This window comes from Neophocaena asiaeorientalis, unplaced genomic scaffold (assembly GCF_003031525.2).
Source record: "Neophocaena asiaeorientalis asiaeorientalis breed wild unplaced genomic scaffold, Neophocaena_asiaeorientalis_V1.1 scaffold365, whole genome shotgun sequence".
In the NCBI taxonomy this organism is placed as follows: Eukaryota; Metazoa; Chordata; class Mammalia; order Artiodactyla; family Phocoenidae; genus Neophocaena; species Neophocaena asiaeorientalis.
The window spans coordinates 166,350-310,528 of NW_020172773.1; the positions used below are offsets into that span (position 1 = coordinate 166,350).

Here is a 144,179-nt window from a genome sequence, read left to right on the forward strand (position 1 = left end):
AGAAATGCCAAATCACTAATCATGTTTTTTTACTTTTTTCCTCAACTGCCAGGGGAATCAGCCAAACCAGAAGTTAACCACAACTGATTTTTCTATTTGGCATATTTTTGTTCTTTTCCTTGGCTATAAGCTCCTATTTCTATATCTCTATTTCATTGTATTTTTACATTATAAGCTGCTTCAAGTATTTTCATGGAGTAAGAGAATTTAGATACCAAATGTAAAATAGATAGCTAGTGGGAAGCAGCTGCATCGCACAGGGAGATCAGCTCGGTGCTGTGTGACCACCTAGTGGGGTGGGATAGGGAGGGTGGGAGGAAGATGCAAGAGGGAGGGGATATGGGATATATGTATACGTATAGCTGATTCACTTTGTTATACAGCAGAAACTAACACAACATTGTAAAGCAATTATACTCCAATAAAGAGGTTAAAAAAAAAAGTTTAGATAAATTTAAAATGGGGAAACCAAGGTACCAATAAAGACTTACCTAAATTCACTGAGAAATTTCTGGCAGAGCTGGAACTGGAATTGTGGTTTCCTAAATTCTAGTTCATTCCATTTCCTCTGTTCCACGTGAGCTGAGTGGCAAGGTTTTTTCCCTTAACCATGGAACATATTATATCTGTTTTTAAAAGTATGGCAATACTAATACGTATAAAATGGATAACTAATAAGAACCTGCTGTATAAAGAAATAAATAAAATTTAAATATTAAAAAAAAAAGTATGGCAATACTGAAAATGTCACAGCTGAATGTTGTTTGAATTGAAAATGTGCTTTAGCTTTTGAAGGCCATCTAGCTCTACCTTACTTATTGTTTTCAAAGGTAGTTTCTTCCCAACTAAGGATTCATCTGGTGCTGAGTGCGGGGTTTGGCCAGTGCGCACAACAAAAGATGAAGGTCCTATATTTCCCACTGTACTAAATGGTCCTTCAAAAATGTAGAACACCATTTTTCTGTAGAACAGCCTTTTTCCAAATGGATGGCAAATACCTACCTTGAATAAAAACATGTAAAAAAAAAAAGACAAAGCACTTTGGTGGGCAGAGAGGTGAGTCATGCTTTAACAAAGAATCAATGTGAGTGCTTTTTAGTTTTGTTTTTCTTTGTTTTGAAAATGCAGTCTTTTTTTCTCTAGGTACTTATGAGGATTTTAAAGTCTATTTTTAAAAAAATACTCAGTTTAATTTATTCTGTGATTAAATATAGCATGTCTTTTTATTTACCTTTTATAAGCTGTTGGGAAATCTTTTAAATTCCAGGTGAAATATAAGCAGCAGCGTGGAGGATGTCTAACGCCATCTACTTTCAAGAGTGCCCTCTGCTGGCAGTTGCCTTGAATTTTAAAAATACTCTGTGGGCTCCGGGATTTCATTTGTTGACCAAATAAGTCTTTAATGCATGAGTAGAAAGAAAACATCTGCTGGGGGAAAACAATCAAAACAAACAGAGATTTGTGTCTTAAGAATATAAATAAGCAAATATATACAATAGCACCAGGCACAGTTTTACATGCCATTGAAAAGGACACTATGCTTTAATTGCAACAACATAAGAACATTTGTTCAGCAAAGACTTATTGAGCGATTATTCTGTGAGAGGCACTGTGTCAGGCACTGGGGTCACAAAAGTGATGCTGACATGACCCCACATCAAGGATCCCACCGTCTTGTGAGGGAGTCAGACCCACTAATAGCCAATTACGTGCCATGTGTTGAGTGCAATGTGGGACCAGAGGAGGGACACCTAAATATCCTGAGGAGGGAGGAGTTAGGAAGGGCTTCCTGGAGCAGGCTGGCAAAGGAAGACAAGGAAGGGCAAAGAAAGGCCATCGGGGTGGAGGGAAGAGTATTAGGTAAGAGAAATATGGCATGTGTCTCCCATGATGATAAGGTCAGCGTTGGCTGGCTATATAGCCTAGCACAGAATACAGGGCTTGCCATAGATGATGTACAACAGCACTTCTTGACTGTTTTGGTCTCAGGACCTTACATTCTGAAAAATTATTGAGGACCCCAAATAGCTTCTGTTCATATGAACTTTATTGATGTTTACTGTATTAGGAATTAAAACTGAGAAATTGTAAACATAGTTATTCATGTACTTAATTACATGTTACCTTAAGCTATATTCTATGGTGGAAAAAAATCACTAAATTTTCCAGACACAAACGAGTGAGAAGTGTGGCATTGTTTTACGTGTTTGCAACTCTTTAATGTCTGGCTTAACAGGAGCCATCTGGATTCTCATATCTGCCTCTACAGCCCACCTACTACAACACCACATGTCAAGTAGCAGCTGGAAAACTCCACTCTACACTTATGACAGAAAAACAGTAACAAATAGCTAGTCTGGGTAGGCAGCCTATGTGAGAAGATGGAGCTCTCAATCTGAAATACCAGTGGTGAGAAAATCTGGTAGGGACATTTCTAACAAGACACAAAATGTCACCAGCCTCTCTCTCTAATGACACAAAATGCTGAGTGACAGGGCTGAACAATACATGTATGCCTACTGGAAATCATATTTACATTTTCAATCTCAAATTTGGTGAATATGATGCTAATATCAGTATCTTCTAGATGTTTAAATAGGGGATCCACTGGAAAATATGAGATGTTAGTTTTTTTAAAAAAAATGGGGGATTAAAAAAGAATGAAAATCACAAGAAAAAACAATATTAAAACACATAGAGTACATTTTAAATGCCCTAAAGGAGAACTGTTGGAACCATTAGTGGATCCCTTCAGCAAAATATAGCCACGCACCAGAGGTTTTGCTGGAGAAGATGAAAATAACTCTAACTGAACAGGAAAATCTAATTTATCCACACATATGTGACCATTTAGAACCAACACAAACAATTTACTTTGAAAAAAAAAGTTTTACAAAGTCCTATGATATTGAAGTGAACTAAGTATAATGAACTCGAGCGTGAAATTATTAGCTTTGATTGTAATGACAGAGTCAATGTGAAAACTTGCCTTCAGTGGTATCAGTACTTCTTTGCCTGAACTAGTTCAAATCCAGATTCATTTGCACTGTGATCAACCCTTCCTAATATGTGTATGGAAAGTCCCCAAATTGTCTCATGGCCTGCCTAACTGCCTAACTTTTATGAATATTCTAGCCAGTCCAAGGCAGGTTTCCAGTACGAGCAGCACATACTGTATCCAGACATGAAACGGATGTCATCAGAGAGGCCACTGAGTCACCTCTCAGTAATTGAAAGGCAGCTGGAGGACTCCAGGGGGCAGAAGATTTGGGCTGAATTGTGGCTAGGGATCTAGGATACCAAGAGAAAGAGAGGGGGGAACCAGAAAATGAGATGAGGGGAAGTGAAAGAGGCACATTTCCAGATGGAGACATTTTATTTACAAACATGAATCAAAACAGATTTATACTTTCCTACCTCCACAGTGGATTTTCATCTTACAAAATAGACTGGCTACCAAAATCCTTCATAAAATCTGCCTTGCCCTTTGCAGTGAGAAATAAGCAAAAAGTCAAAGGTTAAAAGGTCATGCATAAATATTATATCCACCAAGATATGCAACAGTCTTAACTTCCTCACAAATCAATGATAAAACAGTAACTAATTTACACTTCACTATATTTTGTAGCACTTCAAGATTTTTTCTTCATATATTTATGGTCACATTTCACAAACAACGATATTATAAAAAGACTATCCATTTTTTCTTAAAATAGGAAAACAAAACAAAGCCATAACACTTAAAAAAATCAATCTGCAGAGCATAAACATTTTTTATAAGAACAAAAATTAAAACAAAATAAACTGATTCCAAGCCAAAATATCTTCAATATAAACTCTGTATGCTTCCCAAAGGAATTCTTAGCACTCAGATTTTTGGTTGGTTTAGCCTCTCTTGTATCTAGTGGTTTTTGTGTATCATGATTCCCAATTATTATACCAAGGAAAATTTCAAGGAAGACCTTCAAGAAAGGTCTGAGGTGGGATATAGTGCAAGTCACTTTCACATATATATTCATTTGTTATTTCATCCTCATAAGTAGGAAATACCCATCTTTCAAATGAGTGAAAAGGCTCTACTTTTTTTCCACTGATAAATTTATTGTATCATGACTTGGCTGTGTAGCTGCTCTCTGCAGTCCCTGAAAGTAGCACAGATTGCAGCAGTACGAAGAGTGGCAGGAAGGAGGGCGAAGGTACACAAGTCAAATCAGAATTGGAGTTTCCTTCTATGCCAAAGATGTCCCACAGGCAGTGAAGGCTTCACATGAAATTAAGCCTGGTCTATTGTAACTTTAGACCTACTTGGAAGGCGATAATGAAGGGTGTCACCCAGAAGAGTATGAAGTAGTTCCTCCGACCACAGAGAGCAGAAATGACCAATGTGTGTCTGGTCTAAGCTGTTGAACTATAAACTTAGATGACTTTACTAGGTGTAGTCATAGTTTCTAATTATTGTGATTTGTATATGCATATAAACATCAAAATATTTAGGCCTTATATATAGTAATATTAATAGGTATTTTACCTCTTTCCATAAAATTACATGTGGATATAATTCTAAAGTTGTTTTTTTTAAACCCTAAGGTAGTTTTTTAAAAAATCATTATTTTTAATATTCATTACTGACTTTATTCTGAAAAATCTTTTCTAGCTATATATATTAACATTAAATAACTTTAAAAAATAAATAATACAGTACATTATATATACCAAAATAGCCCCATTTTAAAGCCATGTAAGTGAAAAAGTTGAGTTTTCAGGAATAAACTAGACCCTCTAAAGGTATTTTTCATAATTTTAATATTAAATGTATCTTCTTTTCTGACTATGCCAAATATATACACACTACTCTTGATAATTTATGTGAGAAGTATTCATTATGAAAACAATAGGTTGGTTCATTTGTCTGTTTTTACTTGTTCTGTAACGGAAAATTTATTCTAAATCTAAATTAATCTGCTCCCAAAAGATCTCCACCAGGGAGACAGCATAACCAAAAAACTTAATGATGTACAGGTATCCAGTGCATGCAACCTCATATTTTCTAATAATAGTGGTAGAAAGTAACTTTCAAGTATTATCATAATCCAACTGGACTTAGAGACAGCTATCACATAAAATTAACGCTCTAAAGGAGGAAAGTCATTTGAGAAACTTGTCCTTGCTAGAACAGCTCTGCCAAAATTCCCACAGGAAACAAAGCCATCCATCCATAAAGAACAGAGGGCACTTGGTAGCCAGCACTGACCTTGAAGTGAACACATTTAACACTGTTCTTAATTCAAAGTAAACTCTAGCAAGTTGAAGAGCCCACATTTTCTTTTTACTCATTAAAGGTCATCCGCAGCTGGTAGAATTTCTTCACAAAGAACTTCTTGACGGAGGCAAGACCCAAAGCTATTTCCAGCTCCTAGCCCTGCTTTCTGCAGCTGTGGGTGTTAGTAGAAATTTGGTTAAAACAAGAACAGAGACTGGCTCACTTAGAGAACCAGGTTCAGATGTTTTTGCACTTATGTTACTCAAAAGCATTTTTTAAAATTAAATTAACAGAAAGTCTGCAGGGAATAGAGATTCCATAACTCAAGTAACAAGGGGAAATTAGTCACCTAAAGAGTGAATGTCTTTCCAGAGCAGGTGCAGGAGATCAAGAGGGGCTCAAGCCTCTTAGAAATTTCACTCCTTTACAGGTTTTGATCCAGCCACTTGATGTAACTATTCCTAGTCCGAATTCCCACTGAGAAGTTGGTAGGCCAGCTGGTGAAAATCATGCATCCGTGGAAGCCATCCTCAAAGTGATCAAGGGTCACCTCCACACCTGCACTCTCCAAACGCTTTGCATACATGATTCCATCGTCTCTTAGGACATCGTGCTCACAGGTTAGAATATAGGTCTTTGGGAGGTGCCGCAGGACTTTCTGGTCTGCGATGAGTGGGGCTGAGCGGGCATCCAGCAGCTGAGGGATCTCCTGGACGATCCTGGTGTTGCCGGTGGTCTGCATGACAGGCTTGTAGTTCTTTGTGATGGATGCGGGCAAGAGGGATGTCCAGTTTAGATGGGCCCTGAGGGCAGCAGCCTCTTCCACATCAAGTGAAGTGTGATTGTTAACTACCATTGCCTGGACAAAGTCATAGTTGCCGTGGAAGTAGTCCACCCAGTACTTCACCATGACATAACGGGGCAGGATGGGGGTGTTCACATTTTGCTGATAAGAGGGTGTGTTAAAATCTAAAGCTTGAAGAACTGGATAAATTAAAGCTTGCACTTTGAGCTTGTTTTTTAGGTTGGCATCTTGATTAAACTGGAGAAGAAAAAGCGAACACATTATTTCATTTTGAATGGCTTCTTTTACAGAAACCATACCTTTTAAAGTAGCCCAGTGCTTTACCTTGACTCAATCAAAGGGGTATAAGTGTTACATTTCTACCAGGCATGGTATTAAGGAATGTAGTTTTAAAAATAAATACTTCCCCATCGCCACCACTACCAGCACCCTTCAAGCTGCTGGATATTTACTGAGAAAGGTGTGATGTTTGCAACTCATAGTTCTGAGTGAACACTTCAAAGGTACATGATCTCTTAGGTCCTTAAACCCCCATCTAAAAGGCAGCTAACTAGGTCACTGTGTTTCACAAGCAGCTAAACAATCTTCAAGGTAACGTTAGCCATACAATTTTGTTTCACACCGCACTTTAGAACCCATCCCGAGGGAAGATGCAACTGCTCTGTAAAAGCAGGAGGAAATGATCAGTTAATAGTATTATTAATGTGTGCCAAGAACTGTATATACCTCATATCACTAAATCCTGGCAACAGCCCTGCAACCAAATGGCATGAGCCTCATTTTCCTGAGGCTCAGAGAGGTGAGAGGACTTGCCAAAGCCCCACAGCTCTCACAGTGGGGCCTGGATTCCATCCTGATTGTGGCCAGTTTTAAAGCCCATGAGGCTCTCCCCACTGTACCAGGACTTTCTTCTTACTGCTTTGGACGTGTGGATAGCAAACCCACCAATGCCAAGCGGAGGACAAAGTTCTTTATTTATAGCAAAAGAGAAGAAATCAGGACATGACACAAATGAAAAGGCAGATGCTATCTGAGAATGCCAAAAGAAATTTGGAGGTAAGAAGACAGAGATGCTATTCTTAAATTATTTAACCCAGAAAAGGAAGAAAATGTACTTATCTTTGAGTCTACACAGCTGCCCAAAATTGGAGATGTTACTAGAGCTAGACAGTTTTCAAAGAATTTAACCAGCTAAAGCTCAGACTAACTTGTATTGTAACATTTAAAGTGGATGTAGGGAGGGTGGGAGGGAGGGAGACGCAAGAGGGAATACATATGGGAACATATGTATATGTATAACTGATTCACTTTGTTATAAAGCAGAAACTAACACACCATTGTAAAGCAATTATACCCCAATAAAGATGTTAAAAAAATAAAAATAAAGTGGATGAACCATTTAACTCTTCCTTTTATAGTAAAAGAAAACCTTTGGGAAACACTTTTAAATTTTTTAATTTGGCTCAAAGTTTAAGGAAACAACCTTAGCAATTGGAATTTAAGCAAAATTATCTTGTTTTGTAAGTCCAACATGGAAAAGGAGCAGAAGATACTTAATTTCCATGCATAGCCCTGAGGAGTAAGGGAGCCCTCTAAAATGTTAGCCCTCCTCTCACATTACTCACCTTAATTGTAATCAGGGCCCTTCCAAGGACTCAGAGATTACAATTCTTTCAATGACCCCTCTTCCTACTTCAAAAGATCTCTGAGAGCTTGCCAAGTGCAGTCATCTGAATTACTTGGCCCCCAAGTGACCAGCCCACCCAGCTAGGCCTTTGCCATGCCTAGTGGACGATCTGTTGAACATTATCACATGCTCTCCTTCCACCAGCACCTCAGGGCTCTCTGTTACCTGTTGGCCCAGGGCAGCCGCCAAATTCCCACCAGCACTGTCACCAGAAACTCCGATTCTGCCTGGGTCAACTGAATACTTGTGTAAGACTTCTGGCTGCAGGAAGTACTTTGTGGCACGTATAACATCATGAATTTGCTCAGGAAAATAAACCTTTGGAACTAGCCTGTATCTGTGAAGACAAAAGTTGTATTCATTTAAGGACTTCACCAAGTCTTTAGAGGCCATTTAAAGTTTAAGGGGAAACTGGTTCTTTTGAAGCCAGAAACAAACAGGTAAGGAATTATAATAAATATAAAAATAAACCATTTTCTTGCAATTCAAATACTTTTAAAAAGTCATGATTTTGTCATAGTAATTTTTACTGTGGGCCACCAAACAAAACAAACAAAAACAAAAACCTACAACCACCACCAAGGCAAAAAGAAAACTTTGAAGTAAAAGGCAGATGTTGATTATTAAAATATAGACAGACCCACAAAAGGTTCTGGAATTTTATTTCTGGAAGTCAGTGTTCCGTTCACAACACCTCTGGGTTAGAAGGTGACTCGGCAGCACTAACCACTTCATTGGTCTCAAGTTTAATGAGTGCATATGGTATTCTTCATGATTTACTTGATAAATATAGTAAAACTGTACTCCATTGAAGAGGTCATGCCAGCCCGACATTAAACCCAAGCAATGTATCTGCTCCCTGGAAGGCTGGAACTAAAACGTCAGCTGTCAACCAGCAAAAGGGAAACCAAGTTTCCAGATGGCCCATGGCAGGCCTGCTGGGACACTTCTGGGGCTTCTCCTACTGCCCCACTTTGCAAGATTAGAGTCCCTCTGGGATCCTGCTCTGTACACTTAGTAGGATTCAGATTCCCTTAAGAGCCCCAAGAGCCCTGGTTTTGTCAAATGCCCCACCTATATATAATATCACCTTACAAATCCATTGGTAGTCTCGGCTTGAGGTGCCCTCTCATCCTCCACACTCCTTACTTCTCACTCATCCTTTAAGCTTTACTTGAGGGTTTGCCTTCTCCAGGAAGCTCTCCTTGACTACAACTCCACTTGCTTCTGGGGCTCAGCTGGCTACCATTCCTTGATACTTCTATGTGCTGGGGTATATTGTTCATATTGCCTCATAGTAACATGATTTCTTTCCGTATTTCCTCTTAAGAGTGTGTTCTCCGATATCAGGGACTATGTGTTTCCAGTGTATATCTATCAATGTGCTGAGCACATAATCATGCATCTAGTAAAACTTTTCTGAGTATTAACATACCTTCATTTTGCAAGTGAAGAAACTGAGGCATAGAAAAACTACGTGATTTGTAAAATAAGCCAAACACAAATCAAAACAAGGTAGGATAGGAACTAATTAATTAAAACCTAATAATAGTCAGCTTATACTCAAGTCTTTTGATTTCCAATTTGTAATGAGCATATTTATTCTCAGAAACTAGTTTTCTCTATACTACTCTATATAAGGTCATTCATTTCCCCCATCTAAATTCCAGATAGTTAATTAAATATCTTCACATTCTGGGAATTCCCTGGCGGTCCGGTGGTTAGGACGCCGTGCTTCCACTGCAGGCGGCACGGGTTTGATCTCTGGTTAGGGAACTAAGATCCCAAAAGCTGCACAGCGCAGCCAAAAAAAAAATCTTGACATTCTGTGTCGATACAATCAAATACTTTGATAAGTAGTGAATGTAGATCTGCTCTTTCAGGAATGACTACATTTTTAAAACACAAAATGCAATAAGAAATTCCCTTAGTGGTTGCCCTATAACAGATAAAATAAGTTTTCTAATTTCTTTTTTTTCCATCTGTGATGATCAAGTAATCATCTGAAATATTTTTTCTCCAGCTGACTTTCACAATGTCTTAGTGAAGCTGCTGCTACTTTATTTCATTCATTAATAATGGGTAAAAGGAGTAGGAGTACACCCTTTTGTCCAATAGGTGGAGTCATCTCATATGATTCTATTTACCCTCAGTTCCGGGATGAGGTCTCAATTTGTTACTTTCAATATTACCAAGCTGAATTCTTAATTCTTTCAATGAAATAAGAACAAATGCACTTCATGACTCAAGGTGTGAAAATAAAGGCTATTTTGTCTCAGGAAGATTCCAGATAGCATGATAGACTATCTTGCTAGTGGCCCAAGAGGTCAGAACATATTTTGCTAGAACACATACGTGAATCAAATTTTCAGATGTTGTTTCACAAAAGGTCTTAATGACTTTGAATCAAGAGGAACTCCGCAACGGGAGAGGCCACAACAGTGAGAGGCCCGTGTACTGCACAAAAAAGAGGAACTGGTAATCTAAAATATATGCTACTACTTCAAATCTTATGAGTTGATTAATAACTGGCTCAGATAACAGAGTAAACATCCTAGTCCTTCTGGTGCCCTTGAAGATCTATCTCCTAAGCCCTCCTCCCCTTATCTTTGTTCATTCTGGAAACATTCTCTAGTTTTATACATTAAGAAGGGATACTATTTTCATGGACTGAAGGATGTAGTGAAACTAGATTTTTTTTTTTTTTTTTTTTTTTAAGGTACGTGGGCCTCTCACTGTTGTGGCTTCTCCCGTTGCGGAGCACAGGCTCCGGACGCGCAGGCTCAGCGGCCATGGCTTACGGGCCCAGCCCCTCCACGGCATGTGGGATCTTCCCAGACCTGGGCACGAACCCGTGTCCCCTGCATCGGCAGGCGGACTCTCAACCACTGCGCCACCAGGGAAGCCCTAGATATTTTTAAGATGAGCCTTCAAAGTAGCTTGAAATTGACCTGAGAAGTATCACGAAAGTTCTGTAATATCATTATAGACACAGAATACTGAGAGTCAGGAGGTGATTTATGAGTGGTGTAGTCAAAGAAAGCATGCATAAATACATTTATCTGATGCTTTTGTTCAAGGCTGTGTCCCTGCGAAGTACTGAAAGAGGATTCTGCCTTTTTTTTTTTAATTGTAGATCTTGAGTGAAAGCACCTGATGAATTTGTGGCACATACAGTCTCAATTTGCCCAGCTCAGTGCAGGATACATGACTCTGCAGTGTCAGCTTCTACCTACCTATTACTGCAGGTGCCTCCCACTAGAAGAACAAAATGTGGTGTAAAGTCAGGAATGAGGTTTACTCAATTTAATAAATATGTACACTCTATAAAAATTATCTTTTTCCTGCTAGGTGAGGTACCTCACCAGGTACTCACCAGGTACTCAAACCTCAGAGCAAACCTGTGGGTTTAAGGATGAAAACATGAGGCTCAAGGGGGATGCATAACTAGTCTACAACAGCTAGTAAGTGGCAAAGCTGTGATCTGAATTCACAACTGACTTCAAAATCCACATGCCGCCCCCTTTTAAAATATTCTCATTCTTCCAAACCCACAGCCTTTAAATGTATGTGTGTGTGTTTTCACTACCTCACCAAAGCAGTAAGTTCTCAAAACTGTAGATTTCTGACATCCCATAACTTCTCTCATGATTTCAATGTTTTTGCAATATTCTTAAAACAAACCACCTGGCAGAGTACCTGGCACATGGTACATCTTTAATAAGATATTTTTATTTGTCCCAAACAAAATTTTAGAGATTTATTTTATACTTTTTACATATAAAATATGTCATATTTTATTACATACTCTTATGGTGGGAAAAGTAATAAGCTATGTGCCTTTAAAAAACATTTAAAAAAAGAAATTGTTCCTAACCCACCTACTCTTCGGGCACATCTCCAAGGACTGCCTGCCTGTATGCTCTGCATAGCTGAGAGTTTCTCAACTCTATATGCACCTTAGGATAATCTTGGGAACTTTATGAAAAAAACACTGAGGTTTGAGCTCCTCTACAAAACATTCCAATTTATTTGATCTGAGGTGGGGCCCAGCATAACTATATTTGAAGAAAAATTCCCCCAAGTAATTCTAATGTGCAGCCAGGGTTTAGAAATATTACTGAATCCAACCATACTGTCACTCTCCTCTGAACACAACTCCCTGTTCCTGTTCCCAATGCATTGGTCCTTCTCTCCATCCCCTGTGCCCTTCCCCCAGCAATTTCTCATCAAATGTTGCCATTCTTTAAGTCTCATCTCAAATGCCACTTCCTCCATGAAATCTTCTAAGAGCCCAGCCAAAAGTAACTCTCCTTTCTTTAAGCCCTCAAAGTCTCTCTTACAATAGGTCATAACAGACATGTCAACTTCCTCTAGGAGTAGACGGAAAGTCACACAGCTATGTACTAGATTTCGATGTATACCCACCTGGAATAAGCAGCACCATTTCTACAACCTATTACTTTATTATCTACTTTGTTAGTGACCAGGGAGATGGAGCAATGCTCAGAAAGACTGACAAATTCTTCCTTAAGTCAAAGGCAGATACACAAGCCCAGAGTTGAAGGAAAATGTGAGTTGCTTCCAAGACTATGGATGTGGAAGCCCTGAATAATACTAGTGTTCTAAGAGTGCTGTAAAGTGCATTCTCCCTCAAAATAACCTAGCCTGGAAACACTGAGACAGTCTTCTGCAGCGGGCAAGGACACTGAGTTCTCTTCACGTAGTGCCAGTTAGGTGAAAGGTACATGTGATATTCCGGAATGAAATTATACTCCTATTTGATTCAGGAGTGAGATAAAATCACATTCCATTTTGGCCTTCTTTTGTTTTTCTTTTCCTTTTTCACTGTCTCCCAAGAAGAGCTCAGTAGATTCATCTTGAGAACATAAAAAGGTTAACATTCTCCTCAGTCTTAAAGAACCCATATCAGTAGGGGTTATCTGAAACAAATCAACAGTTACAGTCATATTGTGTTATTTGAGAGGGACAACTCCAGGGGAAGAATCTATTTATTCCTCTAATAGGTAGAAGCTTCCTTTCCATTAAAAGAATATATAATAAAATTACATAAAAGTGGAAAGACTGTGAATGGATAATTGTTTCTCTTTCCATTTGTGCAATGAGGTTTGTGCATAAAGATTGAGGAAGGGTCTTCCTTTCTGTTTCTACTCTCAAAATTGGCTCTCGAAATAGCTTTGACTACCAGTCATTCAGCAAGGCAGAGCCCAGCTTACCAAAGGCTTGGCTGAATGGATAATAAGTACATTCAAAAGAACTGACAGATGTCAGGATGTGTCACCAAAATCCTAGGACTGATTGAACCTAGAATTGTGATCCGTGTAAATGATATGATGCTCTGACGCTGTTTACGAGTTAAGACTTCCTGAGACGTCTCTATGGACACGGCAGGGAGCTCCCCAGGCCTCCCCTCCCCAATTCAGATATAAACCTCGCCTTTAACCTCATGGGGGAAGAGAGAGCCAAACATTCCCTCAGGTGGCTACAGAATCCCAAGCAGGCTTGGGTCCATGTCCGTCGGACCTCCTTTCTCTGTGTGATTTCAGAAGCTAAACAGAGCTCTGGGCTCAGGTGTGGGTGGAACTAGGCTTCCCAACCTCGCTGCAGAGTGCAGCACAGGCTTTCTGTACAGCTCCAAGCCCCCTCCCCCTGCCCAAATTCTAAAAGACCTAAACCACAGGAGAGAAACCAGTAGATTTTTTTTTTTAATGTTAGTAGAAAACAGAGCCAAGAAGACATTAGCTTAATATGTCTAAAAAGGAGATTCATTAGTTAACGATAGTGAAGGAACTAAAACAACCTACTTCTTAAAAGAAGCCTCAATATTATCTTTCTGTAGCATTAATAAATTATTTGTAACACTGGCCTTTGGGTTTGCTAATAAGGTAGCCTGGACTGAGTAAAAGGAAAGTTTAGGACAAATTTTCCCTTTCTTGGAGGGGAACCCTGAGGAATTCAGTCTGCCCATCTCCCAGGGCTGCCCAGGTTGGGGTGAGGCATGAGGATTTCTGTGTGCTGGTCTGGGAAGAAGAGAAGGAAAAGGAGCAGAGGGAGAGTCACAGCTAGGTCACCGTGGCTCGTGTCTTCCAGAGTATCTTGTTTGAACAACTATTTATCGAGATGTGCGTTGTATTGTGCCTCTAGAAGCTCTGTGATTTTGTCAGCTTGTACTCCTCTAATTTTATGGATGAGCAGGACAGAGTCATAAAAGTCCCATTGCTTATAACTCTGTTAGCAGCAGACTAAGATACGTGGTCCAGCTTCTATTCTATCTATGTGAGCAACGTTCTTCTTTACAGCTCTGTCAAGTTTTAAGTTCTCTGTGCATAGTGCCACCTGATATTTGGTGGATGGGAATAGGTCTCCACTGACACAAAATAGAGAGTTTTAGTGTCATACAGACTTAGTTAAAAGCAAAACACAACTTGAAACCGTTTTTGACAGCCAAAAAAAGCAAAGTAAATGCCTTGTAGAATTTAATAATATCTGACATGCCTACTTTGTTATTATCTCACATTTTATCTTTTTGTAATTGAAGTATAATTGCCATACAATATTATATTAGTTTCAGGGACACAACATAGTGCCATGATCTATGGCACTATGTTACATTATGACATGATTGCCACAATAAGTCGTTACCATTTGTCACCATACATAGTTAATACAATATTACTGACTATACTCCCCACGCTGTACATTAGCATTTTATCTTTAAAAAAAAAAGAAATTAGGGGGCTTCCCTGCTGGCGCAGTGGTTAAGAATTCGCCTGCCAATGCAGGGGACATGGGTTCAAGCCCTGCTTCAGGAAGATCTCACATGCCGTGGAGCAACTAAGCCTGTGCGCCAGAGCTACTGAGCCTGTGCTCTACAGCCAGCGAGCCACAACTACTGAGCCCATGTGACACAACTACTGAAGCCTGCGCACCTAGAGCCTGTGCTCCAAAACAAGAGAAGCCACCGCAATAAGAAGCCCGAGCACCGCAACGAAGAACAGCCCCCGCTCACCTCAACTAGAGAAAGCCCACGCGCAGCAACGAAGACCCAACACAGCCAAAATTAAATAAATAAAATAAATAAATTTTAAAAAAAAGAAATTAGGGACTTCCCTGGTGGTCCAGTGGTAAAGAATCAGCCTTCCAATGCAGGGGACATGGGTTCGATCCCTGGTCGGGGAACTAAGATCCCACATGCTGCGGGGCAACTAAGCCTGCACGCCGCAACTACTTTGCCCACACGCCTCAACTAGAGAGGCCACAGGCAGCAAACTACAGAGCCCACACGTTCTGGAGCCCACATGCCACAACTAGAGAAGAGAAAACCTGCGCGCCACAACGAAGAGCCCTCACGCCGCAACAAAAGATCCTGCATGCCTCAACGAAGACCTGGCATGCTGCAACTAAGACCCGGCACAGCCAAAAAAATAAAAATTAATTAATTAATTTTAAAAAAAAGAAGAAAGAAATTAAATCTTCCTTTTTCCTGATGTCTTATGGTTCTAGTATTGTGTTTTATTATATAAACTACAGGTAAAAAGGTACCATATTATAAACTGCAATGAAGTTTATGAAAATAAACATGAATATAAACTTCCTTCCCAGATTATGTAAATGAGGATACATCCATGTATCTTGGGTATGATAAGATGAACTCTTCCATTTATTTCATAAATACTTACTGTGCAATTATGTGTAAAAATAGCATAGTGTTGTAGAAGCTACTAAATAGAAGTCATGGCCTATTTTTATACCTTGAGATCTTTGTCTACCTCAGTTGTTGGATCTGTTCCCAGAATCTTGAGCCAATAGCAGTGATGTAAACTCAGAAATTCCAGCTCCTGGTGTTGCTTCATGTGAAGTGATTCCATCACCAGGGCTGCCCCCCAACCCTTGCCTACCAGCTTCCTCAGATTATATCTAACCTTCCACAAGGCCACTCCCTACATGAAGTAAAGCCATGACACCACTACCCACTCCTGTTGGCCTCAAGGATAAGGAGAAGCTGTCTGCAGACAACCTCCCTGCTAGGAGAAGGAATTCCAAGAGAACCAAGAGTCCACCATCCTTGTGAAGGCTCTCAGGATTATCCACCCTTATTTCTTATTTTCCTTAGTCATTGCCAGAAGCATAGGTCCCCTCATCTGTCTTCTCTCATATTTCATTCCCTTAATGCTCTCTGCCTCCTCCCATCCTCCCAAGCCCTCTCATTACACCACTTTGGACTTCCATGACCAATTCATTCTGTCTAACTAGGTTCTGCTCATCCCTAGGAGCTCGATTCAAACCCTTCAAACTAGGTAAGATCTTACCTACTCGATGCCTCCATTACTACTTCACATCACTTATCACATTTAATATTACTTGTTCAAGGTTTGATTTCTCATCTAGATTGTAAACTCCACGAGGACAGAAATTATGCCTCTCTTACTCACACTGTTATGCCACCAGAATTTAACACAGTAGCTGGCACATAACAGGAATTCAATAGGCGTTTATGGAATAAAAGAAAGAGGTGAGCAGTGAGAAGAGGTCCCAAGTTAGACCTCTGAACATACTTTCCAAGAGAAACATCACGGTCATATGATGTTGGCTATACCTCAACTAGAGCATAGGTTATGTGGCTCTTTGTGGGCTGGCTCACCTGGATGGATCCTAATCACCTTAGCTCATTATTTCTGCAAAGAAAAATACTGTGAGTTCCAAACACGTTGATAAATAAATTAGTTAAGTTGGACCTTTCTGTCCTATGACCTTTCTGTCCTATGGGCTAGAGCAATAACCCTTCAGTCTTGTCTAGTGATTTAGAATATCAGAAGCCCTTTTATCTCAAATGTCCAAACTGATTCTCATAACAACTCTCTGAAATCATTAACCTAACTCAAAGTGTATCTACTTATTAGCATACATGTTTAAGCCATATACTGGGTGCGGTGGGCCCAAAGAAAAGAGGACATGATTCTTGTTCCCAGTAGCTCACGTTGACATACACAGGAAAGATTCCTAACCCCATTTTGCACGTGAGGTTAAGTGACTTGCCTGAGATTACACAGCCTTGAGTAATAGTAATTGCCCACTGCTGTGATGCTTATCTGCTGATAAACCGGATGCTACATTGAACAGATTTGGCGCAGTGGAAAGTGAAGATGAAAGCACAGCCCCTCTATATTTTAGTTCTTTTTAAAAAAAAAAATCTCCTTAAAAACACCCTATCCAGTGGAGCAGTGGTTAAGAATCTGCCTGCCAATGCAGGGGACACAGGTTCAAGCCCTGGTCCGGGAAGATCCCACATGCTGCAGAGCAACTAAGCCCATGCACCACAACTACTGAGCCTATGCTCTAGAGACCATGAGCCACAACTACTGAAGCCCGTGCGCCTAGAGCCCATGCTCTGCAACAAGAGAAGCCACCACAATGAAAAGCCCGCGTGCCACAACGAAGACCTAATGCAGCCAAAAATAAATAAATAGAATAAATTTATTAAAAAAAACCACCCTATCCATCCTTCTTTGTTTTATGATAAGCACAGACTTCAAAGAACACCTGTTTCACTGGAGACAGATGCTAACAGGTGGAGAAGGGCATGTAGGAAGAGCTTAGGCATATTGCCAGTTGCTTACATTAGCCCTGGAGGATAAGGCTTGTGTGGAGAATCCTTATGGTACCAAGTAAAACAAGTCCACCTTCTCTCCTTTCCTCAGGCCTTTGAGGAGCTGCAGCTACTCAGGAAACCACTGAAGAGGCCCTGAGACCAGCTCACCAGCACCAAGCTGCAGGGCCTTGCTCCATAATGGAGTTCAGCTGCTTAAACAGCCCTGCCTTCCTCTGGCCAGCTACCCAGGCCAGATGATACAATCGTTTACTTGAAGGTTCCTGCATTATAAAACTGCATCAAGGGCCCTTGAGTGATCTGGGAGGCCCAGCTGAGGATCCAGGGAGGCCGGGGAGCTGTCCAGAGTTGTCCAGTGCCACATTTGCAGAGGAGGAAGCCACAGCATCACTCTGATTCTAAGGCTCCCATTCACAGGGTCAGAGCTGCCTAAATGACTTAGGAGACCAACCCTTCCAAGGAACTGGAGAAGCAAGGATTCTCTTAGGTCTGCGATCTGGAGTAGGGGCAAGAAGGAGATGAGTTATGAATGGGAGTGCAGCTGGCAGAGAGAGGCAGAGGGAAGGGGAGAGCTACATAAGCTCAGGGCATGGAAAGTGGCTGATGTTGCCATAACCCTGTCACTCAGCATCATCAGCTTCCTTCAATATTAGTTTGAGGGCTTCCCTGGTGGCGCAGTGGTTGAGAGTCCGCCTGCCGATGCAAGATTCCACCTGGCTCAATTCCCCACTCCACATATGTGACTAAGTAGCTATGTGACCTCTTGTAGGTTACTTAACTTTTTGGACCTCAATTTCCTCATCTATGAGGAAAACATCAAAACACTTACTTTGGATGACTTATACGAAAGTTAAGCAAGACTCTTTATTCATTCATTCCATAAATACATATTAAATGCTCTTTTGGTGTTCTGTGACTAATTTTCAACGTGTGTGTGATGGGGTAGGTGCCCCACACCTTCAACAAGCAATGCTCTGGACACCAGCTGGGTGTCCTACAGTTCAACTCAATTCTGACAATATCTACCTGGAGATAGCAGCAGATTCCACAGATTAAGGGTTCAGTCCTGCAAAACTGTAAGATCACCCCCAACCTCAGACACCAGACGCAAACCCAGGTTGTCACCTATGCTTTTCCCCAAGCTATAGATTAGCGGTTCCAACGATCCCTTCCAACTCAGGATGCCAATGGTCATTACTGTACTTCTGACCACCTGGTTATAAATCAGAGGTTCCCAAAACCTCCTCCTCTGGTTCAATTAATTTGCTAGAGTGGCTCAAGGAACTCAGAGAAATATTTTACTTACTAGATTACTGATTTATTATAAAAAGAATACAACTCAGGAACAGCCAGATGGAAGAGATACGAAAGTCAGGGTAGGTGGGAAGGGGTGCAGAGCTTCCATGCCTTCTGGAGGCGCACTATTCTCCCCAAATCTGCATGTGTTCACCAACTGGAAGCTTTCTGAACTCTGTCCTTCGGGTTTTTATGGCGGCTTCATTACCTAGTTATGATTGATTTAATCATTGGCCAATGGTGATTGATAAAATCTCCAGCCCATCTCTCCTCCCCAGAGGCCAGCAGGGTGGGAAAGTCCCAACCCTCTAATCACATGGTTGGTTCTCCTGGCAACCAGCCCCCATCCTTAGGTGCTTCCAAAAGTCACCTCATTCACATAACAAGAAACACCATTTTTTTTTGGCCATGCAAGGGGGGCAGGGGCGGGATAGTTCCCTGACCAGGGATTGAACCCTTGCCCCCTGCAGTGGAAGGGTGAAGTCTTAACCACTGGACTACCAGGGAAGTCCCACAAAAGACTCCTTTAACTCTCTGAACACTTAGGAAATTTGAAGGATTTGGGGAGCTGTGAGCCAGGAACTTTGGACGAAGACCAAGTACATGTGAAAAATACACTTTGGTCATCTGAATGACCAAATATATATTTCTTACAAATCACAATATCATAAATTTCCACTATCTGCCAGGGACGTTTCCAGACACTAATGATCAGCAATGAACAAAACAGACAAAAATCCCTAAAATCTCTGCCTTCATAAAACTTACATTGTCTATTTATATTCAATACAATAAATACATAAGAAGTTATATATATGGTCTGTCAGATGTTGATGATAATTTTGGAGAAAAATAAAGCAGAAGAAAAGTGGACTGCAATTTTAGGGGTTTCAAGGAAGGCCTTGCTGAAAGGATGATACTTGAACAAAGATCTGAAGGAGGAGAAACAATATATACATAGCACCTGCACAATGCCTGCCATGGAATAGGTGCCATGATTTTTGTATTACCATCACCGCAATCATTATAATTATTATTCACTTTCTTCTTAGTGTCCCAGAAAAATAGCTAATATAGAACTGGTAGAAACAACTCAAAACACTGATATTAATATTAATACTAATAGTGATAATAATAGCTACATTAACTAAGATTGGTTGAACATGCTATTATTTACAAGGTCTGAATTACAGAAACTAACTCCAGGAGGATAACTTCTCCAACTCTTGGTGTAGGAGAGATTCTCTTAAAATGCTGATTGGTTTTTAGATTTAAAAAGGCAATAATCATGTATAGTACTGTCTGGAGTACAGTAGTACAGTATCTTTATTTCAAGCCCAGGGTGTCCGGAAGCAAGTGTAAAAGCAGCGGTGAAGTAGCTGGTACACTGCTAAGAAGCACCAAGTGATAATGATTGTCTTTGTTGGACTTACGAACAAATTGGACTTAGGAATGCACTCTCGGAACAGAACTTGTTCGTTCTGAGACTTGCTGTAGGGGACTTAACCGTATTTCCACTTAATTTTAAATGAGTGGATCTGATGGAATAGTAGGAATTATCTGGTATGTCCAAACTTCCTTTGCTTTCTCAGCACTTGTGAAGGTAAAGTGAGAGAATTAACACAGAAAACAGTCACACTATACAGGAATTTTTTTAACTTCAACATTAGTTGAAATTTATAGTGGTAATTTTTAGAATATGCTTTTACTTGGCTAAGAAAAAACCTGATGGAAAAAAATCCCTTCTCTTTTATGCTTTTATCATAGTTTGTTTCCACATAACAGCATAACAAAATAATCTTTCCCTTTAGGGTTTTTCTCCTGAAATTCTATGAGCACTGTCTGACCTTGCAGTTCACAAGGTTAATGATTCAACTATAACTTATTAAAGTTAGTTAGCTATGCTTTAATTCCTCTTGAAAGGCATTGCATGGCTTTCTTACACTTCAATAGTCTAATAATACAGAGCTATACTAAAGTAAAAAAAAAAGGCAGTAATCAAACTATATACTATAAATAACTGATTATATATTTCTCTCAATTTCAGCTAATTCCGTTTCCAGAAGATTCCAAAACTAAAATAAGAAGATAGTTTGAGGCATTATAAAGCTAGTTCAAGAAATTCTAAGTTACATCAGAAATCATTTTCTGTGACTTTGGGAAAATCACTTCACCTCTCTGGACTTTCATTTTACACTCTAGCATTTGTAAAATAAAATAACTAGATGGTTATCTAGGATTCCTTCTTAAATGTTTTTCTACGACTATTATTAATTACTTACTCAATGGAGACAATGACAGCATTCAATTCCTCAGCCATTGCTTTACACAGTTCATCGTAATACCTGATTTCTGAAAGAGACAAAGGAGCAAACACTCACTATAAAGCAGTTTATTTAATACTGTCCGTTCTTAAATTCTGCCAACTATGGATTGTTTTTAGACTTGGACTTAAGTTATTAACAATAAAAACAATAAAAAGTAAATATGAACATATACCTCATTAACAGAGCTACATGTACAAATGTAAAAAATTAATCTGGTTTCCCATAAAATACAATTACTATAAAATAACAGGAAATCCATATTAGATTACCTTTGAATGTGTTTTTAACTGGCTAAAAATTTCTTTCATGATGGACGATATGAAGTGCATCAGGATTCATTCTGATTTTGTAGTTCTTCAAATGGATGCCTTTCCAGAATCACAGAAAATAAGCAGTTTCCTCCTTACAACCAAAAAATTTTTCTCTTTTAACACCATCATTTGCTGTGATTCAGAAAAGTCACCAATCTGAAGAATATGGTATTCTGTTTAAACCAACACAGAACAAATAGAATTTTAGGAAGTCTTAGCATTTCTTAGAAAGAGAATCCACAGGTTTGCAGTGACAGAAGCAATTTTAATATGTAAAAATTTAATCCCTTAGGCTGTTCTCTTAATACATTAATGTTTTTATAATATATTAAGAGCTGGATTGCGTCAACAGAAAGCCAAATACTACCTTATTTATAGGTTTTCCAAGGCAGTCTAAGAACCAGAAGTTCAATAACTACATAAACACCTGCACACCTACCTCCAGCTCTTCCTCTGGCAGAAGTGATCAGCCAAAGTTATGTGGAAAAGGCCAGGCTGACTCATAATCCATACCATTCCTGGCACTTATACTTCCCGGCCTCTGATGTATTGATACTGTCTCACCTGGCAAGTGTCCAGTGCTACAGATGCAACCTTTTCTAGGGCAGAGACTCTGTCTTACTCAGTTTTGTATCCCCATCACCAAGCACACATTAGGGTGACCAGAGGTCCAGGTTTGCATACAACTCTTTGAGTTTTTGTACTGAAAGTCCTGCACCCTGGGAAACTACTCAGTCCTGGGCAAACCTACATATTCAGTAATCATCTTATGGAAATGTGAACAAATCAATGAATAAAAGAATAAATGATGAATATGGAGTTAAATGAAATGAGATTACTAGAAAAAGTTATACTTTTTGGCCTTTGCTGCATTAAAAAAAAAAAAAAGACAAACTAGAACAAGTTGCCATCGCCTTTAAACTTTGGGGATGCCAAAAGCTCTGGGCTGAAGACGAGAAAGTAGCGCCATAATAATTACAAGCAGAGATAAGGCCCTTATTTCCTCCTTAGTATGCTTTTCACTAGGCTGCTCCCCTTGGCTGCCTGACTTTTTTTTTTTTTGCCTGACATTTTTAATGTGTGATCTGTTCATGAAAGTTTTCCAATACCAAAGAGAATGTTCTTGAATTTTGCAAGGTCGTTTCCTTTTAACTGTGGCATATGTTTTATATTTTCATCTTTGTTTTCACAAGCAGATGAAATGTTGATGAGTTAACGTGCATTCAGAAATACTTGTTCTATTTCATAGAAAGGTGTCTTCAAAACACAAGTTGGCATAGAGCTACAGATAATTGCCTCATATTCTGGCCCAGGGAAACTTTACCTTGTTTTGGTGCAGAAAGCAACTTCAGTACTTCACAATAAGTTAGTCTAGGATTTAGGTTACAGGAAATATTTTCAAAACAGTCTGCCTGAATCAACAAACAAACAGGCAGAACCCTTGATGTAGGGTAGCTATATAATCATATAGGGTAGCTATATAATCAATCATCCAAACCAGGACCCTTTCAAGAATGGAAAGGGGGGGCACTATGAATAATTTTGCTGAGACGATAGGGATAACTGGGACTGCCAGGGGAACCAAGTCCAATGGCTCCCTTCTCCTTACCCAGTAAGAAAGTCATTTCAATCACACATCTCTGTGGGCCAGCTACGACCCCAAACAACCTGAACGTGACCAGGACATACTTGCACTTGCCAAGGCCCAGCCTCCTCCGTGAATGTAAACAACGCTGCGTTTCAGCGGCTCTTCTGGCTTTGCAGAGCCTTCAAACACTCTGACTTCCACACCGTCAAAGTCAGTGTCTGTTACTTTCACCTGAGCAGATGACCATGCGCTTTTCTTGCCAAAAGAAATGATGATGAAGTTCAGCACGAGCAGATGATGGCTGAGGCCCAAGTAGTGTATCAGGTTACTCTGCAGGATGAGGGGGGAATGAGGGAGAGTGTGTGTCAGCTAAGTTATCACCTGAGCCACACTCACCAACCTTTCAGTATTCGAATTCTTACAAGCAATTGCCGCTGCCCTTGAGGACTCACTGGCTACTTTTAATACAATAACAAATCATATTTACCTTTCGTTTTCAGAACTTCGAGAGTATTTTCATCTGAAAATATCAGAGTAAATCTCCTTTGATCTTCAGATAGTCTCTGAGAGGGAAATGTGTCATCAGTCTCATTTTACCAAGAAGGTTTAGAAATTAGCTGAACTTGCCCATTTCGCTGGATAAATGGCAGTTCTGCGACTCAAACCTAGGAACTGTGAATTCCAGGATTCAGTCCATTCACCCGACCCCTGCCCACCCTAAATCAGCACATCACAGTTCCAATAACATACTAGGAATGGAGGAAGAATACTTTATTTGAATACAAATAGAAGAGAAGAGAGTTTTATATTTACTATAAGTATTTTTAAAGTGTTTTTAAGCTTATATATTGAAGTGTGTCTGGTTGTTTTGAGAGTAAGAGAAAGGAATGAGTGTGTGAGAGGGAAGGAGCAGAGTCAACTGCAGTCCTGGCAGAACAGCTCAGACACAACCAGGAGCTTTGCAGAAATGTACAAAGAACATGCGGCCTGTTGTCTCTTCCCTTCTGAGCCCTGAGGGCATTGAGCTCTGCATTAAGTGTTCACAGGAAGTTATCTGGTTGGAGAGGAGACCCAGGCCGTCCACCAAGCAAAGACCCTGTGGAGTGCATTCCCTCTTTCTGCTTCTTATACAAGCTCTTCCTATTGAGTACGCTCATAAAACTGACCTCCCTGCAAGACCTACTGGCCATGTTTCAAAGTCAGAAAATTAGAAGCCACCTGGAAGCCGGTGACTAGTTAAGGTAGAGAGGCCCAGAAGTGTCACAGAGCGATTAGAAACCTTCCCGGTACAGGTGCGTGAACTCAGATACTTGTATCGCCTAGTGGCTCTCAAACCTTGAAGGGGAGCAGCTGGAGAGTAACAGTGCCCTTCTGTAGAATATGAAACAGAACGCCGATGATTAGTGAAATATTTAATGCCTTCATAAGATCAAGAAAACAATGTTCCTGTATGCAGTCTGCAATACACCATAATACAGCTTCCCAGCATGTACATGGGGCACACTGGTATGCCCTGGAGAGGATACAGATGTGCTGTGACACTGATCCCCTCAGCCCCTGGATAGCCAAGTTCCTGAGCTGTTTACCCCAGTGTCCCATATAAAATTGTATACATATGCCCTGCTGTGAAGAGTTGGAAAGACCGCATTATAAAACCATTAGCGAGTGTTCATGAAAAACAAGAACAAGAGGCAATTTATATAACCATGAACAGCTTTTCCAATAATTCTATTAATATTCATTTGCTGGAAATATAAGCAACAGGAAAGCAAATGAATATTAAGAAAATAATTCAATTTCTATATGTACAATTGACCAATTTATTGAAAAAGTTAAAACAACTGTTAACGTTCTCGATATGAAACAAACAAATGTGAGTGTGTGCGCACACCCTAACCACAAGTTTAAGGGTTTAAGGTCTTTGGCAAATTGGGAAAAAGCAATCATCACTTAAGTTTTGTGGTAACACGTCAGTCTAACTTGGGGAATATGGAGATCTGCCAGGGCATGGCCGAGAATGTATTCACTAAGATTTCTAGAGTTCACACAATAAACCCTTGTCAATTAACAGAGAACATGCAAGATCCATTCCATTTCTCACAGGCCAAGTAGCTTGACAGGCATCAAACAATAAACTATGAACAAAGACATGGCAGGCTTGGCTCTGTTACTTTTTGAACTACATTTCTTGTTTTTAGTTAAATGAAGACTTCATTGAATATATAAGACAAATCATATGAGTTTCTTCAACTAAAGGAAAGCTGTAAAACAAGTGAGTTGTCTTTACAAGGCAGATTAGAGAAGAGTATTCATTTTCATAGAATCCACCCCGGGTTTCCTTTATGTGTACTGCATGCCCTGAGTGCATGCAGACTTGCCCCGATCTGCCCATACCTTTCCAGAAGCACCTCTGCTGTATTAGCTTACGAGCACTTGCATTAATAGAATTTCTGAACAACTGTCTGCATTGTTCACAACACTGACAGGGTGGTGTGGGAGCAGAAGTGCTGATTGGAGAAGGGACAGTTTGTTTATGAAGGAGAAAAAGATAAGCAGATGGGTGTAAGAAAGGTTGGATGGGTGGGAAAAGAAGAATCCAGAAAGGTGTTAAAATAAAATTGTGCTAATGTTTGGAATTGTATTGATAAGTTAGAGAATGAAAAATCATTATCCTACAGACAATACTGACTTTGTTTCAAAATTTGAAAATGAAGAGAATCAAGCAGTAATCTGTCATTAGCCAATTTCTCGTTACTATTATTAATAATAATAGCACTGTCTGAGTGCCTACAGTATGAGGAGAGGTTGTTGAATTCTGGCTACAATTCTGTTATTTTCCTCCTTCTGAAGAAGAGAGAAGAGAAGTTGAGAGACTAAGTAACCAGTATAGAAGCTGGATTCCTGGAACTATGAGAGGGCTGCAGGACATACAGAATTACCCTAGAGATGCTGGTTGAGAACAGTGTGGGCCCAGGAAGCTGCTCTGAGTCCTATCCAGGATAGGATGACATTCATATGTGTATGTGCTGTCATGTGGCATGATAAAACTGTGAATGGTATCTAACTTTTTTCCCTAATATCTGTTTCCCTTAGCTCCTCTCACTACTCCCCTCCCATCCCTACTGTCCAACAGGTAAAATCAGTAGCCAAGACTTTATGTAGTTATTACTTCAGGGAAGGGATATGAGAACAAATAGCAAAGAAACAGAAATGTCTTCCTGCTTTTGATTTTCAAAAGCCTATATCCTTTGGAGAATTAAAAAAGACATTGATTTAGGAGATTACATGATGAGTAAGAAGTCTCCTAGAATAGGAAGTGATTCTCCAAGCTAGGTGGTGGAAGAGGGGAGGAGAAATTATTAGAGATGAAATGAGGAATGAACGGATTGATATCTGAGATCCAATGAAAAAAGAACCTTGGGACACAGCAACCCTCAGATATGTCTATGGAATCTGAGAGCAACAGACACATACCCCATGCCCAGATAGAACCGTGGAAAAAGGCAAGACTCTAGGGAAGAGTGACCGCAAGGTATGTTTAGAAAGGTGGTGCCTCAGAAGGCCTCAGAGAGCCCCCCTCAGGCTCCAGCTTGTGCAGGAGCAGCAGAATGACTCCATGTGTCCAAAAAGGCATAAAAACAGGAAGGCTGCATGAGTGTCTTGCAGATGGGTCTGAGACAACTTCTCCATTATCCGTGGCCCACTACATGTTCTCAAGGGTCTAACAGGAATAGAAGAGAGCACTAATGGACCTGAAGGCCTCTTATTTATAAGAACAAAGGATATCCCAGGGCAACTTGTAGGAACCAAACACCATGGACCAGGTGGAACATGAATGTGGGCTAAGGATGAGTACCCAGATGGCTCCCCCCATGCACTATGCATCAACATCACATGAGACACTTCAAAACCTAAAAGAAAACAGTGATGGGGGAATACCTAAATTCACTGGAATTAAGTTCTACCTAAAGAATGAAGGCTCAAAATATAGATCAAGTTATATTTCTTGCATCCTTGAGTTTGTGAAATGAGATTCAGATCCACCCAAGAAACATTCTCTAGTTAACAAAGTTTCCTGAAACCTATTTAGAAGTAGCTGGAAAACTCCAGTAGCACAAAGAAGCAAGCCAAGTGTTAAGAATTTCACAGGTTGTGAACTGACCCAGTCTTGGCTAGATGAAGTACTCCAGGGCAGTACTAGAGGTCTTAAAACTTGCCCCACAACCATTTCAGGCTCTAGAAGGGAATTCTGCCTGAGGAGGTGGAAGGGATGAAGAATACTCATTACACCTCAGTAGAACCAGATACAGCAAAATAGGTGGCTCCCTACCCAGGTCTGATGACCAAAGGTCAGAGGACAAGCAAAAATCAAAGGCAGCCAAGCAGAATCTATACCCTGCTTATTAAAATATGTTCATGGTTAGTTTATGAATGGGGTTGTTCTCTGCTAATTCATTCACCATACAAATTAGAAAATCTATTCAACGGGCAGGGAAACTTAAGGGGGAGAAAAAGACCATCTTCTGGAGCTCAGGGAAACAGAGGAGAGCCAAGACTTGTAAATGAATAGCTGATGTTAGTTAAGCAATACAAGCTTGGTAAGAGAAGCCTAGATAAAGGGTTGCACAAGCCCAGAGAAGGAAGGAATTACTTGTGTCTGTTCGTTCTGGGATGAAATCCGATACGGCATCTATTCTGAATTGTGCCTTAATAGAAGACGAAGTGCGAATAGCAAGGAAAAGGATAGGAATCCAAGATGCCAAAGTGTTGGGCAAGTGTTATAATTCAAATGCCTATGGGAAGAAAAGCTAAGTAAGGCAAGTGTAGGCAGGGGAAGCCGGCACTAAAAGGCTCAGTCTAGGAGGCAGGTAGGAAGCCAAAGTCAGTAGCACAGACTGCAGACTGAATACCTGGTTAAAAGCCCAGCCCCCCCGCTTTCCAGCAGTGGGGTCTTGGGCACGTTCCTCACCTTCTCTGTGCCTCAATTTCTCATCTGTAAAACAGAAATGACATACTAACTGGTTCAAAATACTGTTGTGAAGCTTAAAAAAGTAAAAACCCCTAGAACAGTGCCTGGCACATACCAAGCCTTCTATGAGTTGGTTATCGTTACTGTCACACCTCTGATCTGGAAGATCACTGCATGAAGAAATGTGAGCCCAGGGACAGATAGCTCAATGTTTCCAGGGAAGCTGAGACTATCATTTTCTCCCATTGTGTACATTTGTTACTAGGACCCCAATGATCACCAAGTTCTGAAATTACTACAGGTGAAAAAGATGTCAAATAGTTATTTCTAAAAAGTTCATCTGTGTGCTCATGTCAAAGTGGGAGGGAGAGGTGGGGAAAAGCCATAGTACTCTGATATTCCATACACATCAATAACTTAGCATGTGATCAAATTTCAACATGAACCAACCACATTAAATAATTAGAGCATCTATTATAACTCACCACCTGCTTCGTTTCTCACATTCAAAGTTTTGTATTCCCTGCCAGTGGTTTCCCAACTTTTCCAGTGATGGCCATTTCATTCTGTCAAGCAGCTTTTAAATTCTCCCCTCCAGACTCTGCTCTATTCCTGCCTATTACAGGAAAACAATTTCATAGAACACTTACCTGTATGAAAATTTATGGTCACATTTTTTAAACATTGTAAAGTTTGAGTATACTTTAAAATGCAGATTTAGCTTTTTTCTCTTGGTGCACAAATTATATGACCTTCACTTAAGACCACTGTACAGATCACCTGTGATTCACTAATGCAGCACTTTTGTTCTACAGCAATGTTTGCGCCAAGGAACTATCAAAAGTCAAGTAACTATAATTCAACAAGTGTTAATTAGGCACCTACTGTATGTAAAGATTCTGCTACATGTTACAAGGATACAAAGATGGGTGAAAGATGGACTGAGAACTTAAGTAGCTAAGAATTTAAATCTTGCCTGACTCCCGCAAATTTCCACCTGTCCTTAAGTTTTCACAGTTCTCTGAACTTTCTCTAAGACTTTAGCTTTTAAGGGAAATCCTCTGGTTTGAAAGCATTGATTCAGATTAAATTATTTTTAAGTTGCAGACCAAACAAAACTTGCCTGCAGGCCAAATCTGGACTAAGGGCCACAAGCTGCAACTTCTGATGTAGAGGATGATCCAGTCTTACTGCAGGTGCAGCTGGAAAGGTCGTGGCAGATGAAATGCTCTTAGCTGTTAATGGTTAAACAACAAAGATTTTGGACATTCTTTTTAACTTTTTATTTTATATTGGAGTATAGTTGATTAACAATGTTGTGTTAGTTTCAGATGTACAAAAAAGTGATTCAGTTATACATATAAATGTATTTATTCTTTTTCAAATTCTTTTCTCAGTTAGGTTGTTACAGAATACTGAGCAGAATTCCCTGTGCTATACAGTGGACACTCTTTAATGAGACTATACTTTGGGAAAAATTATACAGCTGAGGTGTACACAGTAGATTGGTGGGAGAAGAGACTAGAGGGCAACAGCTATAATAGTTTGGCAATTGTCCACAGGACAGAAATGAAGGTCTGCCCCAGGAGAATATAGAGGAGGGAATATATTCAAGAGAGAGAGATCACTGAGACGGAGTTGATAGGCCTTGGTAACTGCTCACAGAGTAGTATATGGGATCAGGTAGGCAGGCTGGTAGGACACAGAGAAAGGATTGAAAGATCCTGGAGGGTCCTCACTTGGAGTATGAGAAACAGAGAACACAGGCAGAACAGTCAGGGAAAGTAAGAAAAGTTCCATTTTAAAATTATTCCATTTAAAGCCAATGGGACATCTAGGCAGATAGGTCCAAAAGACAGATAGCAAATGCAGGGTCAGAGATTCAAGGAGGTCAGGCCTGGAGGAAGAGCTCAGAGGTAACTGTTAACAACTCAGACAGTAGTAAGACTCAGGAGATTTAGTGAAGAGACAGAACACAGTGACAAAGAAATAGACCAGGGAGGAAAACATTCTTTGACAGGCTGAAAAGAAGAATCTAGAGGGAGAAATCCAGAGATTGGCAAGAGGAAAACTGAGAGTGAATCAGAAAGTAAAAGTCAAATTTGGAAGAATTTTTTAAAAAGACTGATTATTTGGCAATTTGAGGGAGCTAAGGACTGAAAAAATGGCCATTAACATAATTAGGAAGTCATCACTACTAGCCAGGAGAAGTTTTAGGCACATTGCGGAGGCATAATCTAATTATTTCAACAGCCTCGTCATTGCTAGCTCTGCATTCCGACTACTGCTCCCTTAAAGATTTAATGGCTGTACCAACCTTTTGGCTTTGTCAAGATCTTCTCATGCCTCCCATTCCAACCTGCAGAGAATTCCTGTGTTCATGGTTGCTCAAGCCAAGTGGTAAAAGTGTCAGTCCAGGCTAAGTGATACTCAGGAATTACAGCACCATAGCAGTCTTCCTCACTCATGTCCAAAACTGGTCTAATTTCCAAGCTTTGTGTTAGGCAAATCTAGAAAACTGGTTAGGAGCAAAGACTAGGAAGCTTGACTGCCTAGGTTTGAATCTTATTTCTACTACATACTGGTTGTATGTCTTAGTTAATGTTCCTATGCCTTAATTTCCTCATCTATAAAATGGGAATAAAAAATAAAATGGGAATAATAGTACTTAACTCACAGAGTTTTTCTGAAGATTAAATGAGTTAACATGTAGAAAGCACTTAGAACAGTGCCTGCCACATAGCAAACACTACGTAACTATTAATTATGATAATTACCAACTCACAATTAATATTGTGAAAGTGTTACTTAGTTTTTATCCCACAGAACAAACTTGACAATATTTAGGTCTAACTTGCTGTTAATTAAGACTAACTAGAGTATTTAGAGAATGTTTGCTTAATTTATTAAAATTTACAAATTAAATGTTTAGAACAACTTGACTTGCTTTTGGCCATCAGTAACTTTTATGTGAAATTGTAATTTATGGTTAACTTGTAAGATCCCAGCATATCTTCTAATGAATTTGAGATATTATAAAATTCTCCAAAAACTCTAAGTGATTTTTTTCGTTCTCTTTGTAATAAATATGTATCATATAGAACTTGTAGAAGGAGAAACACTGTTAGCGTCAGAACCTTAAAGAAATTGCAAGTGACCTGGAAAGAAAAATTAGATTTATAGGCTCATTTCAGAGATGGAAGGGGTAAGAGGGGGTGTGTAAAGGGTTGACCAAGAAGCTACTGGAATGGCCATCCTTCAGAGAAAGAGACCCAGAGGCAAGATTGAGTGCCCAGCCCAGGGAAAGAAGAAAAAAAAGGCATAACTATCCTACAAATGTGAAAGACACGAAGTTGTGACACAGACAAGTTCTTACATGGGCTGATTCCAATCCAACCTCACTTTTGGAGGTCGAATAGAGCTAATCACACATTTCTTCTAATGTTACACAATTCAGCCAGCTGGCCAATGCTCCACCTCTGAAAGAATTGGTAAGAGATTGAATGGATTCCTCACCACTGGAGGAAAGCTGCCTGGGAAGCTGGAAAGGTAATGCAAGGTAACAGAATCAGGTCCTAGCCCTGCCTCTCACCAACTTTGTGGTTTATGCAAAGTTATTATGTCATTCGGAGCCTCAGGTTTTCCCCGTGTGTTAACAACATCAAACCTTATCCCCTTTCATTTGGTTATTGTGCGAATGTAATTAAAACATCTGGCACATAGCAGGCATTGGTGTATCTTATTTTACTCCTTTAAGCCAGTGGTTCTCAAAGCTGGAAGCATACTAGAATCACCTGGAAACTTAAAAATTACCAATGCCTGAGTCCCATTCCACACCTATTATATAATGATATCTGGGAATGTGACCTAAGGCATAGGTATTGTTTTCGGCTCTCTAGGTAAATTCCTAGAGGAATTCCTTGCATACCTAGCAAAGTTGAGAATCACTGTGTAAATCAACGAATTCATTCGACCAACATTTAAGTACCTATTTGGTCATGACCGTTCTACGCATTGGGGGTACAAGGATGAACAAAGCACAATGGCCTATTTTTGAGGAACATATAAACATGGGAACATCCTAGACATAATAGATGATTATGATATGATGTAGAAACTTAAAAAGTAGAGATATGTACCTTAAAGTACAAAGGTATGTATCAGTATAACCAGCTTAGGAGAGGACAGAGTCGGCCTCATCTGGTTGCCTGGAGATAGTAGCAGCTGACTGAAACGAGTTTAATGAGTGACCAGTAGGCCGGTGAAGGAGAGGAGGGTGGGGAAAGGCACACAGATGTCTGTGGTTGTGGGACACGTGGGCTACACTTCAGTCTTCTGCCCGTCAATCTTACTTTGCTTTGCAAGTGTTCAACATCACCCTCCTCCAGTAAGGATAAGAAGGCATCAAAGTCCTCTTTACTAGTCCCACCCAGATTACAAGGATAAAAACATCCCTTTATTTGCTGGGGGTTGGATCTCTAACTCAACTCTGATGAAAGGATGGGGCTCTGCTGGCAGGCTTTAGGCCACATGGTAACTTGCACCAAAGAGGGGAAGTCAATTTGCTCAGGGAAAGGAGGAATCCTAAAGTTGAATAAAATAAAAATGAAACCTTAGGTAACACCATCCTTTAGAGGGATAGCAGGCAGGAGAGAAGAATCAATCATTAAAAGATCCCTCCTCCGCCCCCAAAAGAGGAGGAAGTAATTATTATCACGGCAAGAAAAAACAAAGATTGGAGAAGTTCAGCAGGGCAGAGAGTTTCAAGAAAGAGCAAGCTGTTAAATGCCAGCAGAGGGACATCCCTGGTGGCACAGTGGTTAAGAATCCGCCTGCCAATGCAGGGGACACAGGTTCAAGCCCTGGTCCAGGAAGATCCCACATACCGCAGAGCAACTAAGCCCGTGCACCACAACTACTGAGCCTGAACTCTAGAGCCTGCTGACTGCAACTACTGAGCCTGCGTGCTGCAACTACTGAAGCCCATGCACCTAGAGGCCATGCTCTGTAACAAGAGAAGCCCCCTCAATGAGAAGCCCACGCACCAAAACAAAGAGTAGCCCACCCCGCTCTCCGCAACTAGAGAAAGCATGCCGCGGAGCAGCTGGGCCCGTGAACCATGGCCGCTGAGCCTGCGCGTCCGGAGCCTGTGCTCCGCAACGGGAGAGGCCACAACAGTGAGAGGCCAACGTACCGCAAAAAAAAAAAAAAATGCCAGCAGAGAGGAAAAATAGGTCAATGGTGTTGGCAATGGGGTCATGGGATCTTGGTGAACCCAACAAGTACAGTTTAGTCAGAGATGTGGGCCTGGAAGCCAGATTGTAATGGGTTGCAAAGTACATAGGAGTGAAGAAATAGATACGGTGAATATAGGCAGTACTTTCACTGTAGAGATAAAGAAGGCAATAGGACAACAGCCTGAGGGAAACAGTAAAGAAAAACCTTTTTTTTTTTTTTCCCAAGATGAGAGACACTTAAGCACACTTCTAGGGAAAGAGCCTGTGAACAAGGAGAAACAAAGGTTACAGAGGAGAAAAGAAATGATGTGTGAATTACGATCCTGGAGGATGAAGGGGAGATAGGATATAGAAAACAGAAGGAAGGGTTAGACTTGGGGGAAGCTATAAGAGAGGAGTGTATAGGAAGCAGGGAGGAAAGCAGAGAAGATCTGCCTCTAAATAGAACTTGATTTCTGTTGAGTCAGTGCTGCCTTTACCCTAGAGAAGACAGTGACTTTTCAAAGACTACCCTCTTTGAAGGCAACCCATTACAATCTGGCTTTCAGCCCCATATCTCTGATGAAACCGGACTTATTAGGTTCACCAGTGACACCATGACCCCCACTGCCAACACCAATGACCTACTTGGCGAGCATTTAATAACTTGCTCTTTCTTTTTTTTTTTTTTTTTTTTTTTTCAACCTCTCACTGTTGTGGCCTCTCCCATTGAGGAGCACAGGCTCAGTGGCCGTGGCTCACGGGCCCAGCCGCTCCGCGGCATGCAGGATCCTCCAGGACTGGGGCACGAACCCGCGTCCCCTGCATCGGCAGGCGGACTCTCAACCATTGCGCCACCATGGAAGCCCAACTTGCTCTTTCTTGAAGCTCTCTTCCTCCTGAACTTCTGTAGTCTCTTGCCATGCTAATAATTAATTCCTCCTTTTTTTTCTTTTGGGTTTTTAATTGATTGTTTCTTCCTTTCCTGTCCCTTGGCCCTGTAAATGATGGTTTTCCCCAAGGTTCCATTTTTTATTTTATTCAGCTACATAATTCCTGCTTTCCCTGAGCAGACCAATGTGCCACCATGCCATCATGCGTGGCAAATAGGAAGTGCTTACTAGCAGCCTGAAAAATTAAATGGCTATGAGCTCTATCCATAGGCTGATGACTTCCACATCTCCCATCCACGATCTGTCTTTCTTAAGCTCTGGGTTCACTTTTCCAACCATCTCCAGGATTATAGCCTATATGCTCTTCAAAATGAACATGTTCTACACTTGCTTCTCCACTCCTGACTCAGCAACTCACTCCATTAAATTCTCAATTAATGAACTGACCGTAAATCTAGCTTCCAAGCTAGAAATCTTAATATTTTCTTCAGCTCCTTCCTTCTCTCACATGATATCTAATCAATCATCAATTCATGTCAACTCTACCTGCCAACATTTTCTGAATCTAGTTCTACCCTAAGACTCTACCCCAGCTCCCATAGCTGCCTTGATTAGATGCTCATTATTTCCATTATTTGCCTACTAACTTGAATTCTAGATAGCAGTTTCTTTCTCTATAACCTGCTCCATACTGCTGTCAGAGTTCTTACCCTAAAAGACTGATCACAATACCTGGCTGCTTAAAAACTTTCACTGACTTCCAGTTTCCTACAGAAAAAAAAAATCTGAACTTGACATTGCAGTCTGGTCCCTCTCGACATTCCAGCTCCATTTCTCACTACCCCATCCCTTGTGCTTTCTAGTTCTCTAGAGTCAAACGTACCTAGGTATAACTTGCATAACTCAATTTTTTTCAGTACCTGCTATTCTCTTTGGCAATACCCTTCAATTCTGTGCTGGAGCCAGCTCTTGCCATGTCACGAAAACCAACTGTTAAATGTACAAGTCAGCTGACATCAGGTCAGTAGCTTGAAAGCGACCATGGGGGTAGGGTGGGTATTTATATCATGGAAATCAACAATAGCTCCAAATCAGCGTTTCCCCACGCCGCATCCCCAGAGAGCACTCCACTGCCTCTACTTCATCCTTCCCCATCCCCAACTCATCTGAGCAGAGCATGGCATAGCATTTTAGGGTGTGGATGATAAAGGCAGTCAGCCAAGGTTCAATCCTGGCTCTGATACTTGCTAGTTGGGTAGTTCTGGGCAAGTCACAAACTTCTCTATGCCTCAGTTTCTTCATCTGTAAAATTGGGGTGATCATAATACCTATATTTTATAGTGATTTGTAAAGGATACCTGGCATAGAACTTAGTACATAAGTTCTCATAATGTTACCTCTTTTTATTTGCTTATGTCAGGGCTTCGTAGCACTTCAGTCTGTCCTGTAATGAAGTCCTGCTACCTTAGCTCAGCTCTGGTAACTCACAAAGTAAGTCTCACAGTAGCTTGGAGCCAGGCTGAATCATCAGCTGCATGTTCCTAAACTGAGAGCTATATAAGGACTTCTGGGTAGCAGAGCCCTTTAAGTGATGTAAACCCCATCTTCAAGGCTTCCTCAGAAGAAAAGGTTGTGAAGAATCACTTTTCATTATCCTGCCTTGAGATTCTTTGAGCAAGGGCAGAAAGGCTTAACAAAATATGATAGAGAGACAAGAGCACAGAATTTGGACAGAGCCCAAGGCTAAGTCCTGGCTCCCTCATTTATTAGCTACGTGACCTGGGCAAGCTTCCCCAGTTGTCTGGGCCCAAGTTTCCCAGATAAAGGAGTAAAAAAGAGTGCACGTGAGGAGTAAATCCACGTTATCTATCGTTGTCCCCTCTCTCCAGAGGCCCAGAATTGGCAGGATTCTTGCTCAGCCCTTTGGTAGATCCCCATCCAGTTAAGGACCCTTCCTATAGTTGACCTTTCTCCCTTATTTCCTTTAGTCAGCATTATTTTTATAAAGTAAACCTTTTGGCCCACTCTCTGAGAATAGTCAGGGACCGAAAGAGTTCTGTGCAGGGCACTCTCTCCATAGAGCAAAGCACTGGAGGGAATTATGAAGCCAACCTGTGAAGCACAAATATGATTATGTAACAGTAGGGTTCTCTGACGAGATTGCTCTATTACAATTTCACACTTGTTTAGTCCTCTATGGAAGATTTTATTATAAGTTACAAAGCAAACCTGAGGAGAACCTTACCACCACTCACTAATAAGGTTAATCTAGGAGAGAGAAAGGCAAGAGTTCTCAAAGGGATCTGACACCCTAACGCCTTCACCCTAAAGCCTTCAGTTTGTTCTCTCACTGCAATTCAACCTGGGGGAACACAAAAAGGATAGGCTTGTCCTTTTTCAGTCCCTAAACTTTTTTGTTTATTTTTTTACTATCACACAGACGACGGTTTCTGTATTGCCAACATATTGGCTTAGCTCCAAAAGCCTCCTATGTTCAAAGGGGATAAGAGCTCACATGTACTGACATTTGCTCTCTGCCGGTCACTGTTCTTAGTCTGGAGCCTCAGACCAAGAGTGCTCCAGTGAATCACCCAACATCACATAGGCATAAAGTGGTGGGCTGGATTTGAACCCCCTCTGGCTCCAGAACCTTCAGCCATCATCCTCTATAGCCATTCACTAGTCAATTGACTCTCAAACCTACTTCAGAAAACTGGAAGATTTTTACATCTGGGATGACCCTTTAGTCTCCCATATTACACAAAGGGAAACTGAGGCCCAGAATGGACACATGACTCTCCAAGGATCAGCAGCTTAGCCTTGATGGCTCTGGGCTAAGAAGGCACTCCCCTCTGCCCCTGTCCTCCAGCTCTTCCTCACCAGCACATTTCTCTCTCAAGCCTTCTCTGCTAACACCTTTCTCAGTCCTGTTCCTATCTTACTCCCCTTTACCTTCCATACACACGCACATGAGAGCTGATTTAAAAAATTAGAGTTCTTTTGTACTCACATCTCCGTTACCTACAACAGCAATAACTAGATTGTGAGCTCCTTGGGGCAAGGTCTGAGGCTTGGAGATCACATTTTTTTCCAGTGTCCCATGTACATGGTCATAAACAAATGTCCTTCATGAAGCTACTCAAGCTGCAAAAAGCCTCCACTGTCAGGACAAGCAGCATTTGTCTTCATCTGAGTGTTCCAAATAGCAGCTGAATCAAGGCAGCACAAAAGAATTAAACTTCTAAACAAAACCTCCTAAACTCCCTTCTGCTTTCGGCAGTTCAGAGCTTGCCCACTCATGCCCTCTGCCTGACTTCACAAGTGTGTTACACAGGATACTCCAGGAGTTGAGTTAATCTTCTGCTCTACGTAAAGTGGAGAAAGCAGCAAATTAGATGTCTCTTTGAAAAAATGTTTATTAAGTGGTATATAAACCCAAAAGACAAAAGGCTAGTGATTTTTATAGATATCTACTCATGTCTGAAGAGACACATTCAGATGATAATTATAATAAATTAAGACCCCTTTGGCACATTCAGAATGTGATTATGATAAATTAATACATACTATATAAAATACATAATAAATTACAATATTTATCATAATTACTCTTTTGTACAATGCTTTACAGTTTATGACCATTTGAGCTTTCACTTGTTTGAATTTCACAAGGACCTGTAAAATAGGAAGAACAGGTATCACACTCATTTTTTGCTCATTTGAGGTTTAGAGAAGTTAAATGCCTTGCCCAGGATCGTAAAGCTCCAAGTTACAAAGTGAGTACGGGTACCCAAAAGCCCAACTGGCTGCCCCATCACTCTGAATGTTATTACTCAGAGCTCAGAAGAAAATCAACAATCAAACCACTGTTTAAAGCTGAGTTTCTCCCATCACACAGGTTTTGCACACTTAGGAGTAAAAAGTATAAAATCAGGGTACAGAGGGGAAGAAGGTCATGAAATGTATCCCAAACTCTACCCAACCGGCTACATACTCTCTTTGCCAGGAGATCTGCTGAGCTGGATAGCAGGACAAGTTTGCCAATGTAAACAGTGACTAAGAAAATTGGCATCAGTGCAAAAGCCAGTGTTTACAGCAATTAGAATTTCTACAGCCAGCAGTGTCAAGTTAATACAGCTCAGTCACTCCTTGGCCTGAGGCATTAGGAGACAGCCTGGACCACCAGGCTCAAGAAGGAAAGCAGAAGGCAGGGCTGTTGTGATAGGATCTGGAGTCCCCAGTGATGGAGGTTTTACTTTTACCCCAGGAGAGGCTTCTCGATTTAACAGATTCAGGAAATTGAAACAATTTACTCCTCACATACATTTAATCATGATCCACAACAATCTAGTGTGTTTAATGTATAACATATTAAGTCTAAGTCAAAATATCTGTATAACAGATGAGATAACTATACAGTGGTCCCTTGGTACCAGTGGGGGATTGATTCCAGCACCACCACCCCCAGCATATACAAAAATCCGTGGATGCTCAAGCCCCTTATATAAAGTGGCGTAATGCAGTAGGCTCTCTACATCCAGGGCTTGAAGCATAGAATATCCATCCAGGTGAGGAAAGATGGAAACCGAGGACTGACTGTATTGCTGTCCTAAGGTGAACTTATAGGTTAGATATCCCATCATAAGGAAAATGGTCCATATCTATGATACGACTTTGAATCATCTCTCTTCATGATACTTTTTAAGAACATCTATTCTTCCTCTCCACGCACCCCTCCCTTTCAATCCCAGGGACAAAACCTACGGAAGCAAAAGTCTGGTTCCACTAAAAGCTATAAATCCCAAATGAAGACACTAAAGGAGTTTGGCAAAACAATAGGTTAGTAAGTTATTCGGTTTAAAAATTCACCTGTTTTTAAGAGAAGGTCATTGAGAACTAGTTCTTTTGTCTCTTATTTCTATTATCACCATTACACAATCAGGCAAGTTGTCCAGTCCAAGATTATTCAAAGGGTGTTCCCCAGACTGGCAGCATCTGAGTACAAATTCTTGTGCCCTACCTTTGCCTACTGAATTAGAATCTCTGGGAGTGGGACCCAGGAATCTCTCCAGGTGGTTCTTTTGCACATTAGAGTTGAGAAACACTGGCCTATACTCTTCAAAGTGTGAAACAGTCTCTCATTAGGCAGTTTTCGTTGTGACTGATTTTCTTTGCAACAGCAATGGGTCAAAGTCCTGGGACAATGCTGCTAAGGGCGGGGCTTGCAATGACAAGCCACAGTGGAATGTCTGAAGGACCACACTGGCTTCCTTCAGGCTTGAATGATCCCTCCTCTGAACTCCCCTTTATCCTTCAAGACACCTCCTCTGTAAAGGACCCCCTGACTGTACCCTCCTCGGCACAGAACTGATCTCTTGGTGTTCTGTGTGTCACAGTCTGTGTGTCAATATGTGGCTTGAACGTATCTCCATTTCTGCACCTCTCCTTTCTCAGTGTGAGGGTTGGTTTGTGTCCTGCTCTCCCGTCAACTCTTTGAGAGTAGGAACCCATTTGAAGAAATCTGCATATCCAAGCAGCTGGTGCGCAGAGATGAATGGATACAGACGGGGAGTTAGATGTGCCTCAAAGCTGCCGGACAGGGGAGGCTTCTACTCCCCAGCCTCCTTTTGTACAGGAGCTCCGGTCACAGGCCTGCCCCCTCCCACCTCCTCCAGCCCCTCCCAGGCATGGCCCAGTTTCTCTCCCTGCAGCTGGGCCCTCACAAATGCCACCCCTCCCCTTTGCCACTTCTCTAACACCCCAGACTCAGGGAACAAGAGACCCCCAGAGCCGAGCCAGACGGTGGAAGAGGCGGTGGCACAACAGCCGGAGCACAGTGGGGACTCAGGGTGCACTGGTCACCTGCAAGAGGAGCCCCAGGCCCCGGAGGAGAATGTACCAGGCCTAGAAATGGCTTCCGTGAAAGCTTGATGCTCTCTGTGAAAAGCCCAGTCCTTGCCCTCCAAAAGCTGCAGAAGCAACAAGATCAGATAGAAGCCATATTTGAAGGAATTTCAGTCCCTGGGAAACAAGTACAATGACATCTCTAAGGTCTCATTTGCCAAGATCCACGAGCCCACAGGCGAAATGGAGGGACAGTGATGAACCCCTAAAGGGGTCGAAGAGGTGGGAGGAGGAAGATGAAGAAGATGATAACGAGGTGTATTTAATGGTCAGGATCCCCACTCTGAAGTGTCTGATGACCCAGAGAAATAAGAAAGGGCAGAGCTTGAAGAGGAGAAAGAAAACTAAGGGAAAAAAAAACAAACACTAAAGCATTTTAAATATTGGTGAACTTAAGAAACGCCCAGGTTTTTCATTAAAATACAACGTAAACCCGGTCAGACATTCCTAAAATATATGAAATGGAAGCAGTCAGATCCTGGCCAGCCTCTTAGTTTTAAATTTGACTTTCATTTGAACACAATAAATATATCCAAAGCTGTGGGAGAAGATTTACTCTTGAGATGACCTTTTCATGATCTCTTCTGGGAGGATTGGAAATTGAGGCTTATAAAGGTTGTCAAGTAGGTACAAGGTAAAGATTTTCATTTTGAAACCCATTCATCATAACAGCATGCTCCACATGGAACACCAAGCCAAAACTGAACATGTTTTTTTTTTTTTTTTTTTTTTTTTTTTTTTTTTTTGCGGTACGCGGGCCTCCCACTGCCGCGGCCTCTCACGCTGCGGAGCACAGGCTCCGGACGCGCAGGCTCAGCGGCCATGGCTCACGGGCCCAGCCGCTCCGCGGCACGTGGGATCCTCCCGGACCGGGGCACGAACCCGCGTCCCCTGCATCGGCAGGCGGACTCTCAACCACTGCGCCACCAGGGAAGCCCTGAACATGTTTTTGATGCTTAATTCTTCAACGCCTTCAGCCCTGAAATTTCCTAGTGTGGAAAAGCAGAACCCAAGAAAAATGTTGTCTTTTGTAACCCAGAGATCATCAGCCTTACACTTCAGAAGAGAGTGATGGATTCGAAGAAGGTTGTGTTGGATGGAGATCAAGACATTATTGTTAACGACTCCAGGGAAACCACCAATCCAAGTGTGTGCCCACGCCCCCAGCTCAGAAGCAGAAAAGATTTAAGTTTGCTTACATTAGCTGTGCCTTCATTATTTTGCTGTGTAGATACTGAATGGTAGATAATAAAATGTTACTGCTCAAGGATAGACACAGCAGCTAAGAATTCTCAGGAAGAGTGCATTTAACTTAAAGACTCAGCTTCCGGGCTTCCCTGGTGGCGCAGTGGTTGAGCGTCCGCCTGCCGATACAGGGAACACGGGTTCGTGCCCTGGTCCGGGAAGATCCCACATGCCGCGGAGCGGCTGCGCCCGTGAGCCATGGCCGCTGAGCCTGCGCGTCCAGAGCCTGTGCTCCGCAACGCGAGAGGCCACAGCAGTGAGAGGCCCGCGTACCGCAAAAAAAAAAAAAGACTCAGCTTCTTTGTGGGTTTTGAATTGTGAGTGACTCAGAAATTTATTTTTAAAAAACATAAACATAAGGTTATTTACCACTGTGGTATTAATAAAACCTAGTATTGTCAAACACGTTCTTCCTGTCTTACTGAGTATTGGATAAATAAGGTGACTAAGCATATTTTCTTTCTGTCAATGCTTCCCTGAAAGTTGCCACTTTATCATTCTAACACAAAATGAATAGAATCATTAAAAGAAATGAATTAGGGAGTGAATGTTTGCATAGGCAACAGTTCTTTGAAGCTACATACCTGTCAACACAGGTTGTAAGGATAATAACAATGTATCTGTGCACTGCTTCATCTCTAGTACATTGCGTGGCATTCAGTACATGTGCAACAAACACTTGTGGAACAAATGGGTGTCCATAACCACACTTAGAAGTATGTGTTTAATGCTTGAAAAAGAAATACACTGGTACTTCTCATATATCTAAACTATTTACCAAGATATGCATTATCATGTCTCATAATTATGAAATTACTAAAACTAATTTTACCTTAGCAAATACCCAAGAAAATCAAATGTAGAAAACGTCACAAGACTACAAACAATGAAAACTGGCAATGGCTCACTAAACTGTCATTATCCAGAAACTCTACTAACAGAAAAAACATATTGGGTTGGCCAAAAAGTTCGTTCGGGTTTTTCCGTAACTTATGGAAAACCCCAAACGAACTTTTTGGCCAACTCAATAAATCAGGGTGAAAGTTAATCAAGTAAATCAATTCTTCAGCAGAGTTAATGACAACTCATCTAGTTCAAATGTCTGGTGGGTTTAGCTGGGAAATTAAACCACATTAACATTAAAAAGCCAACTGAACAGATACCATCTAGTCTACGTGTAATGCTGCAGAGAAGTGCCAGTACTTGGAACACACTGTTTCACAGAGTACCATTAAAGATCCATCCCTGTGGAACTTGTAAAGGGCCTCTGTTGACCTAATTCTCTCTAATCTAGGCCTCTGCTCTCATTTACTCATACATCTTTCTCACCAAATCCCTTTCTGAAGGACTTAATCCTTACTAACTTAAACTAGATGCCAATAAAGTCATATAATTTTAACATCTTAAGGGCCTATGCATATAGACTGTCTTCTTTGAAAACTGAGAAAACTGATGCACAGAGAGGTGGGGTGACAAGTTCCAAATCATCCAGTTACTGACGTGTTTGGACCACAACTCAGGTCAACAGAGTCCTAGTCCCAGGTTCTTTCACTACATCTCTACGGAAAAAAGTTTCAATTTACCTCAAAATTTCTGAGACCCTAACCTTTTTTTTTGCTTCCCTTTCTTAGCAAAATTGCTTAACTCTACACTTATTTTTGTTGTTTTAATTCCACCCTCCCTCTTTACCATTCCATCTGCCTCCCAGAACTACAGCTAGAGCATCCCTGTTTCAACAGCATCCTCCTAAATCCTCACCGTCTGCAATCTTTACAGAACTGTCCAAAGACATGATTCTTGAGCTCTCTTTGATACCTCTGGCTTTCTAGGCTTTTGTTGCCTCTTTACATACTTAGAATATTAGCATGTGAGATCTGAAAGGAAAACTACAGAGCACATTTTCCCAAACTGAGTTCTATGGAGCAGCAGTTCTGAGGTGATGATTTCACAGAGGACAAAGAGTGAAGGGTTCTGTGATCCTGTGATCAACTAAGCTTAGGATATGCTGCATATCAATTCTTTTCTCAGAGATTCACAGTGCACATCAGGTTTTTAAAGACACTGACAAGTCCCAAAAGAAAACAAGAAATTTATTTAACTCTGCTGAGTCATTCATCTTTTCCACCTATTAAATTCCCTTAAAACTGATTGGGGAAGGCCTTGCCTAGTGCACCCCCCCTTGTTTTACAATCAAAACTGAATCCGCATTTGAATGACTGACCAGGGTCCTACTCTATTTTGGGGCCAGAGCCAGGGCTCCAATCCAGCTCTGAGTCTCAGGCCAGGGCCTACTCTTTAAGTATTATTTCCCCTCTGCTGGATCCAATTCCTTCTGGTCTTCAGCACACTCAAGATCCAACCCTTTGTCCCGGGATGGACTACAAATGTTAATGTAGTGTATGCCTGTCGGGGGAGATGAGAAGGGTGGATGCTTGATCATATTATTTCAGCTTGATCCTACATCCATTCAACATAGGACTGTGCTGGGTTTCCTCAGTTATACAACTTCTGTGCAACACTAAACACTGGGACACAGGCACGCAAAGCCATCCTAAGGATTTCTCTCAGGGGTTTCTAGGGAATTAGAGGAACAAGTCCTGAGCAAAATGTCATGGAGGCAATTTGAGGGTAAGACTCTCCAGATGGGGGCCTTAGTCTCTAGGTAAAAGAGTTAGGTGAACATGGGCCTCTCCAAAAGTTTGCTGGTGCATGTCAAACTGCCCTTCCTTCCTCTCTGTGCTTCCTTTTCATTTTCTCCAAGTTTTCCCAGTTGATTCTAGAGACCTTACTAGGCCAGGAATCAAGGTTTCCTCTCCATATTTTCTTGAGGGAGGGAAAGCTAGGAAGCAATAACACAAAGAAGGAGTTTTAAGAGAGTGGATAACAGATTTGCATGGCCCAGTGGTGGGCCAAGTGTTTGCACAAATTGCTTGCTGCCTTTGGTGTGGGCATTTCCAGAACAACTGTAAAGTGAATAGATAATGATGGGAAGAATTAAAGGATGGATGCCAGATAGTATACACTGATGAGGGGCAGCCCATACTCTGCTAAACAGCTCCTTTATCCAACTAAACTCACAGGCCTGCTTATAGTTCCCCCAAATGCTCATTCTTACCAACTTGCTTTTGTACATATTTTATTCTTTTCTTCCCCCCATCCCCTTCCCCTAGCCTCCCTGCAATGCTATTCTGACCCGCTCTTTAAGGTACAGCTTTGATCTTAACCCTCCCAAGGTCATTCCAGTCAATCTTGGAGTTTACAGCCCTTGTTAACTCCACTGCCCATTTGAAAATCACCCATGTATTTACTGAGTCCTGATATCTCTAGGTTTATGCTCTTGTTATGACTTTATTGGCTATGCAATTATGTCTTGTTTCCCCAAATAGATTCTGAACCATTCAAGCATAGGAACCTTTTGGAACACTTGTGCAAAATGAAACATACTTGTTAATTATATGAAACATTAAATGAGTGTTAACTGTAGAACATAGGTCATAAACTCATGCCTTCAGGGGCCAGGGCAGCTCATGCAAATGAGTAAAACAGGTGTAAACATCAGGGAGTGGGGAGGCTTGCAGCAAACTGGAAAAACAATGCCCTGAATAAGGAAGAAGCTGTGGGGCTCCCCAAGTGATTCTGTGATGTGGAAAGTCTGGCCCAGTGCTGTCAGATGATCTGATTTTTCAAAAAGTAGGAAGTCCAGATTATTGTGTGAGATATTTTGAATTTTAGATGTTGGCAATGAATTTTTAAATGTTTAATAAGCAGTGTGGACCAAAAATAACATCTGCATGTCAATCTGTAGCTCTCACGCTTGCTGTTTGAGACAGTCAGATCACTTTTTTAGACAGATAATGTGTGTAATTGACAATGCTCTATCCCCAAACCTGGACAATAATAACAAAACTAAGGCATAAAATTAGAAATATTTGGCTTTTTTTGTTTTCATTTTACATTTTAAATTACAGTGATGCATAGAAGCAGTTTAATTAGAAGGTGATGGCAATGGGGATTATAGAGACTCTGAATGGGAGTTATGGGTCCTCCCAAGGACTGCACAGGTTGATGCACTTGTTTCTTTTTAAAAATTATTTTCCCTTAAAGGTAGCTCATGCTCTTACGTTGGAAGAATTAAAATTGTTAAAATGTCCATACTATCCAAAGCAACCTACAGATTAAGTGTGATCCTTATCAAAATACCCATGACATTTTTCACAGAACTAGAACAAATAATCCTAAAATTTATATGGAACCACAAAAGACCCAGAATTGCCAAAGCAATCCTGAGGTAAAAGAATGAAGCTGGAGGCACAACCCTCCCAGACTTCAGACAATATTACAAAGCTACAGTAATCAAAACAGCATGGTAGGGTTTCCCTGGTGGCACAGTGGTTGAGAGTCTGCCTGCCAATGCAGGGTACATGGGTTCGTGCCCCGGTCCAGGAAGATTGCACATGCCATGGAGCGGCTAGGCCTGTGAGCCATGGCTGCTGAGCTTGCGCGTCTGGAACCTGTACTCCACAACGGGAGAGGCCACAACAGTGAGAAGCCCACGTACCACAAAGAAAACAAAAAACAAAAACCAGCATGATATTGGCACAAAAACAGACATATAGATCAATGAAACAGAATAGAGAGCCCAGAAATAAACCCACACAACCTACAGTCAGTTAATCTATGACAAAGAAGGCAAGAATATAAGGCATGACACCATAAAACTCCTAGAAGAGAACACAGACAAAATATTCTCAGACATAAATCATAGCAATATTTTCTTAGATGAGTCTCCCAAGGAAAAAGAAATAAAAGCAAACAAGAAACAAATGGGACCTAATCAAACTTACACGCTTTTGCACAACAGAGGAAACCATCAACAAGACAACCTACAGAATGGGAGAAATTATTTGCAAATGATGCAACCAACAAGGGGTTAATATCTAAAATATACAAAGCATTTATACAACTCAATATCAAAAAAAAACCAACCCAATCAAAAAATGGGCAGAAGACCTGAATAGACATTTCTCCAGAGAAGACATACAGATTGCCAACAGGCACATGAAAAGATGCTCAATGTCATTAATTATTAGAGAAATGTAAATCAAAACCACAATGAGGTATCACCTCACACAAGTCAGAATGGCTATCACCAAAATGTCTACAAATAATAAATGCTGGAAAGGGTGCGGAGAAAAGGGAATCCTCTTACACTGTTGGTGGGAATGTAAATTGGTGCAGCCACTATGGACAACAGTATGGAGGTTCCTTAAAAAACTAAAAATAGGGAGTTCCCTAGTGGCCTAGCAGTTAGAATTCTGGGCTTTCACTGCTGTAGCCCAGGTTCAATCCCCAGTCAGGGAATTGAGATCCCACTAATCCCACTCCTGGGCATATATCCAGAAAAGACAAAAACTCTAATTCAAAAAGATACGTGCACCCCAATGTTCATAGCAGCACTGTTTATAATAGCTAAGACATGGAGACAACAAAAGTGCCAATCAACAGATGATTGCTTTAAGAAGATGTAATACATATGTACAATGGAATATTACTCAGCCATAAAAAAGAATGAAATATTGCCATTTGCAGCAACATGGAGGGACGTAGAGATTATCATACTAAGTGAAGTAAGTCAGACAAATATATGATATCACTTATATATGGAATCTAAAAAATAACACAAATGAAGGTATATACAAAACAGAAAAAGACTCACAGACATAGCAAACAAACTTATGGTTACCAAAGGGGAAAGGGCGGGGGGAAGGATAAAATAGGAATATGGGATTAACAGATACAAACCACTATATGTAAAATAGATAAGCAACAAGGATTTACTATATAACACTATATTCAATTTCTTGTAATAATTTATAATGGAAAATAATCTGAAAAATATATATAGTAGATATATAACTGAATCACTTTGCTGTATACTGAAACTAATACAGTGTTGTAAATCAACTATACTTTAATAAAAAAAAATTATTTTCCTTTACAACCACACAGATTTCCTTTTCCTTGATTTGACTATAGTCTTGTTAGAGGTAATTATGGTCATTCTTGAGAGATCACAAAAGAAATGGGGGGTAAAGACTAATTTTTCTGAGACAATTAGCTGGGTTAGAGTAAGAAGATAAAAGGAAAATATGTTAAAGAGACTATAATATGACATGACATATGATATGAGTATGAAAGAAGGTCCAAGCTGCCTAAATGCTACCTCCTTCTTCTCCCCTCCACCCCAAGGATGCCAGGAAGTGGGCTATTTAAAACTGGGTGTTACAATGATAGGTGCCCAGTACTGTGCTAAGGGTCACTGGCCCTTTTCCTTGAAGTTGACAGACGTGTTAAATACTTGGTAATAACCCACAGATGCTCTGGACATGGAGGGCCCTATAACTCCAGCAGGAGTGGAAGCTGACAGTCCTCACACAAACCGAAAACCAAAGCAGCTTCCATAGCATGTAAATGTTAACCCTTGCAAAGAAGTAGGGAGTTCACATGTGTGATCCAACTGACTAAGAATACTGACTAAAGTATTTTTTTATAACTGCTTTCAGAGACCTTGGTTCACTCCTCTGTATACCCTTAATGGGGACAAATCCTCTTTCCCTGAAGTTGGATTTGATTTCTGGAAAAGCCAAAGTTCCTCTAGATAACAAGGTGTGTGATGAAGCTGAGGATCACATTTTGTTCATAAACAAGATGAGATTATAAAGTAATGAGAATGACGTTGACATGCACCACAAGAAATGGCTTGGAATGAAATTTCTTAAAAAACATTTTAGGGCTTCCCTGGTGGCACAGTGGTTGAGAATCCACCTGCCAATGCAGGGGACATGGGTTCGAGCCCTGGTCCGGGAGGATTCCACATGTCGCAGAGCAACTAAGCCCATGTGCCACAACTACTTAGCCTGCACTCTAGAGCCCGCACGCCCAGAGCCCATGCTCCACAAGAGAAGCCACCGCAATGAGAAGCCCCCGCACTGCAACGAAGAGTAGCCCCCACTTGCTGCAACTAGAGAAAGCCCGCACGCAGCAACAAAGACCCAACGCAGCCAAAAATAAATAAATAAAAATAAAATTTAAAAAATATATTTTAGACAAGTTCTGAGTATTAGCGATGGCATCATCATTAGATTAAAGCTTAGAGGAAGATACCTGGAGGAACAGGCACCCTACTAACAAGTCACTATATTTCCCTTTGAAGGGTAGTGTAGCAGATTGGAAAGACCAAGGGATTGAAGTAAGAGGCTAGGTTAAAATTCCTTCTTAGCCGCTTACCAGCTGTATGAGTTTTTAAAAAATATTTTACCTCTCCAGTATTTTTTTTAAAATGAAAGTTTCTTTAAATGTAAGAATATATAGTGTGAGAGCAGGAATTACACTTGTTTACCACTTTTTCCCTAGAGTAGAGCTGATACAAAATACATATGCAATAAATAGTCATTGAAGGAATGAACAAAAATTCTAATGTCAACCGTTTTCAAAGAAATTACAATTAAACAAGGTATCCATGCAAGCTATTAAATTAACAAGTTTTTTAAAAAATCAATTACAGCAGTTCACTCTGGAAAGAATATAGCACAACTGGCATTTTCTCACATTGCTATTAATCATATAAATAGGAAAATAACTTGGAAATAAGAAGGAGGACCTGCAAAAATATTTATACTCTTTGATCTAGTAGTTCTAATTTGGGGGAATCTCTTGAGGAAAAATCCTAAAAGCAAAACAGATTATAGGCACAAATATGTTCACTGTAACATTACTTATAATAGCAAGAAACTAAACAGTCTAAGTTTCTGGTAACAGGGAAATAGTTACGTTAGAAATGGCACCTGCTCTTTGATACGTCCATTACAAAGAGAAAGGAATGCTATGCAGTAATAGTGTGGCATATCCTTCTGGTATAATGGCAAGTAAATTAAGTTGTGCATAAAGTTGTATAATATGACAGCACCTACCAAAAGACAACATATACACAAAAAGAGAGACTGAAAGGAAATATAACAAAAAGCAAATGGTAGCTGTGTTACAGTTAGCGTAGGTGAATTTTTCTATTTTCTAAATTTTCTATAGCATAATTATGTACCTGTTATAGTATATAAAATAATCCAGTCCTCTAATTTACTAAAGGAAATATGCTTCTATGGGAAAAAATTTTAAGTGGCTGTGATAGCCAGAGATTATAGAACTTAAAGAACACTCTCCACTGTCTGACATCCACCTACTGCTCAAACACACCCTATACCTATTCATATTCCTACACACTACTTCCCTGTACACACCTTTGCCTATAAACCTTGTCTGTCTTGCCCATGAAGTATTTACTTTCCTCAAAGATAACAGAAGGCTGCACTGCAGGGCTCCATTTGCTAATGGAATTTCTCCCGCTTGACCAAATTCCAGTTCCTCCTTCAGTGTCCATCTCAAATGCACCCTCCTCTGTGACACCCTGTGCAACTCACTCCTCAGACGGTTGCTCCTGCCTCAGTGCTCTCTAGGACTTGGTTCAAGTTCCTATTTTTGATACTTGCTGTATTGTCATTATGAATTTCTAGAGCTATCTCCTTCACCTTTGTTCCGCTTGGTCTATCACACTGCCTGGTACATAATTAGTGCTCAGTATAATTGCTGAATGAATGGCTTATATTGCTGACTATGCTTTCTTTCACTGTTGCTTCTAAGTTCCTGCTTTCTGAGAAAAAGCAGGCAGCTTAGCCCTTATCATTTCCTACTTGGGCTCTTCAAGGAAAGGAAACAGGAATCCAGGGTAAAAGCAAATACGTTTTGCTGTTTGGTCCTACTGATGATGATGCCTTATTTGAGAAGTAGGATGTACAGGGAAAGCTTCCTGGCCGGTTGTTATCACCAACCCTCGTTATTGTGGAAGCTGTCCAGGGACGTTGAATCACTCATCATCAATTCACTCCGCAATTATGCGAGCGTTTACTTTCTGCCAGGTACTTTTAGGAGCAGCGAAGCCCACAGACCTGCTCCTTCCCCTCACAGAGCTTCCAACCTAGCAGGGTAGACAGGATTAGAGAGACAAATTACTTAGGAGTAATTAAAGAAACAATCACCAATAGTGGTATGTTCCATGGAGGGAAAAGTCAGGGTAGAGTGAGAGAGGAAAATAGGGGTGAGACAGAAACTAGACTGGGTGGTTAAAACAAGAGGTCTCTAACCAGACACCTAACTCCTTTGATGAACACGCAAGAAGTTTTTGTCTCAAGGCACCATAGCTGCCAACAACTGCGGTGTCTGTTTCAAACTTTAAACAAAGAAAGACTTTCTGAAGCAGCACAGTAGAAACACAACAAGAAAAACAATTTTGTTAAGTCAGTCTAAGACAAAAAGCTACTAAAACCAAACAACAGCAGAAAGATAATTTATTTTCAATCAAATTATGTATTTGGGGGCTCCCTGGTGGCGCAGTGGTTAAGAATCTGCCTGCCAATGCAAGGGACACGGGTTCGAGCCCTGGCCTGGGAAGATCCCACATACCACAGAGCAACTAAGCCCGTGCGCCACAGCTACTGAGCCTGAGCTCTAGAGCCCACAAGCCACAACTACTGAGCCCAAGTGCCACAACTACTGAAGCCCGCGTGCCTAGAACCCTTGCTCTGCAACAAGAGAAGCCACCACAATGAGAAGCCCTCGGACCGCAACCAAGAGTGGCCCCCACTCACTGCAACTAAAGAAAGTTCGTGCACAGCAACAAAGACCCAACACAGCCAAAAATAAATTAATTTTTAAAAAATGTATTTGGGCACCAGAATTTAATGCTATTCTACTGGTTTATAACAGAATATTTTTAATAAGTAGATTAAAGCTTATTTCACCAAGTAGTACTTATTCTTGAAGAATCATATATTGGTTGTGTGTTTTCATAATCATATTAGCTTACTTAAAGTTACCATAATTAAAACAGTGAAATGTATTAAGCTTAACAACACAAGACTGAGACTAGTTCCACCCCTGGCCCAGTTATGCAAAGATCTCCTTCAAACATTTTATACCTTTCAGAAATGCAATAGAAATAACTCCCTGTATGTGTCATGCTGTCCCACCTCAGGGATATGCACCTGCTGTTCTCCTCCTGCAATGCCCTTCCTTCTACACCTGTGTGATGTGTTTCTTCTCATCCTTCCAGACTCAGCTGAGCCAGCACTTCCTCTGGGATCCTCTGCCTGAGTTCCCCAGACACACAGAAGCTTCTTCTGCTGGGCTCCCACAGCACCCACTATGTACCATGAACCACAGCACTTAGTAGGTTTTGTTGGAAGTGTCTCCTTGGCTTTTCCAAACACAATAGAGTGTGAGCACCTCAATGTCTCTGCAGTGTCTGACACCTTTCAATAAATTGCTGAAAGTATATCGGCACTTTAGAGAATGAACAATGCACCATTTTCCTCCATGAACAGAAAGAGAAAGAGGTGAAACAGCGTAACACTATACATTAAGCATAATCTCAATAATTACAAAAAGACCCTAAGGAAACCTGGCTCTCCCACATGCACTAAAAACCACAGGAACCAATCTGTAGTGCAGCAACTTTAAGGATCACAGGTGTATAGAACTTAAAAAATGCTACCCATGGTTGCTTGCCACTCTCTGAAATCTGAAAATGGAAATGAAACAGACAAAAACAAAAAAGGAGGGTGGGGGAGATAATAGCAGAAGACATTTAACCACTGACAACACCTAAATGAAAGTCCAACTTTTTAAGCAGTTTAAATTCTATGATTTGCCCCAAAATACGCTTTTATGGAGTCAGGAACTCATGTTACTGTTTTTAGAGTAACTGAAAATCACTTCCAAACAGGTTCCTTCTGTAGACATAACCAAAAACAATGTTAACCAATAACAATGTTCTTCTTTTCATCCAAGATATATCTTCATTTAAGTTGCAGGACGGTGCCATTTGGATTAGCTATGTGAGGCAATAAGACTGAGAAGTTATTGGTTTTGGTCAGTAGGAGGCCAGTAAGCCCTGAATGTGGCACACTGTGAGTCCCGTAAAATACTGGCCCACTATCCTTGACAAAAGTATAGCACATGCATTTAAATGGTACACTGCTAACTATAGGATTAATAGGCATCAACCTGCAAGGAAGCAAGTTTAATATTCATCTGATGTGAACCTCATTGGGAAGCAGACAGGAAAAGCTACTTAGCTTGTAAGAGTCTAGATTTTAAAATATGTTTCCACATAGATGAACCAACCAACACAAATTTAGACATAGTTATTTGGGGAAGGGGTGTTTCTGACTTTTTCTTACCCCTGTTTTTTATTTTTTAAATATACATTTTTATTTTTAAATATATATTTACTTCTTTAATGTACTAAGTAGTTATATAATTATCATATATATTTATAGTTAAACCTATTTAGTACCTCAGTAATATCCATCGGTAACTTCCATCTCAGGTTTTTTAATCGCAAGTTATAAAGGATATTCTGGCTATCTCCTGTCATAAGTGATAGCTCAATAACAACATTGCCAAAGTCAAACATTAGTTTTGACAGACATCCTTGAAACCATTCCAATGAAGAGGCTACAGGTTGCGGCCTCTCTTGTTGCAGAGCACAAGCTCCAGACACGCAGGCTCAGTAGTTGTGGCTCACAGGCCTAGTTGCTCCGTGGTATGTGGGATCCTCCCAGACCAGGGCTCGAACCCGTGTCCCCTTGCATTAGCAGGCAGCGTCTCAACCACTGCGCCACCAGGGAAGCCCTGTTTGACACTCTTGTTTCCCCAGTTTTCCTTTGTTCTCTGATTGCTCTAGCTCCTCTGCTGGCTCCGCCTCTTCTCCTCAACTCTAAAACTATTCTCTTATTCAACACTGTTTCCTTAGGGGACTTTCATGTCTTTAGGGGATTTCAGTTACCAGTGACCTGCCAACAAATTTCGCCATATTTCCTGGATTTTCCATTATATAATTATTTGCCACATATTTTTGGCTCAGTGTTGTAGCTCTAGGAAGGCCAAGTGCTACTTGTTTTGTGAATTGCTATAACCTCAGTGCCCAGCAATTAATGATTGCTCAATTAAACAGGTGATAGAGGCCATGGTGAATTTCTTCTATTATGGTGGTCAGCTGAAGACACCTGCCTTTAGTATCCTTAGAGGTCAATGTCATATTTTCCAAGGTTATAGGCCAGATCTCTGAGCCCAACAGATGGCAATCATTTGAGCAAATCCAAAGCCCTTTGTTTAGGAAAGCATCAACCCTTAAGTAAAGTGCTTCTTTACTACCTTCACATTGTGGCACACAGCTCACCATCAGGGCAGAATTCAAGTAAAGCACTTTAATTTATATAACAAAATGTCATGTCACCAACTGTACCTTAGGTACCTAAAGTCTAAAGAACTCTTTTCAGGTGACACATATTATTCTAAAATGAATTGATGCCTTGGCAGAGTCTGATGAAGATCTTTGACATAAGACAATGACAGTCTAAAAGACATTCAATTTCTTCAGCTTTTAGAGCACTAACTTCAAAGCCAGACTGCTTGAATTAGCGTTCTGGCTCCAGGAGTATCATCTGGGCAAGTTACTTAACCCCTCTGTGCCTCAGTTTCTTCATTTCTAATATAGGAATAATAGTACTTACCTCACAGGGCTGTTATAAAGATTGAATTAATATATATGTGAAATGGTTAGACCGTATGAGTTAGCTATGACGACGATGACTCATATATCCAGTTAGAACATCAGCAAACTAAGCCCATGGACTCCAAAATTTTAACTGCAGGAAGAGGTTTTTAGTTCTTGATGTATACCAGTCACTGTGCTAAGAATTTTATATACACAATCACATTTAATCCACATAACAAGCCTTGAGGGAGGCACTGTCATTATCCCACTTTTATAGATAAGGAAACTAAAGCTTAGAGAGTTTAAGTAACTTGCCCAATTAGTCTCACGACTAGTAAGTGTTAAAGTCACGATTTAAGCCCAGTAGCCGTAGCCAACAGCAGTCCAGGTGAAAAAGATCTACAGCTGTATAGAAATCCACAAACCTGAGAGCAGTAGCTGATTGACAAGAATGATGGTGAAAGTTAAAAATAAAAAAACTGCATATTACTATTGGAGTATACTGTAGGCAATTGCCAAAAATCAGACTTGGACCAAATATATTTCTTATGTGACAGGTACTGTTCCAAGTGTTTTACGTATTAACTACTGTGTGATGATGATGACAAACGATAAAGCTCTGTACACATTATCACATGCAATCTTCACCATAACTTTATGGGCTAAGTATCATGACCACTTACTAGATCAGGAAACACGTATAGGTTAAATATACTCTTCAAGGTCACACAGCTAGTACAGCTCAAACCTGGATTTGAGCACAGGTCTTCTTAACCCCAAAATCCATGCTCTTAAACACTATGAAACTGGACCCCCAAATTTAGCAAATATACCATCAGTATCATGAGGTTCAAATAAGGATCTATAGTCAGTTAAATATGGGACTCACTAAATATTCTCTCTTTAAAATTCAAAATACATGTTAGTACAGTAGGAATTCTGAAATGTTTCACAGTTAAAAAAGAAATCCTGATTTCTTTAACTCAGCATTTCCTAGTCTTATTTAATCATGGAACACTTTTCAATGTGTAACATATATTAAAACCCTCCAGGACTAAAATTTGTAAGTAGTACATAACACACTCCTTGCCTCCGTGATGCTTGTTCCGTGTGGCTTACACAAAAGATTTTAGAATGGAGTGGGCAAGTGACAAGGAGAGGAAGGGAGACTGAACAGTCATAACAGGAAGCTGTGGAATACAGTTGAAGGGGCTGTGGAGTCCAGCAGACCTGGTTCACGGCCAGCCTCCCAGGCAGTCATGTATTTGTGAACCAGTTACCCAACTTTACTGAGCTTCTGTTTCCCTTCTCATTAAGTGAGGGCATTAACTGCTATTTCACAAGGTGGCTGTGTTTATTATTCAATAAATGGATCCATTATTATGCAGATATCTGCCAGTAATCTTATTCTATTAAAAGCAGATCATCTTTTAAAAGCAAAATTGATTTGTTTTGCTAAGAAAGTCAAGGAAGCAGGGATTATTGCTGCTCTGGACTTGCTTCTAACAGGGAAGAACTATGCCATGAAATGGCATAAAGTAGGAATAGTGAAATAAACAGCTTGCATTTTAGAAAAGTAGACTTTAGAATGGTCAAGGAAAAGGTACCTAGGGCAGAGAAAATATTATGGTACAGGAAGCACAGAAGAGTGTTGGTCAAATTAATTTCTCAGGGGGCATTCATCAATTATCGATTCTGGAGGAAAAGAGAAAAGTAGAATGATACCAAATGAATGTGGGAATTTGCTAGTGATCTTTTAAGGAGATGGCCTGTAATGATAACTAATGTTTAGCTAGAAACACATGATTCATTACAAATTCAAAAACAGCCATAAATCTACAAAAACATTATGAGGAAGTTAGAAAACCAGAAAACAGCAAGGCTCGCAAAAAAAAAAAAAAAAGTTGCAAAGGACAACAAAAAGCCATTTGGGGATAAATTCAGAGTCAGAAGCACAAGAAAGCACCAGGTCTGCCCTTTGGGGCAAATGGAGTAACATAGAGGATTGAAAGAAAGCAGAACTATGAATTCCTATTTCCTCTATCATGAATGATCTTCAAGCCTCCCCTCTCAAAAACCCAAAAAACAAAAGCCCTAAAATAGTAGGAGAAAAATTATGTCTATGATAGGTGAGAAAGCTTATGATTTGGTGGGGAGCTTGTACATAAAGAAATATCAACATTAGGAAAGAAACATACAAGGGCCATAAAAGAAAAATGAAATGCTAACAGAGTATAACGGAGAGACAAATTAGGGTTGACTGGGGAAAAAGAGGAAGTTTCCAAAAGAAATGATTTTTGAGTAGGTGTTGAAAGACGTGAGATGTTGGCTAAAGTAAGAGGGTGGGAGGGCATGTGAGGCAGAGGTGACAACAGGAGGAAAACTGCCAGGATTATCATGGGAACACTGTGAGGCTAGATTCAGCAGCGTGGTACCAGGTTGGAGCAGACCCTAAGTGCCAGCTAAGGAACTTAGTACTTTTATTTGGCCACTATCGTAGGGAACAGGAATTCCGCCTGGGGGGGATGGATGGGAGCTGGTTCCCTGGAGGGTTAACAGTCAAATCTGGGCAGAACAGGGAGCACAGGAATCACTCCATAACTTTGCGTCGATTATGCTGATCAATGCAAGTCACATAAATGCAGGCTGAGCATACGTCCAGATTTGTCTGGGAATAGTTCTGGTTTAAGACGGTTGTCCTGGCATGATTACTAACAGCAGCCCCTATCACTCTCAAAAATGTCATGGTTTGGACAATAAATTATGTGGCTACCTAGGTATATGTAACTCGGGGACTATATCTTTGTGTTTAATAGCAGTAATAATAAACGTGTATTTAAATAGTTACAAACTGTAAGGAAGAGAGCTTCCCAACAGGTAGGCTGCTAAGGGGTTACAGATGGGCTATAAGAGATTGATGGTTAGGTGTTTTACAGAGGTAAAAACTTAAAACCATTTTTTATAACTATTCAAAATTTATCAGAGTTGGCATTCTCTTTGAGAGCCATTTGTATAATTTTCTTTCTGAATCTTGTGAATTCTGTCATTCAAGCCCTTATAGATTCCCCTGGTATTTCCTCCACTTTTTCCTGGCATACAAAAGTCATCAAGTCTCTGACATGAAAAAAGACTGGGAAACAACAGTGTAGATTAATTTAATGGTAGGAGCTCAAAAAATAGTCAAGATACAGTGTAGTTGTGATAAAGTTATCATGAGCGTTCCCAAGTGCATGGCCACAGCCATGAGGGGCCTGTCAGAGAGCAAGCACCAGGGACAAAAATGGGCAAATCCATCATGGAGGACTTTGTTTTCAGGTCACCCAGGCCCAGCAGTGAGAACGTGAAATTAAGAGTCTAGGAATTTTTATTCTAGCTCTGTTTTGCCACTATAACTAATCATGTGACCTTGGGGATATCATCGACCCTTCCTGAACCTGTTTCCTCACTTGACAAATGGAAATAACTAATGCCAGCCAGTTATTCATTGTAAAAATAAAATGAGATAATGTAAGGGAAACCCTTTGTAAAACCTGGAGTGCTACATACATATAAGGTATAACAAAAAATTATGGGGTTTTTTTTGTTGTTTTTTTGTTTTTGCGGTACGCGGGCCTCTCCCTGCTGTGGCCTCTCCCGTTGCGAAGCACAGGCTCCGGACGCGCAGGCTCAGCGGCCATGGCTCACGGGCCCAGCCGCTCCGCGGCATGTGGGATCTTCCCGGACCGGGGCACGAACCCGCGTCCCCTGCATCGGCAGGCTGACTCCCAACCACTGCGCCACCAGGGAGGCCCAATTATGTTCTTTAGGGTCTCATTTCTATTAGGGTTAGCCTCCTCCTCCTCTTACTGGTGAGCCTCTAGGGTTTCCTTGGTAGGATCACCAATCCTCCTCTCACCCCACACACATTCATTCCCACCACTCCCACCACCACCCCTTCACTGACCTCTGCCAAATCCATGTCTCGAGCCCAGCTGTCTCTCTCTCTCTCACTCCCAAGCTCTGGTCTTGTATATTCAAACTATTTATGAACAGCTATCCTTAAACCAGTCCCATGGACACTTCAAAGCAAGGTGCCAAACTCTACCTTCACCCTCAGATATGCTCCTTTTCCTAATCAGGGTCATCATCACCATTCACCCAGTTACTCCAGAGTCTGTCCCAAGAGTCATCTTTGACTCCTTTCTCTCCTTCACTCCATATTAGCCTCCCACGCCCCCTCCATTAGCAACTCTGGTCAGCCTCACTCCAAACCAGTCCCATTTTATTAGTTCATGCCCTCCCCTCTTACCTGGATAATTGCTTCCAAGTGGTCTTTTGCCCTTGTTTGGTTTCTTAAACTCTAGTCTCTATACTGCCACTGAGAAAGACTGTTCTCAAACACAGATCTGAGCATGTGATTTCCCTACTAAAAATCTTTTTCAGTGGTTCCTTTCTTGGCCCACAGAGCCCTTCATTACCTGGCCTGTGCTTCCTTCCTACCTTATCTCTCTGACTTCGGAGTTTTATGCTCCAGCCACTCTGAACCACTTTTAGAGACTTAGCTTGTACCATCCTCTCCCACTGGAACAATCGCTTTGGCTGGAATGCCTTTTTCACCCTCCTTTCTCTCCCTCTTCTCTTCCCCACCTCTTCCACTCAGCTAGCTCTTACGGAAAGTCAGCCTAGCACAATGGTTGAACTCTTGAACTCACAGTAAGACAGGCTTGAGTTATATCGTGACTCCACCTCTTACAAGCTTTGTTATCATGAGCAAGTTACTTTTCTTTACAGTTCAGTTTCCTCCCTTGTAAGATAAGGAAAATAAGAACGTCCATCTCATAGAATTATAGCATGGATTAAATGAATTGCATGTAAAGCACATAGCACAGTATCTGGCACAGAGTAAATGCTGAGTTATATCCTTAATAGATGTTATTTTTACCATAAATGCTCAACCTTGATAATTCACAGTAGAAATCAATGTGAAAGGGAGACATCTGTTCCTAATGCCCAGGTTAACATTAGATGTCCTTTTTAAGGCTCCTATAGCAACCCCCAAATGCCTCCATCATAACTCTTCCTCTATCAGTCAAGTGCACGATCTGTAACTGTCAGTAGGTTTGTCTCCCGTCACTGGACTGTAAACTTCTCCAGATGAGGTGTGTGTCTTATTCTGTTTCACCAACTCCTAGCATTAGGGTTCAGTTAATATTCATTGAATTAATGATGACTTCTGAATTTTAATTTTGTTAAGGATAGAATATTAAAGTAGGATTTAAATTTCATTTTGGAAACACTGAAAGATAGATTGTTAAAATTTCATAATAAGACAGATTAGGTAGGGAATATAGCTAGGTTTGCCACTTGGAAATTTAATTATATGTCTTAATTCTTTATAAATATAAATGAAGAAGAAAATAAGTGATAGTTCCCATATAGTTTTACTTGGCAGTAAAAGTAAAAATATGCTCACTAATTTAAAAGAAGTAATTGTACATTAATAGAATGTTTAAGAACAATTATTACACTTTCACACCTCAGAGAAATGTTTTCATATCAAGCTCAAGCCACATGTTAGAAATAGGATGTCCCATTAAAATAAAGTAATAATGATGGCATTTCTGTGCTCAGGGCCATATTTGTAGAGTTCTGGGAAAAATAAAAAGGAGAATTATAAATTAGGTATTGTCTTACACACTTGTAGCTGATTCAATCTGACCTTGATATTTGATTGGATTCACCGGCAGGTACTGTCTACCGAGACCAACTCACATTGAGCACCTGTCAGAACTAATGCTGATTAAATACTGTGCCCTTAAGCTATTCTTAAAGCCATTCTGCTGCCAGGTGTTTAAAGAAAATCCCATTAAATCAGCTAAAAATTGTGCTTAGTGAAATCTCTAATTTAAAGTTAAATTTACGTGACAGTAGTAAACATTCCAGTTCATGAGTGGTTATGAAAAAGGTTACCAAGTTGGAATTCTGCATGGCATCCAGCTGAGCTGTCATTTAAACCATACCCACACAGTCCAAAGGCAAATGCACAGAGAATTCAGGTGAGGTCACATTAGATTTCAACAAGTTTGGAGATATTTTACGGGATGAAAAACCTTGCTCAACTAGTCCAAAAGCACTGCCATTTATAAGAAATAAATAAAGTCAGCAGAAATACCAGGTTCAATAATCTCTCTTTTATATTATGTCATCAAAAAGATACGTAGGGTAAGAACTAGAAAGCTAGGAAATGATCGAGGTAAGACAAGCCACACTCTGGCTCTGAATTCTTTTGAGATACCATTATTACCTTTAGTCACCATCTTTATCACCCCTCTGAACTGTACATAACCACTCCCTCCTATGAGCTTCTGAAAAACTTGTCAGCTCTTGCTTTTTTTACATTTTATTTTATTTATTTATTTTGGTTGTGTTGAGTCTTAGTTGCGGTTCACGGGATCTTCACTGCAACACGCAGGATCTTTCGTTGCAGCACGCAGACTTCTCTCTAGTTGTGGTGCAAGGGCTCCAGAGCACATGGGCTCTGCAGTTTGTGGCACACAGGGTCTCTAGTTGAGGGGTGGGCTCAGTAGTTGCAGCACACGAGCTTAGTTGCCCCACAGCATGTGGGATCTTAGATCCCCAACCAGGGATCAAACCTGAGTCCCCCGCATTGGAAGGTGGCCTCTTAACCACTGGACTACTAGGGAAGTCCCTTGCCTTTTTAATAGCTGTATATTAACGTGGCTTCTCATCGTACTAGACTGCAATTTCTTGTAGGTCAGACTCAAACAGTAAGCTTTCAATCTGTGTTACATCCAAGTGACTGAGCGTGAAGCCTGCTATCGTGATAGCTGTCAAAGAATCCAGGATGTGTTTTTAAAAGAAATGTATATATAGGGTTGGCCACAAGGTTCTTTTGTTCAGTTTTTCCATAAGATGGCTCTAGTAGCGCTAAGTTGTCTTTAACTTCACTCGCAACAATTTTGTTAGATTGTATTGTGACAGCTGTCATATCAGCGTGCATTTTTTAAAAACTTATCAAAATTGGTGAATTTTCATTTTAATATTGAAGATGGAAGAAGAAAAGCTACACTTTCAGCATATTATGCTTTATTATTTCAAGAAAGGTAAATATGCAACTGAAACACAAAAAAAGATCTGTGCAGTGTATGGAGAAGGTGCTGTGACTGATCAAACGTGTCAAAAGTGGTTTGCAAAGTTGCGTGGTGGAGATTTCTCACTGGATGATGCTCCACGGTTAGGTAGACCAGTTGAAGTCGATAATAATCAAGTCGAGACATTAATTGAAAACAATCAATGTTATACCACATGGGAGACAGCCAACATACTCAAAATATCCAAATCAAGCACTGAAAATTATCTGCACCAGCTTGGTTTTGTTAATTGCTTTGATGTTTGGGTTCCACATAAGTTAAGTGAAAAAGAACCTTCTTGACCATATTTCTGCGTGCAATTCTCTGCTTAAACCTAACGAAAACGTTTCATTTTTAAAACAAATTGTGATGGGCGATGAAAAGTGGATACTGTACAATAATGTGGGATGGAAGAGATCATGGGGCAAGCGAAATGAACCACCACCAACCACATCAAAGGCCGGTCTTCATCCAAAGAAGGTGATGTTGTGAATACGGTGGGATTGGAAGGGAGTCCTCTATTATGAGCTCCTTCCAGAAAACCAAACAATTAATTCCAACAAGTACTGCTCCCAATTAGACCAACTGAAAGCAGCACTGGACGAAAAGCGTCCAGAATTAGTCAACAGAAAACACATAATCTTCCATCAGGATAAAGCAAGACTGTATGTTTCTTTGATGACCAGGCAAAAACTGTTACAGCTTGGCTGGGAAGTTCGGATTCATCCCCCATATTCACCAGACATTATACCTTCGGATTTCCATTTCTTTTGGTCTTTACACAATTCTTTTTTTTAAATAAATTTATCTTTTATTTATTTATTTTTGGCTGCATTGGGTCTTCGTTGCTGCGTGCAGGCTTTCTCTAGTTGCGGCAAGCAGGGGCTATTCTTTGTTGTGGTGTGTGGGCTTCTCATTGCGGTGGCTTGCTCTTGTTGCGAAGCATGGGCTCTAGGTGCTCAGGCTTCAGTAGTTGTGGCATGCAGGCTCAGTAGCTGTGGCTCATGGGCTAAGTTGCTCTGCAGCATGTGGGATCTTCCCAGACCAGGGCTCGAACCTGTGTCCCCTGCATTGGCAGGCGGATTTTAACCACTGCCCCACCAGGGAAGCCCCAAAATTCTCTTAATGGAAAATTCCCTGGAAGACTGTAAAAGGCACCTGGAACAGTTCTTTGTTCAAAAAAGATTAAAAGTTTTGGGAAGATGGAATTATGAAGTTGCCTGAAAAATGACAGAAGGTAGTAGAACAAAACAGTGAATACATTGTTCAATAAAGTTCTTGGTGAAAATAAAAAATGTGTCTTTTTACTTAAAAACCAAAGGAACTTTTCCCCAATATTTTTGGGAATTCCCTGGCAGTCCAGTGGTTAGGACTCGGTGCTTTCACTGCCTTGGCCGGGGTTCAGTTCCTGGTCAGGGAACTAAGATCCCACAAGCCATGCAGCACAGCCAAAAAAAAAAAAGAAAGAAAGAAATCTATTTTCTTCATAGAACAATTACTAAAATATTAATCACATTGATATGCATTGCACATCAATTCTGCTTTAGAAGTAGAAAACCTCCTACAAAACAGTTTTAAATTAATTTCTTATTCCATGTTCATTGTAGAAAAACTAGACTATACAGTTGGGAAAACTGAAGATATAATCTTATGGCCCAGAAAAAAAACACTATATTTTAAATTATATCCTTTAGCTCTTTCTATACATCTATATATAGATATATAAAACTGTATGTTTTGATAAATAGGTATTTTAAATGGGATTACAGCATATATGCTGTTTTGTAGCATTTTCCCACTTAACACCCAGTACAAATCATTTGTAGACCATTAAACTTTATTTTTACAATTTAAATTATTTTACTGCATAGTTTCCAAAATATGGGTTTACCATATTTACTTAATCTCTTATTGTTCTTAAATTCTTTTAAATAACTGCAGAAAAAAGAAGAGAAAGGTTGCTGAATGCTCCCTCATATTTCTCATAAATGGCAGTGCTTTTGGACTAGTTTAAAAAGATTTCTGTACCACCTGTGAAATGTTTCTATCTTTATAACTACAGCTTTGACTATATGCATAATTACTTAAAATAAATTCATCCAGAGGGATTTCTGGGTCAAAGAATAAATGCTTCTACAATTTCTGATGGATATTGTCAAACTGCCCTCAAAAAAGTTGTTAAAATTTACATTTTCTCCAGCAGTGTATACTTCTCAATATCTCTACCTGTACTGGGATTACCATTTTTAAAAAAATCTTTGCTTGCACGGCATTTTGAAATGTCTTCAGAACCTCCCCCAAACTCCCTCCTTTTGCTCTTCTAGTCTCCTGCTGCCCGATCTTCATCTAAACTCTCTCCACTGTCCTTTCCAGATCTATTTTTGTTTGTGCTTTTCCACTGCTCAAGTCTTACAATGGCTTTGCTATAACACTGAAAGTTGCCTAGCTAGTATTTTAACCCCTTAGCCTCTTAGAGCCAAAGTATCAACCAACAAATCTGATAAACTAATCCATGCTAATGTTAAGGGGCTCATTTCCAGCCACATGTGTAAAATATAACTCGAGCAGTTTAACAAAAATATATTATCTACATCAGCAATGCATTTATTTAACTTACAGGGCAGTGGTTCTCAATTTTGCTGCACATTGAAATCACCTTGGGAACTGTTAAAAATACTGCTGCCTGGGACTCATCTCCCAAAGATTCTGAATCAATTTGGTATACTGTGTGACTTGGGCTTTAGGATTTTTGAAGCCTCCCTAGGTGACTCGAATGTAGCATCTGTGTTTGAGATGACTTAAGAAAGATCCTAAGTAGTTTCTTCTTACATAATACTGGAGGATGCCAAGGAAGAAGAAGTACAAGGAACCTAATCTCAATAATCTGACTCATCTGCAGAAGATAAAGGAGATTAGAAGGGGCAGCTAGGGGTGAATCATTTGCCAATGACAACAGGATAAGAGTAGCATTCACTTTCTTGGCCGCGTGGCATCTTAGTTCCCAGGGACCGAACCCGCACCCCCTGCAGTGGAAGGGCAGAGTCTTAACCACTGGACCACCAGGGAAGTCCTGAGCAGTCACATTTCTTGATGCTAGGCAGGTGCCTGCTGTATTAGGAAGTAGGCCAAGCCTTATCTTTGAAGTATTGATAGCCTTTGTAGTTAAGCTAATCAACTCAAACTAAAATGATTTGGGTAACAAATGTTATGCCATGCAATTTAGTGACAGCATTCCAGGTTTCATTCCAGGAGGTAAACTACTTCCAGATTGCATTTGCTTTATTGTTTCAACAAAGTTGGGCAGTACCACAGATTTTCCCCACAACCCATAGTGGCCCTTTGGGACAACTCTTAGAAGAATAACTACAACCAGTTCTAGCCATTTAAATACATTATAGCACTCTCACAAAGTAGCTATTAGCCCTATTTTACAAGGAACGCTGAGGGTCAGAGAAGGTTAGTAAATGGGCTGGCCTCAGAGCCAGCAAGTGGCCTGGCTGAGGTGGGATTCAGGGAAGCAGGACTCTTAACTTTAACAGTCATATTCTATTTACTACCAAGTGTCAAGCCATGTTTCCTTTTCCCCAGGACAATTTGAAGTGACATTGGTAAATTGCCTTCCTGGGTAGAATATGCTTCCTTGTGGTCTGAATGATCTTTCTGATACTTTACAATTCAGAAGACAAGTGATGAGAGCCACTTCTGTGCTAACCCACCTCCGGCCAGTGTCAAGTAAGGACACTCTGTTACCTTATCTTATCTATCTCTGTGACCTGGCATTACAAACATTATCATTCCCAAACACCAGCTGAGAGCATACTCTGCAGAGGACTGTAAGATCCAAAGGCCTTAATGGGTTGGCTGCTTACTCTGCAGAGGACTGTAAGATCCAAAGGCCTTAATGGGTTGGCTGCTTCGTTGGGGGAGAAAAGCTTTTTTCCAAACCTGGCTTTTCCCAAATTACTTATGATAGGGAAGATTTCCTTGGTGACCAGAAAAGGAAGAATAATTTCTGTGGCCATCATAGTAGTTTGACTCTTTTTTTTTTCCTGTTTTTCTTATTATTATTAGTCATTATTCTTTTTATTGTAGAGGGTCATTTAAGCCACCCAGGTAAATACCATTGTACCCGAGAATCTTTAAAGGGTTTTACTCCCCAGCTACATAATTTCTGGAGGAAGAGAGAGATTGTAGGGCTTCCTGTACAAAAATTGCCTTTCTTGGAGCCAATGCTAGAGAAGGGAATGGTAATTCTTTCACCACGTCGACACTGTAGTAAGCAGGAGGGAAGGAAGAGGCTCTATAGCCTCAATGGATCATACCTAAGAGACAAGAGGGGACTTAGGGGTGGAGAACGATGCTGGATTCAAGAAAAGCAAAGTCCTAGGAATGTGCTACAATACCCAGTTAAGGGACTTTTTTTTTTTTTTGCGGTACGCGGGCCTCTCACTGTTGTGGCCTCTCCGGACGCGCAGCCTCAGTGGCCATGGCTCACGGGCCCAGCTGCTCCGCGGCATGTGGGATCTTCCCGGACCGGGGCACGAACCCGCGTCCCCTGCATCATCAGGCGGACTCTCAACCACTGCGCCACCAGGGAAGCCCAAGGGACTTTTTGATAGGACAAAGCTTCAGAGACTATGTAATCCTACACACAATTAGAACGGACAGGGAAAAGGAACATAGACCCTCTAGGAAAATCATGGTTTTTTTTTTTTCTCTAGTTGTCATTCTTGAAAGGAGTTTACCGAAATAACCCGAGATTAAAGCTCAAGGTTGGGGGAAGGGAGGAGACTCGGTTTTGGAGGAGGGTTAGGAGTTTAGATAGAGCAGGATGCTTAGAAATACTGTTCAGTCATAGGGCTCAGTCTTGACTACAGATTGTAGCTTAGATTTTAGATTGTCTGGCACTGAAAATAATGCCTCTTACATAGAATAAACCAGAAAGTTACATTTTCCTGTCTACGGGGTTAAAGAAATACACACCCGTGACACAGTAGAGAGAACTGTCACCCTGCCAGGGTAAGCCAGGGTATCCTGGCTCAGGCAAAGGTTATCTCCGTGACAGTTAAAGACAAACTAAATTCTGCAGGGCAGGCCGGAAAGAAATGCATCACGCAAACACCGGCTGCCACTGCCTCTCCAGCCAGCCAGGTCTCCTGGCCTCTTTTCTTGGGCTGAGCTGATGGATACCACGCATGAAAAGCGAGATCTGTGCTGTTCCCCAAGTACTTGGAGGAGTCCAGCCTGCTGCCCCCGGGAATGGGGGGCTCCACTGTCGGGGACATTGGGAGATCACCCGCGCCCGAGTCTGCTTTTAAGGTGGCTTCACTCCCAGGAACCAGAACCCGTTTTCCGAGAGCCTTCCTAAAACATTTAACTCACTCTCTGCCGCCCTCTATAGGAGAACAAAAATGGAGGAGGGGTGGTTTATAAAAGGCTGGAAGATCCGTTTCTGGCGCTGCAAACCAAGAAAGAGGGGGACATTTAGGAAAGACGAAGGATTAAACAGTCGTCAAATTCTATTCAAGAACTTCACCTTCTCCATTACCAACACAGACTAAGAGACACACATAGACCTAACCCTCAGCTAGCAAAGAGGCGAATGCGACACCCTGAAAATGTCAGCCTGAACCACCTTAAAAAGCGATCGCATCATTGCGTTAGAAAAATTTGTATTCTCGTGGGACAAGGTCCGGAAATTCTGTTTCCCTCTTTAAACATTGCTTAAGAGAAGGGAGAGAGAATCGGCGCTGGGCTACGTCTCACCACTTGCTGTGCGCTCCGGAAAGTGGCGTCCAGCAGCATCAGCTTCCAGGGGTCGGACACGGAGCTTGGAAGGGGGATGTAGATGTAATAGGCGGCCAGCGCCACCAGGGCGGTAAGCAGAACACACGACGACCTCATCCTTCCCCGGATCGGCTGGCCTGCCGGGTTGACGAGGAGGAAAAGGCTATGCCACCAAAGACCTCAAGCAAGTTTCTGCAAGGGCCAGCAGCTCATTCACCGGTTTCTCACATGTCCAGGAGCCAATCAGAGGCGGCGTCGGGAGGAAGTCGGAGCGCTGACGTGCCCCCTACACTGTGTCCTTGCAAAGTGTTGCAGACGCTTCAGGTCTGAGAAAGCTCTGGGGCTGTGCTGGGCGCAGAACAGCGCACTCCGGAGGACACAGGTGTGTATTGCACCCTTGTGACCAAGGGCTCCCTCCTGAAGGTTCCCAAACGGAAACACGCCCGGAATAGTTTCGGTGTGATGAGTTTCTGTCTGTCCAAACTACGTGGGCCAGTCTGACTCAAAATGGAGTCCATGTGAGAAAGATAATAAAATGATAATCATAAAAATCCACTGTCTTCAGCCAGATTTGCAATGGAATGTAAATTCTAGCTGTTATGTGGTGAGAGAAAGTAACAAATTCTTATAGCTCAAGCAATGCTAAGCCAGTAATACATCTAGCACCCAAATCTTGGTTTCCAGATCTCATTCTCCAATAAAAGGAACCATGACTCTTTGCCATGGCACCGTGGAGAAAAGCCTGATTATAGGTCTGGGACAGGTAAAGTACAGGATGAACCTGTTGCTCTGTAAGATAAGGAAGTGCTAAAAAATGATGGGAACTGGTCAAAAGGACACAGGCGGCAGCTTGAAGGGTCTCCCATGGCTAAAGCTGGGATAATTTTAGCATCAAAATAAATAATAATGGATTACAAACCATTGAATAAAATAAATATCTAGGAGTCTATACTAATATAAATAAATAGGGAAACATCACATGAAAAAAATTCTTTCAAGTGGGTTGCTGGTAACAGAAAAAGCATTTGAATCCAGATTTCCTATTAAAGATGGGAGTAGGGGAGGGGATATAGAATGAGGGAGAGAGAGAGAGAGAGAGGGAGAGGAACTTCACCAGCAGAATTACAACCAGAGATCCAGAAGAAAAAAATTGGAAGAACTGTTTTAAGGAGGTGGTTAGAGAATAACTCCAAACTTATTGATCGAGGCCTTAAAACACCTGGTACATATACTTTTGCAACTTAATATAGTAATTTAAATTTAACCTAATCCAAAGTAATGAAATAATCATAAATTTGGGACTGAAAACGAGATTCTTGGGAGAAAGTTGGCTTCCTATTCAAAGTTTGGAATAAAACATTTATATGAAGGGTACACTTCAATGATGTTTCAAGCATTCAGGTTTGAGATCATCATTTTATCTTTCTTTGCAGTTACTAGTTAAGCATATAAGTCGAAACAGAAAGAGATATATAAGTTTGTGAGTGAATGTATGTGCATAAAGTTAGAAGCTAATCTCCACGGGTGATTACAAACAATCCCAGAGCTACCAACCAAATTGACAACTGGATTGATTCACATAATTTTCTTTCAGGTAATCTGTAAAATAATTCAAAGTTTTACCTTGTAGACTTTAATATTTTCTTCCTGGATTTTGATTATATTCATAAAATCATAGATCTTAGAGCTGATGACAAAATAAACAAACAACAACCCCACACCTGACCCATCCTTCCATCTTCAGCCAGTAGTTACAAGCTTGGTTTATAGATGAGTCTTTTGAGGCCCAGAGCAGCTTGTTCATAGTCTTCTAGTTTGTAAGTGATAGAACTTACAAACCAGGTTCTGTGGTTAACACTTTGAATGCATTAACTCCTGCCTCTCAGTGCTCTGTAGCTTCCCTTCAGCAGTGCACTAAGAGATAGAAACCAAGAAAAAACAAAGAAACCACTATGATTCTCAGTGCTTCTTCTGTAGATCTGAGAGTCTTTATAAAATGAAACCAATCTGAGATAAATTTAAACAGCTTCATCACTTGTTTCTAATACTTCATTCATTCCACAAATATACCTGGTCCACACTAGGAAATAAAGGAGTGGAGGCAAGGCAGTAAGGTCTCTGCTCTTTTTGATTTTGCATGCTTGGTAGTGATGATAGTTGTGGGGTGAGAGTAAGGAAAGTAGAGAAAGGAGAGCCAAACAATAGATAAATGATAACAATTAACAGACATGGAATGCTAACCACAAGCCAGGTTCTGTGGTTAACACTTTGAATGCATTAACTCATTTAGTCTTCACAACAATTCCTATGAAGTATGTGCTCTTATTCTGAAAACAGAGGCACTGAAAGATGAAGTGCTTGCCCCAAGTCACCTAGGTAGTGGGAAGTATAGCTGGGATTTGAGCCCATGGAGTTTGGCCCTTGTGCTCATGTGCTTTACTGCTCAACTCTGCTGCCGAGTGGTTAGGATTGGGAAGAAAATAGAACAGGGTAGTGTGATACCTTGTGGCTGGTTGCTGCTTTAAACTGGGTGATGAAGAGGACTTCTTTTTGCGGTATGCGGGCCTCTCACGTTGCGGAGCACAGGCTCCGGACGCACAGGTTCAGCGGCTATGGCTCACGGGCCCAGCCGCTCCACGGCATGTGGGATCTTCCCAGACCGGGGCACGAACCCGCGTCCCCTGCATCGGCAGGCGGACTCTCAACCACTGCACCACCAGGGAAGCCCAAGAGGACTTCTTTAAGGAGATGCCATTTGAGCTGACAGCTGAATGACTAAGGAGACAGCCATGCAGAAATCTAGAGGGTGGGGAACAAGTGCAGAGGCCCTGAGGTGTTAACGAGGTCAGGGAACAGAGAGAGTGCTGGAGAGGTAGGGGTAATGTGCAAGGGGCGGTAGAGCAGGCACAGTCAGAGAGGTAGCATGGATGCAGAAGGGTGGAGCATCTAGGACTGTGTGGGTCATTTTAAGGAGGTGGCATGGGAAGCCACTGAAGACTTTGCAGCAGGGGAGCAAGAGAATTTGATCTGTATTTGAAAAGAAGCACTCCAGCTGCAGTGTAGAGAACAGGAGGCTTTTTCAGTCATCCAGATCAGAGATGATGGTGGCCTGGATGGGCAGTGTTAACGGTAGGACAGAGAGAAGGGGCAGATTTAGAATACATTTTAGAGATAGGGGAGACAGGACATACTCACAGGTTGTGAAGGGTGATAAAAGGAGAATAGTCAATAAAATGCTCTGCTTCTAAGGAAATAATGTGTGATTTGATGTTTAGGCAATTAACGTTTCTATTTATATAGAATATCTTAAATTCATTTTTATTAAGATCTCTTAATAATATGACATAATAATATCATTGCTTAACAGAATTTTTACTTTTATTACTTGAAATAATTTACCCAAAATGCCATATACTACGCCATGTGAAGTGGGCTTCTTCATCTAAGGACAAGCAGAACTTTAGTTCAGCAAACACTTACTGAGTCCTGCTGTCTACAAAGCACTGTGGTAGGTGCTGTCGTGATAAAAATGGTCCCTTTCCCACAAAACAATGTCCACTCTAGTCAGACAGAAAGTCAGATAAACTTTTTATTATTTGAAATATACAAATTCCAGAGCTATAGAGAGGAGGAAATCATGAGTAGATCTGTTCTAGAAGAGTGAGGAGTAAGAAGACCTACAAGAAAGGTGATGACTGAGCAGATTGGGCAGGTTGGACAGGAGTGTGCAGGTGGATATTAGGTAAGATCATCCCAAGCAGAGAGGAGAGCACACACAAAAGTCCTGAAATGTGGTATGAGCTGCAAGCAGTTCAGGCACTTCTTGGGTATCAAATGCAGGAAGGTGGAGAGATTAACCTGAAGAGTTAGGCAGAGGTCATGAGATGCAGGGCCTGGTGGGTTGTGCCAAGGAGTCTGAACATTATCCTCTAGGCAGTGGGGAGGCACTGGATGATTTATGTTAGATCTAGTGACAATGGAGAGGGTATGCAGTCTGGAGGAGAGCAGGGGAAGCTGCTGGCAGTGTGTTGCTTCCAAGGTGTCCGAGAAAGATGATGCTATTGTAGTTCAGACTTACATGAAGTGTTGGTAATGGGGTTGAAGAGTCCGAAGAGATCTAAGAGGTAGAATCAGAAGGACTTGGAGAGGGAGGGAAAAGGTGATTTCCCAGATTTCTTGTTGAAGCAACTGGATAAAGAATGGTGGAAGAGTAAAAGATTTGAGGGAAAATGACAAATTCACTGGGGAGTATTTGGGTTTAAGGTTTCTATGGAACATCCAAGAAGAGATATTGAGTAGACTCCTAGACAAACAAGTCAGGAGCTCATGGGAGAGGTCCAAGCTAGAGATGTAAGTGTGGGAGTCTTCATCCTATAACTGAAGCCCTGACAGTGGAAGAGAGAGAAGCTAAGAGCTTGGGAAGTGCAAGGAAGAAAGCCAGGCCTGAGGGCCTTGACATTTACTGATTAGGAGAAGGAAGAGGACAAGTTGACAACAGAGGCCAAGAAGAAGTGGTCAGAAAGGGGACTGTCTGATCTAGACAACTGAGTAATGATGGATAGTGAAAGTGAGAGAAACTCATTCAGAAGTTAAATTTATGGAGTTTCCTAACTGGATTCTTGAAAGGGGAGAGAGAGGATGGAGTCAATAATGACTTCAAAGTTTCTGGTTTGAGTAATGTCATCAACTGACATAAGAAATATTGAATGCAAAGCAGGTTTGAGGGTAAGATGATGAGTTCAGCACTGTGACGTACTAAGAATTATATTCAGCAACATCCTTATCAATATGATCTAGATTCAGTGTTAAATATTTGATTAAGGTCAAAGCCACTACATGATATGTTGAAGAAAATTAGTTTGTGAATTACTATATTTATAATGTATGTGCCTAATTTTCATAAGCCCTCTACTGATTATGGTTTGAAGCTCATCCTTGATCTTGCCAATTGTGACATTATACTCTCTTAAGACAGAAAACCTTGGCTTGTGTTCAAAGAACAAAAGGAAGGTTTTTTTTTCTTGCAACCATCCTATTATGGTATCATCCAAAGATCTATGACTTCACACACACACACAAACCCAGCATGGACCAGCCTATGGCAACTTCACAAAAACAGCCGTGATGCTCCTTGATTGGGAGCATCATATTGCCTCCTCTTCCCATCATAAACACACAACTCAGCAACCACAGTGACGTCCAATCTCCCAGTTTCCTGGATCTTGCCCTCAGTAATGTATTAGCTTCCTATTGCTGTTGTAATAAAGTAGCACAAACTGAGTGGCTTAAAACAACAGAAAGTTATAGTCACAGAGTTATGGAGTCTAGAAGCCTAAAATCAAGGTGTCAGACATCCATGGTCTCTCTGAAGGCTCTAGGAGACAATACTTCTTTGCCTCGCTCATGCTACCTTCTGTGGTTGCTGGCAATCCTCAACGTTCCTTGGATTGTAGATGCATCCAATCTCTGCCTCTTGTCTTCACATGACTATCCCCCTGTGTACAGGTCTTTGTGTCTCATCTTCTTATAAGGACATCAGTCATATTGGATTAAGGGTCCTTTCTATCTCAGTGTGACCTCATCTTAACTAATTACATCTGCAACAACCTTATTTCTAAATGAGGTCATATGCTGAGGTACTGGGAAGGAAGAGAATTTGGGAAGGGTGTGTGGCACTATTCAATCCAGTATGGTACCCAAGAGTCAGATGAGTAATGGAAGCACATTAGCTGGGCATCCTGCCCCTTCCCCCACAGTGGCTGTGCACGTGGTTCCCAGGCCTCCTGAGATAGTTTGGGCAGTTCCTATACAGGTGATGTTCCCTTTGCTCATCTTCTGAAGCTCAGTCTTTTGTCTTTGGATTGACAAAGACAAAAAAACTGTCCTGTTCAGATTTCAGGCTGATACAAGAAGGGTATATGTGGGGAGGATTATGGCCAGTGGTGATGGCTGTTTGTAGAAACACGGCCATGGCACTTCTCAAAGAATCTACAGCATGCATGCGCGTTCACACGCACATACACACACACACACACACACACACACACACATCTTCTAAAATAAGATAGAGGGCTTCCCTGGTGGCGCAGTGGTTGAGAGTCCGCCTGCTGATGCAGGGGATGCGGGTTCATGCCCCGGTCCAGGAGGATCCTGCATGCGGCGGAGTAGCTGGGCCCGTGAGCCATGGCCACTGAGCCTGCGCGTCCGGAGCCTGTGCTCCGCAACGGGAGAGGCCACAACAGTGAGAGGCCGCATACCACAAAAAAAAAAAAAATTTTTTTTTTAAATTTTTAAAAAAATAAAATAAAATAAGATAGAAATTTAAAAATCAGAAGGTAAATAAGGTCAGTAGAAAACATGACACCATTCTTTTAAACCAGCATCTGGTCAGCATTAGCTCAGGTACTCCCAAAGGAGAAAGGTACTCAGCAATAAGATACAAGGTGGGATCTTTAACCAAAGGTATTTCTCATTTAAAGTCAGGCACATTCCATTATCTAAAATCTTCTGTGCTCTCCAAGGAACTGATTGTTATTAAGGTGTCCTTGGTGGATCTATCCACCGGAAAAGGTGTGACCCAGGTAGATGACTGGGCATGGTTGTTGATCCTGGGGTGCATCTGATGGAAAGTGATGAGTTGGAAATCAGGGTTCCAGTCAGTCACCTGTGAATTTGAGTATAATCTTCAAATAAATTCCAAAGTTCTTCCCAAGCCTACCAACCTTGGCTGGTCCACTTCTGCCTACTCTGTAACTCACCTAGTGCCCTCCTCACCTGTCCTCTATGCTGCAGCCACACTGGCTTCTTTTCAGTAAGTCACTTCTATGAAGGCTCTTCTGCCTCTGGGTCTTTATTTGTGTCATTCTGTGCCATTTCCTCTACCTGGCACTCTCTGCCCTCTACTTTTCATCCTAGTTGGCCCATTCTTATTATTTAGGTATCTGTTTAAATGTCACTTCCTCGGAGTGACAATATCTTACAATGTTAAGCATGTAATACATTTGGACCTTGAAGCTTGTCATAGAAGCACCTTCTATAACTGCTACCTGATCAGTTAGCAGTTAAGACTCTTACCTTTCTCACAAAGCCAACTTAAAGGACCTGCCTCTGGGTAAAGGGGTTGAGTTAGACAGAAAGTTATGTTATTGGATATATGTATCCTGAAGAAACCTATTTTAAGTAATTTTCAATATTTCTGAAATACTAACATGATTTTCTTATTTCAGAATCTTGTTTTGGAAAGATTATTGAATATTTGCCTGCTTAAAAGCTAGCCTTTTAGTAGGGTTCTGGTTAAGTATCTTTTCTCCATTTTCCATTTTTTTTTCAGATTTTCAGATTGACGCAAACGACTGTGGGTAACACATTTAAGGCTTATATTCCTTTAAACCCTGAGGAAATGATTTCATAGTTCTTGATATAAAGTAGTTCCTTGCATTTTATGTGTACATTCAAGAACCAGACATCTTTTCATGGTGTATGCATGAAACTATGTAGAAAGGAATTGATAATATTTAAACTTATATAATATCACAATATGTTACAATTCCCTTATTATCTTTGGACATAGATGTCATTTATTTTCAAAATCTGTAGACATTTACTGGTGACCTACTAAGTATTGAACACTGTTTCATTCTTGGGAATGGGATAATATCCATGTAGGGAAGGAGTTCTCAGTCTAGTAGGAAAGAAAATAAATAAACAGAAGAAAACTTGCTAAGTGCTATAGGAGAGGTGTAGAAAGAATATCTGACTAGAAGTACACAGACAAGGGCAGAAAGGCATATGCAAGCATACTGTGTAATCAAAGGTTTGGGTGCAAGAGCATGACACTTTCAAGGAGCAACTTCTGTTGATTTTATGAATCATATAAACAAGTCTGTTTTTAACTGAACTACTGGTGGGACCCGAGTTAGTGATTTACAATCATAATTCATTTCAGTGATTTAATTGCATTTATGTAAATCAATGATAGCATAATCAGTGTATACTTCTCAGGAATAAATGATTTATATTGATAAAAATATGCTTTGTAATAACTAGCTATTAAAAATGTCTGGTGAAGTAGTCAAAATGACATTTTAATTTTAGCAACTAGATATGTTAAAAGTAAATCAAGTGAGTTGTGTATACAGTTAAGTTTCTCTACTGCCTCATGGTTTTTAAATACTCATCTTGGAAAAATAAACTATTGATTAGATCTTTTGGGCATTTACTTTTGTTAGTTCTGTAGCATATTCCCAGAAAGTTATTCTTTTTAAAAATTTGAATGCAAAATTAAAGTTATCACCTACTCCGGTGCCTGCTCTGAGCCCTATATCCAGGTCTCTTCTCAGTTCTAGGCACATAGTTGAAGTTCAATAAATGTTATAGCTGGTAAAGTCTAATATTTAGATCTGAAAGCCTGACTGTGAAAAAGAGATCATTAATAGGTAAGAACTTACATATGCCATCTTATCAATTGTTTCCTGGATGTTTTCCAGTTGCCTTGTTCCTTTCTTCCGCTCTTGCTGCCCTCCTTTGTGAATTAATGACTTTCTGTATTGGTATGCTTTTATTCTCTTCTCCTTATCTTTTGTGAATCCACTTTAGGTTTTTGCTGCATGGTTACCATTAGGCTTACATAAAATATAAACATAACAGTCTATTTTATGCAGGTAACAACTTAACTTTGATTGCATACAAAAACTCTACCCTTTACTCCTCCCCTCTTATGTTTGGTTGTTTGGGTTTTTTTTGCTGTACGCGGGCCTCTCACTGTTGTGGCCTCTCCCGTTGCGGAGCACAGGCTCCGGACGCGCAGGCTCAGCGGCTATGGCTCACGGGCCCAGCCGCTCCGCGGCACGTGGGATCTTCCCGGACCAGGGCACGAACCCGTGTCCCCTGCATCAGCAGGCAGACTCTCAACCACTGCGCCACAAGGGAAGCCCCCCTCTTATGTTTTTGCTGTTACAATTTACCTTTTTTTAATATTGTGTATTTATTAACAAATTATTGTAGCTATAATTACTTTTAATACTCTTCTCTTCTAACCTCTATACTGGAGTTAAGTGTTTAACACTCCACCATATTACAGTACCAGAGTTTTCTGAATTTGACTACATACTTACCTTTAGCAGTGTGTTGTATATCTTCATATGTTTTCATGTTACTAATTATCATCCTTTCATTTCAGCATGAAGACCTTCTTTCAGCGTTTCTTGTAAGAAAGGTCTAGTAGTGATGAATTCCCTCAGCTTTTGTTTGTCTAGGAAAATATTCATCTCTCCTTCATTTCTGAAGGACAGTTTTGCCAGGTAAAGTTCTCTTGGTTGGCAGTTTTCTTTCTTCACTTTTTTTTTTTTTTTGCGGTACGCGGGCCTCTCACCGCTGTGGCCTCTCCCGTTGCGGAGCACAGGCTCTGGACGCGCAGGCTCAGCGGCCATGGCTCACGGGCCCAGCCGCTCCGCGGCGTGCGGGATCCTGCCGGACCGGGGCACGAACCCGTGTCCGCCTCATCGGCAGGCGGACTCTCAACCACTGCGCCACCAGGGAAGCCCTTTCTGCATTTTTAATATATCATTTTACTCTCTTCTGGCTGGTAAGGCTCCTGCTGAAAAGTCTACTAATAGCCTTTTGAGGGTTTCCCTTTTTCCTCTCTGCTTTTAAGATTTTTTTTGTCTTTGATTTTTGACATTTTATTCTAATGTGTCTTGGAAGGGTTTCTTTGATTTTGTTTAGTCACCTATGAGCTTCATGAACTTGGATATCCAAATCTCTCCCCAAATTTGGGAACTTCTCAGCATTATTTCTCTAAGTTTTCTACCCCCTTCTCCCTCTCTTCTCCTTCTGTAACAGCAATGATCACAAACTGATCCTTTTGATGGTATCCCATAACTCGCATAGGCTTTCTTTCCTCTTTTCCATTCTTTTTTATCTATTCTCTTCTGACTGGAAAATTTCAAAGCTCCTGTCTTCAAAATCACTGATTCTTTCTTCTGTTTGATCAAGTCTGCTCTTATGTTCTCTATTGCATTTTTAATTTCATTCATTGTATTCTTCAGCTCCAGAATTTGTTTGGCTCTTTCTGATGATTTCTATCTTTTTGTTAATTTCATTTTGTTCATGTATCGTTTTCCTGATTTTGCTGAATTGTCTTTCTGTGTTTTCTTGTAGCTCACTGAGTTTCCTTAAAATAGTTGTTTTGCAGTGTTTGTTCAGTAAGTCAGAGATCTCCATGTCTTTCTGTTCAGTCACCAGAAGATTATTATGATTTTTTTGGTGGTATCATGTGTCCTTGATTTTTCATGTTCCTTGGAGTTTTTGTGTTGCTGTCTTCTCATTTACTCTAGTCTTTACTAAATGCTCAGTTCAATGTGTCTCAACTTTTTTTTTCTCCAGTGGAGTGTGGGAACTTCTCTGCAAACATGGACTTCCACAAAGGCTCTTTGGTTTGTGAGTGATTGTCCAAGTCAGTGTTCTCTAGGGACTCCCAGATCTTGACCGAGAAAAGCTGGAAATGGTTTATGGGTCACTGCAAGGTTCACAGTTGGCGTCAAGGTTTATCTGCCTATTACCTGACACAGGGGTAGGCAAGACTCCCCCTGGGTCCCTTGACATATGATGTGGGGACCCACAGCCCCCTCAAAGGCACTTCTGCCCGTGGATGGATGCTGACTTTTTTGTTGCTGGGGTGGGAGAGAAGACAAAAATGAGGGATATCTATGGAACCATCATATTAATATCAGTGCCCCCACCCTTACAAACAAACAAACAAACAAACTCTTGAAACAAAGAATTAAAAGGTAAGGGAAAAAATTGTTAAAATGTGCAGGATTTTATTTTTTGCTTGTGCATGTGTGTCATTAAAGGGGGAGTTTTACAATTAATTCAGCAAGTTGTAATTTCAAGACTCCTGAAAAGTGATTCAACTATTGCAGCATTGTATCATGTCAACTCTGTTTTAGGATTTTTTTTCCCTCAGGTTTATAACTCAGCTATGATAATTTGCTACACATAGTAAAAAATATGGTAGACTTTTGATGCATTTGCTTAAACATTAAAAATTTCTGTTATTTAAAAATTTTTATCAATATAAAACTCCATTGATAAAATAAGTACATTTTAACAATGTTTATATTCATGTAGCAGAAAACACAGGTAGTAAAGAGACACATAGGAAAATGTTTAACCTTCCAAGAGTCAAGGAATGTAAAATAATTTCCAGGGTCCTGTTTTTCCTCCAAAAAATTATAAAGTTAGAATAGATTACACAGATGTTGGGGAAGGTAGGTAAATAGACAGTACCCAGTTTCCTTTTATAAATGATGCTATGAATCTTTATGTAGAAAACATTCTTTAGTACAGATTAGTTATCTACATTTTCTTAAAAAACACCTTGGAAACTATGTAAGTGTTTTCTTATAGAAAAATATTTATTTTAAAATAAATACATATAAGTTTCTTCTACATATTAAAATGTTTCTTCTACATAGTAAAATAAATATCTAAATGTAAATAGAACACCTCCTTAAAATAATTTAAAAAACAGGATACCACCACCACAAACAACTGCTTAGTTATAAGTGAATGAATATATATTATGGCAACAATTATGTTTAAAACAACACAGGGCTTCCCTGGTGGCACAGTGGTTGAGAGTCCCCCTGCCGATGCAGGGGACACGGGTTTGTGCCCCGGTCTGGGAAGATCCCACATGCCGCGGAGCGGCTGGGCCCGTGAGCCATGGCTGCTGAGCCTGCGCATCCGGAGCCTGTGCTCTGCAACAGGAGAGGCCACGACAGTGAGAGGCCCGTGTACCGCAAAAAAAAAAACACCACCACAAATACAACAAATGGAGGGAAATACACCCAAACCTCAAATGCATTTGTGTTTGTATAACAGAACTTTGAATACGTTTATTTTCTTTTTACTACTTTGAAATTTTCTATTTTCTTCATTCATTACTCTATAATGTTTTTAAAATAACTTAGAAACAAAAAGTCACAAAGATGCCAAAGAAAATTGGTACTGGAACCATCTTATACCAGATAAACCTGGACTTTCATTGAAAGTTACATTATTTACATCTGTTTATCCAGTTTTAAAATTCTATTTATAAAACAATTCTTTATAATTTATTTGCCTCAAACAGCCTATCCTAATAGAAAGGAAGCTGGCTGGGAGTTATTGACTTGGCTCTATCACAGGCTACCTATATGACCTAGGGAAAATTACTCATCATTCTTGACTCTCAGTTTCTTCATCTGTAAAATAATAGTTTGGACCTAGTATCTCTAAGATTTCTTCTAGCTCCAGAGCTACCAGTCATATGAGAATGCAAATACAGGCTAATCATATTCCAAAAGGCTCTAAAAATGTACTTTTATAAGAAAAATACAAAATCTATCACACAAAAAAAGTAATTTATGTGGGAAAAAATAAGGAATCATTAATATACAGTATTAGTTCAATAGGTGATCATAATCCACAGAAATGTATATTTGGCAAGAAATTCTATCATTGGGAAAAAACATGGAGCATAATTAAGCTCTTCTAGACTCACTGGCCTAAACTTATTTTTCCTTTCCTTAGGTAAAATGAATCATTCAGTTTTTGCAATACTTATGACTAACTCATTACTAATTACTTTATAAATAGAGCTTTAATGAATTGAATTACAAGATCAATTCTATAATCAGTGGTAGAGATCTCAGCATCCAACAAAGGAAGTTGTGTTCTTTCTAGTCCTAGTAAGGAAGTAAGAAGAAACTTACTTCCTAGGCTAGCCTGAAAAACATATATATAATGAGTTTTTTATTGTATATAATGGTCTATTTCTATTAAATGAAGGTCTCATTAATTTTATAAATTCTTTGATCATCTACTTAATAACTGTATCTCCCTAGTTTTTAAAAGTTATCTTTTATGCTAACTCTTTTACTTTTGTTGTTTTAAAATGTTATCCTTTCCACTCTTCTTTCTAAGTCCATGTGGACTTTCTAAGTCCACCCAGCCCAGGCCTGCCCCAGGGCTGACAAGTCAGGGGGTAGCAAATTTTTAATTAGACACATTTATCATTAATAGGGGTAGGAAGGAGCCCAAACTCAGCCTCCCTTGGGGCAGAGACCAAATGGGCCTCTCCTTCCTGCAGAGATGCTGGGCCCCTGAACTTGTCTAGGAACCTGGGCGGCTGGGCATCAGGGAGGGGAGGAAGGTGGGCATCACAAACATCTACTTCCATGACCACCCCCTCCACTGACACTGAAGAAGTGGACTATGGGAAACTGAAGGAGAATCTGCACAAATTGGGCACCTTCCCCTTCTGAAGTAAGTGGGGCCTGTCCCCTGTGGGAATCCAGGGAGATGTGAATAACCCTGGTCTCTACAGCCAGAGACCAAAGAAAGGCACACAAGCTCTGTCAAGCCGTTCAGGGATAGTCGGGTACCCTGGGGTCACTTTATGAGAGGAACAGAGGCATTGGGCACTGGTCTAGAGTCAGAAGACAGGCAGGAAGCTCCCTGCTGACTTGTGACCTTGATGAATATAGTCTGCTTCAGTTTCCCCAATTGCAAAGGTGTAATCTGCTAAAGACCCTTCTCAGGCCAGCATTACTGTGGAGATCAACTGGATAACAGGTATGAGATTCCTTGTCAACCACATATCCTGTGCAGATGTGAGTGTAGCCAGCCAGTGTCCTCATCTCTCTCAAAGCCTTATTTGCATACTCTCTTCTGGGCGAAGCCTCCTTTGGCAGAATTAATTCCTATTCTGAATTTTCTAACTCATTTCCCACTTTACATAAGGCCCTCCCCTCTTTGAAGTTAGGGACCAGATCATATGTGTGACATTCAACATACAACATAGCCACAGCTACAATAAAGGTAAAAGAAGTAGCAAATTCTGCCCTTCCTGCCCTGCCCACCCACATCCATCATCACCCATGACAATTCCCTGAGGCATACTTTCAATAGCCTCATTTCGCAACGGGAAGCTGGGGCTGAGAATGACATGGTCATTTGCCCAAGGTTACTCAGATAGATGGCTGGGATTTGAACCTGGGTCTGACTGCACAGCCATTCTCGTTTCACTCCACTGCACTGACTGCTGAGTCACTAAAGCAGACTATTTCAACAAATAGAGTCTGGTTGGCACCAGCTTTGGGGATGGAGAGGCTCTGGCTGAGATGGTTGCAGTGGAGCAGTTAAGAACATGAACTCTCGCACGTTGTTAGGACTCCCTGCTTTCACTGCCGAAGGCGCGGGTTCAATCCCTGGTCAGGGAACTAAGATCCCACAAGCTGTGTGACACGGCCAAAAAAAAAAAAAAAGAACGTGGACTCTCAATTCAAATCCCAGCTATGCCAATGACTTAGCTGTGAGATAATCTCTCTAAATCTCAGTCTCCTCATTTGACACATGGGGGTATAATAACACCCACATCATAGGATGGCTGGGAGAACAATCTGAGAGTATGCAAGTGAGAGTATAATGTAAATTGTAAAGAGTGATATACATTTGAAGGTATTGATCCAATGATAACAATTATTACAACTAAAATATTAATGAACAGAAACCTCAAAAAAATTGAGTTGGGAAGCCAGAAGGGAGAGCTCTCACACCCTGAATGATAGCAGAGCCCAACAGGAAGAAAAAAGACTGGTTTCCTGGAAGGACTCAACCAATGAAAAGCCATGGACTCTTTGTTTACTATAGCCCTCCCAACTTTCTTTACCCCTTTGTCAAAGCGTTCTCCTTCCCTTGCCATGCAAGGACTTGCCCGTGGCTCATCATGGTTGTAGAACCCAAACTGCAATTCTCTGCTGATCCTGAATAAACTCACTTCCTTTCTGCTGGTGAAATAACTGGCAGTCTATTTGTTTTAGGTCAACAAGAATGACAGTATGATTGGCACAGTGGGCAAAGTCGTTTTGTGACAGTGACCACTGGCCTGACTGAAACTCCATTCATGTCTCAGTGCTGAGGTGATATAACCCTTCCCTAGGGAACAGTGAATGCCCTGTAGACACCCATATTGAGTACTGACACAAACTCTAAATAAGTTTCTGCTGGGGCTCAGCTCTAAAATCCATGTTTCTCTTGCCTGATCCTGGCCCTTTTTTGCAGCCCAACACTCAGGGGCAGAGCAGGGAACCATCACATATCACTTTGCCAAGGTCTTCTGCAGCAAGTTAAAGCCCCTCAAAAGAGGATGTGGGAACCTACCCTTGATGAATCAGTGAACATTTAGAGACTCTTCTGGAAAGCATTGCCTGAAACTGTGTAGCTATTTATTTTAGCATTGTTAATTTGTACTGATTATTTGAACAAAGAGTATTCTTTTAAAATAAAAGTCATAACCAGAAACTGGAGGGAGGGGTTGTTGCAGAGGGCCATTTGGCCCTGAACTGACACCAACAAACAACCTCAAAGATGAACCTTGAATTATTTCCAAATGAGGTCAAATGGATGAATACAGAGCTACTCCAGCAGGACTGGGGGGATGACGTTCCCCATAAAACTTTAAGCTTGTGTCTTATCCCCTTAGTATGTAGAGTGGACCATGGTTTCTTGTGATAAGATATAATATTTTTGTGTATATTAAATCCATTACTTTGTTAATAAAATGTTTTGTTTTAAAAAAAATTCTTTCCTACAACTGCATGTCTCCTGGTATTAGATTAATGTCTAATTACTTAAAATAAGATTATGTTTTTGGGGGGCTTCCCTGGTGGCGCAGTGGTTGAGAGTCCGCCTGCCGATGCCGATGCAGGGAACACGGGTTCGTGTCCCGGTCCGGGAAGATCCCACATGCCGTGGAGCGGCTGGGCCCGTAAGCCATGGCCGCTGAGCCTGCGTGTCTGGAACCTGTGCTCCGCAACGCGAGAGGCCACAGCAGTGAGAGGCCTGCGTACCGCAAAAACAAAAAAAGATTATGTTTTTGAACACTTCTAGAGATTTGACAACTTGCTTTCAGGATTAATCAAACTAACAGGAAAACACTTATCTCTCTTAAGACTAACCAAAATCCCTGCTGATTAAGCTTAATCTAGTAAGTACAAATGTTCAATCTTGTATGGTCTCAGATACTAAACAAATATATATCACTCACTTGCTAAATGCAACCCTTCAAAAACTTGAGGAAGGTAACCTGGAATGCTGCAAAGCTGTCCTTGGTCCAAAGTGTGCATATATGCCATCCTTAGGTAGGTAGAGTGCCCTGCCCCAGTTGGACCCTTGGACTCCAATATACAACTCAGGTTAAGCCCTACCCCTTGGCAAGAGAAGGGGACAGTAAATACATCATGAAGGACTTTGATTGTCAAGGTGTAGCTTAAGCTTTGTACTGACCTGAAGGCTAAGGAAGTTGTTTGAGATAGTCTAATGGAAGGTAAATAACATAATCAGATCAACATTTTTAAAAAGATAATTCTGATAACATATGCTTGCTGTAGTGGGTAGGGCAAGATGAAAGTCAGGATGTTAGCCTGGAAGCATCACTTCAAGGTCTGTGTGAAAAGAGCTGAGACCCTGAATAAGACAGCAGCAGAAGGGGTGGAAATAACTGGATGGATTTTAGAGGAGCATAGTACACAGGATTGCTGGGCTATTACAGCTTGGAAAAAGGGAGGAGTGGAAGATGATTCCAAAGTTTCTAAAGTCATGGACAATTGGGTAGGTGGCACAATTCACTTAGAAAATACAGCAGAAGAAGGTCTGTGTAAGATAATATTGAGTTCAGTTTGGGGCTTAACTGAAGATTCAGTAATTGTGAGACTTCCAAAGGGAGATTCTGGGAGGCAGTTCAATGTATAGGTGTGGATCTCAGGAGAGAGATCTTAGTGAAATGTAGATTTGAATACTTAAAACATTAACAGTATGAAAAAACTTGCTAAATTCACTCAATATTTTCTTAAAATTTAATGACAATTGTCACTTATACAGCTTATTGATAAGTATTTAGAGAAATCACAGATACAGAAAAAAGACAAGAGAAAAAGGAGGGAGAATAGGAAGGAAAGTAGGGGATAAAGAGGGAGTGTTGGAGGGAAAGAGAACAAAAAGAAAAAATTTTAACTATTTAACTCCTCAGAAATATTCAGTTTATTCCATGTTAAAAGGTGAATCATCTGACTCTTCATACATCTTACAGTAAATATGTTTGGGGGCATGTGAATGGGACACTATTCCAAAAAAACTTGCATGAGGATCATAGTGGGCATTTTGTAAATCTGTGGCCTCTCAGAATCTTTTGAACACTCTAAATGTTGGTAATTTCCCACATTGTAAATCCCAGGTCTGCAAGCTAGAAGCTATAAACGTCACCTCTCCAGTCTCTTTCACATCTCAGACACCCAGTATGTGCCCTAGGTTCTGCCATTATCAGCACTCATGGAATGCCTTTGACTCAAAAGAGCATCATGAAGAGTCTGGCTGAGAGGCACAGAGCTCTCAGCGGTGTCAGAGGTGAATGTTGGTGGTACTGTCTGTCCTCATTGTTCCCAGAGACACAGTGGACAGTCTCATGGCTTTGGGCACTGCTTTAGCCTCTGAGAATGATTGGTCCTTTTCTGTTAAAACTAGCTAGACTGAGTTGGTTCTGTTGTTTATAACAGAAAGCCCAGATACAATCGTTTACAGAATAAATTCACAATTATGATGATTTTTAATATTTTATAAACCCAGATCATTAATATATGAGAATTCCTGAATGTAGAGGCTAGCCAGTGGTGGCACATCCGTAGGATACAGAGGAATTACAACTTAGTTGCATTTGTTCTTTCTCCTCCTCTCCTTTCCTCCTCTGTATACATCCATCTATAGGTCTATACCACCGCATTTCCAGAATTAATGAATGCACAAAATAAAAACATATGCTGAACCTGATATCTATATTTTTGCCCATGTTTTCCAAGACACAAATAAACACAATGCTGAGGCATCTCTGAGAATTTATAGAATTTCAGAACAGAGTTGTGAAAGGCAGTGAGGGGTATGAGAAAAAGCATTGGCATCTAGTCCTAGTTCAATAATGCACCAATCATGTGATCTTGGGCCTCTTTGACCTAGTTTCCTCCTCTGTAAGTGGTAGGGTTGTGTTAATAACAACAGCTATTATTTATTGAGCACATACTTTGCTAGTCACTGCTGAAGGAGTGATAAGTAATATTACTCTCTCAGGCTAAGAGAGGAGCTATGCGAGGTTAAGTAACTTGCCCAAAGTCACACAGTTAGGCAATGGCAGAGCTGGACTATGGACTTTGACACATTGTTACCAAAGCTATACTCTTTAACCTTCATTAGGTGATCTCTTGTGTTTCTTTCAGCTATACTCTTCTAAATAAATGTATTCTTTTGTAAGTCTAGATAAGAACCACAAGGAAGATGTAAGCTGACTTTCACAAGCAACTCTATGCATTTTGATTTTTAAGCAGCCTAAAGTATTGTTACGTTTCTTGGTAGGCTTAACATCCTGTTAACTCCTGTTGAAACTGACTCAGAAAGAGAAAGAGCCATGAGGCTTTGCTGCCGAGGGAACAATCCATGATTAATGATGAATGTGTGTTTGGAATGGCACAGTGATAAGGCAGACACCCTGGGGTGGGGTCTGTACCAATAGTGAGGAACGAGCAAGCACAATGGTGGCAGTAGAAGCAGCTATGCAATAGAATTAAAATCCTTGATGGTTATAGAACAGCCAGAATAGGACTGGCAACCGCAGATCGGTCCCAGCATTGTCATCACCATAATGAGGAACACCTATGGAGTATTTCTTTCTCTGTACCAGGCAGTGTTCTAAGTATTTTATATACATTATTTTATTTAATCTCTTTTTTGGCTAATATATTTCTATTTTTACTATAGATAAGTGTATATATTTATAAAAATAGTTTCATACAATATTAAGTTTTTGTCACCTGCTTTTGTAATTTCATATATTGTGAGTATCTTCCCTTGTCTTTTAAAAAAATTATTAATTAATTAATTTATTTTTGGCTGCACTGGGTCTTCGTTGCTGCGCGCGGGCTTTCTCTAGTTGCGGCAAGCAGGGGCTACTCATTGTTGAGGTGTGCGGGCTTCTCATTGCGGTGGCTTCTCTTGTTGCAGAGCACGGGCTCTAGGCGTGCGGGCTTCAGTAGTTGTGGCGCATGGGCTTAGTTGCTCTGTGGCATGTGGGATCTTCCCGGACCAGGGATCGAACCCGTGTCCCCTGCATTGGCAGGAGGATTCTTAACTACTGTGCCATCAGTCTTCCCTTGTCTTTGAAAACAGAGTTTCTCAAACTGTGAAGGACCAGGGATTTTTCCAATCCTTTCAGATCAATATTTTGTTAAGTTACTCTGATCATGCAGTTGAATGTCACAGCAATGTTAAATTGGTATTAAAGTTTCTAAATGCTTACTCACAATTTCTGTATTTATCTCACTGTGAATTGATAACTGTTTATAGACTGGTTCTGATCTACAGATCATACCTTAGGTAACATTGTTTTAGAACACCTAAAATTACTGCATAGTATGAAGAAAAACCAATTTGATAACCAATCCTTTTGGGGATATAACACTGTTCAATGGCAATCACTCATTCACTGGCTGGCTCTACTAATTTTACTGCTTTGAGAAACAAGGCAAGCTCTGCTGTAAATATACTACACTTTTGTTATCAAATCAACTCCCCATAGCATGTTACCAATTACAGAAACTTGCATTTCAACTTAGTCAGCAGCAAGTCTTCAGTTTTGTTTACCCTGCCTCTGACATCTGCCTTCTTTTTTACTGCTGCCATCCTTGTTCAAGACCATAGAATCACAATTCCTGGGCTATTAAAAAGGTCATCTTGGACTTCCCTGGTGGCGCAGTGCTTAGGAATCCTCCTGCTAATGCAGGGGACATGGGTTTGCACCCTGGTCTGGGAAGATCCCAGATGCCGTGGAGCAACTGAGCCTGCAAGCCACAACTACTGAGCCCCCATGCCACAACTACTGAAGCCCGCACGCCTAGAGCCCATGCTCCACAACAAGAGAAGCCACCACGATGAGAAGGCCATACACTGCAACGAAGAGTAGCCCCCTCTCACCGCAGCTAGAGAAAGCCTGCATGCAGCAACGAAGACCCAATGCGCAGCAACGAAGACCCAACGCAGCCAAAAACAAACAAATAAATAAATAAATTTATTTAAAAAAAAGAAGAGTATCACATAAACAATTTTCTGGGGGAAAAAAAAGGCCATCTTAATTGTCTCCTTACCACCAGCGTCTTTTCTTTTTCTTTTTCCTCATTTGAAAAATGAAATGAGCAGAGACTGACTTTAAGGTGTTCTCTAGCTTTAATATTCCATGGTTTATCCCCTGCTGTTCTTATTGATTCTGGTTCTGCTTTGCCCACAATACCTTATCATAAATTTCACATTAGGGTCTTTGCTACAAAAACAATTATGAAAAGGAAGTACAGCCTGGAGATCAGCAGCTGAGATTTGAAAGATACAGCCAGACCCAACATACCAACAATCCAGAAACTGTAACCTTGGCTACCCTGCACTGATGTTTCCTGCTTTTTAATTTGGCACTATACTCCTCCAGGTAACTAATATTTCTGTAACCCTAGGAACGTAACCACTAAGAGTAATGAGAAATAAGAATGAGAATAGTATAGAAATAATGAAAAACAAATTTAAATCCATAGTATTAATACTTTTTAATCGCTTGAAGTATAAAAGTAGTAATAAGTTTTTTAATCAATATAACCTGTGTTTTTTAGTTTGATAAATGTGTATATATTATTTAAGAAGACCTGATATATCAGATATGATTTTTAATTAATATGAAATTTTATTATACACTTGTTTCATTAAATAAATAATGTTTAAATTTGTTTTGATTTAGTGTCTCATAATAACTCATGTTTAGTTAGTGCAGTAAGTTAGCATTAAACAAAATACATATAGGAGTGAGCATTCCTTTCTGTGAAAAGCTCCATAACATTGAAGATCCCATCTGCACTCCCACCGTTGCCCTCAAGGAAAAAGGCCATTTTGTGTTTCAGAAGATTGGAAAGAAGGAGAGGGAGAAGATAGAGACCAGTTCCCTGAGGTGAAGATGGATTCTGGTCTGACTTTTGGGGCATTTTTCCTGAAACATGGTGGAGGCAGTCCTGAGAGTGATGAAGATCTCAGACCCACTCCCACGCGGCTCCCCAGGAAAAGTAAGAAACGGGGCAGCTGCTGAGTAGGGGCAGCTTGGGGATGCCTGGGGACTGAAGCGAAGTGTCATCATTTGGGGAACAGATGGTACTCTTCTTCAAGCATGGTATGACAAGAGTAGAGGTGGCTGCCTGTAAATAATTTATGCAGGCAGCAATAATTAACATCTCAGCGCTGATCAAAATGGACTGAAGACCAGAATCCTTTCCCCCAAATTTTCTGGATTGTATACAATGACCCAGGTTGTTTATGATACTAGAGAGGGGTGCAGCCCGTCTGCCTTATATGCATTCTCCTGTATAATCAGCTAAACAAGATGGATTAAATATCCCACAAATCCTGTTGAGTAGAAAGCTTAGGCATGCATATCTAATTTAGAACAATAAAGAAAATGATGTTTTTTTGGATCCATGATTGTGGAGCAGATTCACATCCTTTACAAATATAGTGGAGCCCAGTGTACTCAGACTCAGTTTAAACTATTTAGGACCCATAGAAAAGGGAGACCACTGTGGGATCCCTGGTTCCTGGTGAATGTGTCCACATTTGAGAGGAGATATAAAAAAGCACCACCAAGTGAAGCAGGTGGAGGTAAAGCCCAGTAATGTGGTATAAGCCAAAGATGGTGAACTAGAACCCAGTCCTTCATTTCTATGGCCTAGGAAACAAAGCCTATACTTAAACCCCCTTCTCCTGGTTCAAGAAAAGTAATTGTGCCACAATAATAAAACTTTTTTCTGTCTTGAGGAATTCTAAAGTACCCTCAAGAAATCAAGCCAGACCTTGCTTAAGACAGTACAAAGTCTGTTTTACTAAAACTTCTTTTCCCTATGATAATCTTGTGATAATCAAACACATATTTGGTTTTTCTTTAGGAACCTAAGATAGTAAAATACTAAATATATTCACTACAATTTTAACAAGATAATGTAATGGATGAATAGACTAGAAACTCAAGCTTTGTTTTGTTTTGAGATTTACACTATACTTGTAAAGTTTATGGGTAGATGATTTAATATCTAATTAGATATTATTAAAACTTCAGATAAATATATGAATTGTGGTTTCTACCTTAAAGTATTCCAAGAGTTTCCAGGAAATGGGTCTTTTAACTTATGTTCCTTATTTTCAAAGCATGGAAACGTATTTGTACTTTCTGCTTGGGAGAGAGTTGGTAAAAGGCCTTGGATGTTCATGGGAAAGTGCTTGGACATATGCTACTGGTAACAGGAAGGCAAAAGTTTGATAAAGAAAATGGCATAATTAGGACTGCTTCATTTTCCCAAGTTTTAAATTATATAAGTAATCCATGTTTACAATTTTAAAAAAATCAACATACAAGTGCTGTCTAAAGGTATCTACTATATGATAAGATATTGGCTTTTAATCTCACATTGGTGTTCTCAAGAGCAGTGATTTAATATATACCAATTCCTTGGTCAGTCACATTCATGCAAAAAAGAAAACAAAGAAAGGATTTTAATTAGGAAAATGAAACAATATAATTTGAAAATATTGATAAACATCTCAACTCTATGATACTATACATAATAGCTCCATTTAATCTTCAAAAAGAGAAGCATGCAAAATGTTAATAAAAAATTAAAGGAAATTATGCTTAATGAAGGAGAAAATAGCCTAATATTTTAATAGCCTCTATAAGTTCAACTGTGTGTGAAAGAGAAGGTAAAAATAATGAGACATAAAGCATTAGTTGTTTTTTTTTTTTCACATCTGCGACTCTACCAAGCATCACAACTTTCATGTTAGTAGGCATTAGGGAAACATTTTTCTATTTTATACATATTAACGTAAAATTACCTGTTATGGATGGTTAGCATGCTATATGGCCTTGTGAACTCCAGTTGTAAAAAAAGGAAAGCACTGTGATGGAGTGAGGATTTTCTACATAGAGCTCACTAAACTCTGAGCTCTATGGTGGCAAAGGCTGCACCAATTTGTTTCCTAATTTTATCCCCAGTGCCTAGCACAGTGCCTGATGTATAATAAGTACCTAAAATATTTGTCAAATACATAATAATAATAATATCTAGCATTGATTGAGTGCTTTCTATGTGTCATTATTCTAAGCACTAACATTTTATAAAACTTGCACAAAAACTCACAGACCACTTCATGGGGTACCCATTAGCTTATTTGCTATAGGGCAAAGGTTAAGAACTTCTGGAATCACACAATTGTCTGAATTTTAGGTTTCCTCTGATTCACCTTTGTTGTCCAAAGTATGGAATTTCTTTTCCTGTGTGTGGCTCTGGTCTATAGCATCTTACATACTACTTGATCCCTAACGCTTGCTAGAATTTTAGTAGCTCAGTCATCGTGGGTCTAAAACTTCTCGAGTCCCAGTGCCTTTGAACTCATATCCCATAAATTGTGAATCCTGCTAACAGTCACTCTTTTGTTCTATTTCTGCTCCAGAATTTAGTAAAGGTATCATATTCAGGGTCAATATATCACAATCATAGGAAAACAGAGAACTGGGAAGCCCATAAGGTCAATTTACATGAATAAAAAAGTATAAATTTGGGGAACAAACAAAGAAAAACATGCAAGGGTCTCAAAAATGTGATTTTTTTTTTTGTAATGCATCTCTAAAAGATACCTTTAAAGACTATAACCACAATACCATTATCACACACACAAAAATAAACATAATTCCTTAATACCATCAAATATCCAGTCTGCATTCACATTTCTTTGATATCCGCTTATTTTAAATAAATTTTTACTGAATCTTTCCCCCAACATTTTATTGTGAAATTTTCATACAGCAAAGTCGAAATAATTTTACAGTGAACACCTATTTTCAGACCACCTAGATGATGCCATTAATGTTTTTCTATTTCTGGTTTTATCATATATCTATCCCTCTGTGTATCCATTAGTTCATCTATTTTTTTTTACACATTTCAAAGTAAATTACAGATATCAGTACAATTTCCCTTAAATATTTACTTCAATATGCACATCATTAACTACAGTAAAATATTTTACTTTTTCTTTTGTCATAAAATTTCCAAACAATAAAATGCACAAATCTTAAGTATATATTGAGTTTTGACAAATGCATATATCTGTAACTCAAACTGCTGTCAAGATACAGAACATTGCCATTGCCATCATGACCCTCCCCATTTACTCCCTATCTCCATTACCTAAGAGAAAACCACTGTTCTGATTATTTTCCATAATAGATTAGATTTTACTGTTCTTGAACCTTATATAAATAGCCTTACTCTTTTGTGTGAGGCTTTTTTCCACTCAGCATAATGTTTTTGAGAGTCAGTCATCCACATTGTTGTGGAAATCAGTGATTCATTCCTTTTTTTCCTGCTGAATAATATTCCCTTGTATGAATATACCACAGTTTGTTTATATAGTCTCTGATGGATATCTGAGCTGTTCCCAGTTTTGGGGTATTATGAGTAAAGCTGCTATGAAAGTTCTTATACAAGTCTTTTTGTGGTCAGATGTACTGATTTTTCTTGAGTAAGCATTAATGTCATAGGGTAGGTGCATACTTATTTTACAGGAAATGGTTCTGATCTTTTTTCAAAGAGGTTGTAGCTTTTTACATGGACCAACAATGAAGGTTCTGATTTTTTCACATCCTCACCAACATTTGGCATTATCAGTATTTTTAATTATCAGTCTTTTTACATTCTAATGAGTGTATAGTGCTATCTCATTTTGCTGTTAATTTGCTTATCTCTGATGACTAATGACATTGAGCACCTTTTTATGTGCTTCTTGGTCATTACCATTAGTTTGTATTCTTTTGTAAAGTGTCTGTTTAAACCTTCTGGATTTAGATCTATCATTTATTATTTGTTCTTTGGATTCTCAGTTTTTTATTCTCTCCTTTCCCTTTTTCTGCCTTCTTCTGGTTTATTTAAATGTTTTTAGAATTTTACTTAATTTTTTTCTCTGCCTCTTTGCATTTTTATTTATGCCTCTTTGAATTATTAATTTAGTGTTTTCTCTAGGGATTACAGTATACAGTCAACTTTTCATATTCTACCTCATATAACATGTGCTGTGGTCTCAATATTTGCATTCCCCCAAAATTCATATGGTGAAATCTCAATGCCCAATGTGATAATATTAGGAGGTGGGGCCTCTAGGAGGTGCTTATGTCATGAGGCTGAAGCCCTCATGAATGGGATTACTGTTGTTTTAAAAGAGACTGCACAGAGATCCCTCACCCCTTCCACCATGTGAGGACACAGTGAGAAGTCAGAAGTCTGCAACCTGGAAGAAGGTCTTCACCAGAACCTTACCACCTGTTACCCTGATTTTGGACTTTCAGCCTATAGAACTGTGAGCAATAAATTACTGCTGTTGGGGTTTCTCTGGTGGCGCAGTGATTAAGAAACTGCCTGCCAATGCAGGGGACACGGGTTCGAGCCCTAGTCCAGGAAGATCCCACAAGCCACGGAGCAACTAAGCCTGTGCGGCACAACTACTGAGCCTGCGCTAGCTAGCCTGCTCTAGCTCTAGCCTGCACTCTACAGCCTGCAAGCCACAACTACTGAGCCCACGTGCTGCAACTACTGAAGCCCGCACACCTAGAGCCTGTGCTCCACAACAAGAGAAGCCAACGCAATGAGAAGCCTGCGCATCACAATGAAGAGTAGCCCCTGCTCACCGCAACTAAAGCCCGCATGCAGCAATGAAGACCCAATACAGTCAAAAAATAAACAATAAAAATAAAATAAAAATAAATAAATTACTGCTGTTTATAAACCAACCAGTCTATGTTGTTTTTGTTAAAGCAGCCTAAACAGATTAAGACAACATGTGCAAACTCTGCAACCATGTGGGTTCGTTTAGAGCTCCTGCCTTCCTTTATGCAGTAGTTGTCATATGTATTACATCTACTTACATTATAAACCCCATAAAAAAGCCTAGGGCTTCCCTGGTGGCGCAGTGGTTGAGAGTCCGCCTAAAGCAGTTACATGTGTTTTAAAGAAATCAATAGAAAAATAGTCTTTCATATTTACTCAGTTATTTACCATTTCTTAAAGTTCTTCATTTCTTCATGAGTATTAAAGTTTCTAGCTGGAATCATCTCACATCAGCCTGAAAAACTTTCTTTAGCATTTCTTGTAATACTAGTGTGCTAGGAGTTAATTCTTAGTTTTCTTTTATTTGAAAATGTCTTTATTTTGCCTTCATTCTGGAAGGATATTTTCACTAGATATAGAATTTGGTGTTAATAGTTTTTTCTTTCAGTATTTGTTTGATGTTGTACCACTGTCTCCTCGTCTCCATAGTTTCTAATAAGAAGTTAGTGTATTTGCAAACTTTTGTTCTCCTATTTGTAATGTGTCTTTTTTTTTTTTCCCCCATGGCCACTTTTAAGATTTTGCCTTTATCTTTGGATTTCAGCAATTTGACTATGATATGAAAGACATTCTTTGTATTTATCCTAATTTGGGTTTCTGAGCTTCTGGAAATAGAAACCTTTTCTTCTGGCAAATGCTATGTTTTTTCCCATATTTGAGAAAATTTCGGCCATTATTTCTTAAAATTATTTTTTCCTCTTTCTCTCTCTCTTCCTGGGATTCCAATTATATGTGATGTTTTCCCACAGGTTCCTAAAGCTCTCATTTTTTATCCAAAAGTTTTCTCTCTGTCCTTATGATTGGATAACTTTTATTGGTCTATGTTCCAGCTGACTGACTCTTCATTCTTCTGTTAGGTCCATCCATCTGTCTCCTTAGCACAGTAGGCAGTGTGCCAGGCTCATAATCTACTATTAAGTTCATCCAGTTAATTTTTTGTTTTAGCTATTTTATTTTCCATCCTAGAATTCCCATTTTGTTCTTTTTTTTAAGTTATGCTTATTAAGACATTATTCAATATAGTAACTTCATGACTTTTGGCAGAGATATACATTTGTGTAACCACTACCACAATCAAGACATGCATACTTCCGTCATCCCCCAAAGTTCTCTTGTGCCATTTTGCAGTAGGCCTCCACTCCTACCCTTTAGCCTCCGTCAACCATTACCTGTATTTTGTCCCTTTATCATTGTCTTTTTCAGAATACCACATCAGTGGAATCATACAACATGTATTTTGTTTCTGTTTTCTTTCACTTAAAATGATGCTTATGAGAGTCATCCATTTTGTTGCATGTAAACTGCTGAGTAGTTTCCCATGTTTTGGATGTACTTGTTCATGCATTCACTAATGATATACAGTTGGGTTCTTTCCAGTTTTTAGCAATTATGAATAAAATTTCCTCAATGATTCTCATACATAGGAATGGGATTATTGGGTCATTTGGCAATTATGTGATGCGAAGCATCTTATAATGTGCATATTTGCCATTAGTATCTCTTCTTTGGTGGGGTATCTGTCAAATCTTTCTTTGCCCATTTGAAAAAAGTGGGTTGCTTGTTTTATTAAGTCATGAGAGTTCTTTAAATATTCTGAATATCAATGTTCAGTCATATAGGTATTTTGAAAGTAATTTTTTTCCAGTCTGTGGCTTGTCTTTTCACTTTCTTAACTGTTGACATTTCTTAACAGTGACTTTTGGAGGGTAGAAGTTTTTAATTTTACGAAATATAATTTATAAAATTTTTCTTAATTTATATTATGATTCTTGCTTTTTGTGCTCCATTTGATTCGTTTTAATACTATTTCTCTGCTGAGATTTTTCTGTGTTTTCACTAATTACAAGACTACTTTCCTTTATCTTGTTCAGCATAGTTATAATAACTGCTTTAAAGTCCTTGTAGCCTAACCTTCAAATCTGGGCTACCTCAGAATTAGCCTCTATTGGTTTATTTTTCTTAGAATGTGTCACGCCTGTTTTTTTTTTTTTTTTTTTTTTTTTTTTTTTTTTTTGACGTGGCACAGAACATAGACGTGATGGTTATATCTTGGAGATTCTGAATTCTGTTTTATTCTTCAAAAAAAATGCTGATATTTTTGTATTGTCAGGCAATTACTTGTTTGAACTGAAACTGAAAACTGTCTTTTGAGCAGCAGCTCAAATCTCAGTTCTGTTCTTTTTTCCTTGACAGGATTACTTGCAGTCCTCCTTGTATTTGCATGGTTAAGGATTCAGCTAGAGATCGTTTCATTTTATATGCAGAATTTAGCATGCTTCTCTTAGGCTCTCTAGAGGATCCTCTGTACCCCCTTACTTTCCAGCAGCTGTGGTTGCCCCAAATTCTGTCCTCTGCTCCTTATGACAGAAAGACTGTCTTTTCTCTTAGTTTTGGCCTCTGCATAACAATAACTGCAGAGTTTTCTTATTCTAAAAGTCATAACATTTTTAAACACCCCATGTCAATCCAAGTTTTTACTCCTCTGCAGAGTCTACCTGCTTTTATTCACTGTTCCAATCTTTTGGATAATTGTTTTTTGTACTTTTCCCCTATATCTATAGTTATTTGTGAAAGAGTTGGTTGTTTAGCAGTTTACTCAGCTATAGGAGAAGCAGAAATCCCGCTGTCATAATTTTTAAAAAAGTTTGAATCATGATCCAAATAAAGTCTACATGTTGTATTTGGTTTTATGTCTTTTAAGTCTCATCTATTGATTATCCCTTTACTAATCATTTTCCCCTTTCAATTATTTGTTGAAGAAATCAGGGTTTCTTGTAGAGTTTCTACAAGGCTAGATCTTACTGACTGTATCCCAGTGCTATAATTTTTCACGTTTCTCTGTTCTCTGTATTTCCTAAAAAATCAGATCTAGAGATTAACTAGATTCAAATTCAAAAAGAATTTTTTTTTTTTTGCTAGATAACTTCATAGATGGGTGTGAATATCTATTAGGAGTAAATCTCATCTTCTTGCTTTGTAAATAAAGGGTTTGGCCCTTCAGATACCGTGGTCAATCATTTTCAAATTCTGTCAGTAGTCAGTGGTTTTCAAATTCTATGTTCTAGAAGAATTAAAATTCCTGCAGTCTCTATGAAGATAAATCATGACCTCTCTTCTTCTATGTCAATTCAGCTTGGCATTTATCTGTTTTATATATTGGAGTTCACTGTGACATTTCATTTGAAGAAATATGCAAAAAGCTTGAAAACAGTGGATAAACTATTAACTAAATTTTCATTATATCATGTAAGTAATATTTAGAAATATTAATTTCCTTTCTTCCTTATTTTCATTCCTTCCTTTCTTCTTTCATTTATTCTTTTCTTCAAAAAATTTCTGAGTACCTATCATGTGGCAGGTACTGACTTAGTCACTGGAAATATACTAGGGAAAAAACAGACAAACCCCCCCTGCTGCCTTCACGGAACTCACATTCTAGTATGGAGAGACAGACAACAGACAATAAATAACAACATAACAAATAAATATATACTTGTAGTTGATAATGGCTATAAAATTAAAAGGGCAAGGCAAAGGGGACCAGGAGAGCTTGAGGAGGAGCTGCAATTTTTGGAGGGGTAGCCACCTAGCTGATATGGTGAATTTGAGCAAGAGGGGGTAAGTCTCTCTTGATGGAGAAGAGGGGGTAAGTCAGGCACATATGAAGGAAGAACATAAAAGCAGAGAAATCAGCCTGAGTTAGGAGTGTGCCTCGTGTCTTTGAGGAGCAGCAAAGAAGCCAGTGTGGCTAGAGGTAAGTAAAGGTGTGAAAGGGAGAGGGTGAGGATGTCAATGAGGATTATGTAGGGCCATGAAGACTATTGTGGGAACTTTGGCTTTAGTATGAAAGAAATTGGAAGCCAATAAAGGTTTTGAGCAGAGTGACATGATCTGACTTATATTTTAACAGGAATATTCCAGTTGCTTCTTTGAGGATAGATGGTGAAGATTTATGGGTAAAATTGGGGGCATGAGTTAGGAGGCTATTGCAATAATTCAGGTGAGAGATGATGGTAGTGTAGAAAAGGGTAATGGAGGGATAAGAACTAGTTTAATTATGGACATATTTTGAAGGTAGAGCCAACAAGATTTGGATTTGTAAAAGCAACACATCTGGGCATTCTTGGTCACAAGCAATAGAAACCAATTCTAACTATCTTGAAGGAAAAAAGGATTTAATTTATTCTGCAAATTCACAGAATCAGTATGAGGGTCAGCCTTGGGAATTGGGAGGAGCTAGAGAGCTCCAGAGGTGTAGTCAGTGGAAATACCATCAAAAATTACTGGACTCAAAGAAGCTGGTCTGCACACAGTTGATGCTATTAGAATGTATCAATATATGATCCTTAACCCTTCCCATATCTTTAGCACATGCTAAAAATTCAAAATCCTTCGAAAGAGCAGATGATGACTGAGCTTTAAGCATGGGAAGAGAATGTGGCTCCACTCAGATCTATGGTAACAGATGACCATTACCTTGCACTAAAACCATATTCAATGAGGGATTTCTCAAAAGGGAAATCAGACTATTATTAGGAAGGAATGGTTAAATGTTCAACAGCCAGGAAAGCAACAACTGTCCACTAAAATGCTCATGATAGAAAATTTGAAAAGTACCAAAAAAAAAGGAAAGAAGGGGAAATAATGTAAATGCAATGGCCAAGATAGAGACACTAAGAACATTTTGTGTATTTCATTAATGTTAATTGTTTTCTAGGCATAGGATTTATATATAGTTGCACTATACACTTGAATATCACTTACAACAGTATATCTCACCTTTAAAATATCTTCCCCAATGCATTTCTATTTCCTTCATTATTAAACCCACAGTTAATCTGCTTATGCTAAATCCTCATACCAACTGAGGTCAAATATCCACCATTTTTTGAGGACCTGGGTTCCATTTTTACTTCAGTTGCATTAGCAATTCCATTTTTCCATTCATTTGAATAGCAGCAGCAAAATATTGCTAAGTACAATCAAAGTATTCAAATTGTTGTCATAGTAAATATCAGTACTACTCTACAAAGACGGAGTTACTGTCAAAACTAAACTGAAGACAAAATCACTTTGGGATAACTTTGATGTCTACAAGTCAGTTGACAGTGTGGAAGAGGCAATTTATAAGTATCAGTTTATAATGTATGAAAGTGTAGGTTGTATAAAAACTGAATTTTTGATATGGATAATTGCCTATGTTCATAAGCACTGGCAAGTTTTATCCAATCAGTTTAGTGCTATTAGCATTAACTCTCTTCCACTCATAGCTGGAATAGGCATGGTATAAAAAGCATTCAATCCTTGGGTAATTTACTCAACTGTCAATAAAAGATGTAAATTATTTTATCCTTTTGTAAATTTTTTAATTTTGGAAATATGTCACTTAATCTTTCCTGAAAAATTGTCATAAATAATGGGTTAGATAAAAGTAAAAATAATAGAAACCTTTTTTAGGGGAGTTCCCTGGTGGCCTAGTGGTTAGGACTCTGGACTTTCACTGCTGTGGCCTGGATTCAATCCCTGGTTGGGGAGCTGAGATCCCACAAGCTACACAGAACAGCCAAAGAAAAACAAAATCAGAAAAAAAAAAAAAAGAAAACTTTTAAAATAACTTTAGAAAGGACATCACTGATATTATAATAAAAATAAGTTCATTTAATCATTAATTCATTTACTTGTTATTTCAATAAATATTTCATTGAGTGCCTTCACTGTGGACAAAATGGTAAACAAAAAGACATTTTCCCTTTCAAGTAGCTTAGATAGTGGAGGAGAGAGACATTAATCCAATAATCACATCTTTGATAAGTACCACAAAAGAGATACTCATGGTGCTGGGGGCTATATAATGGGGATTCTGATGATATGGGTAGTTAGCAAAGATCTTCTGAGGAGTAGTAAGTGAGCAAATGCTAAAAGGATTAGAAGTTGTCTCTTAGGTTAAAAGAATGGGGATCAAAGGAATTGGTAGAGAGAAGAGCAGATCCAAAAATCCTTGAGAAGGAAGGCAGGTATAGAACTCAAGAGAAAGAAAGTGAACCTGGTGTAAGAGGAAGCTGAAAATGAGTAGAGGTCAGGACATGGAGGCCTAGTAGTATTGAAGCGTTTTAAGGAGGAAGTGATATGATGAGTTTGGATTTGCATAATGTCACTCTAAATGCAAACTTGAGAATTAATTAGAAGAAGGCAATATGGATTCTGAAGATCAATTACAGTGTTATTCATGCAACAACTTTTGAGAACATCTTATATGCCAGGAACTGTTGCTAGGTGCTGGAGATAGATACATTGGTGAACAAGACCAACAAGGATCTTATGGGACTGAAAGCATCGTTTTCTTTTTAATTTAAATTTTTTTTTATTTTTGGCCATGCCAGGTGGCATGCAGGATCTTAGTTCCCCAACCAGGGATGGAACCCACGCACCCTGCGTGGACTGCCAGGGAAGTCCCTGAAAGCATCTTAATGTCCTCAAAAGTAAAATACATAAGCAGTATGAATAAAGATACTGGTACTTTTATAAGTTTAATGTAAAATATAAATATTAGTATCTTTAATTTAATAAAGACAAAATAGATTTAATAGAAATAAAATTTTTGATCTTGGTTTTTCCATTAACCAGTTACCTGACCTTGGTAAAGGAATATAAGCTCTATGTTGCGGGCCTCGGTAAAATTCATTTGTAAAATAAAGAATGACACTAGTGAACTGAGATTTTTTTTCTACATCTAAAATTTTGCTAATCAAATTACATAATTTGAAAAATGGCCTCACCATATTTGGAAACCTCTTGCTCCATCAAGGAACGGTAATTCTATTTGTCCAAGTGAAACTTTAAGTGGTAAATTTGTATAGTATTGCAAATCTATGTCAAGTGATTTACAGCCTAATGATTCATATGAATAAAACTGCCAATGTCGTATCCTAATTACTGACTGTTGAGGTATGTAAAATAGCTTCTTCTGGCTCACAGTGATTATAATTTCTAAAGCTTGTTTCACAGGCAGAGATGACAGGTTAGAAGATGCTATATTATAACCAACTTGGAAATACAACATTTTAATTGGAAAATGTTAATAATTCCAAGAAAGTACAGAATTCCATGGCTACTCATTAAAGATTTTGAAACAAAAATCTTAAGTGATAAATTCTTAGAGGGACTGAATCTTTGTAACTGTACCTAGTGTGGCTTTATACATAGCTATGTATTTCACAAATGCTTTGAGGTGGTAAGGATGGTGACAGAGGAGAAAAACAATTACATGAGTTCTATGTGCCATTACAATGTTAATATTTAGTTACAGTAAAACATTTAATTCTATGATGAAATAGTTAAATTTACTATAAAGTAGATGGTATTATTGGTCGATGACATTTCATACTTAAAAATAAAACCTAGGACTTCCCTCCCTGGTGGTGCAGTGGTTAAGAATCCACCTGACAATGCAGGGGACATGGGTTCAAGCCCTGGTCCAGGAGGGTCCCACATGCCACGAAGCAACTAAGACTGTGCACCACAACTACTGAGCCTCTGCTCTAGAGCCAGCGAGCCACAACTACTGAGCCCATGTGCCACAAATACTGAAGCCCATGCACGTAGAGCCTGTGCTCTGCAACAAGAGAAGCCACCACAATGAGAAGCCCATGCACCGCAAAGAAAAGTAGCCCTCACTCGCCGCAACCAGAGGAAACCTGTGTGCAGCAATGAAGACCCAATGCAGACAAAAATAAGTAAATAAATTTATTTAAAAAAAGAGAAAGAAATGTTCCTTTAAAAAATAAAAAGTAAAACCTAGAAATTATATTTCATCACAACTTTAGGTAATAAAAACAAAATCCACCACAACAAATATTGCCCATTTATTGCAAAAATTTAATAGTCTTTTCAGATATACTAATTCTTATTAGCAGATTAGAACAAACTACAAAAGTGTGAGAAATCTTCTTCATTCTGATTTGAAGAGTGATGGCGTGGGCAGTGTGCATACTTGTGAATGGATATAGGGTGGATATAGGGTGGAAAAAGATATTCCATAACCCCAAACTAACTTTCCTAACTCCCCATTCTCTGCTGCCCTGAAGGAGTACATATGGAAAAGGAAGATGGAGATGGAAAGGGGAGGGCGTAAGGAAAGAAAGGAACTATAAATAAAGAGGAGGGGGCTTCCCTGGTGGCGCAGTGGTTGAGAGTCTGCCTGCCGATGCGGGGGACGCTGGTTCGTGCCCCGGTCCGGGAAGATCCCGCGTGCCGTGGAGCGGCTGGGCCCGTGGGCCATGGCCGCTGGGCCTGCGCGTCCGGAGCCTGTGCTCTGCGGCGGAGGAGACCACAGCAGTGAGAGGCCCGCGTACTGCAAAAAAAAAAGAAAAAAAAAAAGAGGAGGGAATAAACTGGAAGAGGAACAAGTGTTAAGATGAGAGTCAGGAAAGATGGTCCAGCATGTCACTCAATTCAGAGATGGAGGTGGGGAAGTTGATCCTCCAAAGGAAGAATCTCAGTAGTTCTATCTTCCACATTTCATTTCCCCACCTCAGAAATTATCATATTGTTTGATGAAAATACGTACTTTAATATACTAAGTACTTTAGTTCAATTCCTTCAGTATTTTTTGTTGAAAACTGTTCATTCAGCATCTTAGGAGCTGTGAATGACATGTAAGAATTTTTTAAATGGTTTATTCTTTCAAGGAACTTCTCATATTTATCTATCTATCTATTTATCCTGTACTGTAAACAGTTTTGTCCCCTTGACATATGAATTCAATAACTACATTTCCAGTGAAGGCACCTGAAGGAAGAGGCTTGCATTTAGCATAAAGAATCTTGGCTGGACTTGCCTTGGAAGGGGACAGAAGCCCGGCCAAGGGCAGCAGCAAGAAGGCCGTATCTTCTAGACAAGAGGAGACATCTTGAGCATTGCAGGCTTTCCCTTAAAAGAGAAGAGAGATTAGGTTTGGTGTAGAAGGACTGTCCTCTCTCTGGTAGGAAAAGAATGCAATGGAGGTCTTCACTGCACCAAGCTTGGTCTGGTGGGTGGCGGGATTTGTGGCTGGGAATGGGTGGGGCAAAGGGAACAGAAACACTGCTGCCATTGCTCCTGTGGTCAGGGGTGAGAAGGCAGTGTAGAGGACCATCAGTCCCATCAGGCAAGTATAGGGCCTCAGCTGAGGTAACAGTAGTGGTAATAGTAGCAGCAGCCACAGCAGCAAAGTAGTAGTAATATTAACAGCTAACATCTACTGAATGTTTATTATATGCTAGAATATGTTTTAATTACACTCTGAGGTAAGTATTATCATGCCCTTTTATAAAGACTCAAACTGAGGCATAGAGAGGTTAAATTATTTGCTTGAGGTTACTTGCCTAGGAAATGGAAAAGGATGTCACATGGTTAGGAAATGTTAGAAGACTGTATTGCCCGTTTATTTGCTAGTCAGACTGCCATATAACCCTTAAAAGGAATCAAGTATAGCTTTCGTTAGGCTAGCATACAATTTGTGTGGTGATACCGTGTAGGCAATCAATAGATTTGGGTGCAAAGCCTAACAGGGAGCAATGCACAGAGGAAACAGGTTGCTTTCTTCACTAGCTTAATGTATTTTCAGTGAGGAGACCTTTTGGAATGCTGGGCACACCCTAGTTTAAGTATGCAAGCACATTCCAAAGTGAAATTTCAATTACTGTTTTTCTTTGCTTTCTCCCTAACGGTTATCATGGCATTAAATGAAGGGCAGACTGTAAATATTCTTCAATTATCAACAGGGAAACCAATAATTACCAGACTGGTTCACTCATTTTGTGGAATGCATTACAAACTTTTCAGGCATTCTAAGGTGGCCTGACAAAGTTAGGAAAAATTCCAAATCCTGACGACCTGTTTGAGACGTTCAGAAGTGTTCCATTCCAAAGTACAAGTTCTCCTCCTCTTGTTGAAATTTAAGGTTTCAGCAGTGGATTCTCCTTTCTTCCTTTATTTAAACCAGCGATCAGGTGGGAACTATGCAAAACTCACCTTCGGGAGGTGTCTTTTTAAGAGGTTGTGTGACAAGATATTATATTTAGAAAACAAAGAAAATAAAAGATTTTCATGATAGCAATCGTAATTATAGGAAAACCGATAAATTCTTGGCTAGACTTCAGAGGAAAGCAGCAAAAGACCTCGGGGAAGGGGGGGAGGGGCGGGCGCAGCAGCTGACAATTTACTTTGGCTCCAGAAGAGTCTAGAATCTCGTGACATATTTTTACATTTGTTCAAATGCAAGCTTATATATTTTTTAAAAGGCTTAGAAACACTAAGAATTTATTCTAATCATCCGTGAAATTCCCTAGACCAGAGCACAGTGCTTTACATACGTCAGGATTTAAACAAGAGGCTGCTGATTTGAAGTCCATCTGGAGAGACTCCGAGTTCCCGTGTCCTGGGCCCCGCCGCGCCAACACAACCACCAAACCCCAAACCCCTTAACCCAACTTTAAATTCCTAAAGCTCAGGCAGAAAAATCTTACAGCTCACAGGAATCACTGGAGAAAAATTCATCTGCCAAGGCACTGATTACGTTTAAAGGATTTGGTGGCGGGGGGAAAAAAAAAGCCGAGGGGACGAAGAATCCACTCAAACTTTCCTTAGGAAACGGGATGTTTACTGAGTAAACAAGCGGTAGTCACAGACACACCTGCTACTCCCACAGAAGCCCAGGAGCCATTACTACCACCTCCTGGTAACATCCGGGCACTTCTCTACAAATTCGGGACGTTCTGACGTCGGAGCCGTTGGGTTTATTTGAAACACACGCACAACCAATCGGTTGGCACCTGCGGGGAGGTGGGCGGGGAGCGGCGGCCAATCACCGCCCCTCTGCGGGTCACTTTTTGAATTGGCTGCGGCCGCCGGCGGCGAGGAATGGCGGTAAAAGTGAGGAGGGTCGGTTCTTGAAAAGGTGGAACTTCCAGGGCGTCTTTTGAGAGTGGTGAGGGCTCTGTGGGTGCGGGTGGCGGAGGTGGGAGAGGGCCGGCGTCCCTGGAGCAGTGGGCCGCTCTGCTTGTGTCCCACGGCCCCGCCCCGGTGACCGCGAATTCCGGAGCTCCCAGCCTTGGCTTCCCGGCTCTGGGAACCACACCGCCGCGTTCCCAACATCGGGGCCGGGATGCGGAGTGGGAGCCCGAGGTCCACCTGGCTGCTGTGCGTCGTCACCGCTCACCTGGTTGAATATTTCTTCCGAAGGAGTTTCTGGGCAAAGTGGGGAGTTGTCGGGAAAGGGGTCTTGGCAAACCGCAGTGGGCTCTGCGGCTCTGGGGGCCGGCAGCTGCGCCCTTTGGGGGCTTATCTCAGATTACTTAGTGGTTTCACCCTTGGATTCTTCTTGGCGTCTTCTCTTTAGTTTTTAGTATTTAAGATAAAACGCCAGCTCGTTCCAGCGCCCCACCCCGCGTACAGACGGGTATGGCTTAATGGTTAAAAGCGCAGCCTCTGGAATCAGACCGGATTTGAACCCTTGTTTTGCCACTAACAACACTCTGACCTGGGGGGAATTAATCTCTCCGCTCTAGGTTTCTTTACCTGTAAGAGGAATATGATAATAGTACCTGCCTCTTAGGATTGTTGCAAAGATTAAATGAATACAAGTAAAAAGTTTAGAACAATGTCTAAAGGTTTAGAATAATGCCGCATATTAAGCGTTAAATAAATATTGTTAGTCACAGTGTTATGTAATGTTAGCAATGTTATTATAACACCACCAACATACCCAGGAAGGCGTTTAGCTCCTCCACCCTGAAAGATGATTGCCTAAAAAAATAAGTAAAAGAAAACTTGTTTAAATGACAAATTTTATCTTTGTGATGAAAAAAGGCATGAGTTGTATTTAGTTAGAAGCTCCTTGAGTATGTTCTCAGATGAGAAGTAATCTGTATGGGTTTATGAACACTGATCCTTTTGTGTTTGTTATAAAAAACTTACAGAATACATGAATGTGAAAAAGTGATCAGTGTATTTCAGTTTGTAATCAGACTGTTGATATGTGATGAGTTTAGCATGCAGCTTTTTTCTAAATTTTAAAACTGTTTTGGCAGTAAATTGATCACATACAGTGTCATCAGTCAATTTTAATTTTTAATCACCTACCTTTTTTTTTTTGGCTGCGTGGGATCTTAGTTGTGGCATGCAGGATATTCGTTGCGCAGGATCTTCGTTGGGGTCACATGGGATCTTTAGTTGCGGCATGTGAACTCTTAGCTGCAACATATGGGATCTAGTTCCCTGACCAGGGATCGAACCTGGGCCCCCTGCATTGGGAGCGCAGTCTTAGCCCCTGGACCACCAGGGAAGTCCCAGTCACCTACCTGTTTTGATGGTCTTTAAACAGAGAGGCATAGGTGAAAAATGTAAACTCATGGTGTTTTTGATTTATTAAAGTCTCCCTCCTCCTACATTCCTTAAGGCAGGTTAATTCATCTCTTGGTTTTTCTTTATTTTTTTTTTAAGAAGGATATTAATTAATTTATTTTTGCTGTGTTGGGTCTTCGTTTCTGCGTGAGGGCTTTCTCTAGTTTTGGCAAGCGGGGGCCACTCCTCATCGCGGTGCGCGGGCCTCTCACTCTCGCGGTCTCTCCCCTTGCGGAGCACAGGCTCCAGACGCGCAGGCTCAGTAGTTGTGGCTCATGGGCCCAGTCGCTCCGCGGCACGCAGGATCCTCCCAGACCAGGGCCTGAACCCCGTGTCCCTGCATTAGCAGGCAGACTCTCAACCACTGCGCCACCAGGGAAGCCCCGGTTTTTCTTTTTAACATTCTTTTAAGGGGACTTTAAATGAAAGCCTGTTTAGATAGAGCCTTTCTTTTTCACTGGAAACATTTAAGTGTGAGACTTAACAAAAAAATAAGGGCTGGATAGAATTTATCATTGATTCTAAGTAAAGGCTCTTATTAACAACTATTGGAGCACTCCTTTGGAGAGCCTTAGAATAATGATTGCCGTGGATGTTTGGTAAGACAATGAGAAATGTCCACATTGTGAGTATATATGAGAATGAATAATCATCACTCATTTAGAGACATCATCTATTCAGTTTTTAATCACAATTGGATTTGAGTTGTGCTATTATTTCTTTTCCTGATGTGGAAGCTGAGGCTTAACCTACTAAGTGCAGAGCTGAGACAGGAAGCTGAGTTGCTTGTCTTTGAAGTGTGCACCTAATAATTGCGCTTAGGTCTGTTGTTATTAGTCTGTACATATTCACACTATTTGACATCACCGTGCCGAAATGCTGCTAATGATACCTGAAACTATTACTTTGCTAAAAATCTGGTGGAAGTTATTTGTATATTTTATTATTCTGAAAGAGATCAGGCATAGACCTCCAGATAAGATTGGGCTTCCTCTTTATATTTGCCCAATATTCTGGAAATTTACTTCAAGATAATAAACTTATGTAAAAACCCCAATTTAAATTGATGAAGATCTATTCAACTTTTTCTTTATTCCCTGCTTGCTTAACTTTTCAACTCTTTAAGTCCTGGAAATTTAAAAACAAAGATTTTCTTTCATAGTCCAGAGTCTTATTGACATGTGTTAATTGTCTCGTGAAATCTTTTAGACATTTGTAAAGTAATATAAAAATACAAGTAAGGGAGCAGTCCAGTTATACATGAGAGGTTTGGAGGAATCTACAGAGGATAAGTCAAGAGTGGTGGGTCAGGGGTTGAAAGACATGATAGGTGGATAATTGAGCACTATTAAATACAAGTAGGTGTGGAGTAAATTGTGATCTGTATTTGAAAAATGCTGGGAAATGCTTTGTGGCTGGAGCATACAGTCGATATGGACTGGGGGAAATACAGGAGATGAGGCTAAATAGGTAGGCTAGGACTAAAGTGTAAAGTGGATGGTGAATTTGAACTTGATCGGATAGGGAGCAGTGCTCATGGAAGTTCTAAGTAGCGAAATAATATGGTCACATTTGTTTTTAGGAGCATACCCTGAAAACCATGTGGAAAGTGACCTCTGAAGAAACTGGTGATAAAGTTGTTTGGAACTGTTGTATTTGACCAAGTGGCCACTATGGCATTGGCCATAGAAAGGGGGGCTGGGTCCCAGAGATACAGAGATGCTTTGGGGCAGGGCGAATGAGGCAGATGAAAGAGTATGGCTGGATCGTGTTTTTGACTGGGATTATTTGGGGGATGATGGTATTATAAATGAATACAGGAAGAGAAATAGTTTAGTTGAGGGCAAAGGTATGGAGTGGAGAGGTAGCATAGTATTTATGAGTACCTTTGTGAGTACTTTTTGACTGTCAGGTAATATCTGAGTACTTTTGGTACATTGTTATTTTTACTGTATCCCTGTGAGTCAGTTATTAGTATCTTTACTTTACAGAAGAGCAAACTGAGGCTCAGAGAAGTTGAGTGACTTTGTTTGGTTCAGTATTAAAAAAAAAAAGGGTAGTGATACTTTTTATAAGTTCTAGGTATAATGCTTGTTTTTGCCCAGTAATTGTTTGTTTCATGTAATTTTATTCAAATTTTGTTTTTTTCAGCCATTGCAGAAAAGTACAAATAATGGCGGAAAATAGTGCATTAACATCCACTACTGGGAGTACAAGCTTGGCAGACTCTTCCATTTTTGATTCTAAAGTTACTGAAACTTCTAAGGAAAACTTATTTATTGGATCTAGTTCATATGTTGAAGGTAAAGATGTTATTTGCTTTAAAATATCAAATCACTATTTTAATCCTAAACTTACTGACTAGTAACTTTCTTATGATTTAACTGTAATACTGTTAAGCTAGGCTACAGGTATTCAGTAAAAATTTGTTAACAGAAACTCTTTACACTAGATTTTTTATTATTGTTTGGATAAATGCTTCCCAAATTTGAAGGTGAAAGCATCTTGTTGGATATTGCTTTTCCCGTATGTGAGGGCAGTCTAGCTGCAACATTGTTAGCTAGAATATAGTCAGTTATGACTGGTCAGGAGAAGAGCCACTTCTTCCTTTTTCACTGTATAAATGGATCTTTCGTAAAGTTGCATGTGCTGTTGATTTTGATGTTAGTGAATAAAAATGTTTTACTTAAACATTTTTAATTTTAATAGAAGAAATGCCTCAGATTGAAACAAGAATAATATTGGTTCAAGAAGCTGGAAAACAAGAGGAACTTATAAAAGCCTTAAAGGTATGGGAATTTAGTTTTTAGATTTTTGGGTTTTTTTTAATATTTTTCTTCCATCTGTGTATAAATAAATTTATAGTTTTCTTAACCTCATACTTAAGTCTCTTTTCCACAGACTATTAAAATAATGGAAGTCCCTGTTATAAAGATAAAAGAAAGTTGTCCTGGAAAATCGGATGAAAAATTAATAAAAAGTATTGTTAATATGGTAGGTCAAGCATTTCATTGCATGTGGCATGCTGCACTTCCTTTGATTGTATTTGTAGAGTCCACTTATGGTGATTGGACCTAAATTAGGCACAAGTTATACTCTGAGCACTCTGAAGCTAGATTACTAGAAACTATTACATTTATTTTAAAATTTGGGTGTTTCTGAAACCCAAAAATATAATGTTTCATAAATAATGAAATCCTTATAAAGTAATTTGGCATTGTTAGATTTAAATGACATTCCATTTATGTATTTATGAAGATGACACTTTAAACTCTTTAGCTTCTTTTTTCTCAATAATTTTATATTTATTCTAAATTCTTGCTTTACTTCCAGAATTACAAATCACAATAATTGACAGTCATCAGGGAATTTACCTCAGCATGTGAAATATATCTAACTCTCTATACCAGTTATACTAGATTGTGAGGGCCTCCATGTCAAAATACCACAGACTGGGCAACTTAAACAACAGAAATTTATTTTCTCACTTTCCTGGAGACTAAAAGTCCAAGATCAAGGTGTCAGCAGGTTTGATTTCTCTTGAGGCCTCTCTCCTTGGTTTGTAGATGGCTGCCACCTTCCTCATATATCTTCACACAGCCTTCTGTACATGCACATCTCTGCTCTTTAGTGTGTCCAAATTTCCCCCTCTTATAAGGACACCAATCTACCACTAATCCAATCTGACTAGGATCCACCCTTGTGACTTCATTTAACCTTAATTACATGTTGAAAGGCCATATCTCCAGATAGTCACATTCTAAGGTATCCCTATAGACTTCAGCATGAGTTTTGGATATACACAATTCAGCCCTACACGTCAGCCTAGCAAATAAATCGCAAATAATTTACTGACCCATTTGAATTTTCTTTTAAATGGTTCTGTTCTTTAAAAACGGGAGGCATATAGATACCAAAATATCTTCATTCTTTTTCATAGATCTACAGTATAAAGTGTTAAACACTCACTTGCCTTTTTATATCCTGTGTTTGCCATGCTGCAACTGCCTACATATTTCATATATTTCTCTTACTTCCCTTGTATATACTGAAATCATTAAGTTAACTCCATCCTTTTTGTAGATGTTGCATGTCATAGTATTTTTTCTGTTTTTCTGAAAACAGTTTGTGCAGGAAGAACTATATGCGTGGCATCATTTTCTTGATCAGAATAAAGAGCAGTAGTGGATATCTTTATAATGCATCTTACTATAAATATGTGTACTTAAAAAATTCATCATCTTTATTTTGTATGCATACTAGATGCTTTATAATGACTACCAAGTCATGTCAGAAACTTATGCCTTTATAATAATCTTCAAAATTTAACATCTTAATATGGATGGAGATACGTTTATATAAAAACATAAGTAAAGAAATATGACTGTTCACTATTAAGTATAATGCTTATTATATGATTTTAAACTTCTACAAATATAAAAATGTTGATATTGAATTGATTTTTAGGTCTTATTTAGAGAGACACATGAATTAATTTTATAATATTTTATTTCTAATAACTCCGTGAAAAAAATCAAGGAAATTAAAGTGCCATTTGTGAAGATGGAATCAGTTGAAGAATTTAAAAGTTTGGATTCTCCAGAATTTGAAAATGTATTCATAGTCATGGACTTCCAGGATTCTGTCTTTAATGAGTTATACAAGACTGACTGTAGAGTTATTGGACCACCAGTTGTATTAAACTGTGCACAAAAAGGAGAGGTAAGAAAGAATATATGCGTATTATAACTTCTCAAGGTTAAATTTTTATTAAAGAATTTTTATGCAGAAAAATTTCATTAATTGTTGAGAATGTGAATATTTAGGATAGGAATAGTAGTGGCTAATCTAATATAGTCCTTTAATTCTAAACAATATTATTTACATATATTTAGTCTCAATACCTGCAGTATCTTGGGAAGTAGTAGTTTGCTTAAACTTGAGTTCTAAAGATGTGTATATGTACATAAACTTTAATTTTCCTTCGCACAGAACTGGTACCACAATTCCATTTTTATCAGTTTCTGCATGATTTAAAATTAGGGAAATTACTTTAGCTATTTATTTATTTATTTATTCATTCATTCATTCATTCATTTATGACTGTGTTGGGTCTTCATTGCTGCGTGCAGGCTTTCTCTATTTGCGGCGAGAGGGGGCTACTCTTCGTTGCGGCGCGCGGGCTTCTCATTGTGGTGGCTCCTCTTGTTGTGGAGCACAGGCTCTAGGCGTGCGGGCTTCAGTAGTTGTGGCACGTAGGCTCAGTAGTTGTGGCTCGCTGGCTCTAGAGCGCAGGCTCAGTAGTTGTGGCGCACGGGCTTAGTTGCTCTGCGGCATGTGGGCTCTTCCCAGACGAGGGCTTGAACCCATGTCCCCTGCATTGGCAGGCAGATTCTTAACCACTGCACCACCAGGGAAGTCCTACTTTAGCTTTTTGTTTTTAAATAGCATTTCAGTGTAAGAGTTGTAGTAGAGTTAATACCTATTCTTTGGTTTTTATTGCTCTGTTTTGGCATTCTTAAGCTTGCCTTAACTTTAAATTGCTTGGGTCTTTGTGCTTCTTTTGTTATAGATACTAGTAATGAGCACATGATAATCTTTAATTCTCTGTTTTGATTCAGAAGTGTTGCTTTCAGAAACCACATAAACTTTTTAAAGGCCACAATTATGGAAAAGAACATTCCTGTATAATAGTGGAAATTAAATATATATTTTTATCCATTCTCTTTCATGTATAGACAGATAGATAAAACCATTTATTAAATTATTTATTATCTCCATTTTTTAGCCCAAAAATTGGAATCATATTTGGTTCAAGTGTATGTATTATTAGTATTTATTAGAAACTATTTTTGACCTCTTTTAACTTTAATTTCAAGCATTTACAGTAACGTATGGAAATCTTTCCTTACAATACTTCATCTGTGTCAAAGTACATTTTGGAAATAAAGGTTTGGGTATGAATATTTATGTTTTATTTGCCAGTAGTAAAGTGTGTCTAGATGATATGTATCAAATACAATATGGGAATCATGGGAAATTTTTATTGTGAAACTGGGTTTTTGCTATTTGTTGCATATTGAAAGGTGGAAGTATATCTTTGGATTGGGAAAGTTAATTGGCAAGAGAGGGAAATACGTTTAGCTTGAGAAAGATGTGTTCTATTTTTACTGTAAAGAAGCTCACAGATTTAAAATTGTATCCTTCAGCCTTTGCCATTTTCATGTCGCCCACTCTATTGTACAAGCATGATGAATCTAGTACTATGTTTTACTGGATTCAGGAAGAAAGAAGAACTAGTAAGTATTTTAAAACATTCTATTCAAAGAATATTTTTTCTAGCAAAATAAATTTAAATTAGCTTTTTTTTGGTAGTTATATCATGGTTTTATTTTTAAAATATTGAAGGAGAAATTACTATGAATATACTAGGTCTTAAACTTTGTGAAGAAATACTCTGAAGAGCCTTGTAAAGAAACAGATATTTCATCTAGGATAGCTGGTATGTGAATTAGAAAAATTTCATGACTATCTAATCTGTTTAAACTGTCTTTTTGTTAAGTATCACATGAGCCACGTTATTTGAAGTTTTTGTTTACGCATTGTGATTTTTTGTTATGCAGGTCCAGCCTTAAAGCATTCTCATTGCTCTAGAGAATTCATAGAAACTTCTTTCTTTGATCCATAAAATTTTTTATGTTGGAGCTAATGGGGTATTACTCTAATTTTGTGGGAAGAATCTTGGTGTGATGGCAACCTGGTTTTAAAAAAATAATGTACTGGGACACACAGTTTTTCCAGGCATGAGCCCGATATGTCCCCCTTTGCTTGGCAAAGCAATAATGCTATTCTTTTCTACTTCACCCCCCTCCAAAAAGTAATATATTTACTTTCTTACTTGTGTGAAAGCCAGTTGTTAATTAACTTAGTTTTGTGTGATCATCTTTACTAGCTTATCTCTGTATAATTTTGCCTGTGCCAATAAGGCAAATGAACCTTTAATTTTTTTGACATAAAATTTATCTGTATAAAAATTCACATATGTACCTTATAAATAGAAAGTATTCAGTAAATGCTAAATGAATTATAAACATAGTTTAAAATTTTGTTCAAATTAATGACAAAGTCAATGTTTACATTTTCTTTTGAGGTCAGATTGGTGACATTGGTTCATCACATGGGTGGAGTTATTCGAAAAGACTTTAATTCAAAAGTTACACATTTGGTGGCAAATTGTACACAAGGAGAAAAATTCAGGGTATGTAAACTTCGGTATTTTTGTATATTTCAATATAGCACTGTTTGAGGATGGATTTAACAGTAGTGCTCTTATCCTGTCTATTTCCCCCATAATTTATTGAGGATCAGAAATTCAATTTTTGCTATATGAACATTTAGTAAAAATTTTAAATCATAGGAGTGTGGCCCCTGAGGTTTGAAGGAGGCAGTGGAACTTGAGTTAGGTCTTAAAAGATGATGGGGATTGTGGAGGTTGGTAGGTGGATAACAGTTTAGGCAGATGAATAATATTAGCAAAGATTACTATGAGCAGTGGTGAATAAGGAAGTCAGAAGGTCATGAGGGCAGATATTTCTCTCTTATCTAAGAGCAGAACTTTGTTCTTATAAAATGTTTCCAAGATTTAACTTGTGCAAATTATAAAAGAATGGGAGAAAATACTTTCATTGGGATTAAAGTCTTAGTTTAAGATTGCACTTGAATATGTTAGGAAGAGTTTATCACTTTGTTCCCACCCTCCATCAGTGTATTTATGTAGCAAATGGTAATTTTAGGGTATTGTTGAATTCCTGGGAGGTGTATTTACAATTCATATCTAAGGTTTTAGTGACTTAATCAGAAAGTTTCTCTTACTCTTACTGCTGTCTTGGGGGTTAGTACTTCCAAGGAGGTAAACACAAAGAGAAATAGAAATGTAATAAAGATGAACTTAATTAACTTCACAGATGTCTTTATTTAAAATACAGTGAAACAGTTTGGACATCATGGAACTTGTTTCAAAGTTATTTTAACCTAAATTGTATGATGGAAAGATAGTTTTTTCTGTTAATTTTTCTTTATATTTTGTTACAAAGCAGATGAACAATGATCTAAGACTGTGCAAAATGTATGTATATAATTGCTTATAACTTGCATGAATGCAGTTATTTAAGATAAAAATTCACCATATAATTAATGATAAACATGTTTATGTTTTTAGATAGCTGTGAGCCTGGGTACTCCAATTATGAAACCAGAATGGATATATAAAGCTTGGGAAAGGCGGAATGAACAGTAAGTGTTTAGAAATTCAGTAGTTAATTATGTGAATCAGTCACGTTGTATCATGAAGATAAACCCACATGCCCAAAATTCATAGATTAGTATATAAAAAATTAATTCAGTCTTTGTGAAGCTTAGGGGATAAAGTCTAGGAGGAGCAAAGTTTTGTTTATAAAAAATTGAAAATGGCAAGACATCTATGATATCTTTGAACTTCACTTTGTGAAATAATTTAATAACCATTAAGAACATTCTAAAATTATCAGGTAATAGCTTAATGCATCTGGATGTTCGGGTTGTGCCATATTTTTTCTTATTTTCTGTTTGTCTGGTTACATTTTAAGTGGTGATTGCATTTCGTAACCTTGTTAAGCTTTACAATCACATAATTCCTTGCTATTGTACTTCATTATTAAGATTTTATGAAACTATAGAACTCCTGGAATGCATATAAAATTTCATGTACAGAGCAGAGATTTGCATCTTGTAAAGATTACCTATGATTAAACTTTGTGAGATGTTACTTCTGGGATGACTGAGGACACGTCAATTTTTTTTTAACTGAGGTTTTTATGAACATTTCAGGACCAAATGTAAAATATTTTCAGTAAACAGGTTATGCTAAAACCTTGAGAATTACTGTAGATTTATAAATTAATCTGCCTAACTTATTGAATTTCAGTTAAGCTGGTTTTAGAAGAGTGTGTTTTGTTTTTAGGGATTTCTGTGCATCGTTTGATGAATTTAGAAATGAATTTAAAGTTCCTCCATTTCAAGATTGCATTTTAAGTTTCCTGGGATTTTCAGATGAAGAGAAAACCAATATGGAAGAAATGACTGAAATGCAAGGTAGAATTTAGCATAATTTAGAAGTTATATGTATTTTATTCCTTACTCCTGCTGATCAGGAGGTGAATATGCCTCTTTAAAAATTTGGGCCTGGGGCTAAATAGTTGGGCTTATGTATGCTTGTATGCTTTCCTCTTTAGGAGGAAACTATTTACCTGTTGGAGATGAAAGATGCACTCACCTTATCGTTGAAGAAAATATAGTAAAAGAACTTCCATTTGAACCTTCAAAGAAACTTTATGTTGTCAAGCAAGAGGCAAGTAATTCTAGAATGAGATTGGTTTTTAAAAAACATTGGTAATATTGATAGCTTATCTGATGAGATAAATTCTTAATTAAAATGTTCTTTCCCCTAGTGGTTCTGGGGAAGCATTCAGATGGATGCCCGAGCTGGAGAAACTATGTATTTATATGAAAAGGTATGCTTTTTGTCCCTTTTGTCATTTATTCTGTGAATTTGATTGTATAAAGATGACACTTTTTTATCCCAAAAGAGCATAGTATAATTAGCACACAGGTTATCTTTTTTGTCATATTTAGGGGTTTCAGAATAATTCAACAGTTGGATATTGAGTAATAGTCTATGTAGATTTTCATTCTGTGCAAATTCTTGGTAATACCATCATGAACAGTAATGCATCCCTATCTTCAAAAACTTAGAACCTTATAGGAAAGAGAGACGTGCAGAAATGTGCTATAATTGAGTAATGTATGTATTCTAACTAGCTTCACTCTGAGAGACTCAGGCGCGATTGAAAGAACAAATAAATATGAGCCAGCTTCCTAGGCTAACCTGGTAAGGACATTCATGTTAGATAGCAGGTGGGAGAGGGAATGAAAACTTGAAAGTACATTAAAATAGCAAGTAGTTTAGTATGGCTTTGGAAAAGAGTGTGGGAAGGAAGGCCAACAGATAAAGCTGACTAGATAGGCAGAATCAAGTTTTTAATATGTTAAAGGGTTTGGATTTGTCCTGTAAGTATTGGAACCACTGAAGAATATTAAGGGGAGAGATGGCATTTTAAAAATGACTGTAGTAGAAGGAGTATAGGCAAGGAAAAATCCAGCCTTGATGCTGGATCTTGGTGAAAAGTAGTATCATTCACCAAAATGTGACATAAAGGTATAGAAGCAGGCTTTAAGGAAAATTTACTTCAGTTCGAGATTTAATAATTTTGAATGGAATATTTGAAAGCGAAGGTGTGGATTTATTGTGTTTCTATAAAATCTAAATATGTACTCTGTTGTGTTCTCTTTGGACTCTTATTCTCAATGTAAGGTTCCTGACATAAAGTTTAAAAAATATGCCTTAGATTTCAGAAGAGAACTCCTGAAATCAAGTGGTATTCGACAAATATTGGAGAGCACTATGTCCAAGCATTGTGCTAAATGCCGGAGATATGGTGAATGAAATATGAATGGTCTTTGTCTTCCTGGAGTTTATGGCCTAATGGGGAGTAGACAATAAAGAAGCTTACAGATGAATATGTAATAGTAATAGTGCTATGGAGAAAAAGCATTAGGTGTTAAGGGTTAGATAATTACAATGCTCCTTTGATTATTATGTTTCATGAAGCTTCTGAATTACATGGAAGAGTATATAGATGTACAGTTCTTGTGCAAAACCCCGATTTTGTCAGACTCGTAAATATATTTTTCTTTTGTTCCTGTCTCAGTAAAGAACCACTGAAGTAAAATTGAGCTTTTGTGCTTTTGATTGCAGGCTAATACACCTGAGCTCAAGAAATCAGTATCACTGCTTTCTCTAAATACCCCAAACAGCAATCGCAAAAGACGTCGTTTAAAAGAGACACTTGCTCAGCTTTCAAGAGAGACAGACATGTCACCTTTCCCTCCCCGTAAGCGCCCGTCAGCTGAACATTCCCTTTCTATAGGGTCACTCCTAGATATCTCCAACACACCAGAATCTAGCATTAACTACGGAGGTAATTCACATTTTAAAAAATTGATGTTTAAATTTAGTGGAATAGAATAATTATTAGAATATAGATAGATAAATCCCTACTACAGTGAATATGAAAGGCTCTTTGTTTTACATTAATTAATTTATTTTTGGCTGCATTGGGTCTTCGTTGCTGCACGCGGGCTTTCTTTAGTTGCGGCGAGCGGGGGCTACTCTTCATTTCAGTGTGCGGGCTTCTCCTTGCGGTGGCTTCTCTTGTTGCGGAGCACAGGCCTAGTCTAGGCACGCGGGCTTCAGTACTTGTGGCACGTGGGCTCAGTAGTTGTGGCTCTCGGGCTGTAGAGCGCAGGGTCAGTAGTTGTGGCACACAGGCTTAGTTGCTCCGCGGCATGTGGGATCTTCCTGGACCAGGGCTCGAACCTGTCTCCCCTGCATTGGCAGGCGGATTCTTAACCACTGAGCCACCAGGGAGGTCCCAGAAAGGCTCTGTTTTTAATGACCTTTGTTCTGTCTGAGGAGAAAAGGCACATGAAAATGCTTACATTTAATAGTTGCTTGCTATATACTAACTGTTTGTGTTTTGTATATTTATAAGATAGGTTTTATTGTCCCTGTTTTACAGATGACTAGATTGAGGTTAGAGAAGTAAAACTTGTCTGGGGTCACACAGCTAGAAAGTGATAGAACTGTTCAAAGAGCAGGTTCTTAACACACAGGAATAGAAGATGTCACATAGATTATAGAGAAAATAGGTACAGTGAAGTCAGAGGAAGGTGAATTTACTTTGTTCTCAGCTGATATAGGAAGCCACCTATAATTAGCTCTTCTCTCTTGATCTTCAGTTTTTCCCCTCTGTTTTTTTTAGTCTGCACACAAATTTGTTGTGTTTTCTAATTTATGAAACAATCAAAACCTTCCCTGGACTCTGTAATACTTTCCACTTACTGTCCCATTTCCCTCTTCCCTTTCATGTAGGTACTCTTGAAGGAATCACCTTGATCCATTGTCTCATTTCCTTGCTTTTTATTTTCCTTTCAATTCATTCCAATTGAATTTCATTCATTCCAATTGCTCTTGCTGGGGGTGCTGACAGTTTTTGTGTGATCAGCAACATTCAACACGTTAGCAGCTACTCCTTCCTGGACACATTTTTTAATTTTGGCTTTTGCATATCACTTGTTTCACATTCTCCTTGACCTAACTTCTCTCTCTAACTCTAAATGTGGAATATTATTCCTGAGTCGTTTCTTCTCCATTGAATTCTTCCTAAATTATCTCATTTAATTCCATGGCTTTTCTATGTGCTGTTGACTCCCAAATTTGCGGTTTTCCCTGTCCAGCAATATACTTGACACCTCCTTGTTCATGGCTAATACACATCCTAAACTTAACATAATCAAATTAGAACTCTTGATTCTCTCTGCCACTCCAACTCTGTTCCTTTGTTACGCTTCCTTTATCAACCTTTTCTGTAAAAATGGTCTCTCTTAGACAATTGCAGTGGTCCCCAAGGTGGTCTCCCTGTACTCATTTTTGCCTTTCTACATGCAGACTAACCAGTCTCTAAAAACGTATAAATTAGTTCATGCCGCTCCTCTGCATGAAGTCATTCAATGGCTTTGTATTACCGTAGCTTTCAGGTTCCTATGTAATCTTTCTTCACCTACTTCTAACCTCATGTGCTTTTGTCCTCCACTAATCCTCTCTGGGTGTCAGTCATAATATCTTCATTATTCTTCAGATTTTTCTACTACAACCATACCTCAGGAACTTTATATTTGCTCTCCCTGTCTTAAATCTTATCGGGGTTCTCTTTAAAGTTAAGTCTCTGTCCCACTACTCCTTCCTACCAACCCGTTACCTGGTTGTTGCCTTCAGTAGTAGTTATCACTGTTAGAAATTGTTTGTTTACTGCTCTGTTTTACTTGCTTCACCAGAATGTAAGCTGGAAGAGAACAAGAACCTTGTCTAGCTTCTCTGCTTTATTCCCAGTGCCTAGTATAGAGTAGGTACTCACTAAATATTCATGGAAGGAATTGAAAGTCAATTTAAGGTAGGCGCAGAAAACTGAGGTGGATTTGAGATTATAAGAGGAGCAAGAATACAGGTAACAGCGTACAAAGTGAGTTTTTAGGGAAAAGTGAATAGGTCAGTTTGATTGAGGATGGAGGAGTAAGAGTCAAATTAGAAAAAGGTTGATTGGGGCCTAATATTAGAGAACTTTGAGATCAGACTGGCATGTCTGATCTGTATATTGTCATCAGCAAGGAACTTTAGAAACTTGAGCAGCAGAGTGATTCATTGAGTAAGTAATTTGTAATGGATTATTCTGAAGCATGATTAGAAGTAAGGCAGTTTAGAGATAGCCTGACCATGAAGTAATCTCTAGAGACTTGGGCCACAAGGTAATAAGGCCCTAAACCAGAGTTGATGATGTTTGGAAAGAAAAGTGAGAAGCACTGGGGAAATATTGATAGAATGGAGTGATGGGGAGGAAGAGGAGAAGATGGCAAAGTATTAAATGGAAGAAATTCTTCCTTAGCAAAAATAGAAAGTTTATATTTTGGAGGAAAGAGTGTAGTTTGAGAGAAAATCCAGGTTAAATTGAGGTAGAAATGTCCAGTAGGCATTTGGAAGAGCTGAACCAGGTGCTTGGGTGGGGGATTATGATTAGATATGTAGATCTAAGAATTTACTGGTTCTGTGATCATGGTGGACCTAATGGGCATGAGATGGTAAGAGATGAACATAAAGGACTGAAGCTTGAATATGAAGTTGAGAGGATAGAAGAAAATGAACCACTAAAGAAAACATATATGACAACTGTTATATATTAGGTATTCTGAATAATAGAATACCCAGTTTGTAGATCACTGCTTAGACGCAATAATTAAATTAGATCAGTGTATGTCAGTTTTTTTCCCCCTAAAGTATACCGTAATGGCAGAGGCTCCTGGGTCTGGTGAGTGTAGCCCAAAATAATATATGGCAAGTGGGAAATTCTTTGAAGTCTGTTTTTTTGTTTTTTTTAAACATTCAGAACTCCACAGTATGCATGATTGTTTAAATTAATGCTTAAGATTATTTATCATTGAGTAAATTTGATATGCTGGGACTATATATTGTCTTCTTTCATGTCATTCTATTATGTGTTATACATTCCTTTTCCTATTGAGAAACTTGCTATTAGGAGATTCTGTATATAATGTTTAAGTATTCTAACCATATTGATAGTAAGAAAATGTATTTTTTTTTTTTTTTTTGGGAGCGCCACCAGGGAAGCCCTCAAGAAAATGTATTTTAAGCTTTCATGAAATTTCATTAAAATTTTTTTCTTGAGATACGTATAAAATATACTAATGCATCCTCCCTCCAATTTGGGTTAGACTGAATATCTTATGTTAAGATACTTTAACAGAGAATTTAGTTAATGTTGTTGGGGTTTTTTTTTTGTTTTTTTTTTTTTAAGGGAGTCTTTCTCCATATATATATGAAAAGTTTTCCGTTATTTTGACGGTGTAATCGTAACAACCTTTTCCTTCTTTTTTAACTTAAATATCTTTATATATTGCTGTAAAGATTCCTGTACTTTCAGATTTCCTAAATGGAAATATTCTGCCATATTTGCTTTAGTATACATTCATTCATTCTCTCTCTCTCTCTTTTTTTACATACACGTGTATTTTTTATATCTGTGCTGTTTTGAGAGTAAGTTGGAGATATGATGTGCCTCTACCTCTAAATACTTAATTATGTATTTCCCAAAATACAGGAACATTTCTTACATAAGTACAGTATAAGTATTATAACTAGGAAATTAACATTTAATACTATGATCTACTCTATAGACCTTCAAATTTTACCAGTTATTCCACTAATGTCCTAATGTGCTTTTAAGCAAAAGAAAAAAGTTTTTTCTGGCTTAGGATCCAATCCATGATCACAGGTTGTTGTGTTATCTTTCTCTAGTCTCTTCTTATCTGGAACAGTTCTTTTTTTTAATCAATCTTTGTTTTTAATGACCGATATTTTTGAAGAGTACATGACCATTATTTTTTTCTGGACTTATTCTAGGAGGAAATTCTACTTTAATGAAAATGTGTATGGTGGTATATTTATAAGAGTAGATATCTTTCCCTTTTTTTCTATTAAATTTGTAGTGTTTGGTACTTACATCTGACTTCCATTTTAAATCTTTCCTCCTTTTTACCTTTCAGAAACACCAAAGTCTTGTACTAAGTCATCTAAAAATTCTACTCCAGTTCCTTCAAAGCAGTCAGCCAGGTGGCAAGTTGCAAGAGAGCTCTATCAGACTGAAAGTAATTATGTAAATATATTGGCCACAATTATTCAGGTAAGAGTTTGGAAAAATGTTCTCTGTTCCAGTGTTTATAAGTAAAAAAATCATAAGTGGTATTATTTTTTATAAGAAAATTATATAAGCACAGAATTTGAACAGATATTAAAAATGAAAATGTATGACAAAAACTGCTCTTAGGGAAATGGCATAACTGTAAGAGTAGCGTTTTATTCATGCAGAAATAGCATCTTTTTTTAATAGTGACTTTAAAGAGAGGAGGATCCTCAATAGACAATCTTAGAGGGGACTGAGTTTAATTTAGAATTTAGCAGCTTCCATGTCAAGATACTGCATTTATATTTGGAAGTGGTAGCTTTTTCTGATAATGTGTATTCTAGAGTCACTGCTTTATTTAGTACTGTATATATATGGAAAAGCAGTTAGCAATGAAGCATAACAATGTGGTTGTCAGTCACTTTTTTTAGTAATCCTTTACTGTGTCGAGTTTTCTTAAATTACGCAGTAGTCAAATGTTGACTCATTGCTTACTAATATTAAAATGTACTATGAAGTTATTTCTGAAGAAAAACAATTCTAATGAATCCTTGTAGGTTGAGATTGAAGAAGATATTAAGGAATAAATAAAAATTCAAGGTTCTGAAAGACATAATAATAGGACATTATTTTGGAATCTGTAGAAAGAAGGAATAACTTTGTGGTAATGAAGGAAATAATTTGTCAGGAAAATAAGGTCGATACCACCAAGCTTGACTTTGAATAGAAAAATAATAGGGAGTTTCTGATTTGGGTTTAATTTTTAACTGATCTCTATTTGAAATCTTAATATATCTCATTAAGGTCCAATATAATGGCCTTTAGTTGCTTGTACCATTGATAAAATGCATGAATAAGAAATGAAAAGACTTCTTTCTTGGTATTCACAGAGAGATTATTCTTCACAGTTAATTTGTTGAGCAGTAGTCAGGGTTTTATGAGGCCCTCTGCTATATTAAACTTCACTTGTTTTAAGTCAGCTCTGCTCTTCTTCCTCAAGGGAAATCATCCTAGATGAGTTTCTTGTTGAAATTTTTATAGTCAGCCAAAATGTGGTTGAGTAGCAGAAAATCCCCTTGGCATATACTGTTCGTGTACTTTGGTAGCATTTATTACCTAGAAATGTAAATCCTTTCAGGCTGTGGTAAAGGCACTGGAGTTTCAGAATTTTAACTTGCATATCAATTAAATTCACTAAAACTTCTTTTTCAAAAGCACTTGTAATTATTACACTGTAGACAGACTTTCATACCACTGTGCTTAGTATAAACTCACCTAAGTTTATTTAAAAGATTGTGGTCTAAATTCATGATAGTGTTCTTTTTAAGCTTTTTTTTTTAGGACTAATGTGTCTTTTTTTTTTTTTTAGTTTGGATTTGGAATAGCTTAATTTTAACTTAGCTCCCAAATTAAGTGACTATCCAGAAGCTTGATGTATTCCAAATAATACTTAGGTACCTATTAATATAAAGTTTTGTGACAAGTGTTAAAGAGGGTTCCTGTTTTAAAGGAACTTAGACTGGGAGAGGAGTTAAAACATACACACCTATTATAATACCAAGTGGAAGGTTATGAACTTCATGAGGGAGGTTTAGTTAAGGTGTTTGGAGATTGTATGGTGAGAATTTTGCTCCTCTTCCAGCTTAGGGAAGGTTTGGTCTGGAATTTTCAATGGTTGAACACTGGGAAAAGTATCATAAAGAAGATACAAATTGAAGTGAGTTTTAAAGCATAATTATGATTGGTGCATGCAAAGAGTATGGTAGGAAGTGTATTTGAGATTATTCCAACAGTACAAACTGAAGATACGTGTCATTCAAAGTATTACAGAGTAGTCTAGGGGGATTAGAGTTGAGGGTGGGTTAAGTGGACTGGGATAGGGGTTGGAGTATGGATACAGTGAGAGTTAAGACTGCTTATGCCAGACTGGAGACGGCCTTTGTACAGTGTGTCACGTGTAATTATAGAAGAATTTTTGATGGGAGGGGGGATGATATCACTTGACTTGTATTTTAGAAGGGAACTTGGTTCACTTTGAAGGAGGTATTGAAGAAGGGGAAATTGTGGAGGCAAGGAGATCTACTTGGAGGTTATTTTGGCAGTCTTGGTTAGAGATTTTGAGAACCTGAACTTCTTAGGATAGTATCAGTGAGAATGAAAAGAGGATAGATTTGAGAAATATTGGAAAGGTAGAATCAATAGTTTTTTGGCTAATTTTATATGAGGGATTAAAACAAACACAGTAGAACTGTTTTAAGGTATTGTGTCTTAAGAATACTGAGAAGTTTTAATGAATCTTGATGTATTTTGGTGTCTTAATATTTTTGTTTAGGAATTTTAATTAAATGTTGACTAGATAAAGGAATGCTTATAAATGGTTACAGATATCTTTGCATCCTCTATTGTGTTTTTTCCCAATTCCATTTCTTTCCCCTCTCTCAGCGATAACTGTAATCTGGAATTTTGTGCTTATCATTTTCCTTATAGATCTATCACATATGTGTAGAACATCAAATGTAACAGTGTATATTTTTTAGTGAATTGCTTTTTTCACTTGATAGAAATGTTCTTGAAACACATCTGTGTCACTGCATGTAGTAGTAATTCATTTTCCTGTATGAATATTTCAACTTTAACTTTTATTTTTAATAGACATTGAGATTTGTTTTAGTGTTTCGTTGCTGACATTGAAATTTGTTTTAGTGTTTCGTTGCTGTTTGTTTTTACTATTACTAGTAGTGCTGCTGTGAATATTCTTATTCATGGCTCCTTGAGAACATATTCTGGGCAAAAACCTGGAATTTCTGGATCATTGGTTAAACACACTTAATTTTACTGGAAGTTGTTAGTATGTTGGAAACCAGGTTTTGTGTTGGTCTCCTGTTCCCACTGAGGCTTTTATAGGTGAAGCTTAACTTTCATCAGTTTAGGCAAATGTCTTTGGGGCAAAAGGTGATTTAGTACTCAACTTCTACTTTCACTTAGATTTTGGCCTCCGAAGGTACCTCACTTTCTTGTCAGCTTATTGCTGTATTTAGAAAGAGGTTTTTCTTCAGTATTTTGTTTTCAGCAGGTAGCTTTCACCATACTTACAGAAATGGAAAGCCTGAATTTATATATATATATATATATACACACACACACACACACACACATTTTTTTAAGGGGGGATAAACTGTTGTAGAATTGTAGTCGTTCTTAAAAATAGGAACAATTCATAATCTTAATGAAGTTTCTTACTATTTAGAATGTACTTTCTTCCCCCTTCCTTCAATCCCCTCCTGCCCTTTGTGCTGTTGTCATTCATTTTACTTCCACATATGTTAAGAACACAATAATACATTATTATTTTTACTTTGAATAGTCAATGAACATTTTAAAATTTAAGTCAAATTTTATTAATTATATAGTAAAATTGACTCTTTCTTTGATGTACATTTCCATGAATTTTAACACATGTGAAAATTTGTTTAACCACCGCTATAATCAGGATACAGAATATTTCCATCCCCCAAAAAACTCCTGGTACTATTCCTTTATGTCACACCCTTTTCTCCTTCCACCTCCTGGTAACCACTGATCTATTCCCCATTTTTATAATTCTGTGGTTTTTGAAAATGTCATAAAATGGAATCATATAATACAGTAGTCCCCAACCTTTTTGGCACCAGGGGCCGGTTTTCTGGAAGACAATTATTCCACGTATGGTGGGGGTGCGGGGGATGGTTTCGGGATGATTCAAGGGCATTACATCATTGTGCACTTTATTTCTATTATTATTACATTGTAGTATATAATGAAAAAATTATACAACTCACCATAATGCAGAATTAGTGGGAGCCCTGAGCTTGTTTTCACTTGCCACTTCTGACAGGGTTTTGATATGAGTCTGCAAGCAATTGATTTATTATGGTCTCTGTGCAGTCACACCTCTCTGCTAATGATGATCTATATTTGCAGCCACTCCCCTGTGCTAGCATCACTGCCTCAGCTCCACCTTAGATCAACATGGTTATAAACAGGTCTTCTAGCTTCACATCCAGTCTTTTCCCCCTAAACCAAGTTTTTTTGCTATCATTTAAAAACATTTAGTACTTACATTAAGTGTATGACTGCTTATTGCTTTGTTCCTTACTTACTTGAATAAAAAAGTAGAAATTACTGTGAATTCTACTAACAATTTTAATGATTTATAGAACTGTGATAAATTTTATTAGATTCTAATGTAACATTTTATTTTATTTTTAAAAATTTATTTATTTATTTATTTTTGGCTGTGTTGGGTCTTCGTTTCTGTGCGAGGGCTTTCTCTAGTTGCGGCAAGCAGGGGCCACTCTTCATCGTGGTGCGCGGGCCTCTCACTATCGCGGCCTCTCTTGTTGCGGAGCACAGGCTCCAGACACTCAGAGGCTCAGTAATTGTGGCGCACTGGCCTAGTTGCTCCGTGGCATGTGGGATCTTCCCAGAGCAGGGTTCGAACCCATGTCCCCTGCATTGGCAGGCAGATTCTCAACCACTGCGCCACCAGGGAAGCCCTAATGTAACATTTTATTACAAGATTGTATATACACACAGAGATGAATAAATAAATAGGATAAAACAGACTAGAAAATGTTATGAGAAAAGGTCTCAAATTTAGGGAGAAGTATTTTTTTTTTCAACTTTTTTTTCTTTTCCATTAACATCATAGCTCTCCTTTATCACTGTCTGTATGTTAGATTTTTAATTTTTTTTTCTTTTTCCACAATCGACCTAAACTAATCTTTTTTACCTTTTAGCTATTTCAAGTGCCTTTGGAAGAGGAAGGACAACGAGGTGGGCCTATCCTTGCACCAGAAGAGATTAAGACTATTTTTGGTAGTATTCCAGATATCTTTGATGTGCACACTAAGATAAAGGTAAATTTGTATGTGTTAGTGTGGCAGTAATTCTTTTTTCCTTGTGTATATTTAGTACGATTTTTCAGGTGCTTCTGACTAGCTAAATAAGTTTTGTATTTAAAATTGCTTAATCCCTCATTGATTCCTTTGAATCATTTGTCCCTTTGCTCCAGTGCCTTATTAATATTTGCTGTTTGCCTGTGTTTTGATTTTGATTAATTTTAAAATAAGGAATTTAGACCTTATGAAGTCTTTTCTATAGACACATGTGTTTGCTAGTACTATTTTTCTTATTTTCCTGCTGTTGTTCATCTTAAGTTGTATGTTTTTGTTTTGCTTTGGTTTATTTGAAAAACTGTGAAGTTGGAAGGGACTCGAGATCATTTCTTTCATTTCTCTCTATCTGTATGGTCAGATAAATGCCAAAACCGTGTAAGACAATGCTCTCCTCTTTTTAATGATTTTCCTTTGATGAAGGGTCCATGAATTCCAGGTATCAATCTCTCATAGTAAAGTAATTTTGGGGCAGGTTTAGCAGAACCCTTAAAAGTAGTTTAGCATTATTTCCTCTTAGTTTACCTATGTGATGCCTGAGCAAAATTTATCAGTTTTCCTCTCAAAACAACCCTTATTAATGTCTCTTCCAGCCTTGTGCAGTGGCAGTATCATACCCAATGAGGTTTATCTGAGGCGTGCTATTATTGCTAATTGAAAACTTTTCCCTAAATGTTTATTCTATATTACAATAAAAAGATCTATCTGAATTACAGAATGTTTTCAAACAAATACATTAACTTACTTTTGATTTTACTGCACGTTGTGGACAAAAATATAAAAGACTTATAAGTTAATAAAAATGCAATTTATCAAATGCTTGTATTGTATATTTTATCAATATTCTTGACCATATTTCACTTATTTCTAGATTTACAAGTAATTTTGAAGGAGAGTCTGTCTTTTCTTAAAAAGCTATAGAATCGGGCTTCCCTGGTGGCGCAGTGGTTGAGAGTCCGCCTGCCGATGCAGGGTACACGGGTTTGTGCCCTGGTCCGGGAGGATCCCGCATGCCGCGGAGCAGCTGGGCCCGTGAGCCATGGCCACTGAGCCTGCACGTCCGGAGCCTGTGCTCCGCAACGGGAGAGGCCACAGCAGTGAGAGGCCCGTGTACCCCCCAAAAAAACAAAACTATAGAATCTCAGGCTAGTTTCTCCTTATCTCCAGTTATGATTCTGAATATTTGAAGAGTAAAATTTTCTTGGAATGGTTTTTTTTGTTTGTTTGTTTTTTTCATAAGAAACACTGAGAGGCATAAAGGTAGAGTGGAAAGACAAGCAGGTTTTCATCTTGGTGTTTTCACTTTGTGTTAGTCATTTAGCCAGTCTGGGTGTGCAAGTTCCCATCCAATATAAAATGTTACATACTTTTATGTGTATAGGATCATAATCTCAATTCAGAAAATCATGTTCTCTGATTGACTGGATCTTTTTAAAAAAAAATTTCTTTTTTACTAGATGAAAGAGTCTTTAAATTCTGTAGCGCTTTACAGTTTTCAAAAGTTTCATATACATAATTTCATCTAATCCCATAATAACCCTCTTTTTCCACACTACCCTTAAACTGCCCTCCTCGCTTCCATCTTCCCACCAGTAACCACTAGTTTGTTCTCTATATCTGTGAGTCTGCTTTTTTGTTTCATTCACTAGTGAGTCACTGGAGCTTTGAAAACGATGGTCACCCTTTAGTTTTCTAATGTGTAACATAATTTTTTAAGCTTTTATAAACTTGGATTACCAGTATTTCAACTAGTAGTTGTTTTTTAGCTGATTTCAGGTTTGTCATACGTTTAAAATTTTAAAGCCTATGTTATTTTCTACAGTGACGGCAATGTGTGCTGTCAAACATTTATTTGTAAAATAAAGGAGAAAAGGAAAAAGGAGTAGAAAAAACCTATAATCCCATAACCCAAATACTCCTAAAATTTTGTTGTATTTTCTTTCTGTTTTTTTATGCATAACATTTTTTTCTTCTTTTGAATGTAGCCCACCATTTATCAAGTATTGTCACATCTATTGAACATTACCAAGAAGCTGATATTATAATTGTCCACATTTTACAGATGTGAAACTGCTACATACAGAGATTAAATAATTTTTCTAAAATCAGTCATATAATAAATGCTGGACACTGAATTTGAACCCTTTTTTGTCTCAGTCTGTTCTCCTAAACCCTAATGTTGTCTTGCCCCCCCTTCTAATGAGATAAAATTGACATATAGCATTGTATTAGTTTTAGGTGTACAACATAATGGATTGATATATGTATTGCAAAATGGTCAGCACAATAAGTTTAGTTAACATCTGCCACCACACATAGTTGTTTTTTTTTCCTTTGTGATGAGAACTTTTAAGATCTACTCCCTTAGCAACTTTCAGATATACAAAACAGTATTGTTAACTATAGTCACCATGCTCTACATTACAGCCTAAGGACTTATTTTTCTTATAACTGGAAGTTTGCACCTTTTGACCACGTTTACGCATTTCACCCACTCCTTCCCCTGCCTCTGGCAACTACCAATCTGTTCTCTGTATCTATGAGGTTTTTTTTTAAAGATTCCACATGTAAGTGAGATCATATAGTATTTGTTTTCTCTGACTTATCTCACGTAGCATAATGCCCTCAAAGTCCATCCATGTTGTCACAGATTGCAGGATAACCTTCTTTTCATGGCTGAATAATATTTCATTGTATATACCACATTTTCTTTATCCATTAATTCATTTATGGATACTTAGTTTCTTTCCATGTCCTGACTGTTACTAATGCTGTACTGCTTCTTGATTATCATGCTGTAGATTTATTCTTTTAATATGTAAATGAATAAACCGTGTAAATGTGGCTTAAGTTTGTACAGTTTTTCATATCATCTTATTGATATGGTATTCCTGAGAAGCACTGGTATCTATTTTATAGCATTGCATAGTGGTTTCAGATATGGACTGTGGAATAAAGTAGATTTGGGTTTGAAGTAAGGTAACTTTAATTGCTTCAGTTTTCTTATCTGTAAAATGGGGATAGTAGTATCTGAATCATGGGTGGTTGTGAAATTTTTATTCTCAGTTTTTACATTTTTATAAGTCACTAAGCATAGTGCCTAACACTGAGCATTCAATAAATAACAATAGCAATTCATATTACCAATAAACTAAATTTAGAAGGCAAGTAAACTAATGTTTAGATATTTTGTGAAGCACTAAAATCATTTTTTACCCACTGTGTTTACAGCCACTCTCTGGCACTTAGATTTCTATCAGTAAATATTTGCTGAACATTGGTCATGCTACTTTTAAATGTCCAAATTAGGACTGGAACTTAGTGTATTTTGTCATCCTAGATATCATGTGGATACCTTTAGCCCTATTCTTAATTTGCCTCCAACTTTTAGCATGCTAATATTTAGATTAAGTTGAGAATTTTTGAGATTGTTATGAACACCTCTTTTCCTATGTGTGAATTTTTCCTTTTCAGGGCTAATCACCATTGGTCCTTGATGTGCAAATGCCTGCTTTTGTATGGAACTATGATGAAACAAAAGAGAAAGGAAAGGGTTGGAGGGAGAATGTTTTCTTTCTGTGTTTGTGCTTTGTTATTTGTTAATTTAGTGTAAGTCCTAAGGTACCTTGTACTTGTTTCAGGAACAGGTGTATACTGGGAAATCTGCTAATTTGGTGTATTGTGAGCTAAGCAAAAGAGAAACCTATCTTGTATAAAAATAGATGGTGACAGGACAGAAGAAATCTTAGCGAGGAAGAAGAGAAGGAAGGAGCTTAGCTTTCTTAATCCCATCTGCTTACAACTTCCTCTACTTTTGCAATATGCTTTGGGAGCTATGCTCTATGTCTTAGAACTATAGAGTTCTCCTTTCTTATGGCCAGGAGGTAACTTTGGGAGCATCCGATGGAGAATTGTGTAATGGAGAAGGAGGAGACATGTCCCAGGGTCTGTCTGAAACTGAGTCAAGCATATTCCTACAGAAACATTGTTAAAAATGGTGGCACTATGAATAATGCTGTTTGGGGCTCGCCTGCCCACCTGACTCCCCGTTTCTGATGGGGAGAACTGTGGTATAGATCAAGTAGAATGACATAGAATCAGGCGTCTGACAAGCCTGAGTATGAATACTCGTTCACAACTGTGTGATTTGGGACAAATTAATGTCTCTAAGCCTTAGTTTCTTTACTTAGTCCCTGAGCTAACAGTTGATTAGGGCAGAGATCTTTATTTAATCAACAAGCATGAGGATTTAAAGGTTAACCAGAAACAGTAGACTATTTTTCAGATCCCCTAGAGATTATTTTGCTCTCTGGTAACAATATTCTTATATAAGTATATGCAGCCATCCTGTAATTTTTTACACTTTAAAAATGTACCACTAGATTATATTGGCAGTGCTATAAGGTTTTTTTTTTTTTTTGCATCACAGTTTTCCAAATATCTCCCTTATTTATATTAAATACATAGGAAAATATAGTTAATAATAGCTTATTGAGCACTACTATAAGGTTAGGGTTAGGGTTTCTTCTAAGTGCTAATCAAGTATTAACTAATTTAATCCTTTATGAGATAGGAGTCATTACTATCCTCATTTTTCATAATAGAAAATTGAGGCACTTTAAGGTTAAGTAACTTGCCTAACAGCACAAAACTAACAGGCTCTAGAACCAGTATTTAAAACTAACTAGTCAGTGCCAGAATTCACTACATTATATTGTTCCAAGATTAGTCTTATTTGTAATCTTTTTCTTTTGTTTCTTTCAAGTGCAGTTTTAAACAGTTAAATATTTGTTCTTGACACAGTGAGCTGTTAAATTATTCTTGCTTGAGTTCACCTTTTTGCTATTGGAAGTAAATTTTTTCCCTTTTGGCTTTTCTGAATCTGCAGAATATAGGGTAGTGGTTCTTAAATTATTTGGTCTCAGGGTCCCTTTTCATTCTTAAAAATGACTGAGGAACTTATGTTTGTATGGTTTTGTTATTTTTGGGTTTTTTTGGCGGTACACGGGCCTCTCACTGTTGAGGCCTCTTCCGTTGCGGAGCACAAGCTCTGGACGCACAGGCTCAGCGGCCATGGCTTACGGGCCCAGCCGCTCTGCGGCATGTGGGCTCTTCCCGGACCGGGGCACGAACCCGTGTCCTCTGCATCAGCAGGCGGACTCTCATCCACTGCGCCACCAGGGAAGCCCTACATGGGTTTTATCTATTGGTAACTGTTTTTGAAATTAAAACAAAAATCTAATAGTATTTTTAAAGATGCCTCAGTTTTTTTAACAGCTTTATTGAGGTACATTTTACATCTTTAAATTCAACCTTTTTAAAATATATGATTCAGTGATTTTAATAACTTTACCACGTCATGCAACCACCACCATAAATCCATTTTAGAGCATTTCACCTTCCCCATTAAGATCCTTCATACCCATTTGTAGTAAACCCCATTCCTAGGCCCTGGTCCAGGCACTAATCTACTTTCTTATGAATTTGCCTTTTCTAGAAACTTCATATAAATGTGAATATATAATATGTGGTGTCTTATGTCTGGCTTCTTTCACTTAGCATATTTTTGAATTTCATCTATGATTTAGTACGTTAGTTTGTTCCTTTGTGTGGCCAGATAATAGTCTATTATACGGCTATCCTACATTTCTTTATCCATTCACCAACTGATGGAAATTTAGCTTGTTTTCAATGTTTGGCTGTTATGAATAATGCTGATACGAACATTATGTGCAAATCTTCGTTTGGGCATGCTTTCATTCTCTTCCGTAGATACTTAGGAGTAGTAGAATTGTTAGGTCATATTGATAGTCTTATATTTAAAATTTTTGAGAAACTGCCAGGTTTTTACATCATTTTATATTCTCGCCAGTAATCTATAAGAGTTCAGATTTCTACACATTCTTGCCAATACTTATCCTTTTTCTTTTATAGCCATTCTGGGATGTGAAGTGATTTTGATTTACATTTCCCTAATGATTAATGCTGTTGAGCATCTTTTCATGTGCTTGTTAACCATTCATATATTACCTTTGTGAAATGTGTGCTTAGATCTGGTGCCCATTTTTTGGTTGGGTTTGTTGTCTTACTGAGTTGTAAGAGTTCTCTGTAAACTATAGATATAAGTCCTTTATCAGCTATGTGTTTTGCAGATATTTCCTCCCACCCTGTCATTGCTTGTCATTTCATTTATTTAGTGGTGTCTTTTGAAGTACCAAAATTTTTAATTTTGATGAAGTCCTATTTATCCATTTTTGAAAGTGTAATGTGCTTTTGGTGTCATATCTAAGAAATTTTTTCCTAACCCAAGGTTTTGAAGATTTTCTCCTATATTTTCTTCTAGAGGTTGTATTGTTTTAGCTCTTACAATTAGGTCTAGAACCTATCTTGAGTTCATTTTTGGCTGAGGTGAGGGTTTAAGTTCATCTTTTTTTGTGTGGATATCCAATTTTTAAAACATACATTAATAAATTTAAAGTAATAATGACTCATTATATGATAGATAAATGTGTTCTTTTTAAAAAATAACTAATTTCCAAAACAAATTGTGAGGAGTGATGTTGATTTATGTTTTTTTTTTCTGTCTGGCTTAATAGAAGACTATTTCTCCTGCCTACTTCTTAATTCATTCTGTTGCAGTATCACACATCATATATATAGCCTCTAGAAAACTCTGTTGTATCCTTATGAGAGGATTAGAATAAAAAAGTCAAATAATGCCTTAGTAGTGTAGTAAAAATAGTTTAATCTCGTGGATCCCACTAAAAAAGTGTGTTTTGGGGGGTCTGCATATAACACTTTAAAAAGCTCTTGTATAAGTTTACTGATTAATTTCTACTTTAAAGTCACTTTTAGGATTTCAATTAGGGCATGTCATTTCTTGGTATCTCATTTTATCATCTGATTTGTGTTTTATTTTATTATCCTAGAAAGCTTTTAGGGTGTCTTCTAAATTTTTGAAAATACATAGTATTTTAGGATGATGATTGAGAAATTTTATAGGCCAGGGATTAGCAAACTGTAGTCAGTGGACCAAATCCAGCCAACTTAGGATTTTGGTAAAGTTTTGCTTGTTTTGGTAAGGGAAGTTTTATTGATACACAGTCACACACAACCATTTATGTATTATCTATGGCTCCTTCCACTCTACAAGGACAGAGTTGAGGACGTGTGACAGAAACCATGTGGCCTGCAAGCCTTAAAATACTTACCTTCTGGCCCTTTAAGTAAAGTTTGCCGACCCCATTATAGATTACAGTTTCTAATGGCTGATGTTTCAGCAGCAAGATCAAAAGTAGTTTTCTATAATTAATTAATTCTATAATTAATCACACCATCAGCTTTATAGTTAATAATTAGAAAAGATACTGAACTACCACATCATACTGGGAAGTTAGACTTAGTCTTCTTTTTTTTTAAAATAAATTTATTTATTTGTTTTTGCCTGCGTTGGGTCTTTGCTGCCGTGCACGGGCTTTTTTTAGTGGGGGCTTTTTTAGTGGGGGCTACTCTTCATTGCAGTGTGTGGGCTTCTCGTTGCAGTGGCTTCTCTTGTTGCGGAGCATGGGCCCTAGGTGCGTGGGCTTCAGTAGTTGTGGTGCGTGGGCTCAGTAGTTGTGGCTCACGGGCTTAGTTGCTCCACAGCATGTGGGATCTTACCGGACCAGGGCTCGAACCCTTGTCCCCTGCATTGGCAGGTGGATTTTTAACCACTGCGCCACCCAGGGAAGTCCCTAGACTTAAATCTTATTGACTTGACATTCTTTATATTTTCTTAATTATTTTTCAAAGGATATTTTCCTCATAGTCAAAAAGTTAATTTCTTGTTGAGGAGAAAGAATGTTATTAATTGTTATACACATCAAATTAAGTAAGATACATTGTAAAGTGCATCTTTCAAATGAATATCTTAAATATAAAAAGATGTTAAAGGGATTGTCAAAGTCAATCTCCTTGTCCCATTTTGTGTTTTTTCAGGATGATCTTGAAGACCTTATTGTTAATTGGGATGAGAGCAAAAGTATTGGTGATATCTTTCTTAAATATGTAAGTATTTTATTTCCGTTTTAAGTTTTCAGGTTAAAGTATCATCTCAACAAGGACTGACAGGGAATGAAAGTTACCTGTTTAAATGTGAGAGCTTTTTAAACACTTTGACATAGTTGTGTTTGTAAAATATATTACAAGTGTTCTTCTCTTCTGAAACATGCCTTCTCTATACAGTCTAACACGTTCTTGATAGCTCAAGGTCATCATTAGGAACACTAATTGTTGTATTGTGCTACAAACATTTTACTATATATATGTTATTTGCCTCTTATAAATAGCCACAGATTAATGATTTTTTTGGAATTTTCAGTAATCGAGTTTTAGTCATTTCTTTCCTTAGTTGATAGCAGTTTTTACTGTCTTTGTGTCTGCATAAAAGTTTCTAATGAATTGTTTCTTCTCTAAGATAAGAACAACATAGTTTATCAAATAAAGTATATTAATTTTGGATGAGATGCTGTGAATAGGATTTATAAATTTCTTTCAGTCTCTTTGGATATGATTTGTAAGTTTCACTGCCTTGGATTCTTGCCCATTTACTTTTGTTTTCCGAGGTCTCCTAACTTTAATCTTTACCCTATATCCCTTAGATGTTTTTTTTCTGGTTGGTTGAGAATTCCAAATATGCAAATTATTGTCCCATATCTTTTTGATACCTGTTAGTCTCAATTAGTCAAGACACTTTCCTTTTTGTTGTTTTCATTTTACCTAAAAATTACCCAGTACAGTTGGTCTTTTAATGGTGGTTTGGATTCTTCAGTAGATAATAGCATGTTCTTGGATTCTGTATAGATCAACTATAATTACTATATTCTGAACTTATAGAAGTTTTAAAACTTTGTCATGTTTATATCAATACTATAAGCTTTAATATACTTCTTTTTCTTTTTATTTGCTTTTCAGGCTTTAGGCTCTGGGTACCAGTTGATGCATTTTGTTTAGCAGTTAACACAGTAGTTAGTGAAAAGTTTATAAAATAAATTCCTGTATTTAACTTGAGAAGAAACTTATTTTAAACTTTTATTTTGGGTCCAGTATGTCAGATTTTGACTATTGATTATTCAACTTTAAGTTTCATTGACTAAGGGTAACATCCATTACCAATTAATGTGTTGTTTTTTTTAATTGTTGCTAGTCAAAAGATTTGGTAAAAACGTACCCTCCCTTTGTGAACTTCTTTGAAATGAGCAAGGAAACAATTATTAAATGTGAAAAACAGAAACCAAGATTTCATGCTTTTCTGAAGGTAATGTGCATTTCTTTCAAATAAAAATCTAATGAGTTCATTAAAATTATACTTTTAGTAAAAATGTATCCATGTAAGAACACCTTAATGTTATCTGTTAACTTTACCTGAGAGTGGCAGTGATGTTTGGCTTCACAAGTTTTGACATGCTACAAGCAGGATCCAAGAGGCAGCTGAATGAATATGAATGTTGTCTGTGGGGTTTTTTTTCTAATTTATTCATGTTTTAGTTCTCAAACACCTCTAAAAATTTTCCAATGAGTTTTGTTTTGCTCTTAATGATTTTTTTTTCTTACCAGTGCCTTACTTTGTTTATCCAAATGGTATCAGCATAATTAATATTTTAAATTTGTTTTTTTTCTTTTGAATGGTGTAGATGTAAGGGAAACTCAAATGCAATGTATAAGAGTGCTTAGAGAATTCACTCTCTGTTTAAGGTGTTAATCCTTGGCTTGCCAGGAGGCCATTTCAGGCCTTGGGAGATTATTTAGCCACAGTAATCTGCCAGAGAACAACTGCCACCCTACTTCTGTTAGTTCTTATCAGGGCACAAATGATAAAAGTGTAATCTAGTAAATGTAATGTCTAATCTTTGCAGAAAACCTTTTAAATAATTAATGAATAAATTAATTCCTTTCAGATAAACCAAGCTAAACCAGAATGTGGGCGGCAAAGCCTTGTTGAACTTCTCATCCGACCAGTACAGAGGTTACCCAGTGTTGCATTACTTTTAAATGGTACTTGTCTGATCTGTTTCCAGACAATTTTGGATGTTTCTATGGAATTGTTTTGTTCTAAAAAATTTGAAAAATTTCTCATTTTCAAAATCCTCTTAGGTTTCGACTTTAAAGCTTATATCTTTTACATAGGAAATGTCTTTATGGATAATCTGAATAATCACTGGTGCTACAAAAATTCACTCTGGCCTAAAATGCTTTATTTGTTGTGATGTCAATTATATTGACTAGTATTGTACTTTTTGTCTGTCTACTAAAAGTCATCTTATATTTCATGGTGCATCACTAATTTCACGATCAGTTTACATCCACACGAAATTCACCCACAAAATTACAAGATCAGACATGATTAATATGTCTCAAGTGATTTAGTCTTTTTCTGAATCTTAGTAAAAGTTCTTTATGCTTCATTTTATGCTTTTTTTTCTTACATTGTGCAGAACACTCTTGAAACATACATCCGTTTATTCTAAAACTTAAACTACAGATATAAATGAAAGGGATTTTTATAGCAGAGTTAATTTTTATGAATAAATTATGCCTGCATGAAAAGAAAGGCATATTTATATGCTTTTATATTACCTGACTAAAGTAGTGAATAGTTTTAGGACAGTCAATTTTTTTTTTATTATTTTTATTTCTTTTAATTATTACTATTTTTTTTGTGGTACGCGGGCCTCTCACTGTTGTGGCCTCTCCAGTTGCGGAGCACAGGCTCCGGATGCACAGGCTCAGCGGCCATGGCTCACGGGCCCAGCTGCTCCACGGCATGTGGGATCTTCCCGGACCGGGGCATGAACCCATGTCCCCTGCATTGGCAGGCGGACTCTCAACCACTGCGCCACCAGGGAAGCCCAATTTTTATATTTTTTAAATTTAAGTATGAAAATTAAATTACAAATAGGAATAAGTATAATAAGGCATTTTGGTCCCCAAACCTTAACTACAATAGTGTGTGTAGCAGATAAGGAGGCTAAGTTTGTGACTGTTTAATCTATTGTCTTTAAAGTATATTGGTTAAACTATGAGTTATGGTTGTAACTACAAAAATTGATCATTTTTATTCTCTTTGAGGTTATCTAATATAGTTTAGAATTACTAACATATGAGATGATTTCCCCAGTCTTTAAAAGCTATCCTGTTTTACAGATTATAAGAATAATATATGAACACATGAACTTTTAACTTTACAAAGCAGGGTATTTTTTTAATTTATCTTCATTATTGTTTCCTTAAGTACTTATAGGAATCCCATCAAATGTTGTCATGACTAAAATGAACTTGATTTCTAAACCTTTCTTCTATCATTCCACTTAAAAGATGAGGTGGGCCTGGTATTGGGGAACAAACAGTTAGATGGAACATTATAAGCAACTTGGATAAGAAGAGTCAAAGTGTAAGCATCTCATGAACCTACAAACTAAACAAAACCATCTCTTGAGGACACCAACTGCTTTCTGTGATGGAGCCATGGACCCCGCTATGAAATATGGCATATATAATGATTTCTTAGCTAATTGAGAATCATGTGTTTTCCTTCAGCACTATGGAGAGAGTTTGAAGAATCTAGGAGTCCTCAAGCTTTACTAGAAGGGAATTGAAATAGTGTAAGAAAATCCGTTACATATTCTGGAAATTTAGTCAATGAAAAGACATGGAAACTTTAATACATTTAAGAAGAGAGCTCTTAAAAGGGAACATTGCATAAAACATTTTTTTTTTTTTTTTTTGCGATACGCGGGCCTCTCACTGTTGTGGCCTCTCCCGTTGCGGAGCACAGGCTCCGGACATGCAGGCTCAGTGGCCATGGCTCACAGGGCTCAGCTGCTCTGCAGCATGTGGTATCTTCCTGGACCGGGGCACGAACCCGTGTCCCCTGCATCGGCAGGCGGACTCTCAACCACTGCACCACAAGGGAAGCCTGCATAAAACAAGTAAAAGTTAGATATTATTTTTAAAAAATTAATCAACCTGTATCTATCAAAGTGGACAGCATTTTTAAGTCATAGTTGGAGAACCAATGAATTTTTTTTAATCATAGAGAAAACATTTTATCATTACAGATCTTAAGAAGCATACAGCTGAAGAAAATCCTGACAAAAGCACTCTAGAAAAAGCTATTGGATCACTAAAGGAAGTAATGACGTAAGTACACTATTTCAATTTTTTATTGCTCCTTAGATTTAGAATGGAATTGGTAGAACAACTAGAATCATAAATGGTGAGAAAAATATCAGTAGCATAATTCTGTAATAGTATCTAAATTATTTTATAGTAGTGTAGTCACACATTAAAATGTTAGAAGTATTGTTAAGCATACAATAATTAATTTAAAACATATTTCTGAAGGTATTGAGCTATTATGCAGAGAGTAACAATGGTTTAGAAATTTGAAAATTGTAAAAAATACACTAGTAGACATTTTCTTCATATACCTCCAGTCTTAGCTTGTTTTTGTCTTCATATTCTTATAAACTACCCAAATGGAAATTGGGAATTTGACCATGATGTAAAGAAGAAGTTTATAATACTTTTTTCACATTAGCTTTGACTTTTTGTTTCTTACTTTGAATTCTATGGAATTAAATTGATACGGTTTGTTGGAGATGTATTAGAAGTATAAACTCAAAGAAATTTACTAGGGAACTTGATTGTTAAACTTAAGCCGTTTACTGTAGGTTTAACTTGAAGACATAGCATTGATCAGAAATGATTTTTTCCTGACTAATATGATCAAAATTGAAAACTCTGTTGCTGTTAATTGTTTTGCTTCATGAAGGGCGAGGGCATTTCACTTCTTTGAGCTTTACATAATAAGCATATTCAATAGATTTAAATGATTTCTGAGATTCCATGAGGTGCTTCTATGTGAAATAGCGTTTCTTAAAAATACTTGCAAAGGAGCTCCTAGAGAGAAAGATTACTATCTCTAGTGAAAGGATCCAGCAGTAGTATAATGCTCAAATTAATGAATACCAGCTTCTGTTGCTGCTGAAAGCATTATGCATATTTTGGCTTTTGCTTATGTTTATATATTATATGTTAATCAGCCAGCCTTCATGCTTTTGCTTTGTTATTTTGGGATCAGGATAATAGTGTTTTTCAACACTTTGTGGTTTAACATACTCACACGTTATTTTACTTGATCCTTTCTACAAACTACGAATTAAGCAGTGAGTGTTAACGTATTTTCATAAAAGAAAAAAGCTTTTAGTTCTGTTGATTTTTTTTTCTATTCTCTATTTCATTCATTTTCACTCTGATCTTTATGATTTCCTTTTTTCCTGCTTGCTTTAGATTTAGCTTGCTCTTTTTTCCTCCCCAGTTAGGAAACTGATTTGAGATCTTTTTTTTTTTTTTGCTGTACGCGGGCCTCTCACTGTTGTGGCCTCTCCTGTTGCGGAGCACAGGCTCCGGACGCACAGGCTCAGCGGCCATGGCTCACAGGCCTAGCCGCTCCGCAGCATGTGGGATCTTCCCGGACCGGGGCACGAACCTGTGTCCCCTGCATCGGCAGGCGGACTCTCAACCACTGCGCCACCAGGGAAGCCTGAGATCATTTTTTTGATTGTACACTTTTTTTTTTCACTTCTTTAAATTTATTTATTTATTTTTGGCTGCACTGGGTCTTCATTTTGTCTTCTTTGCTGTGCGGGGGCTTTCTCTAGTTGCGGTGAGCAGGGGCTACTCTTCATTGTGGTGTGCGGGCTTCTCATTGTGGTGGCTTCTCCTGTTGTGGAGCACAGGCTCTAGACGTGCAGGCTTCAGTAGTCGTGGCACGTGGGCTCTAGAGCGCAGGCTCAGAAGCTGTGGCGCACAGGCTTAGTTGCTCCGTGGCATGTGGGATCTTCCTGGACCAGGGCTCAAACCCTTGTCCCCTGCATTGGCAGGCAGATTCTCAACCACTGCACCACCAGGGAAGCCCCTAATTGTATACTTTTATAGCTATAAATTTCCCTTTAAGCATTGCTTTAGTCATATTCCATAAATTTTGTGTTTTTGTTTTTGTTTATCTGAAAGTATTTTCTAATTTCCCTTGTGATTACTTCTTGACCCATTGGTTGTGTAGGAGTGTTTTGGCTAATTCCCACATATTTGTGAATTTTCAAAGTTTCCTTTTGTTATCAATTTCTGATTTTACTTCATTGTTTATGGAAAATAAACTTTGTATTATTTCAGTCCTTTCAAACTTTTTGAGGCCTATTTTATGGCTTAACCTGGAGAATGTTCCATGTACACTTGAGGAGAATATATTGTGCTCTTTTTCATCATTTTACTTTCAGTCTATTTATGTCTTTGTATGTAAAGTGTATCTTTTGTATACAGGATATAATTGGCCTTGCATTGTTTCCTGTCTCACAGGAATTGACTTCCAGTGACTTAAGAACCCTGTTTCATTATACTTTGATTGTTTTTATTTTTTTAGTTGTTTCAGGCAGAGTATATTTTTTTCCTCCTTATTCCATCTTGTCCATTAGTCTTAATTTTTATTTCAGTGAAGTGATTAGCATATGACTTAGGAATGATTTGCATAAAACCTTACCTGAACTTACACTTAGATTATGAGAACCTGAAGTTTACACCATTGTAACGTATTTTAGGAAGTGAGTGAGTATAGTGAGTATAGTTTAAAAAAAAGACACAATATAGTAAGGACTAAAGCAAAATATACTTCTCTGAAGGGTTGTATGAAATTTTTTTTAATGTAGTGGGATACTTTTAGGGAATATTTTAACTGATACAGGTATCAAAATTAAGATAGACTCACATGGAAGGATTTTTGTTTGTGACACGAGATGTATGTATATACAGTTTTTATAATCTTGTTCTAAAGGTAACCTTATTAATTTTTCAGCCATATTAATGAAGATAAGAGAAAGACAGAAGCTCAAAAGCAAATTTTCGATGTTGTTTATGAAGTAGATGGATGTCCAGTAGGTATTCATTTTTGATGATTGTCAACTTATTTTCTTTTTCTTGTTAACAGTTGACCCTTGAACAACTGGGTGTTAAGGGCATCAGCCCCACCAGTGCAGTAGAAAATCTGCATATAACTTTATAGTTGGCCCTTTGTTTCTGTGGTTCTGTATTCATGGATTCAACCAATCATGGATCGTGTAGTACTGGAGTACTTATTTATTGAAAAAAAACTGTGTATAAGTGGACCAACACAGTTCAAACCTGTGTTGTTAAAGGCTCAACTGTATTTAGATTCTGCAGTTATAATATAAACAGAATCTCAACACAACTTTCTTTTAAATTATAACTTTTACAAATTATTTGCTATAAAGTAATCTTTTTTATTAATATTTTCAATCTATTCAGGCTAATCTTTTATCTTCTCACCGAAGCTTAGTTCAGCGAGTTGAAACAATTTCTCTAGGTGAGCACCCCTGTGACAGAGGAGAACAAGTAACCCTCTTCCTCTTCAATGACTGCCTAGAGGTAAAGTTGTCCTTAATACAGTATAATAACACTGCTGTTTTGTGTGACTTCACTGAATGTTTAAACCAAACTTTGATTTAATTACAATAACTTTAAATTAATTTAATTAAGTGATTAAAGTAAATAGCTTAAAGTGAACTTAATCACATTTTTTTGATGAGACTGGTTGTTGACTTAATACTATTAATTGAATGCTTTTAGGAGAAGGCCTAATATTAAGAAATGTGATGATTTTTTATGACTTCAGATCCAAGTCACAATGAAAATTTAGTTTATTTCCATGCAAATAAATGCTTAGGTGAAGAATTTTAGGAACTTCTTATATCTATGTATATTTCTTCAAGATTTACAAAATAATTATGAGTTCTTTTTGAAATTTAAGTAGATTTTTCCAGCAAAGAAATCAGTATTTTGTTGAAGAAGGAGATAAGTTGATTATTTAATACAAGGAATTTATAATCCCCTGATTTCTTCCTTAAGTCTGCAGGTTTTACAGTGAGTTAATGGTCAGTTTATCAGATGCGGTGCAATGATTCTAATTCTAAAATTCTTATCTATCCAAGTTAAATTTTTTCCCCATATTACTCCTACAGGCAGATTGAATTATATTTATGTGCTTTTTCAACCCCTTTCTTTCATTATTTTATTTGTGTATTTTTAATCAACTAAACAGTCTAATTGGGGGATATAAAGGAATGTATTTTCCTTCATCTCAGAAAATAGAACACATTCTATCTTCTAATGATAAAGTCATTAACCAGGAGATTCATTTGACATTTGTGTTATTGGGTAACTTTTTGTTGCATTCATTGAAGTGATTTTGATGAGTTGCCTTTTTCTTTAAAATTTATACTTCTTCCTTTTATTCCTTTCTACTTCATTTCTTATCTAGTGCTACCCTCTTGTATCATGCACATTAGTATTTTTTTTTTTAACATCTTTATTGGAGTCTAATTTTTTTTTTTTTTTTTTTTTTTTTTTTTTGCGGTACACGGGCCTCTCACTGTTGTGGCCTCTCCCGTTGTGGACCACAGGCTCCAGACGCACAGGCCCAGCGGCCATGGCTCACGGGCCAACCCGCTCTGCGGCATGTGGGATCCTTTCGGACCCGGATATGAACCCGTGTCCCCTGCATTGGCAGGCGGACTCTCAACCACTGTGCCACCAGGGAAGCCCTGGAGTATAATTGATTTACAATGGTGTATTAGTTTCTGCTTTATAACAAAATGAATCAGCTATACATATACATATATCCCGATATCTCCTCCCGCTTGCATCTCCCTCCCACCATCCCTATCCCACCCCACTAGGTGGTCACAAAGCACCAAGCTGATCTCCCTATGCTATGTGGCTTCTTTCCACTAGCTATCTGTTTTACATTTGGTAGTGTATATATGTCCATGCCAGTCTCTCACTTCGTCCCAGCTTACCCTTCCCCCTTCCCATGTCCTCAAGTCCATTCTCTACGTCTGCCTCTTTATTCCTGTCCTGCCCCTAGGTTCTTCAGAACCTTTTTTTTTTGTATTCCATATATATGTGTTACCATATGGTGTTCGTTTTTCTCTTTCTGACTTAACTTCACTCTGTATGACAGACTCTAGGTCCATCCACCTCACTACACATAACTCAGTTTTGTTCTTTTTATGGCTGAGTAATATTCAATTGTATATATGTGCCACATCTTCTTTATCCATTCATCTGTTGATGGACAGACACTTAGGTTGCTTCCATGCCCTGGCTATTATAAATAGAGCTGAAATGAACATTGTGGCACATGACTCTTTGTGTTTTGGGGTTTTTTGGTTTTTTTTTTTTTTAATTTTTAAATTTTATTTTATTTGTTTTTTTATACAGCAGGTTCTTACTAGTTATCCATTTTATACATATTAGTGTATATATGTCAGTCCCAATCTCCCAATTCATCACACCACCACTCTCCCCCTTGGTGTCCATAACATTTCTTCTTTACATTTGTGTCTCTATTTCTGCCCTGCAAACTGGTTCATCTGTACCATTTTTCTAGGCTCCACATATATGCATTAATATACAATATTTTTCTCTTTCTGACTTACTTCACTCTGTATGACAGTCTCTAGATCCATCCACATCTCTATAAATGACCCAATTTTGTTCCTTTTTATGGCTGAGTAACATTCCATTGCATATATGTACCACATCTTCTTCATCCATTCATCTGTCAATGGGCATTTGTGTGTATTGAAGAATCCTTGCATTCCTGGGATAAACCCCACTCGATCATGGTGTATGATCCTTTTAATGTGCTGTTGGATTCTGTTTGCTAGTATTTTGTTGAGGAATTTTGCATCTATGTTCATCAGTGATAGCCACCAGGGAAGCCCTGGAATATTTTTAATCATAGTTTCAAATGCAGTGCTTGTGATTGGTCTGTTCATATTTTCTATTTCTTCCTGGTTCAGTCTTGGAAGGTTGTGCATTTCTAAGAATTTGTCCATTTCTTCCAGGTTGTCCATTTTATTGGCATATAGTTGCTTGCAATAGTCTCTCATAATCCTTTGTATTTTCTGCATTGTCAGTTGTTACTTTTCCTATTTCTTTTCTAATTCTGTTGATTTGAGTCTTCTTCCTTTTTTTTCTTGATGAGCCTGAGTAATGGTTTATCAACATGGTTTATTTTCTCAAAGAACCAGCTTTTAGTTTTATTGATCTTTGCTATTGTTTCCTTCATTTCTTTTTCATTTATTTCTGATCTGATCTTTATGACTTCTTTCCTTCTGCTAACTTTGTGGTTTTTTTGTTCTTCTTTCTCTAATTGCTTTAGGTGTAAGGTTAGGTTGTTTATTTGAGATGTTTCTTGTTTCTTGAGGTAGGATTGTATTGCTATAAAGTTCCCTCTTAGAACTGCTTCTGCTGCATCCCATGGGTTTTGGGTCATCGTGTTTTCCTTGTCATTTGTTTCTAGGTATTTTTTTATTTCCTCTTTGATTTCTTCAATGATCTCTTGGTTCTCAACTAGTGTACTGTTTAGCCTCCATGTGTTTGTATTTTTTCCTGTAATTGATATCTAGTCTGATAGCGTTGTGGTTGGAAAAGATACTTGATACGATTTCAGTTTTCTTAAATTTACCAAAGCTTGATTTGTGACACAAGATATGATCTCTCCTGGGGAATGTTCTGTAAGCACTTGAGAAGAAAGTGTATTCTATTGTTTTTGGATGGAATGCCCTATAACTATCAGTTGAGTCCATCTTGTTTAATGTGTCATTTAAAGCTTGTGTTTCCTTATTTATTTTCATT

The 144,179-nt window shown here is 38.7% G+C and overlaps 2 protein-coding genes and 1 non-coding gene across 9 annotated transcripts in view; 2 read left to right on the forward strand and 1 right to left on the reverse strand.

The window, feature by feature from the left end:
- Positions 1 to 3,357: 3,357 nt before the first annotated feature.
- On the reverse strand, positions 3,358 to 67,196 carry NCEH1 (neutral cholesterol ester hydrolase 1). 2 transcript variants are annotated; one of them, XM_024740860.1, is made up of 5 exons: positions 66,636 to 67,196; positions 23,004 to 23,232; positions 20,959 to 21,028; positions 7,918 to 8,089; positions 3,358 to 6,302 (listed from the first exon to the last, which is right to left on the reverse strand). In XM_024740860.1, exons 1-5 carry the CDS (start codon positions 66,771 to 66,773, stop codon positions 5,685 to 5,687), a joined length of 1,227 nt encoding a protein of 408 aa, XP_024596628.1. In that variant the 5' UTR covers positions 66,774 to 67,196; the 3' UTR covers positions 3,358 to 5,684. The 2 variants fall into 2 exon arrangements, with proteins under 2 accessions (XP_024596628.1, XP_024596629.1); XM_024740861.1 differs by lacking the exon at positions 66,636 to 67,196 and adding an exon at positions 58,028 to 58,076.
- Positions 67,197 to 103,548: 36,352 nt separating this feature from the next.
- The window catches only part of ECT2 (epithelial cell transforming 2), a 64,673-nt gene continuing 24,042 nt past the window's right edge, over positions 103,549 to 144,179 (forward strand). The window contains exons 1-20 of one of the 6 annotated variants that reach the window (XM_024740866.1): positions 103,549 to 103,670; positions 107,237 to 107,388; positions 107,795 to 107,874; positions 107,987 to 108,079; positions 109,625 to 109,807; positions 111,295 to 111,384; positions 112,236 to 112,343; positions 113,304 to 113,377; positions 114,084 to 114,214; positions 114,355 to 114,470; positions 114,571 to 114,633; positions 115,938 to 116,160; positions 120,356 to 120,492; positions 125,271 to 125,390; positions 133,404 to 133,472; positions 134,611 to 134,721; positions 135,362 to 135,458; positions 137,522 to 137,603; positions 140,314 to 140,392; positions 140,784 to 140,903. In XM_024740866.1, coding sequence (XP_024596634.1) covers positions 107,259 to 107,388; positions 107,795 to 107,874; positions 107,987 to 108,079; positions 109,625 to 109,807; positions 111,295 to 111,384; positions 112,236 to 112,343; positions 113,304 to 113,377; positions 114,084 to 114,214; positions 114,355 to 114,470; positions 114,571 to 114,633; positions 115,938 to 116,160; positions 120,356 to 120,492; positions 125,271 to 125,390; positions 133,404 to 133,472; positions 134,611 to 134,721; positions 135,362 to 135,458; positions 137,522 to 137,603; positions 140,314 to 140,392; positions 140,784 to 140,903 — 2,106 coding nt within the window. In that variant the 5' untranslated portion in view covers positions 103,549 to 103,670; positions 107,237 to 107,258. The remainder of the gene's footprint in view (positions 103,671 to 107,236; positions 107,389 to 107,794; positions 107,875 to 107,986; positions 108,080 to 109,624; positions 109,808 to 111,294; positions 111,385 to 112,235; positions 112,344 to 113,303; positions 113,378 to 114,083; positions 114,215 to 114,354; positions 114,471 to 114,570; positions 114,634 to 115,937; positions 116,161 to 120,355; positions 120,493 to 125,270; positions 125,391 to 133,403; positions 133,473 to 134,610; positions 134,722 to 135,361; positions 135,459 to 137,521; positions 137,604 to 140,313; positions 140,393 to 140,783; positions 140,904 to 144,179) is intronic. The other 5 variants (XM_024740865.1, XM_024740862.1, XM_024740864.1 and 2 more) reach the window with 5 other exon arrangements.
- On the forward strand, positions 126,018 to 126,158 carry LOC112396905 (U4 spliceosomal RNA). Its single transcript, XR_003002671.1, has one exon. It is a non-coding gene; the product is annotated as a U4 spliceosomal RNA (small nuclear RNA).

Bases quoted from the DNA above. Each gene is read 5' to 3' on its own strand.
- NCEH1 (XM_024740860.1), bottom strand. From the start codon at position 66,773: ATGAGGTCGTCGTGTGTTCTGCTTACCGCCCTGGTGGCGCTGGCCGCC. The intron at 21,029-23,003 runs GTATGTCCTGGT...TGTCTCTTTCAG, and splicing joins CTGGGCCTTGGCAAGTGCAA to AAATCAGGTATTACGATGAA. The intron at 8,090-20,958 runs GTAAGTAATTAA...TTGTCTTCACAG, and splicing joins GCTGTCATTGTCTCCATTGA to ATACAGGCTAGTTCCAAAGG.